The sequence below is a fragment of the Oncorhynchus keta genome, chromosome 7 (assembly GCF_023373465.1).
Source record: "Oncorhynchus keta strain PuntledgeMale-10-30-2019 chromosome 7, Oket_V2, whole genome shotgun sequence".
NCBI lineage: Eukaryota > Metazoa > Chordata > Actinopteri > Salmoniformes > Salmonidae > Oncorhynchus > Oncorhynchus keta.
Genome location: NC_068427.1, coordinates 26,201,040 through 26,329,181, shown reverse-complemented (window position 1 = coordinate 26,329,181; position 128,142 = coordinate 26,201,040). Strand labels below are relative to the sequence as shown.

The 128,142-nt window shown below is 42.9% G+C and overlaps 3 protein-coding genes across 3 annotated transcripts; 2 read left to right on the top strand and 1 right to left on the bottom strand.

Moving 5' to 3' along the window:
• Positions 1–56,437: 56,437 nt before the first annotated feature.
• On the top strand, positions 56,438–74,173 carry glra2 (glycine receptor, alpha 2). Its single transcript, XM_035773782.2, has 9 exons — positions 56,438–57,024; positions 57,664–57,791; positions 61,495–61,562; positions 62,970–63,193; positions 67,735–67,817; positions 67,923–68,066; positions 68,185–68,399; positions 69,406–69,555; positions 70,355–74,173. The coding sequence occupies exons 1-9, from the start codon at positions 56,957–56,959 to the stop codon at positions 70,634–70,636; spliced, it is 1,362 nt and encodes a 453-aa protein (XP_035629675.1). The 5' UTR covers positions 56,438–56,956; the 3' UTR covers positions 70,637–74,173.
• Positions 74,174–79,148: 4,975 nt separating this feature from the next.
• fancb (FA complementation group B) lies at positions 79,149–89,194 on the bottom strand. The gene is made up of 9 exons (XM_035773778.2): positions 88,929–89,194; positions 87,701–88,691; positions 87,471–87,626; positions 87,226–87,318; positions 86,913–87,041; positions 86,592–86,755; positions 83,468–83,880; positions 83,012–83,252; positions 79,149–82,781 (listed from the first exon to the last, which is right to left on the bottom strand). Exons 2-9 carry the CDS (start codon positions 88,625–88,627, stop codon positions 82,364–82,366), a joined length of 2,541 nt encoding a protein of 846 aa, XP_035629671.1. The 5' UTR covers positions 88,628–88,691; positions 88,929–89,194; the 3' UTR covers positions 79,149–82,363.
• Positions 89,195–89,325: 131 nt separating this feature from the next.
• On the top strand, positions 89,326–120,954 carry LOC118386227 (motile sperm domain-containing protein 2-like). Its single transcript, XM_035773779.2, has 15 exons — positions 89,326–89,764; positions 89,875–89,932; positions 90,850–91,002; positions 92,025–92,111; positions 92,295–92,449; positions 93,876–93,936; positions 94,153–94,191; positions 94,314–94,438; positions 94,695–94,865; positions 104,670–104,791; positions 113,150–113,243; positions 113,447–113,543; positions 114,284–114,413; positions 114,700–114,808; positions 120,349–120,954. Exons 1-15 carry the CDS (start codon positions 89,732–89,734, stop codon positions 120,490–120,492), a joined length of 1,578 nt encoding a protein of 525 aa, XP_035629672.1. The 5' UTR covers positions 89,326–89,731; the 3' UTR covers positions 120,493–120,954.
• Positions 120,955–128,142: the final 7,188 nt, after the last annotated feature.

The following is a 128,142-nucleotide window of genomic DNA, read 5'->3' as shown; positions in this document are numbered from 1 at the left end:
CAAAGAGAATGGCTTGTGGACTGTGAGGTGATTGGTGAATTCCCCCTTCTTCCCCAGTGTACCAAAATCCCTAAAACTTTGCATTCTATTTGTGCTACTGGTGCATGTTTTGCTATTGAACTTGGTGACGTGGAAACCCCACACCCTTGAGCCTACTACATTCCCTATTACGTATTCCTACAACTGTCTCCAATCATTTATATAACGTTACACCAGGGATGTTTTCCAATGCCTCGCTGACAGTGAATATCCCATTTATTTATTACCTTTATTTAACTAGGCAAGTCCGTTAAGAACAAATTCTTATTTTCAATGACGGCCAAGGAACAGTGGATTAACTGCCTTGTTCAGGGGCAGAAAGATCATTGAGATGGCAAAGTTATTAATTACACTTTGTATGGTGTATCAATATACCCAGGCAGCACAAATACAAGCTTCCTTCGTAACTCGGTCACTGGAGAGTAAGGAAACCGCCACATGATTTTACCACGAGGCCAATGGTGACTTTAAAACAGTTACAGATTTTAATAATTGAGGACAGCTCAACTCAAAAAAAAAGTTAATTGCTTTGCCACATTTTTTGCGGTATTACTTTAGTGCCTTGTTACAAACAGGATGCATGTTTTACAATATTGTCTCCCCTTCCTGTTTGGGTGGTGCTCGGCGCTCGTCGTCACCGGCCTACTAGCTGCCACTGATCCCTTTTCCCCTTTCTGTTTATTGGTTTCACCTGTTTTTGTGTGTAGGCTGATTAGTTGAGCTATGTTAGCCAGTAGGCCCACCTGCTCTTTGAGCGGGATTGTTTTGTGTTGCTCTGAGCACATTCGATGTTGATGTGTTTCGTTCGTGAATTTTTCTCCGGACTGTTTGAGTCCCTGTGTTTGTTTGTTTGTTTTGTGTTCGCCCTGTGTTTCGTGGGGTGGCTTATGTTCGCCGTGTGTGCAATAAATAGCACTACACTGTACTCTCTGCTTCCTGCGCCTGACTTCGGACCCACTATGCCCAGAGCGTTACAAATATTTATTTTCTGTACAGGCTTCCTCCTTTTCAGTCTGTCAACAAGGTTAGTATTGTAGAGTAACTACAAAGTGTTTTGGGCATATCCAATACAGCACATTTTTGAGTACCACTCTGCATATTTTCAAGCATAGTGATGGCTACTTTGTTATTTGTATGCCTGTAATCATTAAGGACTGGAGTTTTCAGGATAAAAAGAAACAGAATGAAGCTAAGCACAGGCAAAAACTTAGAGGAAAACCTGGTTCAGTCTGCTTTCCACCAGACACTGGGAGATTAATCGACCTTTCATCAGGACAATAACCTAAAACACAAGGCCAAATCTACACTGGAGTTGTTTACGAAGAAGACAGTGAACATTCCTGAGTTGCCAAATTACAGTTTTGACTTAAATCTGCTTTAAAATCTATGACAAGACTTGAAAATGGTTGTCTAGCAATGATCAACAACCAATTTGACAGAGCTTTTTTAATAATAATGGGCTGCTGTGCAGCTACTTCAGTAGAAATAAAGCACCATTGGTTTTGAGGTGCTAATAAAAGGAAGTGAAACTATTTACTTGTTGTGAAACCCAATAACTGACTAGACTCAGCTCCTTCTCGAAACAAACTACTGTAGAGAAAAAGAAAGAGTGAGAGATGCTCCATCCCATCAATGCTGACATAAATGAAGGACTAGCCACAAGAAAGTGACAGAGAAAAAGATACTAAAAAAGATGGACAGAGAGCTGGTGGTCAATGAGAGAAAAAATACATGTCAGAAGAAAAAGGAAGGAAGGGAGTGGAGATAGGGGGGATGGGCAGGAAAAAGGGATAGAGTTTCTAATCCTATTGACCAAAAGACTGCCTGAAAAGAATAGTTCCTATGGCCAGGCAATGCCTCCTCTTCAACCCCACTGTGTCAACACCTTGTAAGGCAAAGGGGATTCCTTCAGCCCCAGGCTACTGGGCCTGCACTTGAGTCCCAGGCCTCGAAAGGGGAAGAGGTAGTCCAGGAGCCCAGCTGATGTTCTGTCCTTATAGGTCAACTTATATATATATAACACACACACACACACACACACACACACACACACACACACACACACACACACACACACACACACACACACACACACACACACACACACACACACACACACACACACACACACACACACACACACACAGAATGTGCCCCTGTTAGATTCCTCAGGCTTGCCGTCCTCACCATAGGGGGGAGCATGTGTGAGGGCTGTTAGTATTGTGTTCGGGAGGTGGGTGGGTGTGTGTGCCCATGTGTGTGTACGCATTGCCTTTAAGTGATCCTTAGGCCAGTCAGTCCTTTGTACCCTAGGTCCTCTGTAACCCCCCCCCCCCTCACACACACCCTAACCACCTGCTGTTCACTCAGAACTGTTGGGTAATAGTGATGGAGTGGATTCCTCCCCATACAAACCCTGAGGAAATGAGGAAAGACTTCACTGAGATGCTTTGGTCTAACTCACCTACGCTTTCATTATCATCCAGGAAACAATGTGGCAGCCAGACTAGCACAATAGGAATCCCAGTTGTCACGAACCGGCTCAAAGCCCGTAACAAAAGGGGGACAACATGGAGATAAGGAGTAACAAAACATATATTTTTTATTAAATACAGTAACTAAGTATAATATACAATGGTGTGTGTAATCAGTAGTGTAAGTGAGTGTTTTGCATGCTTGAATGTGATAATGCAGGGTGTTGAACGGTGCCAAAGCAACCAATCAAAAAACCACCAAGAAACACAACAAAATCTATAAAGGTGTCTGCATGGAGAGAGTCTCTTCCATGAATGGGGAAGTGGTGTATTTATCCTGGGAGACACCGGGCCCAGGTGTTTCCCATGTAGCTGACGACCCTCCCAACTCCACCCACTGGCATCCTAATAAGGAAAGGAATAATAATAATAATAATAATAAGGAAACAAGAACAAAGAGAGAATAAGGCAGACAGAGTGGGAGGGTCGTCACACAGTGTATAGCCTACTCATCAACTGAGACTCTGGCAGGACAAGTCCTACACTGACCTCCCTAGTTATTTCTATGGTGCTGCTGCCGTCACCACAATGGTTTATGACACAGAGACAAGGTCAAGTGTGCCACCACCACACTATTCCCATAAATTCACTTGAACCACTATCAATATACTTTCTCTATTAAACACAATGCATTCAAATAGGTTGTGGTGGACAGACCTTAACTATCCCTAGTAGTGGTAATGACTACATGGTGTATCACAAGGTTTATATCACCGATTCCTGCCTGGGCTATCTACAGTATGTATCTATATAGTGATCATTTATTATGCGTCTGGTGTATGTTTTTGGCACTCTGATTAAATCGTGATGGATCGGCCCCTGCTTGTCTAGCCCCTGAAAGGGTGGTGTTCGGACGGGAGGTTGTTGGGTTCAAGGAGTCCAGAGAGAGGGGTGTGGAGGAGGAGAGAGGTGTGGGTGGTGAGACAGCAGGGTGAGTGCCATGTCACTGGGGCCAGAAGGAAACAAAGCAGGTCCCCTATGGCCTTGTGCCAGCTGTTAGGCCAAACATCCCCACCATGTTTTTGACTTTTTTAATATTTCATTTTACAAGGAATCTCGGTTATAGGGGACCTGGTCAAAAAAGCAGCCAATCCAAGTGACTACTTGCATTCAGTTATCTCATCTGTAATACTTACCATCTGCTCTTAAACACACACACACACACACACATACACATTTTCAGTGTTCTTTAGCTAGTGTTCCACTACTAGGAACATAATGAGGAGCAAGAGCAGAATAATAATAATGTTAAACGGGAAGCACACATTAATTTAAAATGATTATAGATCTTAATCGATTAAACTCATCATGTTAAAACTTCTTAGGGCTGCAATCCCGTTAACGGGATCGATATGACAACAGCCAGTGAAAGTGCAGGGCGCCAAATTCAAAACAACAGAAATCTCATAATTAAAATTCCTCAAACATACATGTATTTTATACAAGCACAACTCCACAACACAACAGTGGTAGGCCTGATCATCGACAATGATGTGACAGCCTACAGGGAGGAGGTCCGAGACCAGGCAGTGTGGTGCCAGGACAACAACCTCTCCCTCAACGTGAGCAAGACAAAGGAGCTGATTGTGGACTACAGGAAAAGAAAGGCTGAACACACTCCCATTCACATTGACCTGGCTGTAGTGTAGCAGGTTGAGAGATTCAAGTTCCTTGGTGTCCTCATCACCAACAAACTTTCATGGTCTAAACACACCAAGAGAGTCGTGAAGAGGGCACAACAACTCCTTTCCCCCTCAGGAGACTGAAAAGATTTGGCATGGGTCCCCAAATCCTCAAAGTTATACAACTACACCATTGAGAGCATCCTGAGTGGATGCATCACTGCCTGGTATGGCAACTGCTTGGCATCCGACCGTAAGGCGCTACAGAGGGTAGTGCATACGGCCCAATACATCGCTGAGGCCAAGCTTCCTGCCATCCAGGACCTACAGTGGTTCCGCCTTTAAAAGTTGTGAGCTTACACCGTGGGACTTAGAGGTACCCAGCGTCACAGCTTCATTGCTCCAGACCACCACACACCAAATCAGAGCGCTAGATCTTGGCTTGCATTTTGACTCAAAGTGATATTGACTCAGAAATGTTTGGTGACCACTGTTCTAGATTTTCCCTGTTAACACTATCAACGCTTCCATTTACTGTGGCAATTAGGATCGAATCAACGCAATATTAGCCACTTTCAATACAACATACCAAAACAAAACAGTAGGCCCATATGCAAATAGACCATTGCCATATATGGATCTGTGCCATTTACTTTGAACTGGACTGTGTTTACAGCATAAACTGTCATGAGTAGAGGTGCTTGTTTTGAGATCAAAGCAAGAGCTGCATGTAGCCATGTGTGCACATTTTGTTCATATCCTTTGCTAGCTAGTGAGTTATTAGTTATAGATCATTTATAGTCAGCAATAAGGGAGTGATTGCTTCCTACAAGAGAACAAAACATGTACTGTATATTTCTATACATGTTTGAAAAGTCAGTCAGGTAAATAGTTTTTTTGTCTTGAAGGGGAAGTGTTGTATTTTGAGACAGGCTTGAAGCTAAGTAGCCAATAGGCAGAGGGTAGCAGAATTGATCTGATTGTTTGTCATATGGTACCTTTCCTGCAGGCTCATCCTGACATGACCCTCCAGCATGATAATACCACCAGCCATACTGCTCGTTCTGTACGTGATTTCCTGCAAGACAGGAATGTCAGTGTTCTGCCATGGCCAACGAAGAGCCGGATCTCAATCCCATTGAGCACGTCTGGGACCTGTTGGATCGGAGGGTGAGGGCTAGGGCCATTCCCCCAAGAAATGTCCAGGAACTTGCAGGTGCCTTGGTGATAGAGTGGGGTAACATCTCATAACAAGAACTGGCACAACAATACATCTGGTGCAGTCCATGAGGAGGAGATGCACTGCAGTACTTAATGCAGCTGGTGGCCACACCACATACTGACTGTTACTTTTGATTTTGACCCCCCCCTTTGATCAGGGACGCATTAATCCTGGAATGGCAGGTAGCCTAGTGGTTAGAGCGTTGGACTAGTAACCAAAAGGTTGCAAGATCAAATCCTTGAGCTGACAAGGTAAAAATCTGTCATTATGAACAAGGCAGTTAACCCACTGTTCCTAGGCTGTCATTGAAAATAAGAAGTTGTTCTTAACTGATTTGCCTAGTTAAAATCTTATGTTCATACAAATATTTACACATGTTAAGTTTGCTGAAAATAAACGCAGTTGACAGTGAAAGGACATTTCTTTTTTCCCTGAGTTTTACTTCTACATTTTCCTCTTAGGGCAGGGCACTGTCTAAAAGAACAAATCTTTAACAGGTAAGTCGTCTCTGCCGTGGATGAAGAGTCTTAAACCACACTTCTGATCCAGGACAGTGGGCAGAACACTGCTCACAAAGTGACACTCTCTCCTCCATGCCTTTGCCTAGGAGGATTCTGTCAAGAGTGGATTCTAGAGATTAAATTAAATATTTTATCTGAAATTGAGTTTTTTGTTTGTTTTATAAATTAGTTCTACAATAGCAGTGGGAGTGACCCCAGATGGGACCTGCTGAGAAGACTAATTATACTGCAGACTACTGCACTGCACAATGTAAGGGACCGACTGAGACATTTACTGTACAGTACAGGGTAATAGTGCCTCTGTGTGGTGTGACTAAGAACTACATGGTTCCCAATACCATACCGGCATTGACTGAATAAGCATTTCTGTACAACGTAATGTGTATATAAAATAGCATCAGTAAACTTCAGTTTGTGAACTAAATGTTCTTACCCTCAGAACGACCATAGTGTTTAGAAAACCCCACGGGAGAGGAGAGCCAGATCAATGGCAAACACCATGAAGACCACAGCAGCCAACAAATCAAATCAAATCCAATGCTATTTGTCACATACACATGGTTAGCAGATGTTAATGTGAGTGTAGCGAAATGCGAAATGAGGAAGAGCAGCAGACCACACACATCCACCATCAGCATAGACTCTGTGGGAGGAAGACAAAACACAAACAAAGTTAAAGAGAGAGAATGTGTGTCTATGTGTGTTTGTGTGATATGTGGATGTGTGTCTGAGTGTGTTTCCCTGACGTGTGTGTAGCCTATGTGCGCGGGTTGGGGTGCGCATGTGTATGTTTCCGCTAACCTTTTGGCTTGAGAGTCACCACTGCAGATATCCATTCATGGCCCCACACTTGAACTCTGACTGGAGTTCCTTCATAGTCACTGTGTCTATGGTCAAGATAGCCGTGACGATGATCCGCCTTGAAGATACCTCTACGTCGCTACAATAACAAACACATACAGAACACTCACACCTTAGTGAATTATCAGTAATGAATCTATGGTCTTGTTTTCTAATAAATGTGTCAATTGTGTTGCCTTGTTCTAAAAAACAAGTATGTGTGTGCGCGTTATGTGCCTACATCAATGAGTCTGCGTATGTGTGTACCTGTTTAATTTCCCTTGGTAGCCTTGCTGCTACTAGGACACTTTCTCTCTGTTCATCTCCCACCACACTTGACAGTTGTCTTCGATGCTCTGCCCACAAAACGTTTCAAACTTCAACTTCTTAGTGGTGCCTATGAAGAACGAGACATACTGTGAAGTCAGAGATATACCGGGCAAACCAAATCTAGCACAACATAAGTATCTGAAGGTATTTGAGCCAGGTGGGATCCCTACACAGGTCAGTGTTTTCTGTGCTTCCGTCTCAAGGCAGGTTGATCTGGGGAGGATGAGCGGCAGAGGGAGCTGAAGGAGACAAACACACAGTTTAATCAGATACTTTTGGATACTTTCAAAAAGTTGGTTGCTGCAAAGGCCACTCGTGATATGTGAAATGTAGCCTAATGTACTGCTTGTGTTTCCACGTTTGTGATTTTATTTGTAAAATTGATGACCCTGCTGATATCTTGAGGTCTCTTTATCCCAGTAAAAATTCAATCAAATAAATCAAATGCTGAGCAGATTGACAGAGCAGTTGTCAAGCCACAGCCCACTTTCCTTGCACCTTCAGTCTCCTGGATGCAGAGGTGTTGAGGACCCACCCACTGTGTTCCCACGTGCACGCACACACATAGATGTCCTCATCTGCTGTGTGTGCTCTGCTCATTTGTAATGAGACTGAAATTCTGAAGTTAAAGACAAAATAGCAGACAAACGTTTTATGCTGAAGTAGGAGTAAGACACCTGATTCCACTAATCAAGAGCTTGATGATGAGTTGGGTGTTAGGGCTGGGATAGAACAAAAACACGTGAGACCCTTAGAAGCTGTCGTGACTTTACTTTCATTAATCTGATGACTGTTATTCACCTAATCAAGTAAATATGTTTAATTGTTACTCGATTAAAGGAATCATGTAACAATTAACTCATTAGGATTTGGGGCACCACCAGGGGGGTTCTTAAAGAATTACCATCTCCCGAATTAAACTCTAAAGGTCTTTAGCTACCACATCCATAAACAGTCAACGTATTAATCATAACCTCGTATCTTGTCATCATTCTGAACAGTCGCTACCTCCTGCATCTGCAAAAATCCCAGCCTTACCTATGATTCAGTACTCCACAAATTGGTTTAATTATTTATTTACTAGCAAACTAAATGGTAACACAGGATAAACATACACACAGTCCCTCGTGGACTGACACAATATGGCGGCTTGTTACAAAAGAGATGGATGTGGGGGGGCAGAGTGGGACAGAGACATAATACTTTGGTACATTGAGAAACTACTCTCAGATTAATCATATACTTTGCACATATACCTACGCCCGCTTGGAGTAAGAAATCCTGCATGTATTTATGTCGAAATGCCTGGGTTTTTCGTGTATTTCTCCTAACCGGGTCTTGTTGGAAAGGGGTTGGTTTGGCCTTTCTGCGGCACACTTGTAAGGCTCTGATTGTTCAAAAGGGGTCCCCACCTGTCTTCTGCTATTGTTCTCTGCCGTCGTCCAGTATCTGGTGACTTGTTGTGTAGTCCTGAACAGAACTACAGAGTTGATTCTACTTTCCATTCGCTCCTGAAGCTGCCTCTTTGAAGACAGGCTAGCCAGCAATGTCGACGTTTCCCATTGGGGTGATGAGAGAAGCGTAGTATAGTGATTTAAGAAGAGTAGTAGAGTGGTCCCACTTAAATTCGCTTTTCTAGATACTTTACTTAGGACAGCTGAGATTTCAGAGTTCAAACCACGTTGGATGTGAGCTGCAGCTACACGCCTCTCTGGTCTGATATGTTAAATCTTAACCCACTGTTTTATACAGTTCATTGAAAAGGGGCAGTTTGTGAGGCTGACACGATCTCTGACCTCACACAAGGGGTGATGACTACTCACTTGTACAAAGTTATAGAAACAATTTCCTCTTACAGTTTCTAAGATCACATCCATCTCTTAACAAAAACACTTGAATAATTGTTCATATTTCATACACAAGGTAGAGGATGGAGACTTCGTACATGTTGTGAATATACTTTTCAAGTAAACAGTATTTCCTCTAGAACATTTTTAATGACATCACAAAATAACAACCAAAATGACATTATTATTCTTTAGATCGCCTCTGACAATTCCCCACGTTCTATGTTAGAAATATTGTTCCAGTATTCGCTTTAGAATGTGTTAGTTTTGGCGTGAAAACATCCGTGAAACAAATACACATTCCTGTGTGAATTTGGAGAGGGAGATAGCTGAAAGTTCTAATCTTTGATTTACAATGGGGTGTGAGCAATCAAGTGGCTTAATTGGGGATTCTGCCAAATATGAACATACATTCCCCAAAGTTCTATATGAAGGAAAAGAGATTTATTGTTCAAGCTACAATATGTTCACTATGCCTTGTAATAATCAGACATACAGTGCATTCGGAAAGTATTCAGTGCCCCTGATTCTTCCCATATTTTGTTACATTACAACCTTATTCTAAAATGATTTAAATTGTTTGTTTTCTCCTCATCTACAAACAATATTCTATAATGACCAAGCAAAAACAGGATTTTAGTGATTGCAAAAATTGCAAAAAAAACTAACTGAAATAGAACATATACATAAGTATTCAGACCATTCACTCAGTACTTTGTTGAAGCGTTGGCAGCGATTACTGTCTTGAGTCTTAATGGGTATGACGCAACAAGCTTGGCACACCTGTATTTGGGAAGTTCATCCCATTCTTCTCTGCAGATCCTCTCAAGTTCTGTCAGGTTGGATGGGGAGCATCGCTGCAGAGCTATTTTCAGGTCTCTCCAGAGATGTTCAATCAGGTTCAAGTCCTGGCTCTGGCTGGGCCACTCAAGGACATTCAGAGACTTGTCCTGAAACCATTCCTGCATTGTCTTGGCTGTGTGCTTAGGGTCATTGTCCTGTTGGAAGGTGAACCTTCGCCCCAAGTCTGAGGTCCTGAGCGCTCTCATCTTTCCCTCGATCCTGACTAGTGTCCTAGTCCCTGCTGCTGAAAAACATCCCCACAGCATGATGTTGCCAGGTTTCCTCCAGAGGTGACGCTTGGCATTCAGGCCAAAAAGTTTGATCTTGGTTTCATCAGATGAGAGAATCTTGTTTCTCTGAGTCTTTAGGTGCCTTTTGGCAAACTCCAAGTGGACTGTCACAAGCCTTTTACTGAGAAGTGGCTTCTATCTGGCCACTCTACCATAAAGGCCTGATTGGTGGAGTGCTGTAGAGATGGCTGTCCTTCTCCTCAGAAGAACTCTGGAGCTCTGTCAGAGTGAGCAACTGGTTTTTGACGAAGGCCTTTCTCCCCTGATTGCTCAGTTTGGCCAGGGCTGCCAGTTCTAGAGTCTTGGGGGTTCCAAACTTCTTTCATTTAAGAATGATGGAGGCCACTGTGTTCTTGGGGACATTCACTGCTGCAGACATTTTTTTCCCCAGATCTGTGTCTTGACACAATCCTGTCTCGGTGCTCTGTGGACAATTTATTTGACCTCATGGCTTGGTTTTTACTCTGACATGCACTGTCAACTGTGGAACATTATATAGACATGTGTGTGCCTATCCAAATAAAGTCCAATCAAGTGGACTCCAATCATGTTGTAGAAACATCTCAAAGATGATCAATGGATGTGACATGTTGAAGTTGGACGCAGGTGCACAGAAGAGACCAGACAAGGAATCAGTGGTTAAGGATAAACCTAATAATTTACTGAGAAACGGTAGCCGCAGGATCACAGTACACTTGAAAAAACAACAAACGCTAAGTCTCAAACTCACTCAGGAAACGAACGCACACGGTTAACAATTCAAGCTTCTGTAAAGGATGGCAGAAAGCACACCTCTTTCACAGGGAAAGGATAACGAGTAAATACAGCACACCTATGTGTTGTTAATGTCTCTAAGGTGATCTCTGCAAACCTCTGGTGACAGGTGGAACCATGACAGTACCCCCCTTTTAGGAGCAGCTCCAGCCGCGGAGCCAGGTGACCACCACGTAGTTGGTTGAAGTCCCAAACAAGTCCCGGTCCAGGATGTCCCGGGCAGGCAACCATGCCCACCATCTCGGGGCCGTAGCCTCCCAGTCCACCAGATACTGCAGGGTGCCCCGTATCCAATGAGCCTCCAACAGATGCCGGAGAGTGTAGGCCGGGAGGCCATCAACAAGTCGAGAAGGAGGAGGGGCAGGAATGGGGGGAGAGGTCCTTACCAGCTTGAGACTGGAGACATGGAAGGATGGACAGACCTTCATAGACCTGGGAAGCTGGACACGATACGTGACCGGGTTGATGCGACTCAGAATCTTGAATAGTCCTATGTAGAGTGGAGCTATCTTCTGCGAGTCCACCTTTAAGGGAAGATCACGGGTGGACAGCCACACCCATTGACCCGGTCGGAGGAGCCGAAGAGGCCTCCGGTGCCGGTTTGCCTGGTGTTCGTTTCGGGCAGAGGAGCGGATCAAGGAGAATTGCGCTCTGTTCCAGCAACATCGTTGAATCAATGCCTCGGCTGATGGCATCCCCACTTCGGCCGCTTGTTCAGGAAATGGGGGGACGAACATGAACTGACACTCAAACGGCGACAGTCCAGTGGATGAGGTCGGCAGTGTGTTGTGAGCATACTCTGCCCAGACAAGGAACTTGCTCCAGTTGCTGGCCTGGGTGGAGACAAAACAGTGGAGGAACCTCTCCAGCTCCTGGTTGGCCAGCTCCGTTTGTCCATTCAACTGTGGGTTTCTCCCAGAGGAGAAACTCAACGATGCCCCCAACAGGGAGCAGAAGGCTTTCCAATACGGACAGTTGGGACCAGGGCAAGCTGGGGATGAGCACAGGTTGGAGCAACCCAGTCGATTGCTGTCGTGGGGACTTGCTTTGGGCACAGTTGGAGCAGGCCGTAACAAAAAATCTCACATCCTCAATCATGTTGGGCCACCAGAATTTATGCCTTAGGAACTCCAGTGTCCAATTAACCCCTGGATTGCCAGTTAATTTAGAGGAGTGTCCCCATTTTAGTACTCGGGAATGGGCTGATCGTGGAACATAAAGTATGAGAGGGACAAAACTCTCCCCTTCAAGGGCCCACTTAACTGCCAAGAGCTCCCGGTTGCATACGTCTTAGTTGCATTCCGCTGGCGAGAACCGCTTGGAGAGAAAGGCACATGGGTGCAGTTTCTTGTCCTCCTCATTCCGCTGTGAATGGACCGTCCCTGCTTCAGTGTCCGAGGCATCCACCTCTACCACAAAGGGACGGGTCCACCTCTACCACAAAAGGACGGACGAGGAGGATCCCTTGAGCTCCCCGAATGCCCTGTCAGCCTCGACGGTCCAGAAAAACCAATTCTGACACTTGTGGGGAGGGCCATGAGAGGTGCTGTCCCCGCACCAAAGTTGAGTATAAAACGTCTGTAACAATTGCCATACCCGAGGAACCGCCACTTGTTTGAGTGAGGTGGGATGGGGCCAGTTGGTGACCGCCCTCACCTTTACGGGGTCCATTTGGATGCTAGTGGTAGAGATAATCTGGAGCAGGAAAGAAACTTGGGATACATGGAACTCACACTTCTCTATTGTGATGTATAGTTGACTCTGCAGGAGGCATCTCAGGACTTGGCGGACGTGCAGGATGTTTTCCGGCAGAGTCTTGGAGAAGATCAGGATACAGATTCAACATATCTCTAAGCGTGTCATTGACCAATGCTTGGAAGACTGCCGGTGAGTTAGATAATCCGAAGGGTATGACTAAATACTTATAGTGGCCACTCTGGGTGTTAAAGGCAGTCTTCCATTCATATCCCTCCCTGATTCTCACCAGAATTAAGCATTGCAGAGGTCCAGTTTGGTGAAGAATTGGGACCCATGGACCAACTCCAAGGTGGCGGACATTAGGGGTAGCGGGTAACGATTCTTAATCGTAATCCTGTTCAGCCCTCTGTAATCGATGCAGAGATGCAGACCTCCATCCTTTTTTCCCAGGAAGAAGAAGCCTGCACCAGCTGGAGATGTAGAGGAGCGAATGAAACCTGCCTCCAGCGACTCCCGGATGTAATTGTCCATGACTGCTGCTTCAGGGGTCGAGAGGGAGTACAGACAGCCCCGGGGAGGGGTGGAGCCGGGCGGAGTTCTATGGCGCAGTCATATGGACGATGAGGAGGGAGGGTGGCAGACTGCCTCTTACTGAAGGGCTCCCGGGTCGAAGATCTCAGGGGGGGAGAGCGAAAAAGTCTTGGTCTTCAATGGAAGCTGGGGAACATGGCGAGGCTCGTGGTGGGAGTCTTAGTCATTTAGTCTGTCAGTTCTTACCCCAGACTAGCAGGTGTCCCGTGGACCAGGATAATAGTGGGTTACGTAGCACTAGCCAGGGGTACCCTAGGATAAGGGGGTTCTTCGGAGCAGTGATCAAAATAAAACTAAGAGTCTCTGAGTGGTTCACTCCAACCTACAGTAGATTGGCTTGGCCTGATATTCCACCTGGCCGGAGCGTCCATCAAGGGCTTGAATCTGCAGAGGGATGGGACATTCCACGCAGGGGATATGTAATTCTCTGTAATTATCCGCGGCCCCGGAGTCCACGAAGGCTGGAATGTGATGCTGACAGTTCTCCCAATGGAGGGTTGCGGGTAGTGTCAGATGGTGACCGGGTAGCTGGGGTATAACTGCACAGCTCGTCAGGGTCTCCCCTTGTCCTGGCAAGCCCTGGAGTTTCCCGTCAACTTTGGGCATGTAGAACGGAGATGGCCGAGACCTCTACCTGCAGTAGAAGCAGCAACCGTATCGCATGTGCCTGTCACGTTCCTGTGGGCTCAGACGTGTGCGTCTCAGCTGCTTGGGCTCCAGAAACCGGGATACAGGGGTGGTGTCAAAAAGGCGCTGTCTCACACGTTCTCGGATGCGGTTGTCAATCATAATGGCCAGCATTATCAGGGACTCGAGGTCCTCTCCCAGTTCCCGAGCTGCCAGTTCATCCTTGATGGAGTTAGACAGACTCTGGTGGAAAGCGGTGACCAGTGCCTCAGTATTCCACCCACTCTCGGCGACGAGGGTGGGGAACTCAATGGCGAAGTCAGCCACTGGTCTGGCCTCTTGGCAGAGGTTGAACAGCTGGCTTGCCGCTTCTCGTCCACCGACTGGGTGGTTGAAGACTCGTTGCAGCTTGGCAGTGAAGGCTAATATAGAGCTGGAGGATGGTGGCTGCTGTGTCAGGCTCATTGTCCCTCCTCCCTCCCAAAAGCCTGGAAGGGATGAGAGAACCAAGCCTATGGGTTCATAGCTTCAACACCGCAGCACACACACACACCAACTGATTAATGGACTGCTGAATGTATATTTGTTTGTCTTGCTTTGTTTGCTCTTTTCCATATTATGTCTATCTCTGATAAGCTACCCAGGAAAGGGATGAAAATAGCTCATATTAATATATGTAGCCTTAGAAATAAGGTTCATGTCAGGCTGTTGCGGTGACCTTATTACCGCCACACTAGGGTTCACCCGTCATTAGTAGCCTACCAAATGCAATTGCACGAGAAAACAGTGATGGCCTCCATTAAAAAGAGGAGGATCCCATCAGCTTTCTATAGGCTAGGCCTAGTATATTCATTTCTCAACTTTCCTAATATTAAGCACATTATTTATCTTTACTACAGGAGTATAGCCCACCTGGCATGCATGTACATGAACCACGGGAAAAGTGTCCGCCATTCGCTATTTAAGTGCATAGATGACATATGTTCTTTCCTGCTGCCCCTGTTTCGTGACAGGTGCATGATAATGGTCCATTCAAAATCAAAACAAATGTCACACATATTATTTAGTATATGCAAAGACAAGATTAAATCCAGAATAGTCTAATTGGTGACAATATTAGTCTATCACTTGTGAATTACATATTATAACTTGTGAATGATGCCCAGCAGAAGGCAAGAAACATTGCCTTTTTTTTTACGACTTTTTCAAATCATAGTAGCACAGCTCATGTAGCCTAGGCCACAGGCCTATTCAATTAAATTCAAATGTTATTTGTCACATGCGTCGAATACAACAGGTTACAGTGAAATGCTTACTTACGAGCCCTTAACCAACAATACAGTTAAAACATTTTTTTAAATTACTAATAGGAATAAGAAATAAAAGTAACAAATAATTAAAGAGCAGCAGTAAAATAACGGTTAGTCGAGGTAATTGAGGAAATATGTACACGTAAGTAGAGTTTTTAAAGTGACTATGCATAGATGTTAACAACAGAGAGAAGCAGCGGTGTAAAGGGGGGGGCAATGCAAATAGTCTGAGTAGCCATTTGGTTAGATGATCAGGAATATTATGGCTTGGGGGTAGAAGCTGCTTAGAATCCTCTTGGACATAGACGTGACGCTCCGGTATCGCTTGCCGTGCGGTAGCAGAAATAACAGTCCATGACTAGGCTGGCTGGAGTCTTTGAAAAATGTTAGGGCCTTCCTCTGACACCGCCTGGGATAGAGGTCCCAGATGGCAGGAAGCTTGGCCCCAGCAATGTACTGGGCCGTACGCACTACCCTCTGAGGTGCCTTGCTGTCGGAGGCCGAGCAGTTGCCATACCAGGCAGTGATGCAACCAGTGAGTATGCTCTTGCTGGTGCAGCTGTAGAACCTTTTGAGGATCTGAGGACTCAAGCCAAATATTTTTAGTCTCCTGAGGGGGAATAGGTTTTGTCGTGCCCTCTTCACGACTGTCTTGGTGTGCTTGGACCATGTTAGTTGGTGATTTGGACACAAAGGAACTTGAAGCTCTCAACCTGCTCCACTACAGCCCTGTCGATGAGAATGGGGGCGTGCTCAGTCCTCTTTTTCCTGTAGTCCACAATCATCTCCTTTGTCTTGCTCACGTTGAGGGAGAGGTTGTTGTCCTGGCACCGCACGGCCAGGTCTCTGAGTGGGTCAGAGTGGGTCTAGGGTTTCTGGGATAATGGTGTCGATGTGAGCCATGACCAGCCTTTCAAAGCACTTCATGGCTACGGACGTGAGTGCAACAGGTCAGTAGTCATTTAGGCAGGTTACCTTAGTGTTCTTGGGCACAGGTACTATGGTGGTCTGCTTAAAACATGTTGGTATTACAGACTCAGACAGGGAGAGGTTGAAAATGTCAGTGAAGACACTTGCCAGTTGGTCAGCGCATGCTTCGAGTGCACGTCCTGGTTATCCGTCCGGACCTGTGGCCTTGTGAATGTTGACCTGTTTGAAGGTCTTACATCGGCTGCACAGTTGTAACAGTTGGTGCTCTCATGCATGTTTGAGTGTTATTTGCCTCGAAGTGAGCATAGAAGTAGTTTAGCTATTATGGTAGGCTCGTTTCACTGGGCAGCTCTCGGCTTTGCTTCCCTTTGTAGTCTGTAATGATTTGCAAGCCCTTCCTCATCCGACGAGCGTCAGATCTGGTGTAGTACAATTCAATCTTAGTCCTGTATTGACGCCTCGCCTGTTTGATGGTTCGTCTGAGGGCATAGTGGGATTTCTTATAAGCTTCCGTGTTAGAGACCCGCTCCTTGGAAGCAGCAGCTCTAGCCTTTAGCTCAGTGTGGATGTTGCTTGTAATCCATGGCTTCTGGTTGGAGTATGTACGTACGGTCACTGTGGGGGGGACGTCATCGATGCACTTATTGATGAAGCCAATGACCAATTCTTTCTGTCCCTCTCCTCGCTTGAAGTAGGGAACCTCTGCACACATCAACAACAGTCACCCTCTTGTAGTTCATGATTTTAAAGTTAACAGCCTCCAGACTCATCTTACCCATCAAGCACACACTTTTAATTCAACACACACACATTAGCACTCATGCATACACATTCACTAGGTAAGATTACACATACAGTATGCAGATGCACACATGCACATACACACACGTCTGGATCCATAATGAAACATTGCATTGTATTCACAACTATAGATAAGAAGACAATTGTCCAGTTCATCACACTTCATCCTTTATCAAGTGTGTATCTAAAGTGAACGAATAAAGTACAGTTGGTATACAAAAAAAGACAACAGAGTCTGAAGTACACACACACGCGATGAGTGAGGCTTTTCAGTCTGGCTAAGACGCCATGTTGTTCTACACTCTGGTGGACCCCGACTTCAGCAGTGCCTCATCCTATCTGGGGACAGCTTTCTCCCAGTCCTTGTGTCATACCATGAGATGCAGGGGCAGGGTTTCCAAAATAATAATAAAAACACAGAACATAGAACACAGAACACAGACAACAGTCAAAGCTACACTGAACAAAAATATGAACGCAACATGTAATGTGGTGGTCCAATGTTTCATGAGCTTAAATAAAAAACATATTATTTCTCTCAAATTTTGCACAAATTTGTTTATATACCTGTTAGTGAGTATTTCTCCTTTTTAACATTTTTTTATACCTTTATTTCAACAAGGAACACAGACTGAGCCCAAGGTCTCTTTTACAGCTGGGTCCTGCGTATACATGTTTACACATACAGTTTAGGTACAATGATTAAGAAACCACACAAGACAAACAAAACGATCACAGATAACACAAAAAAATACAGCAACAGATTACATTTACACACAGGTTATTCCCCTAACAGCACAATAACTTGCATTACCCAAAACAGTTACAAGCAATACAAAAATAAAATCCTCCAATAAATGTTTAAAACTGGCAAGGTTATATTTGCCAAGATAATCCATCCACCTGACACGTGTGGCATATCAATAAACTGATTAAACAGAATGATCATTACACAGGTGTACCTTGTGCTGGGGACAATAAAAGAGCACTTTAAAATGTGCAGTTTTGTCACACAACACAATGCCACAGATGTCTCAAGTTTTGAGGGAGCGTGCAATTGGAATGCTGACTACAGGAATGTCCAACAGAGCTGTTGCCAGCGTATTGAATGCTAATTTTGCTACCATAAGCTGCCTCCAACGTTATTTTAGAGAATTTGTCACTACGTCCAACCGGCCTCACAACATCAGACCACGTGTAACAATGCCAGCCTAGGACCTCCACATCAGGCTTCTTCACCTGTGGGGAGTATTTCTGTCTGTAATCATTTGTGGGGAAAAACTCATTCTGATTGGTTGGGCCTGGATCCCCACTGGGTGGAACTGGCTACCTAGTGTGTGGACCTATGCCCTCCCAGGTCCACCTATGGCTGCACCCCTGCCCAGTCATATGAAATCCATAGATTAGGGCCTACATAAAGCATTCATTTCAATTGACTGATTTCCTTATATGAACAGTAACTCAGTAAAATCTTTGAAATTGTTGCATGTTATGTTCATATTTTTGTTCAGTGTATATATATATATATATATATATATATATATATATATATATATATATACATACTGAACAAAAATATGAACGCAACATGCAACAATTTCAAAGATTTTACTTTTATTCTACAATAGCAAAAGTAGAAAATAGTAAAAATAAAGAAAAAAAACAAATATACAGTACCAGTCAAAATTCACACCTACTTATTCGTTTTTTTCTTTATTTTTGCTATTTTCTACTTTTGCTATTGTAGAATACTAGTGAAGACATCAAAACTATGAAATAACACATATGGAATTTTTATTTGACCTTTATTTAACTAGGCAAGTCAGATACGAACAAATTCTTATTTTCAATGACAGCCTAGGAACAGTGGGTTAACTGCCTATTCAGGGGCAGAACGACAGATTTGTACCTTGTCAGCTCCGGTTACTAGTCCAACGCTCTAACCACTAGGCTACCCTGCCGCCAATTTAGTAACCAAAAAAGTGTAAAACAAATCTAAATATGTTTTATGTTTGAGATTCTTGAAAGTACCCACCTTTTGCCTTGATGACAGCTTTGCACACTCTTGGCATTCTCTCAACCAGCTTCATGAGGTAGTCACCTGGAATGCATTTCAAGTAAAAGGTGTGCCTTGTTAAAAGTTAATTTGTGGAATTTCTTTCCTTCTTAATGAGTTTCAGTCAATCAGTTGTGTTTTTACAAGGTACTGTAGGTTGTGGTATACAGAAGATAGCCCTATTTGATGAAATTTTATGGCAAGAACAGCTCAAACAAACAAAGAGAAACTACATTCCATCATTACTTTAAGACATGAGGGTCAGTCAATTTCGAAAAATATCAAGAACTTTGAAAGTTACTTCAAGTACAGTCACAAAAACCATCAAGCACTATGATGAAACTGGCTCTCATGAGGACCGCTGTCACGACTTCTGTCGAAGTTGGTCCCTCTCCTTGTTCCGGCGTTGTTCGGTGGTCGACGTCACCGACCTTCTAGCCATCTGTCACGGTCGTCATAAGGAGGAGACCAAGGCGCAGCATGATAAGCGTACATTCTAATTTATTAAACGAATGCAACACTGAACAAAACTATACAAAATAACAAAACAAACCGTGAAGCAATATGACTAGTGCGAACAGGCAACTAAACATAGAATAATACCCCACAAAACCAAAATCGAAAATGGCAACCTAAATAGGATCCCCAATCAGAGACAACAATAAACAGCTGCCTCTGATTGGGAACCAATTCAGGCCACCATAGACCTACATATACCTAGACATACTAAAACCCCATAGAATTACAAAAACCCTAGACAGGACAAAAACCAACACATTACAAAAACTAAACCAAACACCCTTGTCACACCCTGACCTAACCAAAATAATAAAGAAAACAAAGATAACTAAGGTCAGGGCGTGACAGTACCCCCCCCCCAAAGGTGCGGACTCCCGGCCGCAAACCTAAACCTATATGGGAAGGTCTGGGTGAGCATCTAACCTCTGTGGCGGCTCTGGTTCTGGACGCCGCCCCCCTTCTTTACACTGAGTCCGCTCTTGTAGCACTGACCCGTGGATCATCTTCAGAGGCTCGGGACTGCGGAGCCTCGCCGTAGGCCCCCGGATTGGGGACGCTCGCTGCGTGGATCTTCACCGGATGTTCTGAACTGTGGACCGTCGCTGGAGACCCCGGGCAGGGGACCCCGGGCTGGGGACCGTCGCTGGAGACCCCGAGCTGGGGACCGTCGCTGGAGACCCAAGGCTGGGGACCGTCGTTGGAGGTTCCGGACTGTGGCCCGTCGTTGGAGGTTGCGGACTGTGGCCCGTCGTTGAAGGTTCCGGACTGTGGCCCGTCGTTGAAGGTTCCGGACTGTGGCCCGTCGTTGAAGGTTCCGGACTGTGGCCCGTCGTTGAAGGTTCCGGACTGTGGCCCGTCAATGGAGGTTCCGGATTGTGGCCCGTCGTTGGAGGTGCCGGTCTGGGTACTGTCGCCGGACGCTCTGAACTGGGTACTATCGCCGGACGCTCTGGACTGGGTACTGTCGCCGGACGCTCTGGACTGGGTACTATTGCCGGACGCTCTGGACTGGGTACTGTCGCCGGACGCTCTGGACTGGGTACTGTCGCCGGATGCTCTGGACTGCCGAGGTGCACTGTAGGCCTGGTGCGTGGTGCCGGGACTGGTGGTACCAGGCTTAGGGCGAGTGCGGGGAGCAGGCACAGGACGTACTGGACTGTGGAGGCGCACTGGAGGTCTGGAGTGTAGAGCTGACACGACACGTCCTGGCTGAATGTTTATTTTTGCCACAGGACGCACTGGGCTGTGCAGACTCACTGGAGACACAGTACACAGAGCCGGCGCAGTATATCCTGATCCAAAGAGGTATACTGGAGACCAGGAGCACTGAGCCGGTAACCTCCTTCCTGGCTGGATGCCCATTCTAGCCCGGCCAATGCGAGGAGCTGGAATAGAGCGCACCGGGCTAGAATAGTGCACTAGAGACACCATGCGCTCTATCGCATAACACGGTGTCTGACCAATAACACGCTCACCACAGTAAGCTCAAGGAGTAGGCTCAGGTCTCCGACCTGACTCGTGTGCACCCCCCCCCAAAAAATATTTGGGCTGCTTCTCGGGCTTCCGTGCTAGCCGTGTACCTTCATATCGCCGCTGTTCCTCTATTCTCCGGTATTTATCCTCGTAGTATCGCCGTTCCGCTTTCGCTGCCTCTAACTCCTCCGTAGGACGGCGATACTTCCCCGGCTGTGTCCAGGGTCCTGCTCCATCTAATATCTCCTCCCAGGTCCATTTCCCCATTAAGCGTTGTTCTTCCTTTTCACGCTGCTTGGTCCTGGTTTGGTGGGTTATTCTGTCACGGTCGTCATAAGGAGGAGACCAAGACGCAGGGTGATAAGCGTACATTCTAATTTATTCAGGCCACAATAGACCTACATATACCAAGACATTCTAAAACCCCATAGAATTACAAAAACCCTAGACAGGCCAAAAAACCTAGACAATACAAAAACTAAACCAACCACCCTTGTCACACCCTGACCTAACCAAAATAATAACGAAAACAAAGATAACTAAGGTCAGGGCGTGACACCATCGCTGATCCATTTTTCATTTTCCATTGGTTTTGTCTTGTCTTCCATCACACCTGGTTCCAATCCCATCAATTACATGTTGTGTATTTAACCCTCTGTTCCCCCTCATGTCCTTGTTGGTGATTGTTTATTGTAAGTGTATGTGTACGTCTGTACTGGTGTGCATCGTGTTATGTTCCCCAATGATTTGTATTAGTATGTTTTCCGGTGTTTCTTTTGTAAATAAACTACGCCGTTGGAAACACAGTAATTTCTCTCCTGCGTCTGACTTCTCTGCCGCCAGTTCACACCCTTACAACCGCCACAGAAAAGGAAGACCCAGAGTTACCTCTGCTGCAGAGGATAAGTTCATTAGTGTTACCAGCCTCAGAAATTGCTGCCCAAATAAATGCGTCACAGAATTAAAGTAACAGACACATCTCAACATCAACTTTTCAGAGGAGACTGCGTGAATCAAGCCTTCGTGGTCGAATTACTGCAAAGAAACCACTACTAAAGGACACCAATAATAAGAGACTTGCTTGGGCCAAGAAACACAAGCAATGGACAATAGACAGGTGGAAATCCGTCCTTTGGTCTGATGAGTCCAAAATTGAGATTTTTGGTTCCAACCGCTGTGTCTTTGTGAGACGCAGAGTAGGTGAATGGATGATTTCTGCATGTGTGGTTCCCACCGTGAAGCATGGAGGAGGAGGTGTGATGGTGTGGGGATGCTTTGATGGTGGCACTGTCTGTGATTTATTTAGAATTCAAAGCAGCATGGCTACCACAGCATTCTGCAGCAATACACCATCCCATCTATTTTGTGCTTCGTAGGACTATCATTTGTTTTTCAACAGGACAATGGCACAACACATCTCCAGGCTGTGTAAGGGCTACTTGACCAAGAAGAAGAGTGATGGAGTGCTGCATCAGATGACCTGGCCTCCACAATCACCCAACCTCAAACCAATTGAGATGGTTTGGGATGAGTTGGACTGCAGAGTGAAGGAAAAGCAGGACTGTTGGAAAAGCATGTGCAAAGTTGTCATCAAGGCAAAGGGTGGCTACTTTGACAAATCTAAAATATATCTTTTTTGTTTAATACTTTTCTTTTTTTGTTACTACATGATTCCATATGTGTTATTTCATAGTTTTAAAGTCTTCACTATTATTCTACAATGTAGAAAATAGTCTAAATTAATAAAACCCTTTGAATGATATGAGATAGGATTTGAGAACATAATTAGCAGAGGTTCTTGAAATATTTTCTGAACAGCACGGTCTTGAGCTGTGCCTTAAAATAGGACAGAGACTCTGCAGCCCTAATAGTGTCTGGAAGCAACTGAAATCCCTGTCACCCATAGTTTTTAATCTGCTTGTGAGGCTGCTGAAGGGAGACGGATATGGAGGAGCGAAGGTCATGGCCTACCTCAAGGGTTCTAAAGGGATAAAATCGGCATAATTAAAATGAAAAGTATGTAACAAACACATATCGTATGTTGATGCTGCAAATGCCAGATGTAATTCACTTTGCCCCAGACAAATGTCCAGGTATGTGGCCTACAGATTATTTATTTGATTTAATATGTGAGAATTCCTAAACTGGAGATGCATTCTGACAGAGGATTCACCTCAATATCCTTTATAAGTGAGCTATGATGTTATGTGATACAATGAGGAAATGGTCTACTGTACTGTGTACATACAGTAGTTTTCTTATGGAATAACATAGCCAAAATACTTATTTTCAGTGCAACCAATTTCCCCAAATGCGTTTAAAATGTTCTACAATGTCTTTCCATTCTGTGAACAGTTTAGAAAAGTGTTAGGCATTGATAATATTGTAACTGGGAAAAAAGTCAAGAACAACTGCATTTTGAACTGGACTAAAGTTATTATCCCTTTCAGAAGGTCATCACGAGCTTCTAAACCCTGCCCATTTCTACAATTTATCTTCTTAAAATGTGATTTTAAACCTAACCCTAACCACACTACTAACCTTATGCCTAGCCCTAACCTTATATTGAGACCAAAAAGCTAATTTTTGTAGCCAATTTGGACTTTGTGGCTGTGGAATCTGACTTTGTGGCTATATAAGCTAGTAGAAACCCTTTCAAGGAGCAAAATTGATTTATTTTCCTCAAGTCTATACTGCCATCTGGTGGTTTATTCAATTCAGCAACATTCATTGCTTTTATGTTATTGGATGTATCTAAAACAATGAACTCTTATTTTAATCTTCTGACTCCACCCTACAATGTGCATATTTTTAACCTGTGGTATGTTCAGCAGAACACAATGTTTAGGAATGTTCAGAAATAAATATGTTATGTAGAACAAAGATGCCTCTACAGCATGTACAACAAGGAATCATGTCGGCTCTATTCATGGTATTTCTATCTGCAATGTTCAACACTGTTTAGCAGCTGAAGTGACAGTGGTGTCTCAGTCTTCAGATGGACACTCTCAGAAGCACTCCCAGACCTGACTCTTAACCCAAATACAATTTACAGGTCTGCTACCATGGTGAGGAAAAAAGTTATTGTTCTAAATTATCCAATGACATTATTTTTCCCCATCACAAACATTGCAATACTAGACTTGCATTTCTCCTGAGTTTGTTGGCCAGTTTATTAAACTTCTGCATTTGTCGATACCTCAGGGGAAATTATCAATTTATTGGAATGTTGGAGTACTTAAGTTATTTGAATGATATCACCTCCATGCAGCTGTTCCCCCTGTTGTATCAGCCCTAACTAGATCTCCTGAGTCTACCTGTGTCTGAAAGCATGGAGGTTTGCATTGTGCATGTGTGAGTGTGTACGTGCGTGCACATGTGTGTGTGTGTGTGTGCAGGTGTGGTGAGCTCCAAGATAGAGTTTCTGCAGTTGCAGTTCTCTCCTTCATTCTGGGCAGAAAAACTATAAGTTAGTCAACTTTAAAGCGTAGTTATATTCTGCCTTTAGCCTTTCCTTAGGGCATGGATTACAGGTTATTCATTCAATCATTTCCACTTTTTTCTTCACCCTTTCCCCAGATTATGGCTATTGTTGTATATCAGTGTGTGCAGTACAGAAGAGGCTAAAATCACTTTGATGGTGAGCATATGACATTGCTCTAACTGTATCAATATGTTGCAGTACTGTCACAGTACTGTTGGAATTGCAGTATTTGACCTTCGTACAGTATCTGTATAATTCCACTAAGCTGATACAATACAGTACATATTCACTGTTTGGATTTCACTTCAATCACAGGCTCTAAATACAAGCAATCAGTGCTGTAGTACTCGAGTCTGGTCTCAAGACCAAATAATGAGTTCCTCCGTCAGTGGTGTAAAGTACTTAAGTAAAAATATTTTAAAGTACTACTTAAGTAGTTTTTAGGGGTATTTGTACTTTACTTTATTTTTCTATTTTTGACACGTTTTACTTCACTACATTCCTTATTAAAATAATGTACTTTTTACTCCATACAATTTAACTGACACAAAAAGTACTCTTTACATTTTGATTGCTTAGCAGGACAGTAAAAAATAGCCTATCTCAAGATGAGCTACTTTGAAAAACAGAGCTGCTGTTCGCTAAAAATTGGCAGTTGAGAAAAAATAAATATTGGTTCTACAGACAATTTTCAGCAGCAGGCATTTGCTTTCCAAACTGTACATTTTTCCCACGATTATATTTAGACAGCTGCAACCAACCATATAAATATAATCCATAGATAGCTGGCCAATTTGCCATGGTGAGGTTCCAAAACCCTTCTATTGATTATATGTCTATGGCCACAACGCAACTAGAAGTATATTTTGCAGGCATGCTGGCCAAATTGCAGCCTTCCTGACTAGACAACCAGTAACTGCCAAAATAAAGGAAACACTTGAGTAAATGAGGGATATAAATAATATGGTATGGTGTGGGGTGGGGTGGGGTGCATTTTCTGGGCATGGTTTAGGTCCACTTGCAGAATCTGTGCCAAAGCGCATTGAAGCTGTTCTGGAAGCTCGTGGTGGCCAAACACCCTTTTAAGACACTATGTTGATGTTTCCTTTATTTTGGCAGTTAACTCTGCTTGTGATAAAATGTAATCCACTGTTATTTTTTGGAAACTATTGATCATCTGTGGAAAAATTATGCTCTCTGGTTGTATTTTGAACATTGAGAGCGGGCTACTGTGGTTTTAAAAAATGATAGCGTACATAAAACATATTAAACAAATTGCCTCAATGGGCTTGGGACCAGCCCCTGACTCACACAATTGACTAGTCACATTTATTGATTATGTAGTTTATTTTTATTTACCCACGTGTACCACCTACCTCCATTCATCCCCATATCTGATGATTAGCAAAGTGGAAGCAGGCAGGAGCAGGCTGTTTACACTCATTGACAGCGGGCTCCTGAATCGTTCTGTGGTTGGCTGTTGCAGTAAAAAAATATATATATAATAACAATATATACAAATATTTATATATAATAGACTGTATATATTTCCTTGATTTATATTTTTGTACAATGCAAAAAATATTGCTGCCTATTGAACCCCCACGGATCTGGGCCCAGGGGCTTCATCCCCTGTAAGACCCTGCATTAATACGGCCCTGGAAACTACACCCCCCAAAAAATATATTATTTTAATTTTTCCCAGACCTCAAATTGGTCTGGGAAAATGTGGTTTAAGCATTGTTGTGGACTTAGAACATCACGTTTCAAATTTTTTATCTTTAAAAAGTGTGACTTTGAAAGTGAAAATCTGAAAATTCTATAGGAAAACATAGGATTTTTCACACAGGACGCCTCTCCTTCGGCGGGCGGGCCGTTTGGGAAATGTTGGGGAAAATTAGATTATACTCACTACTCCATGCACCACTACATAGGGTGATGGAAAGACAGCACTCACACACAGCATAATGTTAAAGCATAAGCAGTCTATTTACTCTGGCATAATAAGCCAGTAGGGCCCAAACAGTCAGTTCCACTGACCAGATGATAATCATTTGAAATTCAACTTCTTGTTGAAAGTTATTCTTTAAAAGAGAGAAGTTAACAAATTCGCAACAACATCCTCTTCAATAACACCTGCCGCTGCCTACAACAAATGCTAGCTAGACCGTGGTAAAACTACTGCTCATTACTGTGCAGTGACCTGTTGGCCTTTCGAAAAGGCAGAACTTTCCATAAACTGTAGTAAAAACAGTCTCACCCATTACAAGTCAATGTGATTGGTTGATTCCACTGTCACTCCAAAATGTTGTCTTAGTACAATTGAATGGCAGATGCTTCCAGATTGCTAGATTTATCTCCCCAGAGACCACCCAAAAAAACTCCTGATTGGTATTTTTTTCGATTAAATCAGAACATCACTCAAAATAATAATATAATTACAATAATGAGGATTATTATTTTATAAATCCATAGCCCTTCTCTGAAGACGTAAAAGAACATTATTGTTCCCCACTGTATTTGGGTTGGTAATCATTTGTAGAGTGGCTCTATTTGCCCTCAGAATGCATTTTTTTCACCATTCTGAAATATTAACACAGAAATACTTGACATTTGGAACTCTCATTATGGTGGAAATTTTATACAGTTACCATCATGGTCTTGAATTAAACTCGTATTTTTCTGTTCTCCAATTTGCCTCGGTCTCGGACCCCTCGTCCCCCTCCTGGTCTAGGTCTTGACTCGGTCTAGTCCCCCCTCCGGTCTAGGTCTCGATTTGCTGCTGTCTTGAATTGGTCTTTCTTTAGGTGGTCTCGAACATAGCACTGCAAGCAATGCCCCTTTGTGAGGATCTTTAATTCCTCGTGATAAAGAATACCGCTTTGAGTTCAAAACAGAGGGAAACAGCTCAGGATCTCTGAGAGCCATACAAATCTAGCAGTGACAGTCATCTGACAGTTTGAGATTGGCCCCCCTAGCTATGCTCAGTAACTGTATAGAGGGGATTCTGTGTTGATATGCAGCATGAAAGAGGCTAAAGGAACAACAGCACACATCCATATAGGCATTTGACTGCTCTTTTTACAATCATGTTGCAGGCGTGAAATGATCTACCAACTGCCAAGCAAAGCATCTCACTATTCATATACTTTCAAATATGAATAAGCCTAGATATGATCAGATCAATCATTCTCACAAAGTATGTGGATGAATGAATGAAAAACTGATACTGTAGTTATTGAGTGGATGGCTGTGAGACAGCTAATCTATTCTTCCTCAATGGTACCATTTCTCAGAATATTTTGGCATAATTATTGAACCAAGAAGTACTTACAAATGTTTGATTGTTTGCTGTCATTTAAAAAAAATTATCTTTGCTTAGTTTGACAAAGTGCTTTGATTACAATAGTGTTTTCTGTTTCCTGTCGGGCAGAGTTCCTCTATCCAGTGTCTGTGTTATTTTGCCCATCTTAATCTTTTCTTTTTATTGGCCAGTCTGAGATATTGCTTTTTCTTTGCAACTCTGCCTAGAAGCCCAACATCCCTGAGTCGCCTCTTCACTGTTGACGTTGAGACTGGTGATAAATTGCGGGTACTATTTAATGAAGCTGCTGGTTAAGAACATGTGAGTTGTCTGTTTCTCAAACTAGACACTCTAATGGACTTGTCCTCTTGCTCAGTTGTGCACCGGGGCCTCACACTCCTCTTTCTATTCTGGTTAGGGCCAGTTTGCGCTATTCTGTGAAGGGAGTAGTACACAGCATTGTACGACATCTTCAGTTTCTTGACAATTTCTCGCATAGAATAGCCTTAATTTCTCAGAACAGGAATAGACTGATGAGTGTCAGAAGAAAGCTATTTGTTTCTGGCCATTTTTAGTCTGTAATCGAACCCACAAATGCTGATGCTCCAGATGCTCAATTAGTCTAAAGAAGGACAGTTGTATTGCTTCTTGAAACAGCACTGCCGTTTACAGCTGTGCTAACATAATTGCAAAAGAGTTTTCTAATGATCAATTAGCCGTTAAAAATGATAAACTTGGATTAGCTCACACGTTGGAACACAGGAGTGATGGTTGCTGATAATGGGCCTCTGTACGCCTATGTAGATATTCCATAAAAAAATCTGCCGTTTCCAGCTACAATAGTCATTTGACTTTTCCTGTAGTCCACAATCATCTCCTTAGTCTTGGTTACGTTGAGGGAAAGGTTGTTATTCTGGCACCACTCGGCCAGGTCTCTGACCTCCTCCCTATAGGCTGTCTCGTCATTGTCGGTGATCAGGCCTACCACTGTTGTGTCGTCTGCAAACTTAATGATGTTTTTGGAGTCGTGCCTGGCAATGCAGTCGTGGGTGAACAGGGAGTACAGGAGGGGTCTGAGCACGCACCCCTGTTGAGCTCCAGTGTTGAGGATCAGTGTGGCAGATGTGTTGCTTTCTACCCTCACCACCTGGGGTCGGCCCATCAGGAAGTCCAGGATCCAGTTGCAGAGGGAGGTGTTTAGTCCCAGGATCCTTAGCTTAGTGATGAGATTTGAGTGTACTCTGGTGTTGAACGCTGAGCTGTAGTCAATGAATAGCATTCTCACATAAGTGTTCCTTTTGTCCAGGTGGGAAAGGGCAGTGTGGAGTGCAATAGAGATTGCATCATTTGTGGATCTGTTTGGGTGGTATACACATTGGAGTGGGTCTAGGGTTTCTGGGATAATGGTGTTGATGTGAGCCATTACCAACCTTTCAAAGCACTTCATGGCTACGGACGTGAGTGCTACGGGTCTGTAAACATTTTGGCAGGTTGCCTTTGTGTTCTTGGGCACAGGGACTATGGTGGTCTGCTTGAAACATGTTTGTATTACAGACTCAATCAGGGTCATGTTGAAAATGTCAGTGAAGACACCTGCCAGTTGGTCAGCACATTCCCGGAGCACACGTCCTGGTAATCCGTCTGGCACCGCAGCCTTGTGTATGTTGACCTGTTTAAAGGTCTTACTCATGTCGGCTACGGAGAGCATGATCACACAGTCGCCAGGAATAGCTAATGCTCTCATGCATGCCTCAGTGTTGCTTGCCTCGAAGCGAGCATAGAAGTGATTTAGCTCGTCTGGTAGGCTCGTGTCACTGGGCAGCTCACGGCTGTGCTTCCCTTTGTAGTCCGTAATAGTTTTCAAGCCCTGCCACATCCGACAAGCATCGGAGCCGGTGTAGTATGATTCAATCTTAGCCCTGTATTGACGCTTTGCATGTTTGATGGTTCGTCGCAGGGCATAGCAGGATTTCTTGTAAGCTTCCAGGTTAGAGTCCCGCACCTTGAAAGCGGCAGCTCTACCCTTTAGCTCAGTGCGAATGTTGCCAGTAATCCATGGCTTCTGGTTGGGGTATGTACGTACAGTCACTGTGGGGACGACGTCCTCGATGCACTTATTGATAAAGCCAGTGACTGATGTGGTGTACTCCTCAATGCCATCGGAAGAATCCCGGAACATGTTCCAGTCTGTGTTAGCAAAACAGTCCTGTAGTTTAGCGTCTGCTTCATCTGACCACTTTTTTCTAGACCGAGTCTTTAATTTTTGCTTGTAAGCAGGAATCAGGAGGATAGAGTTTTGGTCGGATTTACCAAATGGAGGGCGAGGGAGAGATTTGTACGTGTCTCTGTGTGTGGAGTACAGGTGATCTAGAATTATTTTCCCTCTGGTTGCACATGTAACATGTTGATAGAAATTTGGTAGAACTGATTTGTTTCCCCGCATTAAAGTCTCCGGCCACTTGGAGCGCCGCCTCTGGGTGATTGGTTTCCTGTTTGCTTATTTCCTTAAACAGCTGACTGAGTGCGGTCTTAATGCCAGCATCTGTCTGTGATGGTAAATAAACAGACACAAAAAGAAAAGCTGAAAACTCTCTAAGCAAGTAGTGTGGCCTGCAATGTATCACAATATACTCTACTTCAGGCATGCAAAATCTAGAGACTTCCTTAAATTCCGTGCACCAGCTGTTGTTTACAAATATGCACAGACCACCCCCGCTCATCTTACCGGAATGTGTTGTTTTATCTTGCCGTGCCAGATATCCCACGAGCTGAATATCCATGTCATCATTCAGCCACGATTCTGTGAAACATAGGATATTACAGTTTTTGATGTCCCTTTGGTAGGATATTCGTGATCGTACCTCGTCTAATTTATTGTCCAATGATTGCACGTTGGTGAGTAGTATTGACGGTAACGGCATCTGTACCTGCGTCGCTTCGTCTTGCAAATAAAGGGAATGTCAGCCTTGTGGGGTGTTTGAAGAATGTCTTGTGCATCGTCCTTGCTTTAGGATACTTTAGGATGATTTGGACCAAATCGTAATATAGGTATCTGTGTATTAAAAGCAGCCACTTTCATATATTCTGTTGTATTTGTCATACACATACACAATTTCAAAATTGACATAGAATATTCATTCAAACCATTTATTTGTTTCTTACCTGATTCTTACTAGATTGTTGTACAAAACAATCTACTTCTGCCATAAAAGATTCTTATTTGATTTTCATGATTATTTTCCATATGTGTTGTATAGGCCTAGATGCATCGTTGCTGGTATGAATTTGAGTGAATGTATAAAATAGCTTTGAGGTTGTGAGCATATTGTCATTCCCTTTTTATGCTGACCCCACTGAAGTAGCCACTCATTGTCACTTAAAATTATTCCACAAATTCCTGACTGAGGCTTATAAATGCAGCTGAGATTTGAAGCTCAATGCCATAGGAAAACAGATGTAGCCCTGATTCCGTCGCGTTTAATATGACAATACGGTATAAATATTTTAAAAGGTACTATCCTACAATTGTGCAAGCCCATTTTACTCCCATTAGCTAGGTTTCCATCCAATTGGTAACAGACTTTCATGTGAATATTCTAAAATCTGCATAAATACAATATGCACTTTTCCCACTAGAGATTTCCATCAAATTGACTTATTGTGGAAAAAAAGGATGTGCGTGAAGATGTAGTGCACAAAAAAATACTGAATACAAGTTAAATGGGTTTCCGTAGCATTTTCAACTCTACTGATGGGTTTGTCACAAAAACAATTGCATTATATAGTAAATGTGCCCAGTCTGGTCTTGGAATGTGTGCTCTAGCCAACAGCTGGCAGATACATTGCCTATAGCCTACATGATGACATTATTATATGGACAAAAGAGTGAGATTATTTCGATTTGTCAAACTGCGGCCACGCATCGATCATCATGGCACCAGAATAAGACCCTCAATATTTATTGGAAAGGAGCATCAAGCTAATCACTGTGTACTTTCACCACCCTGTGAAGTTCATCATCATTTATTTAATATTTTTACCTGAGGAAAATAGCTTAATGCTGACAAATGCATTTTTTTAAGAGGTTGTCTCGAGATATGGCATTGCAGTTTTGCTTTGAACTAAATCACCACCATATCACATTCTAGAGTGACAGTAGTGACTACTTCCGGTGCCAACAGAGATGGTCGCTCCGCGTTCCTAGGAAACTATGCCGTATTTTGTTTTTTTATGTATTATTTCTTACATTGTTACCCCTGGAAATATTAGTTTTTATTACATACAGTCGGGAGGAACAATTGGATATAAGAGCAAAGTCAACTCACCAACATTACAACCAGGAATACGACTTTCCCGAAGCGGATCCTTTTTGGTCCACCACCCAGGACAACAGCCGGCGACCCAAAACAACGGCGCCGCAGAAGGGACAGACGGAGCGATCTTCTGGTCAGGCTTCGTAGACGGGCACGTCGCACACCGCTCCCGATCATACTACTCTCCAATCGCCCCTCGCCAATCCGAGCAAGGGTTGCCTTCCAGAGAGACATCAGAGATTGTAACGTTCTTTGTTTCACGGAAACATGGCTCGCCGGGGATATGTCATAAGAGTCAGTACAGCCACCTGGCTTCTACACGTATCGCGCCGAAGGAAACAAACATCTCTCTGGTAAGAAGAAGGGCGGGGGTGTATGCCTTGTTTTTAACGAGACGTGGTGTGATCATAACAACATACAGGAACTCAAGTTCACCTGACCTAGAATTCCTTACAATCAAATGCCGACCACATTATCTACCAAAATAATTATCTTCGATCATAATCACATTCGTGTATATCCTGCACCAATCAGACACATTGATGGCCCTGAAATAACTTCATTTGACTCTATGTAAACTGGAAACCACATATCATGAGGCTGCATTTATTGTAGCTGGGCATTTTAACAAGGCTAATCTGAAAACAAGGCTCCCTAAATTTTATCAGCATTTCAAATGCGCGACCCGGACTGGCAAATCCCTGGTTCATTGTTATTCTAACTTGCATGACGCATATAAAGCACTCCCCCACCCTCCTTTTGTAAAATCTGACCACGACTCCATTTTGTTGCTCCCAGCCCATAGACAGAAACTAAAACAGGATGCGCCCGTGTTCAGGTCTTTTCAACGCTGGTCCAACCAATCAGATTCCACGCTTCAAGATTGCTTCGATCACATGGACTGGGATATGTTCCTCATAGCGTCGGACAATAACATTGATGAATACGCTGATTCGGTGAGCAGGTTTATTAGCAAGTGCATTGGTGATGTTGTACCCACAGTGTCTATTAAACCTTCCCCAACCAGAAACCGTGGATTGATGGCAGCATTCGCGCAAAACTGAAAGCGCGAACCACTGCTTTTAATCAGGGTAAGGTGACCCGAAACATGACCGAATACAAACAGTGTAGCTATTCCCTCCACAATGCAATCAAACAAGCTAAGCGTCAGTATAGAGACAAAGTAGAGTCGCATTTCAATGGCTCAGACACAAGAGGTATGTGGCAGGGTCTACAGTCAATCACGGACAACAAAAGGAAAACCAGCGCCGGCGCGGTTTTCAGACAAACTCCCAGACAAAATAAACAACTTCTTTGCTCGCTTTGAGGACAACACAGTGCCAGAGACACGGCCCGGTACCAAAATCTGCGGACTCTCCTTCACTGCAGCCAATGTGGGTAAAACATTTAAACGTGTTAACCCTCGCAAGGCTGCCGGCCCAGACGGTATCCCCAGCCGTGTCCTCAGAGCATGAGCAGACCAGCTGGCTGGTGTGTTTACGGCCATATTCAATCAATCCTTATCCCAGTCTGCTGTTCCCACATGCTTCAAGAGGGCCACCATTGTTCCTGTTCCCAAGAAAGCCAAGGTAACTGAGCTAAATGACTATCGCCCCGTAGCACTCACTTCCGTCATCATGAAGTGCTTTGAGAGACTAGTCAAGGACCATATCACCTCCACCCTACCTGCTTACCGCTCCAATAGGTCCACAGACGACACAATCGCAATCACACTAACCCATCTGGACAAGAGGAATACCAATGTAAGAATGCTGTTCATCAACTACAGCTCAGCATTTAACACCATAGTACCCTCCAAACTCGTCATTAAGCTTGAGACCCTGGGTCTGGACCCCACCCTGTGCAACTGGGTCCTGGCAGGCCGCCCCCAGGTGGTGAGGGTAGGTAACAACATCTCCACCCGCTGATCCTCAACACTGGGGCCCCACAAGGGTGCATTCTCAGCCCTCTTCTGTACTCCCTGTTCACCCATGACTGCGTGGCCATGCATGCCTCCAACTCAATCATCAGGTTTGCAGATGATACTACAGTGGTAGGTTTGATTACCAACAACGACGATACAGCCTACAGGGAGGAGGTGAGGGCCCTTGGAGTGTGGTGTCAGGAAAATAACTTCACACTCAACGTCAATAAAACAAAGGAGATGATCGTGGACTTCAGGAAACAGCAGAGGGAGCAGCCCCCTATCCACATCGACGGGACAGTAGTGGAGAGGGTAGTAAGTTTTAAGTTCCTCGGCGTACACATCATGGACAATCTGAATTGGTCCACCCACACAGACAGCGCCGTGAAGAAGGCGCAGCAGCGACTCTTCAACCTCAGGAGGCTGAAGAAGTTCGGCTTGTCACCAAAAGCACTCACAAACTTTTACAGATGCACAATCGAGAGCATCCTGTCGGGCTGTATCACCGCCTGGTACGGCAACTGCTCCGCCCACAACCGTAAGGCTCTCCAGAGGGTAGTGAGGTATGCACAACGCATCACCGGGGGCAAACTACCTGCCCTCCAGGACACCTACACCACCCGATGTCACAGGAAGGCCAAAAAATCCTCAAGGACAACAACCACCCAAGCCATCATCCAGAAGGCGAGGTCAGTACAGGTAGGGGTCGACCGATTATGATTTTTCAATGCCGATACTGATTATTGGAGGACAAAAAAGCTGATACCGATTAATTGGACGATTTTCCACCCCTCAGTCAGACTGCTCTATCAAATATCAAATCATAGACTTAACAATAATAAACACACAAAAATAAGAGCCCTGAGTCAAATCCGTAAACTATCACCTCGAAAACAAAACGTTTATTCCGTTCTGTATTTTATCTAACGGGTGGCATCCATGAGTCTAAATAGTCCTGTTACATTGCACAAACTTCAATGTTATGTCATAATTACGTAAAATTAGGGTTAGGGTTAGGGTTAGGGTTAGGGTTAGGGTTAGGGTTAGGGTTAGGGTTAGAGCCAAGAGCGCCAACTCCCAGTATCTCCTATCATCTAATTAACATCAATAAAATGTAAATGTATTTATAAAGCCCTTTTTACATCAGCAGATGTCACAAAGTGCTATACAGAAACCCAGCCTAAAACCCCAAACAGCAAGCAATGCAAATGTAGAAGCACGATGGCTAGGAAAAACTCCCTAGAAAATAGAAAGGCAGGAACCTACAGCTGAGAGCAAACCAGGCTCTGAGGGGTGGCCTATCCTCATATCACTTTGCATGGCCCAAATCATTCAAACAAAGGCATGAAAACAACACACACATTCTTGGATCTAATCATCACAACTCTTATCTAAATTATATGGGCGCACCCCTGTGTCGCTCCTCTTTGAACTATCCGCCATCGGATGAAAAGAGTAACACAGTTTCTCTGTAACAATACATCCATAGCACTTACAGTACAATGAAACATCAAAATGCATAGCTATTTATGAATGCATAGAACTTTATGAACTCAAGTTTCATCAGTCTTCACATCTCCTGGCTTAAGTGACCCTGGGACTTCTGTGGGAATGTCTCTTCATCGAGATTTCCACAGATAAGACATGTTTGACCCCTGTGATAGCCCACAGATGGTCTGCCATATAAACAAAGTCTTAAATCGTGATTTAGTCATTATGCTGCGCTCCCACGCCAGCCAGTCGCGAGTATCACCTTCTCTAATTTTCCACTACAGTTTCCCCCCTGTGGATACTCTGCATTGTAGAATAGAATCTGAGGAACCAGAGAAAAATGTGGAGAGGTGATTAGACCTTAAAAAAATAACAGCATCTAGTCCATGTAATAGTTACCACCCAAAGGATTGCCAGGACACAGTGGAGACTCAAGTTCTATTTTAGCGCCAGGCTTTGCAGACACTCATTGACGTGCACGAGCAGTGTGGGTGCAATGATTGAATAACATATATGTGTACATTTATGTAACATATCGAGAAGCATTGAGCTTCTTGCTTCTCGGTTCTGCGAACCTCAAAGTGCGTGTGCCTCTGATGGGTTTTGATTATCAAATTGTATGCGCGCGACCTGCAGACTTTTGTTGGTTTCGTGTATCTCGAGTCAGAAGCTTTGTGCCTGGCACCTATTACCATACCCCATTCAAAGGCACTTAAAAATTTTGTCTTGCCCATTCACCCTCTGAATGGCACACATGCACAATTATGTCTAAATTGTATCAAGGCTTAACAATCCTTCTTTAACCTGTCTCCTTCCCTTCATCTTCACTTATTTGAAGTGGATTTAACAAGTGACATCAATAGCTTTCACCTGGATTCACCTGGTAAGTCTATGTCATGGAAAGAGCAGGTGTTCTTAATGTTTTGTACACCCAGTGTATCAGCCTTAAGAGCTAGGTCTGTTATTTCATTATGGATATTATGGTGGTTGTATTTCACATTGCCATGACTTTAGGTCATTCAGAGTAGCCTACGTCTGTTTCTCCTGGAAGTTTTCACACAAGGCGCCTTTCATTTGCCATGCACCACGACTACACCACTGATGGTATTTTTCAGAAAAATGTTGTCCCAGTCACTTTTACTCTTGCCCAGCCACATGGCAATTTCTGCCTACGCCTCTGCGGCTGCTGCCTATGTTGACTGAATTCACTCCAAACGCTAAGAACTTTGCTCATACTCTACACAGCATGGGAACAGGAAGCATACTTTCCTATGGGGTCAGTATGAGTGAGTGTGTGTATTTGGGTGTGTGTGTGTACATCTCGGTGTGTGTGTACATTATTTTGTACATTACATTATTGTCCCAAGATGGCATAGCAGTCCTTTGCCCTCGTCTTGTCGTGTCCGGTGTATATATATATATATATATATATTTGCATCTTTTCTTCTCAGATCTTTATAAATATAATTTTTTCGAAATATCTCAACTTCAAAACACTCTCCTGCAACCCGCCTCACCAATAAAAAAAAAAGAAAGTATTATTCACCTCAAATCTGAAATCCACAATAGAAGCTAGCCAGTTTACTGGCTAACATTAGCATTCAACTAACCACAGGTTCGTGGTCATCAGCTATCCTTTAGCTCGAAAAGCTATCGCCAGTTTTGTACAACGCGACTCAGACAAGGGCATACCGGACCTATTTTCTCTCCATATCCCCGGATTTCTACCGCAATCTCTGGACATTTACACGTGGATCTTGCAGCTAGCTAGCTGCTATCCGAGTGACTATTGCATACGTCGGTCCCGGAGCAAACATCAATTATACCGGAGCTAGCCAGCTGAAGAGTTCCATCAGCCACTCCTGGGCTACAATCACCTATCCGGACCCGTTTTACTGCCGATGTGGAGCCCCACCGGGCCTTCACGACTGGACTACCGACGTTATCTGCCCGAGGGAGTTATCCAACTGGCCCCTCCGTCGCGACGTTACCTGAGCGCCCATCTGCGGCCCGCTAATCTGAATCGGACAGTTTTCTTGGGTCACTATATAATTATATCTATTTTGCCAATTGGATTGGTCACCTCTACCACACGAAACCCCACTAATCTACTGATGGAAACGCACGAGGTGGCTAGAAACAGACCTCCATCCTCTGCCAGCTTTTTACCCATGGCCCGGCTAGCTGTCTGTACCGCCGTGACCCTGACCAACCTCGCTACGCACTCGACCCTTATGATCACTCGGCTAAGCATGCCTCTACTTAATGTCAATATGCCTTGTCCATTGCTGTTCTGGTTAGTGTTTATTGGTTTATTTCACTGTAGAGCCTCTAGCCCTGCTCATTATACCTTATCCAACCTCTCAGTTCCACCACCCACACATGCAATGACATCACCTGGTTTCAATGATGTTTCTAGAGACAACATCTCTCTCATCATCACTCAATGCCTAGGTTTACCTCCACTGTATTCACATCCTACCATACCTTTTGTCTGTACATTATACCTTGAAGCTATTTTTTCGCCCCCAGAAACCTCCTTTTACTCTCTTTTCTGGACGTCCTAGACGACCAATTCTCATTCTCATAGCTTTTAGCTGTACCCTTATCCTACTCCTCCTCTGTTCCTCTGGTGATGTAGAGGTGAATCCAGGCCCTGCAGTGCCTAGCTCCACTCCTATTCGCTCCTATTCTTTTGATGACTTCTTTAACCATAATAGCCTTGGTTTCATGCATGTTAACATTAGAAGCCTCCTCCCTAAGTTTGATTTATTCACTGCTTTAGCACACTCCACCAACCCGGATGTTCTAGCCGTGTCTAAATCCTGGCTTAGGAAGACCATCAAAAATCCTGAAATTTCCATCCCCACATTTTCCGACAAGATAGAACTGCCAAAGTGGGCGGAGTTGCAATCTACTGCAGAGATAGCTGTTTTATTCATTGCTTTAGCACACTCTGCCAACCCGGATGTTCTAGCCGTGTCTAAATCCTGGCTTCGGAAGACCATCAAAAACTCTGAAATCTCCATCCATAACTACAACATTTTCAGACAAGATAGTACGGCCAAAGAGGCGGTGTTGCAATCTACTGCAGAGATAGCCTGCATAGTTCTGTCCTAATATCCAGGTCTGTACCCAAACAATTCAAACTTCTACTTTTAAAAATCCAACTCTCTAAAAACAAGTCTCTCACCGTTGCCGCCTGCTATAGACCATCCTCTGCCCCCAGCTGTGCTGTGGACACCATATGTGAACTGATTGCCCCCCATCTATCTTCAGAGTTCGTGCTGCTAGGTGACCTAAACTGGAACATGCTTAACACCCCAGCCATCCTACAATCTAAGCTTGATGCCTTCAATCTCACACAAATTATCAATGAACCTACCAGGTACAACCCCAAAGCCATTAACACGGGCACCCTCATAGATATCATCCTAACCAACTTGCCCTCTAAATACACCTCTGCTGTTTTCAACCAAGATCTCAGTGATCACTGCCTCATTACCTGCATCCGTAATGGGTCAGCGGTCAAGCAACCTCCACTCATCACTGTCAAACGCTCATGGGGAAAGCAGCTGTGGTCATCCCCCTCTTCAAAGGGGGGAACACTCTAGACCCAAACTGCTACAGACCTGTATCTATCCTAAGAGAGAATACAGTAGACGGCACGGGTCAAAATGATTGATTGATGACCGTACGTCATGATGACGTGTACATGTCTGAATATGGGCCTCCGGCCCGTCCCCCCTGTTCATGTGTTCACGTGTTAGAGGGTGTGTGTTATTTTATATCTCTATGGTATGCTTTGAAGTAGTCATGGTGCTTGATGTCTAGGGGGGCTGGTTGAACTGGGGAGGGTGGTGGTTGAGTGTTTGAACTTTAGGGACCGTGTATGTCTCCCACCCCCCAGCTTTATCTCCCTTATGGTTGTTATCTATGAAGCAGGAATGTCCAGGGTTATGGATCTGGGGCCTAGGCTTTATAAATGTCCAGAACAAGCCATTTTTAAGACCTGAATATTAAACATCTAAAATATGTCTACAAGGGGAATATTCGGAGTGCTCTGCAGCTCATGTCATGAATCCAACGCCAAAAGCCTGGAGGATATTTTGCTTGAGGCTACAGAATGTTTTAAAGGATTTTTGTGTACAAGCGAGGGACATATTTCGTACATATTCAACCCGGAGGAATCTACGGTAAGATATTCACAGACAGCGTGTCCCAACCCTTATATCGGGCAGAACCCGAGCCTTTTTCTCCAGCGCTAAGGATGCGAGAATGGCTTAAAATAAGGCTAGCTTTGTGTCAAATGGAACGCGCCCTGAGTGCTTCAAGGCTGCCCGGATATGCGTTGGAAGAACAAGTCTGTGGACGAAATGATCTGAGGGCTATAAGAGTCACTTCAATGGGGTATACCCCGGACTACCCCTACGTCATGATGACGCGTGCATGTTTAAATATGTGCCCCCGCCCCGGCCCCCCTGTTCGTGTGGTCATGTGTTAGAGGGTGTTTGTTATTTTATATCTATATGTCATGCCTTGAAGTATTCAAGGTGTTTGATGAGTAGGGGGGTCTGGTTGTGTGTGTGTGTGGGGGGGGGGTTTGAGTGTTTGAACCTTTGGGACCATGTATGTCCCCCCCCCACCCCCCAGCTTTATCTCCCTTATGTTTGTTATCTGATGAAGCAGGAATGTCTGGGGCTATAGCGCTGGGGCATCAGCATTATAAATGTCCAGAACAAGGCTTGCGAACCCAGAACCGTAAACCCTATTTTTTAAACATGGATTTTGCGATCAGTGGCAAAGCTGTGATGACTGTAGCATCGGAGGCAGGACCGCGTCTGAAACATCGAGAAAGGGCAAAGTATACAGCCGCAATATACGATGCACCAAAAAAGCGGTTTCTAAATGTGTATAGAACCCAGATACCTCCCCAACTGCGATGAAAGATGAAGTGCTGATGTCTAACGGACAGCAGTGGGGGTATCTGTTTGATTACTTGGCCTGTAGCGTGAAACTCTATACGTTAGCCGAAGGAGAAGAATATACCGACCAGAAATTAGGAGTGACTTATGGCGTTGAAGACTGGACGGTTTTTCGACAGGTTTTGTGTCCCGAACTGAGCCGTATCACCAAGGGTTACAGCTTGTTCACAGGCTACGAGACCCGTTGGGAAGGTACCCCGGACACTTCAGGAAGAGTATTTCACAGGGTGAAAATACAACGAAAGATGGACTTCCCTGCGGCTGCGTTGAGTTCTACGTCAGCACAGCGGAAATCGGAAACCAAAACATCCGGGATGGCGGTTCGGACGGGGATTTCCGGCTTCGAATGCTTATCCCCTTTAAAAGCTGGCCTTTAATGGAATTGAAAATGTTGGAGATGTTGGATGCTCTGTTTGTACAGAGCCAACTAGTGACAACTCTTGAATACATTGTCAATGTTTAATTGTGTTCTTCAACTGAAACACTCTCAGCTTTTGAGGCTCCATTCGTCATCACAAAAGTGCAGAGCACATCAATTCGCTTATCAATGTGTGTCTGGGGGATGTTTTCCGGCTGTGTTCTGGAAATGGGACCAAAGTGATAACGGAGCCAGACCTGTAAGTGGGGTGTACTGAGAGTCGGACAATGTAACAGGTGGATCCAAATGAATGCACACAAACCAATGTTTGTATTCGTCTTGCCAGGTTTTTATCAATTGTAACAATTCTCCTTTAAATAAGATGAAAACGGATCATTAAGATTTTCTAACCTCGTGTTCTGTTTTTGAAAGTAAGGTAAATCAACTTATTAGGGAGAGCATTGTATTTGGCATTGGAACTGGAAGAAGTTAATACTTATTATAGAAGAATGCCTTTTGTGTCTCAATTAGTCCTGTTTCCATGGTTATTATAACTGTCAGCTTTGAAGGGGATGGGCTCTGGGTAGTGAGAGCTGGTGAGTGCTAATTTAGATTGAAGCAAATTAGGAACACATACAGTATTAGTGTGGAGAGCCTATTGTAGAATGAAAAGGGTTAATGAAAGCCATTATTTCCTTCCCTTCCTCACAAAGTGGATTTCCCTGGCATGTTGCCCAAACCTGCACACTAAGAGATAGTTTGCCTTTTTAAATGACTCTTACCAAGGGGAACCATTGTCATTATAATTGCTTCATTTCCTCCAATTTTATCCTTCCCTTTTCTTACAACATAATGGGAGAATCTCAATTGCATAATCTTCATGTCCTCTCTCCTCACCTTCTTCTCAAAACCCATTGGATGAGAAAGCCAGAGACCCCTCCCCTCTGACCTTCTCCTCCCATGGGTTTTGAGAAGCCGAGGAGAGCGAAGAGAGGACGTGAGGAGTATGCAATTGAGATTCTATCATTGTAGCAGTGGAGGCTCATTATAATATTTTGGGGCGTAGTTTGCACAGTTATATCCTTCCTGTTTGGCCCTGTCCGGGGGTATCATCGGATGGGGCCACAGTGTCTCCTGACTCCTCCTGTCTCAGCCTCCAGTATTTATGCTGCAGTAGTTTATGTGTCTGGGGGGCTAAGGTCAGTTTGTTATATCTGGAGTACTTCTCCTGTCTTATCCATTGTCCTGTGTGAATTTAAGTATGCTCCCTCTAATTATCTCTTTCTCTCTTTCTTTCTCTCTCTCGGAGGCCCTGAGCCCTAGGACCATGCCTCAGGACTACCTGGCATGATGACTCCTTGCTGTCCCCAGTCCACCTGGCCGTGCTGCTGCTCCAGTTTCAACTGTTCTGCCTGCGGCTATGGAATCCTGACTTGTTCACCGGACGTGCTACCTGTCCCAGACCTATTATTTGACCATGCTGGTCATTTGTGAACATTTGAACATCTTGGCCATGTTCTGTTATAATCTCCACCCGGCACAGCCAGAAGAGGACTAGCCACCCCTCATAGCCTGGTTCCTCTCTAGGTTTCTTCCTAGGTTTTGGCCTTTCTAGGGAGTTTTTCCTAGCCAACGTGCTTCAACACCTGCATTGCTTGCTGTTTTGGGTTTTAGGCTGGGTTTCTGCACAGCACTTTGAGATATCAGCTGATGTACGAAGGGCTATATAAATACATTTGATTTTTTGATTTGATTTGGATGAGATGTTCCGACGGTTTGGAGCACTGCAAGGTCTAGAATGACTTGCCGAGTTAAATAAAGGTTAAATAAAATAAAAACAAACAAAAGGTCTCCACAGTGATCAGGGGAGACATTTGACAAAATTCTATTGAAGAAAGTCAAGCTGGGGGGTGAGCAAGACAGGAACCACCACCCTGCATCTTCAAAGCAATGTTTGGCAAATAACTATGCACTACAGTAGACTTTGGAAGTCCTCCGGAGCTGGAGGTTTCCTGGAGCAGCAGGCATGGAGTACCCAGTACCCCTATGACTTCGCTCAATGACGCTTGTCAGAAGCAGGGGTCAAAACGACCCTGTAAAGTCCAGGGATTTAGTCTCTAATGACTCATCAGAAGGTAAGGAGACATGTGAGGTGAGTTCACATTGAACAAATTTTATCTAGCCTACCAGGTATCTCCTCCCTCTTTCCATAGCAAGGTGTTTGTAGGAAATAAAACCAATATGATGGGATTCCCCTTGCCCAGAGAGAGACACATGGTACGGAAGGGCTGAATTCATTTTTCTGTCACATCATGAAACCTTTTAGCAATCTGACAGCCACAAGCACATACAGTACTGTATCCTAACGGAAAATCACAATTTCACGTGGATTCAACGTTTCCCACGAGATATACACACAGTGCTTTTAAAATAGTGTTATCAACTTACATATTTCACCTACATGACTAGATTTTGTATGTTTATTTATACAGTAATGATTATTTAACAACCTCTTGGTTCACAACATTCAGATTTTCCTGCAACACCACCATGTCTTTGTCAGTAACTGATTTCAACTGTCTTCCTATACTTTGATTTCAAAGTCAATGTCAGCTTTATTTAGAATACACTCAAGAAAACAATTATATTTATAATAGAGATTCAGGAGTGACATTAAAACAGATGAATATACCCCACCAACATTAGACAACTGTATTGAAAACCCACAAGTTGAAATAAGTAAATTAAATCAATGATGAGAGAATAGTCAGAATAACTGTAATGCTCGTTGGAAGAAGTGGACCAAGATGCAGCGTGGGAAGTGTTCATACTTTATTTCAACTGAACACTAAACAAAACAACAAAAGGAACAACGAACGTCACGTTCTGAAGGCTACACAGAGCTAACAAAAAACAACATCCCACAAGCTAAGGTGGAAAAACAGGCTGCATAAGTATGATTCCCAATCAGCGACAACGATAGACAGCTGTCCCTGATTGAGAACCATACCCGGCCAAAACATAGAAACACAAAACCTAGAAATAAAGAACATTGAATAACCACCCAAAGCATACCCTGACCAAACCAAAATAGAGACATAAAAAGCTTTCTACGGTCAGGGCGTGACAATAACTCTTAATCAAAATAGCAGTGGAGATGCCACTCTTTTGCTCGTTGCAGATATGTATTATAAATAATGAATATTTTGGGGAATGCTACAGAGCTTTTGAAAACAAAAAAGACACATGATTCAGTCTTTACCCGAAAAATTCACGTTATGATGTGTCAGTTATTCTGTGAGAGCTTTTGTTTCCGAACCCGGTGTTTAAGGTGCAAAGCTTATGGTCATGTTGGAGCAGTGTTTAGGAGGGATATTCCTAGATGTGAGAAGTGTACAGGAGGGCATGAGACAAAGGAATGTATAGTGTCTTTGGAAAAAGTTGTGTATGAACTGTAGGGGTACCCATGGTGCTGGAGATCAGAGGTTTCCGGTGAGAGAAAGGCAGGTTGAGGTTGCCAGGATCAGAGTAGTACAGAAGGTGTTGTATGCTGAGGCAGTGAAGAGAGTAGTAGAGGGAGATGCGTACAGGGTGACAGATCCTAAGAGGATCCCTGTGAGTAGGCAGAGGCCAATAGAGAGTGAAAGGAATAACATGTTTTTCAGTATGGTTGGTTTCTTAGCATTCATAGCCATGGTTATTAAGTGTTATTAAATCACAGAAAATAGATGTTGTGGTGGCAGCTGCAGAGACGTACTTGGACGTACAAGATGTTACTGCAGAAGAGTTACAAGGTGTGTTGAACTGTCTGCCTGGTTGTAGGATCAGATAGGGCCAAGTAGTGGAATAGTGGTGAGGTTTTAATGGTTGTAGGGTTAGTTGGTAGGACAATTATTCTTCCCTTTGCCCCATTCTTTTCCCTTCCCTTTTTGTGTCAAAGTGTAATAAATTCACACTCCAGAACAGTAGGCAGAAACACAGGGCTAGATAAGAAAAACAGATGAAAGAGAGGCCGTGACCGGTATAGTAGGTGGCGCTGTATGTATCTTTCAGTTGGTTTTCGATCTGCCAATGCACATTTAAAGAAGAATAAGAAAAAGAAGATGGAGGTTGAGCACATCTTTTGACATGGTCAGTTCTGCAGAGCTCCACTGTTGAGGTTACTGTGCATTTTCCAGTAGTTTAATGGCAGCTGGTTCACAGGAAGTTCATGTTAAATTCACAGTAACTTACTGTAGCTAGTACCTGACCTGATGGTCTGGTAGTAAAGTGCGTACATTACCCCACCTATCAAAGCACAGTGATGATCACATCTTATATTGAACGTTGTCACATTTACTGCAATTCACATGAATTTCATATGAGATCATGTTCTCACATGTGCTCACTTTGTGACGTGTAATTTTATTTATCACATGTTACTTCACTTGTTGTCACTTGTTGTCACGTTGTTATATTAACTTCACATTAAATCACATGAGATCACATGAGATCATGTGTTCGCATGAAATTTATGTGGTTTTTCTGTAAGAGATACTGAAGCTTTCCACAGACACACACCAGCTATAGGTAAAATAACTGTGCTCCTATGAAAATAATACATTATCTTTATTCCTCTTCAAGACCAGAATACAATGAAGTAATATAATGTAGACATACATTGCCTTGCGAAAATATTCGGCCCCCTTGAACTTTGCGACCTTTTGCCACATTTCAGGCTTCAAACATAAATATATAAAACTGTATTTTTTTGTGAAGAATCAACAACAAGTGGGACACAATCATGAAGTGGAACGACATTTATTGGATATTTCAAACTTTTTTAACAAATCAAAAACTGAAAAATTGGGCGTGCAAAATTATTCAGCCCCCTTAAGTTAATACTTTGTAGAGCCACCTTTTTCTGCAATTACAGCTGTAAGTCGCTTGGGGTATGTCTCTATCAGTTTTGCATATCGAGAGACTGAAAATTTTTCCCATTCCTCCTTGCAAAACAGCTCGAGCTCAGTAAGGTTGGATGGAGAGCATTTGTGAACAGCAGTTTTCAGTTCTTTCCACAGATTCTCAATTGGATTCAGGTCTGGACTTTGACTTGGCCATTCTAACACCTGGATATGTTTATTTTTGAACCATTCCATTGTAGATTTTGCTTTATGTTTTGGATCATTGTCTTGTTGGAAGACAAATCTCCGTCCCAGTCTCAGGTTTTTTGCAGACTCCATCAGGTTTTCTTCCAGAATGGTCCTGTATTTGGCTCCATCCATATTCCCATCAATTTTAACCATCTTCCCTGTCCCTGCTGAAGAAAAGCAGGCCCAACCATAATGCTGCCACCACCATGTTTGACAGTGGGGATGGTGTGTTCAGGGTGATGAGCTGTGTTGCTTTTACGCCAAACATAACGTTTTGCATTGTTGCCAAAAAGTTCCATTTTGGTTTCATCTGACCTGAGCACCTTCTTCCACATGTTTGGTGTGTCTCCCAGGTGGCTTGTGGCAAACTTTAAACGACACGTTTGATGGATATCTTTAAGAAATGGCTTTCTTCTTGCCACTCTTCCATAAAAGCCAGATTTGTGCAATATACGACTGATTGTTGTCCTATGGACAGAGTCTCCCACCTCAGCTGTAGATCTCTGCAGTTCATCCAGAGTGATCATGGGCCTCTTGGCTGCATCTCTGATCAGTCTTCTCCTTGTATGAGCTGAAAGTTTAGAGGGACGGCCAGGTCTTGGTAGATTTGCAGTGGTCTGATACTCCTTCCATTTCAATATTATCGCTTGCACAGTGCTCCTTGGGATGTTTAAAGCTTGGGAAATCTTTTTGTATCCAAATCCGGCTTTACACTTCTTCACAACAGTATCTCGGACCTGCCTGGTGTGTTCCTTGTTCTTCATGATGCTCTCTGCGCTTTTAACGGACCTCTGAGACTTACAGTGCAGGTGCATTTATACAGAGACTTGATTACACACAGGTGGATTGTATTTATCATCATTAGTCATTTTGGTCAACATTGGATCATTCAGAGATCCTCACTGAACTTCTGGAGAGAGTTTGCTGCACTGAAAGTAAAGGGGCTGAATAATTTTGCACATCCAATTTTTAAGTTTTTGATTTGTTAAAAAAGTTTGAAATATCCAATAAATGTTGTTCCACTTCATGATTGTGTCCCACTTGTTGTTGATTCTTCACAAAAAACACAGTTTTATATCTTTATGTTTGAAGCCTGAAATGTGGCAAAAGTTCAAGGGGGCCGAATACTTTCGCAAGGCACTGTATGTCTTCATATACAGTAGATACTGTATCTTATTGATTGATCTGGTGATGTAAAAATGGCTTTATAAATACATTGGATTTGATTTGATTGATTGACAGTAACGTTAGAGAATCAAAAATAGAGAAAAGTGATATTATTATCTAAACAAAAACTCCAGGACCTATACATTTAGAGTAAAGTAAAATGATTCCACAGATATATTCAGTTATTCATTGGCACTGACCAGTGGCTAGTCCCAGTTCTGTGGAGTGAAGCCAAGCATAGCAACCTCTTCTTCAGTAATCAGAGCTCACTGGCCTGTCTCCTGGACCTGACCTGATAGACTAGAGCAATGTCCTGTCAGATCAATGTCCTGTCAGATCATACCCTTCAACGTACCACGTCACTGGGCTCCCCACAGCACAGGCCCCACAACACAGGAATGACCTGCCATCTCACAACGTCCACTAGTATTTACCTGGTGTTTCATAGGAAATTAGGTGGTAATTGAAATGAACCGGTAATTACCTGCTGTCAAATCGGTACCTAGAGGTGCTTGTTTTCATAGGGGGAGAATATCTTTACTTCAAAGACAAGTCCCTGTAAGCTTCACTAATTTTATATCTATGTAATAATTGTATTCAGTAGCTGCATGGCTCTGGAATTGATTTTCAAAATGTAGGTTTTCAATATATTTCCATAACTACGTATCATTAAAGACTGGTGCATTCAAATCACATTTTATTCACATGAAGGTATGAATTTGAAGCCAATTTAACATGCAACATTTCAAGCTCATAATAATTATGTAGCGAGAAATTTAGTGAGGCTTACAATTGTTGTCAAGTAATAATACACAACATACCAAAAGTATGTGGATACCTGCTCGTCAAACATCTCATTCCAAAATAAATGGCATTAATATGGAGTTGGTTCTACCTTTCCTGCTATAACAGCCTCCCCTCTTCTGAGAAGGCTTTCCACTAGCGGTTGGAACATTGCTGCGGGCACTATGCTTCCATTCAGCCACAAGAGCATTAGTGAGGTAGAGCACTGATGTTGGGCGAATAGGCCAGGCTCGCAGTCAGTGTTCCAATTCATCCCAAAGGTGTTCCATGGGGTTGAGGTCAGGGCTCTGTGCAGGCCAGTCAAGTTCTTCCACATCGATCTCGACAAACCAATTCTGTATGGACCTCGCTTTTGTGCACTGGGGCATTGTCATGCTGAAACAGGAAAGGGCCATTTCCCAAACTGTTACCACAAAGTTGGATGCACAGAATCGTTGAAAATGTAATTGTATGTTGGAGCATCAAGATTTCCCATCACTAGAACAAAGGGGCCTAGCCCAGACCTTGAAAAACAGCCCCAGACCACAATTACTCCTTCACCAAACTTTACAGTTGGCACTATGCATTCGGGCAGGTAGCGTACTCCCTAGCCAAACCCAGATTCGTCCGTCACACTACCAGTTGGTGAAGTGTGATTCATCACTCCAGAGAACATGTTTCCACTTCTCCAGAATCCAATGGCGGTGAGCTTTACACCACTCCAGCTGACGCTTGGCACATGGTGGTCTTAGACTTGTGTGTGGCTGCTTGGCCATGGAAACCCATTTCATGAAGCTCCCTACGAACAGTTTCTGTGCTGACGTTGCTTCCAGAGGCAGTTTGGAACTTGGTAGTGAGTATTGCAACCGAGGACAGACAATTTTTACATGCTACGCACTTCTGCACTCGGCGGTCCCGTTCTGTAAGCTTTTGTGGCCTACTACTTTGCGGCTGAGTCTTTGTTGCTCCTAGACATTTCCACTTCACAACAACAGCACTTACAGTTGACCGTGGCATCTCTAGCAGGGCAGACATTTGATGAACTGCCTTGTTGGAAAGGTGGCATCCTATGACAGTGCCACATTGAAAGTCACTGAGCTCTTCAGTGAGGCCATTCTACTGCCAATGTTCGTCTATGGAGATTGCATGGCTGTGTCCTGGATTTTATACACCAGTCAGTAACGTGTGTGGCTGAAATAGCCGAATCCAGTCATTTAAAGGGGTGACCACATACTTTAGTATATACAGTGTACATTCCAAAGTAGCTCCAGTAGTTTGTGGAGGTTCTTTTAAAATTTGGTTAAATTTAGTTAAATTTCCTCAGGATTATTTTTGCAGTAGTATCAAAATAAAGATACTGATCACGAAGGGGTTTTAATGAGAAAGTAATGAGTAAAATATGTAGAGAATCCTCAGCCTAGTCTGCTTAACATATCTGGTCTATTTATCATGCATTCTCACACAGGGTTTTGTCAATTAAATGCAGTTTGTTAGATTAATATAGCAGGAAATGGATGAGTCATTGTTTGACTGTTCTCACCATGACTAACATGACATGTCTGCAGGAAAACATGACAAGTGAGGACTCCCGACACTGAATAATGAAAGCAGTGTTAGCCCTGTTACTGCAATGAGTTTAAACCCCTATACAGGACTTCAGCATTATACATTAATTTAATACACATTAATAGAATACAACCATGAATGATGATGATATTGTGTAATATAGCGTTAGTGACATACAGCATAATATCAATGTACAGTACAGTACAGGTACAAATTGATTTTACGCATTTGTTCAGTTTCTTAATAGCGCATATAGCCACAACCCTTACTTAAACCCTACTCTATGTATGGGAGCATATTCAGTGTCTGACAGTCAGTCATCTTAAACATAGCCTTCCATTTGACAGAATGCATGTTAATCACTTTTATGGAACAATGTTTGGTGCAAGCACATCATGTGCTGTATTATGTGTTTACAGCCCATAGATATACTTCTTGCACATACATTCTTTTCGTAGCCCCCGCCTCTGCTATAAAATATAGCAGGCGTTCTGAAACCTCTCCTTAAGTAACCCTGACGTTCCATGTATTTGAACTATTCCACAGCTAGCACACCTGATTCAAAAGGTCAACTAATCATCAAGCCCTTGACTAGATTAATCAGGTGAGTTCAGGGCTACAACAAAATTGTGAACCTTCTGGGGTCCCTGAGCAGAGGTTTGAGGACTGCTGAAATAGAGTGACAGCAACTACCAAGGGAGGAATTTCCCAGCTTCCTCTGACAGACCTCTGCGGATGTAAAAAGCAGCTGTATCAGTCAACATTCCTTACCATAGGGAATATCCAACCGGACATATGGAATATGAGTCAAACTGGGTTGGAATCTCAACCTACAGTAAAATCCTACACAAGCTGCTGAGGATTTGAGACGAGACTCAAATAAAATATGATTAAAGAACATGAAAATAAGTGATCGTCCTTTGTCGGTCTCCGTCTTGTTGGTAACTGGGTATTTAACATACTGCTAAGCTCCACTGAGGGGAGAGCTGATGTAAACAAGCTAAGCAATTGGAATTGTGCTCAATCTTCAATCTCCCCCTTCATCCTTCTGACAGTCATGTACAGCTCCAGTGACATTTCTCAGTGAGAAAAGCCTGCCAGCCAGAAATAGATTAATTGTGAGCCAGTGTCAGCGACAAGCAGACGTTGGACCAGAGAAATGCAGACGTTGGCCCAGAGAAATGCAGACGTTGGCCCAGAGAAATGCAGACGTTGGACCAGAGAAATGCAGACGTTGGACCAGAGAAATGCAGACGTTGGACCAGAGAAATGCAGACGTTGGCCCAGAGAAATGCAGACGTTGGCCCAGAGAAATGCAGACGTTGGCCCAGAGAAATACAGACGTTGGACCAGAGAAAAACAGACGTTGGCCCAGAGAAATGCAGACGTTGGACCAGAGAAATACAGACGTTGGCCCAGAGAAATGCAGACGTTGGACCGGAGAAATGCAGACGTTGGACCAGAGAAATACAGACGTTGGACCAGAGAAATGCAGACGTTGGACCAGAGAAATGCAGACGTTGGCCCAGAGAAATGCAGACGTTGGACCAGAGAAATGCAGACGTTGGACCAGAGAAATGCAGACGTTGGACCAGAGAAATGCAGACGTTGGACCAGAGAAATACAGACGTTGGACCAGAGAAATGCAGACGTTGGCCCAGAGAAATGCAGACGTTGGACCAGAGAAATACAGACGTTGGCCCAGAGAAATGCAGACGTTGGACCGGAGAAATGCAGACGTTGGACCAGAGAAATACAGACGTTGGACCAGAGAAATGCAGACGTTGGACCAGTGTCTGCCTTTTGGGTTTGGGTGACTGCATCTAGAGATTCCAACCTAAACCTTAGACCGGAGAGGCAATGAGGCAAGCAGGTAAGCTAATCCATGCAATGGACTATCAACATGTAACCCCAAATTACTTTTGGAGAACAAGCAGGAAATACACTCAATTCAATGTGCGTGTTCCTTCTACCACATGGATCCTAATAACATTGTTTACCTTGTATTTTTGTGCTCAGTCTTATTACATATATCCATAAGGGCATGGGAGCCCAGCTTAGTAAGTATTTGCTACAGAGACACTGTAATCACACAGATAGATAAACAGACAGGGTAGGGTTTTGTTGTGACTGACCAGAGTGAGTATGGAGCGTGGAGCCTACTGAGGGTCTAGACTGGGGATCAGTGGGGTTTTAGTGCTCAGTGATGTAGAAAGGAAGGCTGAGTGACTGCCAGGTTGGTCGCGCTGATGGGGAGAGAGGGCTGTGATTGACAGGTGAGCTCCTCACCATTCACCCACTCCTCACCTGAGATCAGCATCCTCCTATAGGCCCTGAGGGGGTCACTCAACCTGGATCCATCATGCACACCACAGGCTGTCTGCTCGATCAGAAACCGGTCCTCTGTAGCTCAGTTGGTAGAGCATGGCACTTGCAATGCCAGGATAGTGGGTTAGATTCTTGGGACTACCCGTACGTAAAATGAATGCATGCATTTCTGTAAAGTGTAAATCATAGTCCACAGACCCTGAGACGCGATAGTCCGGCGACCCATTGTGACACAGCTATGCAGCTCTGAGACCACCATCCGGGTGCACAGTCCGGACGGGCACGTCCCCACAATTCCCAACCAATGTGTCTCTGGTACACGTCCTCTATTCATGTGTTGACAGTTTCAGAAATTGCTTGAGCTGTACTGAGAAATTCCAAAAGTATGAAAGCCAGTGGTCCAATATTCTAGAACACTTGTGTGTACGCGTACACATTTGATATTCTGATAGAACCTTACATCGCTTTGGATAAAAGTGTCTGTTAAATGGCTTGTATATTTTTGTTGTATATTAGAAAGTCCACGGAAGCTCCATATCTCCACACTGAAACCAGTGTCCCTGTCTTGTCATATTGTGTTTGTCATCTTCAGTGGATATGGTGAGATTCTACTAAATAGCTTCACGTTACTTTACTATGAGAAAAAGATCAGGGATAATATTGAGGGATGTTGTCTCTATGTAGAATGCATTACCATCCTCTCTCCTCATGAGTCCTCTAATTAAATATTTGTGTGTTTCCTCTTTCCAGTTAGTAAAGCTCACCACGGTATAGCTACTGTATAACCACCAATAACAATCCACCTCACCTCTTCTCTTTGTTTAAATTCATGGGATGAATGATACAGGGAAAGTCATTAAGTGGGATAAAAATACAAGGGATCGATGGTGCAATGGATACTCCCCAACACTTGATGCTCCACTCCACTGAACATGAGCATCAGGGAGGTTCAAGCCTGCTTGTTGTTTCCAGGTGAGCTCCGTAGCCCAGCTTTATCTCTCTCTCTTCTCTCTCTCTCTTTGTCTCTCTTCTCCACCTAATCTCTCTCTCTTTCTTTCCATTTCTCTTTCTGTCTCTCTACTTCCCTCTTTCTCTCTCTGCTTTCCCTTTCTCTCTATCTCCCTCTCTCTGTCTCTCTCCTTCAGCCTGTCTTCTCTCTATCTCCCTCTCTCTGTCTCTCTCCTTCAGCCTGTCTTCTCTCTATCTCCCTCTCTCTGCTTATTGGAGAGGGTCGTTGGAACTGCTTCGTCCTAACTGGGGAGAAAGTAGAGGCTTTCAGCAGGTGACTGCCTCAAGTATGTTCTTCTGAAGATAATGTCATGTCGATTTAAAGCCACAGCCATCAAGTGGACATGCCCCCGCATTGACAGCCTGTTCCCTCATAATAGCTCATCAACCTGGGCAGACTATACTGTGGCACTGGAGAACAGTGATGGAGATAACACATTCACTTATTCATTATTCAGATCCTGGATGTTCTCTCTCCTTTTACCCAACTATGCAAACCAGTGTGAATTTGATTAAGAAGGTGCGATTAACAGATGATGGATAACGTATTTAATATTGCAATCAATTTGATCAAATGCTATATTTAGAGTACACAGAGTCATTTCAATGTGAAGAAATATCTTAAATTATATTAAATGACGGTAACACTTTATTTGGCTTGTCCCAAGTAGATGGTTTGTAGATGTTCAATAACTGTCAACAACATTTTCGCTAACTATCCACTGACCCTAACCCTAACCATTATCCTAACCCTAAACTTCACCCTTACCCTAACACTAGATAACGTTAGCCACCTAGATAACGTCAGCTACCTACCTAATGTTAGCCACAAGAAATTGGAATTCGTAATATATCATACCATATGACACTTATCATATCACACTAAATGGAGAGGGACAGATTAACTTTTACTATGTTACATCTACTCCTGAGTCCAGGGTGGATAACACAGCGTGGATTAATAAGGACAATGTGAGGTTATTCAATTAATCTGTTCGAAAATCGTTTGTCACTGAATATATTTTCCCTTTGTCATTCACCGTCTTTTTCAGTTAGCATATTCATATACTGTAAGTAGGAGTGGATAAATTGTCTCTCAGATATGAATAGTATAAACAAAAGGCACACCAGCAAGATGCCTCCGGGAATGTATTTGGTGCCCCGGTTGCCCTGGAAACAGATTTCAGAGGCACATCACTGTAAATGCAGAAAGGTTGGCCACCCAGAGGGAGCCAGGGGATAAGGGGATAACTGACTGACTGACAGAGAGACGCACTCACTCTCACTCTCACACACACACACACACACACACACACACACACACACACACACACACACACACACACACACACACACACACACACACACACACACACACACACACACACACACACACACACACACACACACACACGAGTGAGACTGACATATCAAATCCGATTTAGATATTTAGCGTTGCTCATTTCTTAAGTATTTATATAAGAGCATGGACCTGTCCTGAATTCAAACTGTGTAAGCCATTTAGGAGGCTGCAAGTGCCTTATCATCATGGTCGAAAGGCATGAATGATGTTCATTGGACTTGGAAAGGCTGGAGAGCACACAGGGAGACAACAACAATAACAACAACAGTGTGAAAATGTCTCTCTCTCTCTCATTCATGTCAAGCCATCCATAGGCTGTGTGAGATTACTTCTTGGTACAACACATGGCTGAATGATGTGACATGCTTGGGGGTTATATTACTCCTCAGTCTGGCACTCTGTTACTGACTGGCTCAGCTTCAAGCTCCTCTGCTGTGCTGTTCTGCTGCGAGAGACTGTCTGAGGAAATAATCCACTCCATCTTCCTCCTCCTTCTCTCCTCTCCTGTTTAATTCTATGAACCAAATTGCAAGTGTCACATTGGATCTCATGGTACAGGATGTATGAATTGCTCTGGTTTGAGGTGTGTCCTTTCTTTTTCATTAGAGCGCCTGCGAATTGACATGTTCTACTCCCCAACGGCAATGAAAGGTTAAGAGACTTTCAATGGATGAATCAGTTTTATTTGCACTACAGAGTATACAATACATGGACCTTCCAGTCACACAGTCATTAAAAAAGTTATATTTTAAATTAGAAAATGTAGAGGAAAAAATGTAGTATGTTTTGAGTCATCAGACCAATATTGAATCATCTAGGTCAGGGTTTCCCAAAGTCGGTCCTGGGGGGCCCCCTGGGTGCCCGTTTAGTTTTTTGCCTTGGCACTACACAGCTGATTCAAACAATCAAAGCATGATGATGAATTGGTCATTTGAATCAGCTATGTAGTGCTAGAGCAAAACCCCAAACATGCAGCCGGGGGTGTTTCCCAATCTTTATTAAAGTAGCCTTGGCCTATTGTAATGAGCTGCAATCGTTCCCCTCCTGTTTTCCGTGAATAGGAAGACTTTTGTACACAACACACACACCAAAACATATCTTGTCTCAGATCCCAGAGAAATCTCTTAACATCCCTAAAGAGAAACCCTCATCTTGGCAAACGTTATCTTAGAGAAGGTTTCACTGATCAACCAGAAACTCTTCCCATATCTCATTAAATAAACCCAGACAGGATGTATGATGAATAAGTAATGAGACAATGTATAGAGGATCAAGACACACTGACCCCATCCGTAGTCACTCCGAGTCCAAAGACAGCTACCATTGGCTTGACCATGTTCCAACCTCCAGTCCCCACTCCAAATGGTCATTAGATCCCATCAGTAAGGACCTTTGGGCAGGTGGATCAGATAACCGTCAGATAATTAAGGAATTTAAATCCCATTCTGCACGTCACCAAACGGAAAGAGAGATGTATCAATCTGTGGGTTTAACAATAATAAAACACCCTAATCCCCCGACTAGAGCTGTCTCTTTCACTCACCCAGGACTTCCAATGCCCATTAAAATAAGGCACAAAGCAGGACAAGCCTTTCTTTCATAAAACTGCCCAGATACAAGTGAGATTGGCCACTGTTGCTTGCTGCTCTATGTGGAATTGAGGATTGTACATTGCCTGGTTTATAGTGCAATCCATTTAGACTCTGGTTGGTGCTGGTTTTGCAGCACCAACCTAAATGTTGTTAGTATACCTGTTACTGCTCACAGAGGATGCTGTTAATCTCTCTTTTCTAGGTGGTTAATTGCCGTATGTATGTCTCCATTGGAAAACATTAATCATTTGGGTCACACTTTATTCAGATTGTCCCGTATAGGGGATCTACAGATGGTTATACTATCAACAAACTATCTGTAGATAAGCAACTGCTTACTAACGTTAGCCAGCTAGCTACAATTCGTAACATATAGTACTCTTTGCTAATTCTTACCTTATAATACGAATTTTAATTCATATGATATCGTACGAAATCGGTGATGGACATCCACATATTAATACATACCACATGAAACGTAATATATCAAACTAAATGGAGTGTCTCAGATTTACTTACAGAATAATATGAAGTGCTCTGAGACCTGGTTGCAGGCAGCCAGCCAGCGAGTGTCAGGTGATGAAACATTCTAGAAAACTATTGTCTGACAACAAGATGTTCTGGCACACAACATCTGTGTGCAGTCCCTCCTGACCTGAGCACTTCCATGTCCATACCTTTTTATGGACAGCTTTCAGGGGAATTTTACTCGAAACACAGGAATTTGGATCATTAACAACGCTAATTTGAATTTATTTTTGAAAATGTTGTATTCCTCATTCATATGACATATTGAAAATCAACTCGCGCCCTCCAGTTCTTAATGGTGCGCTTGCGCGTATAGGTAACGGGAGCTATCCAAGTGCTGAATCTGAAGAGGCGTCCACTTGTCTCCATTCCAGCAGTGGACAGTGTTCAACGCAAGGAAAGATTATGCTTCAACGCCGCTATATGTTTTTCAGAACATACATCTGTTTTCAGTGAGTTTTTGAATGAAAGTGAGAACGCCTCATTGACGACTCGGCGAATTGTGTCAGGTCACGACGTTTTTTTTACAGGTTCTTTTTTGGCGGCAATGACTCAGAATTTATGATTCTGGGAACCAGTGTTTCATCAAACTAAACTATGATCCTACGGACTGGAATGCCACCTGCGTATTCTCTGTGTGCCACGAGAACACCCGACTGCGCTTTGGTCAGAAATAAAGCGATATTGCTGCTTGGATTGTGTGTTTGACCAGCATTCACATATGGAAGAAATAAAGAAGTGAAGAAATAAAAAATCAAGAGGAATGAATCGCCCCTTTATCAAAGTCTTGACTGCTTTATTTGCATGTTTAATGGAGACCAACAACAGCAGGTAGGTGAATGGCTACGTTATTGGCCATTTAACATAAACAAATAAAACTATTCCAAATCGAATTAGATACTTTCTTGGATGTATGTATATGTAGTCTATTCAACTGTAATTTTAATCGTTTGAAAAGGCAAAGTGCGTTGCTATTAAAACAAAGTTTAGCAAATGTAATATGAACCTACCTAAAATGAACACATTATTTCCTCATGGACCTCAAAGTTCCAATGTTACTAATGGAAGGTAGAAATCATACAGCTTTAATGTTCAGTCATTGGACTGAAAATATAGCTTAGGATGTGTAGCCAAGCTAATCACTGCCTCTAACTCTGTGGGCGTTGTCAAAACGTTGTGAAATTATAGTAGCCTATGCCGGAGTGACTTATTTCAAAATGGGCATAGCCAATAGGTATACAATGAGGAGAGTCACGATGCCAATTCTCCATTACAGTAACGAGAGGCTTATTGCACACCTTGTCTGCCAATATGTTCCACACTTGTAATTCTCCATAATCATAGAATTTGAATCGCATTTGTGCTTATCTTAATACCTATTCAGGCCAGGATCATCTTAGGTTGTGTTTAAATAGAAATGTTTTCACCACACTTTGGACTAAGTAGGTGTTTTTCATTTGTTTCTCACAGGGTGGTGGATGCCAAGGAGCATGAGTCCAGATCAGGATCTACTACTAACTTGTCTCCCTCAGACTTTCTGGACTCATTGATGGGTAGAACATCGGGTTATGATGCACGAATAAGACCGAACTTCAAAGGTTGGTTTTTAATTGGCTTTCCTATGACTTGTTTAGTGTGGATTACAAAAAAATTGCATAAAATGCATCTGGAATTATCAGTGTATCCACCTATATGGCTGTATTTAATTTTCTAAAGTATTGACATCCCTTACATATAATGATGTAGGTGTATACATTCTCAACTGAACACACCGTCAACAGTCAACAGGGCATATTGTGAACAATGTATACATTCTCAACTTAAAAACCCATCAATTGTAAATAAGGCCCATTATGAACATGAATTATGTATTTGTCTATTGATGAAACCCACCCCTTAAACCCTTAAATATTTAAAGAAGAATGGCTATCAATCACATTTGTAGACAGTGACATCCTCATCCCTGTAGGATTTATGGGATTGAGCTATCGAACATGAAGGGCTCACACCAGAACCAAGCAGTAGGCTAGATATAGTTTTATATCTCAGCTCAACATCACAACACCCAATAACTATAGCTATTTCCTCAATTGTCATTTATAGTGTGCAACAGCTATATTTACCATCAGTATTCAACACTAGAAAAACAATAATGAGCTTAAAGTTATAGATGTGGGCCCCAAAACAACGATGGTGCCACAGTGACAGCCACAGATGAGGGATTGGTTCCCTCTGGCTAGACTGTGGGCTGTTGAGTTCCTCTATTGTTGTGTTGTGGTGAGGGGGAGAGACACAGCATCTGTCACTGTGATGGAGCTGAGTAAGGAGAGGGAAGGGAACTCATTGGTGGGGCTCAGGGAGCAAGTTGGCATTTATTGTCATGAATCTTGCCCTGGAGGCAGCTCTACAGAGTGGTCACTAGCTAGCACAGCCACAAAGTCATACAATTAATTTAAACCTAACCTTAACCACACTGCTATGTCTAATGCCTAACCTTACATTTTTGTTTTCATTATTTTTACAATATAAGTTCTTCCTCCAGTGCAAGATTCATGACAATAAACGTCAACGGCAGGCAGGGGCACACCCCAGACAGGGAGGCAGGCAGGGGCACACCCCAGACAGGGAGGCAGGCAGGGGCACACCCCAGACAGGGAGGCAGGCAGGGGCACACCCCAGACAGGGAGGCAGGCAGGCTGGGTCAGGAGGGCTGGGAGACTAGTGGTGGAACAATGCTGAAGAGAAGGCCACTGTGAGGAGAATAGCACAGGAAACCCAGTCTGAGATTGGTCAGTAAGACTCAGCCTCAACCCAGAAACATTGGCCCAGATCTATCCACTCTGTCTGGGAGAATGGAAAACAAGTGTAGACAAGACCTCAGAAATTGACTTAAGATTAGGGGAAGACTTGTCTGTTCTGAAAAGCAGAAACAATTTTAATCAGTATATGGATATGGGAGAATGTTGGAGTAGAGGTGAAAAAAAAAGTCTGGAGTGAAAAACATGATCTTACCTTGTCTGGTAAATTGATGAAGGACAGAGTCTCTGGCAGATAGAGAATTCCAGTCTAATGAGGTGTAATACCACACCAACACATGCGCATGCACGAACACACACACACTTACAGTACATTTGCACATCCATGTACAGTATACAGAGATATACGTAGCTGATGCTAGTTTAACAATTACAAACCGTACTGTGTCACACTATTCCCCACAGTGCTGCTGGAGCCTGACCTACATTTCCTTGCCGAGGTTGTTGTGCAGAGTTATTCCGTAGAAATGTTGTTACTGACATTAAATGTAGTTGCCCGACTACAAACAGAGGCAAATATTAATACCACCACGTCACATTGAATATTGATGAATACACAGGGGAAGGGCACTGTGCTCACATCTTAACTCAGAGACCAAGATTTGGCGCTGTTTTAACGGGTCTTTGCTGTCTGAGGCTGCTTGGTGAACTCATGTCAGTGAAGGCTGCTTGGAGAACTCATGTCAGTGAAGGCTGCTTGGTGAACTCATGTCAGTGAAGGCTGCTTGGTGAACTCATGTCAGTGAAGGCTGCTTGGAGAACTCATGTCAGTGAAGGCTGTTTGGAGAACTCATGTCAGTGAAGGCTGCTTGGAGAACTCATGTCAGTGAAGGCTGCTTGGTGAACTCATGTCAGTGAAGGCTGTTTGGAGAACTCATGTCAGTGAAGGCTCTTTGGAGAACTCATGTCAGTGAAGGCTGTTTGGAGAACTCATGTCAGTGAAGGCTGCTTGGAGAACTCATGTCAGTGAAGGCTGCTTGGAGAACTCATGTCAGTGAAGGCTGCTTGGAGAACTCATGTCAGTGAAGGCTGCTTGGAGAACTCATGTCAGTGATGGCTGCTTGGAGAACTCATGTCAGTGAAGGCTGCTTGGAGAACTCATGTCAGTGAAGGCTGCTTGGAGAACTCATGTCAGTGAAGGCTGCTTGGAGAACTCATGTCAGTGAAGGCTGCTTGGAGAATTCATGTCAGTGAAGGCTGCTTGGAGAACTCATGTCAGTGAAGGCTCTTTGGAGAACTCATGTCAGTGAAGGCTGTTTGGAGAACTCATGTCAGTGAAGGCTGCTTGGAGAATTCATGTCAGTGAAGGCTGCTTGGAGAACTCATGTCAGTGAAGGCTCTTTGGAGAACTCATGTCAGTGAAGGCTGCTTGGAGAACTCATGTCAGTGAAGGCTCTTTGGAGAACTCATGTCAGTGAAGGCTGTTTGGAGAACTCATGTCAGTGAAGGCTGCTTGGAGAACTCATGTCAGTGAAGGCTGCTTGGAGAACTCATGTCAGTGAAGGCTGCTTGGAGAATTCATGTCAGTGAAGGCTGCTTGGAGAACTCATGTCAGTGATGGCTGCTTGGAGAACTCATGTCAGTGAAGGCTGCTTGGAGAACTCATGTCAGTGAAGGCTGCTTGGAGAACTCATGTCAGTGAAGGCTGCTTGGAGAACTCATGTCAGTGAAGGACGTTGAGATGACACAGGGTTTACTATTTCCTACTATTCTTTTCCCACTGTTAATGTATTTACCAGTCATTCTGCCACCAGTCCTCAAAGATATCAGCATAATGCTTGTGATACTAAATTAACTGTTCTGTTTGCATGTGCCACTGTTTAATGCCAGTGTGTGTGTGTGTGTGTGTCAACGTGTCTCTCGGTTTGTCTTTCAGCATGTGTTTTTGTCTGTCCTTTAACCCAATCCAGTAAAACATTTGTTGTCATCCTTATTGATTTAGTGAAGTCAGTATTTCTGAACGATACCACTGTTTGTTGAATAATGATTCTGCCATTTTTTTTTACCTGGTCTTATTACTGTACCAGGCCTGCTTTTGAAGACAAACACTTGGTGATGAGATTAGTCAACGACTATCTGTGGCTTTATGACTTGCATGGCGTGCTTAGGAGAACAACATGCCTTTCTTATGTTGACAGAAATACATACAGCCCATATTTTGGTGATAGATACATTATTACACTAAAGTTACGCCCAACAGATATTGCACCACTATCTTCCTCAACCTCCCTCACCTCTATTTGCTAAAGCACCCCCTTGCAGATGGCACAGGATAATTAAGGGCTAAAAAAACGTATTGACTTTTTCTTGTCACCTCATTCTCACTCCATTTCACAGGTCCCCCTGTAAACGTTACATGCAATATTTTTATCAACAGCTTTGGGCTCGGTCACAGAGACCAGCATGGTAAGTGTCCCGAACGTCTTCTTGCTTTACCTCTTCCCTGTCAAACATGTCAATGTGCTATCTGTCCTCCAACCTGCAGGTCCCCCAGTTAATGTTACCTGCAACATATTTATCAACAGCTTTGGTTCTATAGCAGAAACTACAATGGTGAGTTGGAGTGTTGTGCTTGGTCATGTTGTCTTCAGCCTGGCTATTTTTCTCCTCTGGAGTTTAAGATTTAAATCATCCAATCCAAATCATTTCTTTGCTGTTCATGAGCTAATTTTCATTTTAGTTTATGGATGTTTTCAACATTTACTTCTTCATGTGCGATGATTCACTTTGTCCTATCCCCTTAGTCTACTGGCAGCTCCAGGGGGCAAGTATAGCACACTATACTCAAGGCAATATTGGATTGCTATTCCCATGACACTCCCTTGTACATGTGTTAAGTTAGTTCTGTTTTAATCATTTACACAGTGAATGCAAGCACATCATTCACTTTAATTGCAGCCAATAGCTGTAGGTGTGAGATTTAAGCAGATTGATCGGGTGTAATATCTCAAGACATGCAACTGCCCAAGGGGTAAACAATAGCAAACCTAGAATACGCATTGAGATCCCATTCAATAGTTATATCGCAATGACGGTATTTGCCAGCTGAGCTGGGGTTCAAACATTTGCCCACAATTGTTCAATACCTTGTCACACATAAGCATACACATCTGGGACTGCCAATAGACTGTTGACCGCAAATACACTACTGCCTACCAAAGAGGTCTGTTCTGAAAGGGAGAGAAAAGGCATCTCATCTGATACGGTCTGTTCATCTGCAATCGAGCTTCTTAAAACCTGCATGAGTCAATACTAAATGCATCTTCAAACTTCAATGTACTTTCTGCTTCTACTTCCTGGGTCACCCAAACATCATCTATCTCCTATTATGGCACTTCAGCAATAACAGAGGAAACTGATCATATGGAGCAAGTAACTAAGTTAGACTGATGGCTGCAATTTTTTGATGGCTCTTTACAACAAATTTGTATCTACTCTTAAAATGTCATTTGGATTTTAGATGATGGTATTGCGCTGTGATTTACAAACATACAAATATGTATTGAAATCCATGTATTGCATCCATTCATTCATGCTATTATTTATCATATTACAATTCTATGTAAAACAAATAATTGAGCAATTTCTCCAGTTAAGGTTGTGGTCGTCCCACAGTGTCTGTATTCTATTACCATTGATATTAATATTAGTATCATTGGTGCAATATTAGGTGCCAAATGTAATGCTGCATGTCACTACGATGGAACCAAAAACCTGAGGCAGGCATTTGGCCAACATATTAAGAGGTTAATGTTGTTTTGTATTAGTAACACTATCATTCTAAATATGTAAAAGTCCACAGCAAAATAATGTTTTCATGAGTAAGTGACCAGTCATTGACCAGTCCCAACATATTCTAGTCATCAAAAGTAGAGGACTGTATATTTAATGGGGATAGACAAAAGTAGTTAATATGTCAAAATAAAGCCGTTCTAAAGCTGATTTCACTATTTACTCAAGGATTACAGAGTGAACATCTTCCTGCGACAGAAGTGGAGAGACCCTCGGCTGGCGTACAGCAAATACCCAGACTCCTCTCTGGACCTGGATCCGTCCATGTTGGATTCTATCTGGAAACCTGACCTGTTCTTCGCCAATGAGAAAGGTGCCAACTTCCATGATGTCACCACAGACAACAAGCTCCTGAGGGTCTTCAAAGATGGTACCGTCCTGTACAGTATCAGGTCAGATGTGGAGCATGCATTGAATGTTGGACTCAACTCTATTGATTGGGGAAATAAGTGAAATAGGCTGGCGAGATGTAGAACAAGGTCACGCAGAACATTTCCTGTTGGAAACATCCAAACAAAGAAAATATTCAAATCCAGTGAAATTTCAGCAGACAGTCAACGTTAGTCTACTTCCAAGCCCTTAACGCACATGTAATTACTTTTGTAAGAAACATCAAAGACTACCTCTCTGGTTTCATGGGACTCATCTCAATAAAGCATTCCTTTACCTGGAGGAATTGGCTGCAATATGGTCTCCACTAAGAGTCTCCATAGACACAAACTACTTGAGTAGCCAAAGGCTACAGGGAATTTTTCTCCAAAGATGTTTAGAATACGTTCAGGGACGGAGTATGGAGAACAAAAGCCGCTCATGTAGGCTATTAATTTCCACTGGGCATTTGCTTCATCCCTAGCATTGCATGGGATCAGTAAGACGGAATCACTTTGCTGTAGATGCAGCCCACTCGTAGTAGATGAGACATGGGTAACTTTCATACAATAGCCTCCTCCTACAAAAATCACTACTACACTTACATTACATAAAATTTCATTTCATTTCAATATCACTTCAGTCACACAACTCAGCCTCAGATTTAAACCTCAAGGGAACGGAATAATGCAGCTCAATTTTGTCCATTTGGAGAGCTGATTTAGGCGGGGGTGCCCAGGTGTGGAGGGAGGCAGGAGGTTCTGAGAGAACAGATGAAAGGTGGTTAGCCACTCGCTCCATTCATGAGAGAAGAGATGAGAGAGAGAGCAGACTGCAGACGACAATACATCTCAGACGCAATAACTGTCCAGTAATGAAAGTGTGATAAGAACCTGCTGAAGGGAATCCCACATGCTGTGTGGGAGGAGGAAGGAGAAAGAGCATTGACTGCAGGAGAGGAGTATATGTTTATCACATACTGTACACAGTATCAAATCAAATAACATTTTATTTGTCACACACACATGGTTAGCAGATGTTAATGCGAGTGTAGCGAAATGCTTGTGCTTCTAGTTCCGACAATGCAGTAATAACCAACAAGTAATCTAACTAACAATTCCAAAACTACTGTCTTATACACAGTGTAAGGGGATAAAGAATATGTACATAAAGATATATGAATGAGGGATGGTACAGAGCAGCATAGGCAAGATACAGTAGATGGTATCGAGTACAGTATATACATATGAGATGAGTATGTAAACAAAGTGGCATAGTTAAAGTGGCTAGTGATACATGTATTACATAAGGATGCAGTAGATGATATAGAGTACAGTATATACATATGCATATGAGATGAATAATGTAGGGTATGTAACATTATATTAGGTAGCATTGTTTAAAGTGGCTAGTGATATATTTTACATCATTTCTCATCAATTCCCATTATTAAAGTGGCTGGAGTTGAGTCAGTGTCAGTGTGTTGGCAGCAGCCACTCAATGTTAGTGGTGACTGTTTAACAGTCTGATGGCCTTGAGATAGAAGCTGTTTTTCAGTCTCTCGGTCCCAGCTTTGATGCACCTGTACTGACCTCGCCTTCTGGATGATAGCGGGGTGAACAGGCAGTGGCTCGGGTGGTTGTTGTCCTTGATGATCTTTATGGCCTTCCTGTAACATCGGGTGGTGTAGGTGTCCTGGAGGGCAGGTAGTTTGCCCCCGGTGATATGTTGTGCAGACCTCACTACCCTCTGGAGAGCCTTACGGTTGTGGGCGGAGCAGTTGCCGTACCAGGCGGTGATACAGCCCGCCAGGATGCTCTCGATTGTGCATCTGTAGAAGTTTGTGAGTGCTTTTGGTGACAAGCCGAATTTCTTCAGCCTCCTGAGGTTGAAGAGGCGCTGGTGCGCATTCTTCACGATGCTGTCTGTGTGAGTGGACCAATTCATTTTGTCTGTGATGTGTATGCCGAGGAACTTAAAACATACTACCCTCTCCACTACTGTTCTGTCGATGTGGATAGGGGGGTGTTCCCTCTGCTGTTTCCTGAAGTCCACAATAATCTCCTTAGTTTTGTTGACGTTGAGTGTGAGGTTATTTTCCTGACACCATACTCCGAGGGCCCTCACCTCCTCCCTGTAGGCCGTCTCGTCGTTGTTGGTAATCGAGCCTACCACTGTTGTGTCGTCCGCAAACTTGATGATTGAGTTGGAGGCGTGCGTGGCCACGCAGTCGTGGGTGAACAGGGAGTACAGGAGAGGGCTCAGAACGCACCTTTGTGGGGCCCCAGTGTTGAGGATCAGTGGGGTGGAGATGTTGTTGCCTACCCTCACCACCTGGGGGCGGCCCGTCAGGAAGTCCAGTACCCAGTTGCACAGGGCGGGGTCGAGACCCAGGGTCTCGAGCTTGATGACGAGCTTGGAGGGCACTATGGTGTTGAATGCCGAGCTGTTGTCGATGAACAGCATTCTCACATAGGTATTCCTCTTGTCCAGATGGGTTAGGGCAGTGTGCAGTGTGGTTGAGATTGCATCGTCTGTAGACCTATTTGGGCGGTAAGCAAATTGGAGTGGGTCTTGGGTGTCAGGTATGGTGGAGGTGATATGGTCCTTGACTAGTCTCTCAAAGCACTTCATGATGACGGAAGTGAGTGCTACCGGGCGGTAGTCGTTTAGCTCAGTTACCTTAGCTTTCTTGGGAACAGGAACAATGGTGGCCCTCTTGAAGCATGTGGAAACAGCAGACTGGTATAGGGATTGATTGAATATGTCCGTAAACACACCGGACAGCTGGTCTGCGCATGCTCTGAGGGCGCGGCTGGGGATGCCGTCTGGGCCTGCAGCCTTGCGAGGGTTAACACGTTTAAATGTTTTACTCACCTGGGCTGCAGTGAAGGAGAGTCCTCATGTTTTCGTTGCAGGCCGTGTCAGTGGCACTGTATTGTCCTCAAAGCGGGCAAAAAATGTATTTAGTCTGCCTGGGAGCAAGACATCCTGGTCCGTGACTGGGCTGGTTTTCTTCTTGTAGTCCGTGATTGACTGTAGACCCTGCCACATACCTCTTGTGTCTGAGCCGTTGAATTGAGATTCTACTTTGTCTCTATACTGACGCTTAGCTTGTTTGATAGCCTTGCGGAGGGAATAGCTGCACTGTTTGTATTCAGTCATGTTACCAGTAACCTTGCCCTGATTAAAAGCAGTGGTTCGCGCTTTCAGTTTCACGCGAATGCTGCCATCAATCCACGGTTTCTGGTTAGGGAATGTTTTAATCGTTGCTATGGGAACGACATCTTCAACGCACGTTCTAATGAACCTGCACACCGAATCAGCGTATTCGTCAATGTTGTTATCTGACGCAATACGAAACATCCCAGTCCACGTCATGGAGGCAGTCTTGGAGTGTGGAATCAGCTTGGTCGGACCAGCGTTGACAGACCTCAGCGTGGGAGCTTCTTGTTTTAGTTTCTGTCTGTAGGCAGGGATCAACAAAATGGAGTCGTGGTCAGCTTTTCCGAAAGGAGGGCGGGGCAGGGCCTTATATGCTCCGGATAAATGGATTCCAGTTTGCAAAGAGTCAAATAAAGTTCGTTCAGAGCCATCGATGTGTCTGCTTGGGGGGGAATAATATACGGCTGTGATTATAATCGAAGAGAATTCTCTTGGTAGATAATGCGGTCGACATTTGATTGTGAGGAATTCTAAATCAGGTGAACAGAAGGATTTGAGTTCCTGTATGTTTCTTTGATCACACCATGTCTCGTTAGCCATAAGGCATACGCCCCCGCCCCTCTTCTTACCAGAAAGATGTTTGTTTCTGTCGGCGCGATGCGTGGAGAAACCCGCTGGCTGCACCGCCTCCGATAGCGTCTCTCCAGTGAGCCATGTTTCCGTGAAGCAAAGAACGTTACAGTCTCTGATGTCCCTCTGGAATGCTACCCTTGCTCGGATTTCATCAACCTTGTTGTCAAGAGACTGGACATTGGCGAGAAGAATGCTAGGGAGTGGTGCACGATGTGCCCATCTCCGGAGTCTGACCAGAAGACCGCCTCGTTTCCCTCTTTTACGGAGTCATTTTTTTGGGGGGGTCGCTAGCTGGGATCCATTCCGTTGTCCTGGTTGAAAGGCAGAACACAGGATCCGCGTCTCGAAAATCATATTCTTAGTCGTACTGATGGTGAGTTGACGCTGATCTTACATTCAGTAGTTCTTCTCGACTGTATGTAATGAAACCTAAGATGACCTGGGATACTAATGTAAGAAATAACACGTAAAAAAACAAAAAACTGCATAGTTTCCTAGGAACGCGAAGCGAGGCGGCCATCTCTGTCGGCGCCAGAAGTATTCACCATGGCATACATTGTAGGGAGCTTGTATTTAAATCTTGAAACAGTAAAAATTAGGTTCCATATAAGATTTGTACTTTTACATTACATGCATCTATTGAGTGAGGTATAGAACACAATAATGTAATAAGCCAGTATCTACATAATTTATATAATTTATTTGTACATTCACAAAGAATGCCTGCACAGTTGACTCCTTACCTTTACATGTCTCTTCTTCAAAGGTTGACTCTCATTCTATCTTGTCCAATGGATCTGAAGAACTTTCCCATGGACATGCAGATCTGTACCATGCAACTGGAGAGCTGTAAGTGACTGCTCCTTACATCCCACATGGTAAAGCACATGCAACATGGTTTGTAAAAATGCAATAACCTCTCATACATCTTTGCTGTATTCAATAATTCCTCAGTTGGCTACACCATGAATGACTTGATCTTTGAGTGGGAGAGCAAGGACAAAAATCCGGTGCAGGTGGCTGCAGGGCTGACCCTCCCCCAGTTTATCATGAGAGATGAGAAGGAGCTGGGATACTGTACCAAAAGCTACAACACCGGTCAGAGAACCACACACACACACTGTACACACACACATTCACATACATTCTCAAGCACACACCACACCTCTCACCACACCATCCCTGATCTGAGGTGTCAGTGTGTTTTGTTCTCCAGGTAAATTCACCTGCATTGAGGTGAAGTTCCACTTGGAGAGACAGATGGGTTACTACCTGATCCAGATGTACATCCCCAGCCTCCTCATTGTCATCCTCTCCTGGGTCTCCTTCTGGATCAACATGGACGCCGCGCCCGCCAGGGTAGCGCTAGGCATCACCACTGTGCTCACCATGACAACCCAGAGCTCCGGCTCCAGAGCCTCCCTTCCTAAGGTAATATTGTTAACCCAAGCAGGGTGAGTGGACAATCTGATGGAGGAGAGAGGGATACTGGGTCATGTTCAGATCAATCAATATTCTATTTCCTACTCATTTTCAAAGTCGTAAATAATCAGATATTGCTCATGAAATGTAAATATGCCTAAAAAGAGAAGACCTTTAAACATTACATTATCACAATATATTGAAGAAATGTATTTAACTTGTTAGAATAGTGATTTAGGTGGTGATATAACATGACTAAATTAAACAGTAGTGTATACACAGCGACAGTGCACTGTCAAAGACTAAATTGCTATTCACACTTACACTAGCAAGAGGCCTCCAGTGTGAGTCATCTCTTGAAGATCAATAATTTCCCTACACATTGAACCACACATGACCACGGAGGGCTCGGCCACGGAGGGCTCGGCCACGGAGGGCTCGGCCACGGAGGTCTCGGCCACGGAGGGCTCGGCCACGTCAAAGAGGCCCGCATGAAAGAAACGCTGATAAATATTAAGACAGGACTGTGAGAGGCACAGCAACAAAAGCTCAATATGCCTAAAGAGCACTCAACAACGTTGAGTTGTTTTCTCTCCATGCAAATGACCTGTCATTTTGAGAGACAGACGAGGTCATTGTAGGATGAATAAGAGGTCATCCTTCAGATTCTAGCCTCCATCTCACATCCGGCTGGGAGATGAAGGCTTCAGCCTAACTGCTACTGTTTCCTTTATGTTACCTTGGTAATTGAAGCAGCAATTATTTCCTTCCAGTGCTATCGCTGAAATCACTCATATCAATTTCAGCTTTGAAAGTTTAAAGCACTTGTTAGCAAATACCACCCCTCTAATTATGGTGATTTAGAATTTACATCAACTCCGATTAACATAACAAAGCACAATGAGGGAAGATAATAATCCCATTGAAATGTTAATTGACCGATGCATCATGACGCCAGGACATACAAGGATTATGCAGTCCCAGTAAACTATTGTTTGTTTGTTTCTTGTCACAGGTGTCCTATGTGAAGGCCATTGATATCTGGATGGCCGTGTGTCTCCTGTTTGTATTCGCTGCCCTACTGGAATATGCTGGGGTTAACTTTGTTTCCAGGCAACAGAAGGATTTACTTCGCTTGAGGCGAAGACAGAGGCGGACTCACAAGGTAAACAGTCTAGTCTTGAGGAGCATCCCACTGGACACATGCTGCTTAAATCAACGTTGTTTCTACTCCATTTCAATGAAATTACGTTGAACCCACGTGGAATAGACATTCAATTGACGTCTGTGCCCAGTGGGATTGCCGTTAGAACAGTCACTGCAAAGCCCAGACTCATTACCCATTTTTAAAGATTGGGTGTTCCACTCCAGTATTTTTTAATTGCTATTGAAGAGATGGGGAGAGACAGGCAAGACTGAGAAAATGTGTGTTGAAAATGCAATATGGGACCAGGATTCGATCAATCCCTCGCTTACACAGGCTTACATGCACCAAAGGCAGGCGGTGCAAGTAACTGCTACACCAAATTCCAGGGCCTCATGGCTGATCATATGAATGGTGTCTTTCAAAAGGAAGGGTGACATGATGAAACTGGGCTGAATGAACATTTAGGGCAGTCGGAGACTTGTTGACTGAAGTGTGTCAGGTTATCTAAGGTTATCTAAGTGTGTTCGCTTGTTGTTGCTGCTGCAGCAGAGGGAGGGAGGTAGGGAGGGTGTATCTGGGAGACATTCAGCTGTGTCCCCAGTGTTAATGAAGCAGCTGTAGATGTCGCCTGGAGGCATCCTCAGGTAAAGGGTACAACACCTGAGTCACGGGCCAAGAAAAGGACGCAAGAACATGGCTACTGGCCATACACCACAATGTCATAGTGTGTGTGCACATGGGAGTGTGTCTGAAACTCTTTCTCTCCATTGAACAGAAGCAAACTCACCATGGTTCTGCCTTTGTTTCGTTTCACCAGGATGATGACATGAGGGATGGCCGCTTCAATTTCTCTGGTTACGGCATGACTCAGTGTCTGAAGGATGGGTCGGCTGTTAAAAACGCCATCTCAAACCCCAGCCCAGCACCACCAACCCCTAAAGAGAAAGAGGTGATAAGAAAAAGGTTTGTGGACAGGGCCAAGAGGATTGACACTGTGTCCCGAGCAGCCTTCCCTATGGCCTTCCTCCTCTTCAACATCTTCTACTGGATAACATACAAGGTCATCAGGCATGAGGACATTGGCATGCAGTCAGGGTAGTCGCTCTCGCCGGCAGGTTTTACCTATGGAACCCTCATCTCTCTCACTCTAATTTTACTGAATGAGAAATGATTGGACAGCAGTGAGGCTACTTTATGTTGTGGGACTGTACATGGAGGAGAGGCACAGTGATGCTGGGGGTGGTGGTGTTCTTTCAGGGACAATTGATAGGTGTTCAAGCAAAATCGAATAGACTAATGCACATGTTTTAGATGAACAAGTGGTGAGGCACAGATATATTCCTATGTGTTAATGCATCCTGGAGATTCTACTGGGTTTTTACTCAAGTCACAGAGCAATGATGTAAAAAGGTGGACCACATTTTATGAGACAATACTGCCTTTGCATTTGTGCAACCTTGCAATGGAGCAACATTCCATGCATTTGTATGTGCAGTAGTCTGGGCTTTAGGGTTAGACTTTTGTGTGGTTTTCATATGAAGGTTGATTTAGAGCAGTTTTATACAATTGTACTGCAGTTCCTCACTGTTTCTACAAGCAGCAGTTCTATACGAGCACAATGTATACACACACGTTTTACTATCCTTGTGGGGACCAAACAATTGATTCCCATTCAAAATCCTATTTTCTCTAACCCCTAAACCTAAACCAAACTCTGACCTTAACCCTAACCCCAAGACTAAGACTAAAACAGTATTTTTCCTTGTTGGGACCGGCAAAATGTCCCCACTTGATTGAATTTTCCTCGTTTTACTATCCTTGTGAGGAGTTCTGGTCCCCTCAAGTATAGTAAAACCAAACACACTATAAGGCCTACATGTGTGAAGAGATTAAATCCAGATTGACAGTTAGAAACTGCATTTTTAAAAGCCTTAGATATCATGGATTTGGAGATAAATGGTAGGCTTCCCTATCTTCCCTATCTTTCACAAAGCACCGTCTCTTTTCACTCAGCTGTCTGTCAGAAATGAATGCACTTATTTATTTAAAACTCAGTAAAATTTTGCCTAAAAGGTAGTTTGTATTTTCCACTCCCCTTCAACGTACAGTTGAAGTCAGAAGTTTACATACACTTAGGTTGGAGTCATTAAAACTCGTTTTTCAACCACTCCACACATTTTTTGTTAACAAATTATAGTTTTGGCAAGTCGGGTAGGACATCTACTTTGTGCATGACAAGTAATTTTTCCAACAATTGTTTACAGACAGATTATTTCATTTATAAATCACTGTATCACAATCCCAGTGGGTCAGAAGTTCACATACACTAAGTTTACTGTACCTTTAAACAGCTTGGAAAATTCCAGAAAATGATTTAGAAGCTTCTGATAGGCTAATTGACATAATTTGAGTCAATTTGGGGTGTACCTGTGGATGTATTTCAAGGCCGACCATCAAACTCAGTGCCTCTTTGCTTGACATCTTGGGAAAATCAAAAGAAAATCAGCCAAGACCTCAGAAAACACATTATAGAGCTCCACAAGTCTGGTTCATCCTTGGGAGAAATTTCCAAATGCCTGAAGGTACCACGTTCATCTGTACAAACAATAGTACGCAAGTATAAACACCATGGGACCACGCAGCCGTCATACCACTCAGGAAGGAGATGCATTCTGTCTCCTAGAGATGAACGTTCTTTGGTGCGAAAAGTGCAACTTAATTTCAGAACAACAGCAAAGGACCTTGTGAAGATGCTGGAGGAAACAGCTACAAAAGTATCTACATCCATAGTAAAACAAGTCCGACCTGAAAGGCCGCTCAGCAAGGAAGAAGCCACTGCTCCAAAACCGCCATAAAAAAGCCAGACTACGGTTTTCAACTGCACATGGGGACAAAGATCGTACTTTTTGGAGAAATGTCCTCTGGTCTGATGAAATAAAAATACAACTGTTTGGCCATAATAACCATCATTTTGTTAGGATGAAAAAGGGGGATGCTTGCAAGGCAAAGAACACCATCCCAACCGTGAAGCACAGGGGTGGCAGCATCATGTTGTGGGGGTGCTTTGCTGCAGGCAGAAGGGATGGTGCACTACACAAAATAGATGGCATCATGAGGGCGGAGAATTATGTGGATACATTGAAGCAACATCTCAAGACATCAGTCAGGAAGTTAAAGCTTGGTCGCAAATGGGTCTTCCAAATGGACAATGACCCCAAGCATACTTCCAAAGTTGTGTAAAATGGCTTAAGGACAAAAGGTTCAATGTATTGGAGTGGCCATCACAAAGCCTTGACCTCATCCTATAGAACATTTGTGGGCAGAACTGAAAAAGTGTGTGCGAGCAAGGAGGCCTACATTTACATTTACATTACATTTAAGTCATTTAGCAGACAAACCTGACTCCGATACACCAGCTCTGTCAGAAGGAATGGGCCAAAATTCACCCAACTTATTGTGGGAAGCTTGTGGAAGGCTATCCAAAACGTTTGACCCAAGTTAAACAATTTAAAGGCAATGCTACCAAATACTAATTGAGCGTATGTAAACTTCTGACCCACTGGGAATGTGATGAAAGAAAAAAAGCTGAAATAAATCACTCTACTATGACATTTCCCATTCTTAAAATAAAGTGGTTATTCTAACTGACCTAAGACAGTGAATTTTTACTAGGATTAAATGTCAATAATTGTGAAAAACTGAGTTTAAATGTACTTGGTTAATAAGGTGTATGTAAACTTCTGACTTCAACTCTATATCAAGTCATCATCATTACATACATGTTATCTCATCTATTTCATTATTCAACGTATCATCACTATTTTCAAACTCCATCTTTTGCATTTCATTTTCTTCTTGTTCTATTCTTAAATATGTCACATGGGGTACATGACAAACTTCTGACCTACAGACAATATCCCACTACTCAATATTCCCTTTTTGCCAATTAATTTGTTTGTATCACAGATAAATATTTAGAGTTGGGGTGTACGTTTTGTAGATTTAATTGTAATGAAATGTTTATTGTAATGAAGGCAGATGATATGTTTTTAAAAACTGAGATTTCTATTCTACTTCTTAAGATTCCTCTGGGGACTGCTGAATGCATTCCCTCTTTGGGCAGTACGTATTACAGTTAACATTGTATACTATTCAGCATTGCCACTATGAAGGATATCCTCGTAACACAATGGTACAGAGCAGCTATTGGTCCTTGCACTCCTGACATACTACAAGGAAAGTATTTTCTTGAATGCTCAGTGTTTCCCCTATTTGCATTTAGCAGCGGCTCAATGTAGATGTATAGATGTATTCCCCAGAAGATCTCATCCCCGCGCACCGCAGGAAGACCTCCCCCCTACTCTGCCAACGCTGCTGAAAGAAGTCCTAGGGGAAACTAATGCTGATTCTGAAAAAGGTTGTTTAAGAAACTGTACATCAATAAAGTTGAGTGTGCACCACATATGCCCTCTCCCTCATCATGGTAGTGTGTTGTCCCATCATCAAACAGACTGTCAGAACATCACATGATGTGTACCGTATGGAACTAGCTGATCACATTTTAGAAGAAGAAGTATGATGCAGACTACAGAGTTCAATATGTCTAGTGGGATGGCAACAGGGAATCATTACCCATAAATAATGATTAGAGACCAACCAAGAAAAATCTAGTAAAACAGACATCTCTATGGTGACTTGGGACAAAGTTAAGAGGAGAAAAAACAACAACTGTCCTTTCTTCTTACCTGGCCAATGACTCAGGGTGACTGCTGAAGCCTGGCTGGGCTCTCTTTATATCCAGGTCGCGCCGTGTGACACAGAACTGGGGCGACAGCGGGCTTCCGCTAATGTAGGATAATGGACCTCACGGTGTGTTGGCGAGACATCACAGCAGGTAGCGTTTACCTGTGTGGACACCACCTGAATAGAAAATGCCAGAGTGGCTTCACTGCCACGGCAAAAACATTCTATTAGACATACACCTGGGGCTAAGTGGTAGCACCTCCTAAACGGTCTTCACTCAGTGCAATTGTCTCCGAAGTTGTTTAATGTGAAAACCATGGAAATCACTGCTGCCCAGAGAGAATCATGTTATGTTCCCTGACACCAAATGACCATGTGAATCATCTTAATTAGACAGAAAAGATAACATTGCTCTAATGTATATTGGACTTACCTTTCCCACGAGTCAATTCACTGGACCTTATTACCATGCTGGAAATGAATGCGAGAGATCAACATTGAGCCACATCCAACACAAAGTGTGCTATTGGAGATGATTGATTCTATCAAAGCAAAATAATGCATACAACTGTGGTTGAGTGTTTCACACCAGGATTCCAAACCAATTCATAATGTTAATAGTCTACAAATAATACCTCCCATTTACTGTAGGTGACACTTTGTCATTATTGGTCTAAAAGGCAAGGATGCAGTCTTATTGAAATAGCCAGTCAGTGACAGCTTAGAAAAAAATACAATTATTTTCAGAATAAAGAGTAAAAATAGATAGCATCTTAATTGTCTCAGAGAGAAAATACGACTTCCAATCGTTCATTAGGCTTCTAGACGGTCTGGGAGGGAGAAAAAAAATAAATTACAGGGTTTCCATAGCAACTGCACAGAAATGGAAAGGCCAGTGTGTGGGGAAAGTGGGGATTGATTGAGTTTGAAAACTGGTGGATCATTTTGTCACAGAATATATATTTAGTCTTTCTCCTCTTTAAAAGGCTGGGAGAAGAATATTTTGACAAATGAAAACTGTTTTATGTTATTCCAGTGATTAAACCAGCCTTATAGATGACCACAACAAAGCTATTATCATTGTCATCCAACTTAAACCAATGTTAACCCATTATCCTGTCTGGAACAGCAAAACAGCCCCCCCAAGTCTATACAAACTAATTAACAAAACCACTTAATGTCAATTCAATTCCCACCTTTAGAGGTTCGACACAGAGTTAAAACCCAGTGCTACTACTGTAGATGGGGACGCTGCTGATATTACAGAGTATTGATCTCAGTTCCTTTGTCATGGCTCAATATAGCTAGTCTATAATCAATGAGACTGAACTGTCTGTACATGCTTTAATTCCCCTCCAGGCCTTCCAAGACTGGTTTCCCTGCTCTTAGGAATTTTTCAAAGCACAACAATTCTATCATTCTAAATCCCTACTCCAAAGTGCATATATAAATATCCCTTTTTAATCACCCTTTTTACTGCTCAGAGAAATGGTTTCTAACAAGAACTGATAAACACTGTTTATGCTCCTAATGGGACATGTACATTTAGAGGAATTAGACTGAGCAACCCTACACTTTGAGTCAGGCATGTCCCATCAGTCAGAAGAAAAATAATATGTGTTAGGATGTGATAAGGAAAGAATGCAGGGGAGTCGCTAAATTTAACAAATACCATAATACATGATTGATATTTGATAAAGTCACGCAATTGGGATTTACGTCTGAGATCAACTTTAAAAGTGTATGTGATGGTTCCATTCAACACATTACTGGGAAGTGCTTTTAAGAGTATTTATTTTTTAGACTATCTGCATAAGAAATGTTGTATTTAGAAAACTGCAAGTGTGCCACTTGGAATTGTAGTCAATAAACACAGGGTGAGAGAGTACTTCTACGACTACTAGTCAAGGCGAAGTCGAAATACATCTTCAATGTAGAGACACTTGGTATAGTTGTGCCTACTTCTCTATTGTAATCAATAAGCCTATGTATTTCCACATAGATTTGACAGAGTCACGGGCATTTATTGGGATGACTCATGTACTGGAGGGTAGTCACTAGCTGGCACAAAAACAGTCATACAATCTGATTTGAAACCTAACCCTAACCACACTGCTGACCGTATGCTTAACCATAAATTAAAGGGATACTTTGTGATTTTGGCAATGAGGCCCTTAAACTTCCAGTCATTGTGCTAAAGCTAGTTAGCATTGGTTTGTGAAACTACTTCTAACTTCCTTCATACTGGACAAAGTCATTAAAATGGTATCCAGAAGTTCATCTAACACTGGGGAATTAGATAAAGTGCCTATTGCCAAAATCCCGAAGTATCCTTTAAAGACCAAAACGCAATTTTTTGTACTTATTTAGCCAATTTTGACTTCGCAACTGGCCCATCTAGTGTAAATCCCTCAGCTCTGCCTCTAGGACAAGATTCATCCCAATAAACGTCAACCTGCGACATAGTCCTGCAGCGAGAGGAACCTTAGTCAATAGATATAGTAACCAAGCCAGGAGCAGAGCGATCAAGGTTGACCTGTCACTCAGAATCAACATAACAATGACTTCTCTCCACCAACAACACTCATCATTGTTGGTGTTAACATTACCAGAACGATGCCTCTGGAAACAGTCAATCAAGTATCTGGGGCTTGTTTGTCCCTTAATAGATTATTAAATTATGATTCATGTTCAGCAACATAAGAATTCCAAAAAACTGTACAAGATGGAAACTAGGCTACATGTTGTCTTGTCAACGGATTTAAATCTGTAATGACTGGAAAATTGCCTTCATGTCTTTAAGGCCAATTCCACCAGTTTTCAAACAAATTTTCATATCCAGAACAATACCAGTGTCTACATATGTGAAAACAGCACATATCTACATTTTGTAGAAAAAAAAGTAAAAAAGTTCTACCCAATGACATTTTAAAAACAGTGATTTTCAAACACTACGAGATTCAGAGTGACGTGTGGAGAAAGAAGATACCCTCCCTCTGGACTCATTGCAGATTTTGAAAAGCAGTTTTTCTGCTTATCTTTTTTAACCACAGATCATAAAAACATGCCATTTTCACATATGTAGACTTTGGTATGGTGCTGGAGATGAGTTTGAAAAGTGGCAGAATTGCCCTATAATTACCTTCAAACTACACTGACCAAAAATATTAAACGCAACATGTGTTAGTCCCATGTTTCATGAGCTGAAATAAAAGATCCTAGAAACTTTCCTTTTCTCAGATTGTGTGCACAAATGTTTCCATCCCTGTTAATGAGCATTTAATTTTTGCCAAGATAATCCAGATGTGGCATATCAAGAAGCCTTAAACAGCATGATCATTACATTGCACCTTGTGCTGGGGACAATAAAAGGCCACTCTAAAATGTGCAGTTTTGTCACAACACAATGCCAGATCTCTCACGTTTTGACGGAGCGTACAATTGGCATGCTGACTGCATGAATGTCCACCAGAGCTGTTACCAATGAATTTGGCAGTACGTCCAACCAGCCTCACAACCGCAGACGGTACGGCGTCGTATGGGCGAGCAGTTTGCTGATGTCAACGTTGTGAACAGTGCCCTACGGTGGCGGTGGGGTTATGGTATGGGCAGGTATGAGCTATAGACAAACACAATGACATTTTACCGATGGCAATTTGAATGCACAGAGACACTGTGACGAGATCCTGAGGCCCATTGCTGTGCCATTCATCTGACGCCATCACCTCATATCCAGCAATTGAAGAGGAGTGGGACAACATTCCAGAGGCCACAATCAACAGCCTGATCAACTCTATGCAAAGGAGATACTGACTGGTTTTCTGATCCAACAGATGCATTTCTGTATTCCCAGTCATGTAAAATCCATAGACTAGGGCCTATTTAATTGATTTAAATTGACTGATTTCCTTCCGTGAACTAACTCAGTAAAATCTTTAAAATTGTTGCATGCTACGTTTATATTTTTGTTCAGTATATTTTGGCTTCGGAGAAGAGGCATATGCAAGCTTCATGCCTGGTCCTCGTCTGCAATGACATTCCTCTGTCAGGAACCGCATTCTTCATTCTGATGAAAACACATGTGGATCGAGGGCAGATGCCCTGCAGTCATCCTTCTCAAACTTAACAAAAGTTAGCTTGCAATAATGGGATGACAAAACAAATCCCCATGCTTTCTCCTCAGCCTGCCAGGCAGTGAGGTTTGAAGAGGCCTCCAGGCAGAAAACCATCCCCAGCTGATACCATAACAAATCGAGCAGGTGTCTCAGTGCAGGCGCTGTATACCTAACCCCAGAGGAAAACCCAAAAACCTGTGTGTTTGAAGGAGGCCGAAGGTGTGAATTAGTGCGAGTGTTGTGAAAAAGACAGACAGCAGAGCAAAACGCAAATGGCAGGTATCACCAGATGATACAGTTCTCACAAAACCGGTTCAAAGCCGAATCATTTGAATTGCATGGCTTTTTATTTTGATTATTTTGCAAAGAATCCCATGACAGTGAAAACAAAGAGTGCCTACAACAATGTTTTCCAATTATGTTTTCTAGACAAAAAGTATTGTGACAGTGAGTCCAAGAGCCCTGGATCCAATAACAGCCTTAGGTATTGGACCACAGATAGCATCATGGTGAAAGAGAGAGAAAAGTGGAATTTCTCTGGTCAGACAGTGTGCCACAGACAGGAGCTGCTGTGTCGCGATCTGACTTTACAAGAACCAAAACGGCACATCCCCATCCAAGGGTCCTCCAGGGGCGAACTTCACAAAATAAGGGGCCAAAAACCTGGTAGAACTGCACCATCCATCTTACCAGACACCTTTAGTCAAAGTTTGAGCAAACATTGTAACTGTACTACATTTGGTCAAGACAAGACAATATCCAAGATGGGTTTAATTTATAGCATTTTACAGAAAACATAACTGCCCCATAACGGGAAGAGACAAAGCTTTCTCAGCTTCTAACCAGGGAGGCAGGTGTAGACGTTTGCCATCCCGTTACCTCCTAAAGTTTCCTTCTGAACACACAGTGTTTCACACTTCAGATCACAGCAGCAGCAGCGTTTCACAGGCTGCCGGTCTGAGGGGAGAGAGGAGTAGCTATTACACAGAGATTAGAGGCGTGAAGCACAGGAGGTGGTCCAAGGGAGACATGCATTCACACACACATTCATACAGTGCCTTCAGAACATAGTCACACAACTCAACTTTTTCCACATTTTGCTGTGCTACAGCCTGAATTTGAAAGGGACTAAACATATATTGGTCACTGGCCCACACACACAAACCCCATAATGTCAAAGTGGAATATTGTTTAGATCTTTTTTATTTATTATTAAAAAACAAGAATAAGTATTCAACCTCTTATGGCAAACCTAAATAAATTCAGGAATAAAAACTTGATTAAGTCATTAGTTATTTGGACTCACTTTGTGTAACAAGTGTTTAACGTGATTTTTGAATGACTACCTCATCTCTGTACCCCACACATACAGATAATTGTAATGTCCCTCAGTCGAGCAGTGAATTTCAAACTAAGACCACGGATGTTTTCCAATGCCTCACAAACAAAAAAAAGCAGACATTGACAATTTATTACACGTTAGATGGTGTATCAATACACCCAGTCACTACAAAGATAGGCATCCTTCCTAACTCAGTTGCTGGAGAGGGAGGAAACAGCTCAGAGATTTCACCATGAGGCCAATGGTAACTTTAAAACAGAGTTTAAATGGCTGAGGATGGATCAACAACATTGTAGTTACTCCACAATACTAACCCAATTGACAGCATGAAAAAGAAGATGGTACAGAATAATATTGCAATAAGGCACTAAAGTAATACTGGGAAAAAGTGGCAAAACAAGTCACTTTTTGTCCTGAATACAGTGTTATGTTTGGGGCAAATCCAATACAACATTACCGAGTACCATTCTCCATATTTTCAAGCATAGTGGTGGCTGCATAATGTTATGGATATGCTTGTAATCATTAAGGACTAGGGAGTTTCAGGACAAAAAAAGAAAACAGAGCTATGCACAGTCAAAATTATACAGGAAAGCCTGGTTCAGTGTGCTGTACCACTGGGTGATGAATTCACTTTTCAGAAGGACAGTAACCTAAAACACAAGGACAAATCTACACTGGAGTTGCATACCAAAAAGAGAGCAAATGATCCCGAGTGGGCGAGTTACAGTTTTGACATAAATCTGCTTGAAAGTCTGTCAAGACTTGAACATTGTTGTCTAGCAATGACCAACAAATTTGACAGCTTGAAGAATTTTTTTAAATAATGGGCAATGATTGTACAATCCAGATGTGCAAATCTCTTAGAGACCTAGCCAGAAAGACTCACAGCTGTAAGTACTGCCAAAGGTTATTCTAACATGCATTGATTCAGGGGTGTGAATTCTTATGTAAATAACATTTGAATTTACATTTTTTTAAACTGTCATTATGGGGTATTGTGCTTAGATGGATGAGATGTTTGTTATTTATTTTGTCCATTTTTAATTCAGGCTCTAACAAAATCTTTTCACAAAGGGGTGTGAATATTTTCTGAAGGCACTGTATGCTGCTGTTCTGCTACTTCAGAAGAAATAAAGCACCATTGGTTTTGAGGTGCTAATAAAAGGAAGTGAAACTATTTACTTGTTGTGAAGCGCCATAACCGATTAGGCTGAGCGCCTTCTCGAAACAGAAACTTATGTAGAGAGAGCAATGCTCCACCCCATCAATGCTGACTTAAATGAAGAACAAGCTTGAAGAATTTAGAAAATACAAAAATGGGCAGATATTGTACATACCAGGTGTGGAAAGCTCTTAAGAGACTTACGCAGAGAGACTCACAGATATAATTACTTAAGTAAATGAGATTTCAGTATTTCATTTAATACATTTTAAACAATTTTTCAGAACGTTTTCACTTTGTCATTATAGAGTGTAGATGGATGAAACAAAAACATATTTAATCAATTTTGAATTCAGGCTGTAAAAAATGTGGAATAAGTTGAGGGGTATGAACACTTTTTAATGGACCGTACATCTGAGGAACTATAGGTACAGGTAGGTTTACACTATGAGAGATTAACATAATAATTACAATAACCTACAGGGTGAATTGCATCTCAGGTTTGTAACTTCTCATTACCAATGACAACACATAAAGTAGCACTCAGTTCAACATGGCATAAGACCGTGATCATCTGGACTGAATCTCAACATTTCATTGATAACAAGAACATACAGAATATTAGAAACCAAAAGGTGACCATACAATCCTGTAGAAGGCATAGAAATAAAAAATAACTACTGCACTACCGTGGCCAGTTTATTAGGTACACCACACCATTCACGAAAATGGTTCACTCCTACAGTGAGTCACGTGGCTGTGGCTTGCTATATAAAGCAGGCAGACAGGTATCGGGGCGTTCAGAAACTGTTCGATTGAACATAAGAATGTGCAAAATGAGTGATTTAAGAGACGTGGTATGCTCGTCAGTGCCAGGCGCATCGGTTCCAGTATCTCAGAAACGAAAATGGTGTGACAAACAAAAAACATCCAGTGAGCGGCAGTCCTGTGGGCAAAAACAGCTTGTTGATGAGAGGTCGAATGAGAACGACAAGAATCGTCTGAGCTGACAAGCGGGCCACAAACAGGCAAATAACGGTGCAGTACAACAACGGCATCTCGGAATTAACAACTTGTCGGTCCTCGTCACAGATGGGCCATTGCACCAGACGACCACACCAGGTTCCTTTCCGATCAGCTAAAAACAAGAAGAAGTGGCTCCAGTGGGCACTCTATCACAAACACTGGACAACTGAAGAGTGGAAGAACTTTGCCTGGTCCGACTAATCCCGGGTCCTGTTGCGTCATGCTGATGGCAGAGTCAGCATATGCCGTAAATAGCATGAGTCCATGGCCCCAACCTGCCTGGTGTCAACGGTATTGGCTGGTGGCGGTGGTATAATGGTGTAGGGAATGTTTTCCTGGCACCCGTTAAGTCCCTTGATAACAATTGAGCTACGTTTCCCATGAACCGAAGAATTTGGGCTGGCCACTTAGTGTGCATGTCAATGCATTGCAAGCCTAAATTAGTGGCTGTGTCTCTAGGAGGGCAACTACATCTCCTTCCAGCTGTACCTGGGTTAGGCTCTGGGTCAACCTGCGATAGCGCTCCACACCCACCAGGGGGCTCAACAGCCTCCTGCTCCTCTCCTTGTCCCGCTGCCACTCCTCCCTGCACCTCTGGAGTCCCTCAGCAGAGCCTGGATCAGGGGGCTCCATCTTCTTCACTCCACTGCTCTTCTTCACCTCCTCCATCTCCTCTTCCTCGCCATGGAGCAAAGACGACACGCCCTGTTTGAGTGACAGTACCTCTTTCTCCAGGGAATGGGCCAGTCGTGGTACCGTCCCGTCTCCTCCCCCCTGCCTGAGGCGCAGGATGGAGCAGGATGCTGGCAGGAAACCAAACAGGGAGTCGAGGAACTGCAGCACCTTGAACTGGCTACAGGTGAACAATTATGTAAATATCATGAGAGATATATGTATTATTTGTGTTTAATCTGTATCGAAACGCACTATACCATTGAAGTATTACAGCGCCATTAAATGTTCCAGTATATTTGGATTAAGGAAAATTCATGCATGGCCCACCACTAAGAAATTTAATCACTCGTGGATAATTTCCTAATTCGTTGAACATATCAAACGGCATTGTAAGCAAAGATTAGCTACCTGCAGTGGACGGATAATTCTCCCTGGAAAGGTGTTTTGTGCTGCCAGTGAAACAGCATGACAGCAGATGGCCCAGCAGGATTGGCCAGTAGGTAGTGTGGACTGATCTCTAGCCTCTCACAGGGAATGCTTGTCTGGATCCAGCCAGCCACATCACACAGGGTGTGGTCAGGAGAGTGGATCAGGAAGGTCCAGGCATCCAGCACAGCCAATAGGCTAAGCAGGTCTTCTCTAGCCTCATCTAGAGAGACAGGAAAGAAAATAGAATGCAATAGAATAGTGAACACACTACATACATACTGTATTAACTGTTTATTCAATGAGTAAGCAACACTATAATACTGTTAAGAAAAGACGTGAAGATGTCCACAAACAAACGACTATAAATTATCATAAAGGGAGTTACAGAGCTCTTACTTATTGACCATCCACTGATATAAAGTGTCACAGTTTTACCTGTTGTGAGTTGACTGTTGGTCATCAGCTGGCGGTGGTGTTTGACCTGAATATCAATTTGGATTTGACCACACTGGACCACTGTTGGTCCTGGAGCGGTTACAGAGGCCGAAGGTCCCTGTCTGTGGACATAATGGAGCATAATGGGGCATTTGACACTGCCAGAGGTCAGCAGAGGGGTCAGGTCAGTCATCGCGGTCACTGCCAGTCGGTGTGTGGCACGGGCTCCGCTGGCAACGGTCCGCCTGCTCCTCTTAGCCGCTGGCTCTGGGTGAGAGTAGGGAGACGGGGGGCTGGGTGTGGAGGGGCTGGGTGTGGGGAACCAGGACGCTTGGCTGTGGGTCTGGATGACCGCAGGCGTCTGGCTCTGGCCTCTCTCTCTCAGGATGGATAAAGTAACATTCTCCACTGAGCTGGAACAAAAATATATACTGAACAAAAATGTAAAACGCAACAATATCAAACATTTTATGAAGTTACAGTTCATATGAGGAAATCAGTCATTTTAAATAAATTCATTAGGTCCATAATCTATGGATTTCAAATGACTGGGAATACAGATATGCATCTGTTGGTCACATATACCTTAAAATAAACAGGCCTCACAATGAGCCTGAGGAGCACGTCATTGGTATTTCTGTGCATTAAAAATGCCATTGATAAAATGCAATTGTGTTCGTAGCTTATGCCTGCCCATACCATGACCCCACCATGGGGCACTCTTCACAACATTGACATCAGCAAACTGCTCGCCCACATGACACCATACACATGGTCTGCAGTTATGAGGCTGGTTGGAAGTACTGCTAAGTTCTCTAAAATGATGTTGAGGCGGTAGAGTGAACATTATTCTCTGGCAACAGTTCTGATGGACATTTCTGCAATCAGCATGCGAATTGCACGCTCCCTCAAAATATCTGTAGCGTTGTGTGACAAAACTGCACATCAGTGTCCTTTTACTGCCCCCAGCACAAGGTACACCTGTGTAATGCAAATGTTGTTTAATTAGCTTCTTCATATGCCACGCTTGTCAGGTGGATGGATTATCTTGGCAAAGGAGAAACACTAACAGGGATGTAAACAAGATTGTGCACAATATTTTTGAGAAATAAGCTTCTCGTGTGTATGGAACATTTCTGAAATCTTTAATTTCAGCTCATGAAAAAAGGGACCAACACTTTACATGTTGTGTTTATACTTTTTTTCAGTGTATAACACATCAGTAACAATCCCTTGGACACAGTAGGCTGCTGAACAGGGAATCAAATACATTTAGCATTTATGAAGTGAGTGAGCGAATAAATGAAAGACCAAAAGAACGCATGAAAGAACAAACAGATGAGTGATCTCAAACTGTCTGGAGAGCCTATGTACTACTTGAGCTGTACCAGTGCCATGTTAACCCACAGCAGCAGCACTGAGGGCCCCCAAGCAATTCCACCATAAGGATGATATTCTCCATCCTCAAGACATGCGCCCAAGTTAAAACAGAACAGGTGGCGCAACTTGGACTCTTGATTGCTCTGCGCTCCCACAGAAACCGCTCTGAGGGCTGTTGGAGAGTATGTTGCCATGGTGACCAGATAGGCATGTGGCTGCTGTAGAGTAATTTCTCAAAGTCTGGAGAGTTATCGCCCGAGAGAGTAAGACGGGCTCCTAAAAGTAGCTCTTCTACAGGAGGCTGAGGCAAGGCAACAGGGTGGAAGGGAAGACATTATTGATGTCCCTTCAGTCTTGCTTTGAGTGCACTTCACAGGCATAAACAGCATTTGATGTTACGTTTGTTTGCTATATGTCCTTATAAATGCAATCATGATCTAAGTTGTATAAGTTCTGTGATATTAACTAGGTTTCCATTTCACTTTTTATGCGAGTGTTGACAAACCAAAATACGCTAGACAAGATGGAATCTTTTTGTGTCGGTACAATTAATTTTGCAAGAAATGGTGGTGGAAACGCCTTTATGCACACATATTGATACAATAACCATCATATCGAAGTAAAATTGGAGTCACGTGATATTTTGTGTGATCCTCTCACTACAACTCGGGAAAGCATGCAGTTTATTAAGCTACAGATGAAATAAATTATGAAGTTCACAGGGTGGTGAAAGTACACAGCGATGAGCTTGATGCTCTTTTCCAATATTCTGGTGACATTATGATCTACGCTTGGCTGTCGTTTGACATAATAATCATCTTATCATATAGGCCAGAGATTCCCAACCAAGGGGTACTTGAGAAGATTTGAGATCATAGGACTACTGGTAAAATGCATGAGGGGATAACCCCTAGCAGAGCAAAATTCAGTTGGTGGTACAGTAACGGACACAGGTTTGGAACAACTGATGTAGGCTATACCTTCACTACATGTGCAAGCTGTTGCTAGAGCGCACGTGCCAAGGCCAGAGTGGGAACATTCGCTATTTAAAAAGGCAATTTTTTTTGTGACAAAACCATCAGTAGAATTGAAAATGCGATGGAGACCCCTTTTCCCCCCTCTCTCGGTACATGGGAATTTAACCGCAAAAGTAATTTATGTGTATTAAGTCATCACTGCCTTTTGTCCGCAAAAAGTCAATTGGATGACACCACATCTTAAATGTGAAAATGTGCATATTGTTTTACGCATATGCAGATTTTACTATATTTGTCACCAATTGGATTGAAACCTAGCTAGTGAGACAAATGTCCGGAGGGGAAACATAGTCTTTCGGCTGTGATTTAAGTGAGTGGATTTAAAGATCAATATTCTGGCAGTTTTTAAATATTTTTTTATCTCTTGTCTTTTGGTTGGGGGAATTGTTCATTGGTAGGTAAAGAAATCTGGTCAGCCACTGTGGGATCTAACATCTGGTCAGTGGCTTTCACCAGGCAGGAACCGTGCTTGACTAAGACCATTATCACATACTATCATTACTTTAACACTGCCTCTATCATTACCATGCCCTCAGCTCCATAAAATTAAGATATCAATAAAATTAGAAGCTGCAAAATTCACTAATAACAATTGATGTTCAATGATACGTCGCTGAGGAAATTAAGATGCAATGTTCATAGGGCTCTCAAACGAGCTCACATGACAGTGAAAATATCAACTGATATAGAGAGAGAAGTATATTTACATGGCACTCTCTGTGGATAGTATCACACCCACAATCAAGCGGTCTTCAATGACACGGTGCCAAAGATTGTCCACTAGAGGTGGTGGCATCACCGGCATAACCTGCCTCTTCTCATGAATGGCCTCGTCCTCTGGCTCATCTTCCCATAGAGAAACAAGGTCTTCCTGTTAGAGAGGATCAAAGACTACCATCAACACCAATATGATAACAGTTACATACATCTGGCATATATTGAATTGTCATGTAAGAAAGATCATGATAATGTGAGAAAGATCATGATAATGTAAGAAAAATAAGCGTGACTAGGCTAATGACAATCACCTGCTCTGTCTGGGTGAGAATGTGTTCTCTTCCTGAGACCAGGTCTGTGAGGGCTTGGACTGACTGGCATAGAACCCTCTCCTTCACCCTCACATCGCTCTGAAGATCCTGGAGCAAGGTCAGGCCACTCTAAAGAAACACAACATAGTGGAAAATAGCAACATCTAGGATAAACTGGAATAATGTTGCATCTGGACAATACACTCCAAACATGACAACTGTTAAATAATTTATGCATTGTTCTCATTAGCACCCAAATACACAACTACAGAATAACAGCTGTGATGTTGTTCTCCTGAATGTAATAATATACCTGTAGCCTGGACTGTAGAGCTTGGACAGTTAGGAGGTAGTTCTCCTGAGCTGTGTCAGATGCCTGCTGTCCTTCACTGCTCTCCTGTCCATGCTGAAACATACAACAATCTTTAAAGATCAGAATGGTACCTGTAGGCATTTGGCTTACAAAACATCAGATATTAACCTTGTTACATACAACATTTAGGGGTATAAGTTGGGTGTTATAAAACTGGTAAAGAAGAACAAATAGTAGTGTCTCACAGAATAGGTTGTCCCGCAGAGATCTGTGATGAGGAAAATATCCACTGGATCCACAGGAGGGCTCTGGCTTCCAAAGACCAGCAGCATCTGATCTGTTCCACAGCTCAAAAAGTCATCCACATGTAGGGAGGTCACACCTGACCAGCATGATGCTACCTGAGGGAGACAGAACAGGGCCATGAGAATTATACAGTAAGCATGATAGCTCACCCAAAATAGCAGAACAATACCTGAAAAGTATCTTTCCACACTGCACAGACATGTCCATCGTTGAAATAGATGGCAAACAGACATCCATTGCGTCCAGTGTTGACCATCTGAATGTGTTGAGGTTCTTCAAAGGGAAGCAGACATACCTCAATGGGAATGCCGTTCTCAAAATAAACCAACTGCTTTTTACTGGTCGCTGCCACCACAGTTGATTTCAACACACTGTTCACCTCTTCAGCAGAGATTACAAATACACACTGTGTGATGGAACTATAGGCATGAGGTAAGATTAGATCTGCATTAAATACTTGTCCGTCCTCTACAAAATACCCCATGGTTTTGCTCCCGCCTGGAGAGTCCAACTCATCTTTCAGGCATTCATTTGATTGTGTTTGGTAACCTAGTATGAATATTTTTATTTTATTTAGAGGAAACTCAACAATACAATTAAGAGAGAGCTTGATAGGTATTTGTCTAACTTCACCTGCCTGCAGTGATGTGTAGAAGACAATACCAGCATGGCTCCATAATACAGTAGGGCCTTGCAAGATAGTAACATTGTCTTTCATTCGGTATGGCAGTTTAAACTCCATATGTGGCTCTAATCTATTTGAGATACTCAGAGTGAGAAGGCTGTACTTGAAGACATTTCCCTTCTTGCTCTGTATCAGTAAAATGCATGGCGAAGTGACTCTGTTTTTCACATGTAGGGCAAAGGTGCATGCCACTATATCAACATTAGATGAACTCTTTCTGTTGATGATGGCCATACCACCATTCCCCTTTAAGAAAGTGCAGCCATCCCGCTGAAATGTCAGTCTGCTGAAAGCCAATTCTGATCCTCTTCGACTTTCGCCATCTCTGGGATTGGGGAGTTTGCACTGAAATGTGAGAATATCACCATGGAAGGAGAGCAGCTTCGTGTGTTTGGGACCGTCATGTGTCATTGTGGTACTTTTATCCACAGTAGGATGAGTTCAGCAGGTGCCCTCTGTGTCCCCTCTTCGTCACCTGAAAAGTATATGCACATGACTCTAGTTGAGTTTAGCTTGTCTAGCTAACGTTAGCTTAATCAGCTGACTGAAATGCTCAGCTGGTGTACTGTAGTTATAGTAGCCAGTTACTGTAACGTTAGCTAGTTAACTTACTTGCACTAAACCCCAAAATTGCACCGAACAAACATGTAGTTAACTAGCTAGCTACGTGATTTCGAGATACAATTATGAAAGATGAACCGGTGATGCTTACCTGCAGTTATGGGGCAAAAGTTTGTCAAATAGTTAGCTATCAAATATTCACTGTCAAAACATCGCGCCAGCACTCAAGTCAAGGTGCCCTTGATTCATGTCGCCTGCGTAGAAGATGGGTGGAGTGTTTCATGGCCAAATACCAAAATGGTTGATATATATATATATATATATAATGTTATACAAGTCTCATATAAAGTTCTCATTCCTACAAGCTCATCCCGCGAAGCACGTGACCCAAATCTACCGCTTTCAATTACGTAACAAACTTTGCATTGTGGGATAGCCAGTCTTGTTTCCAACAACATACACGTGAACAGTTGTCGCATTCAAAACAACTGGTAACTCGGAAATCTCCGACTCCCGACTTCAGTGCGCTCATAACCACTGGGAACCCTGGAGAAAAAAACGAGCTCCAACTGGGAAATATCGCATTGGACGGCTCATCCAACATGGAATCTCTGGAACTCCGAATTTCCGACCTGAAGTTCACTGACGTCATGATTTGACCCTTTTCCCCCGAATTCCCTGTTGTCGTGAAAGCACCATGGATAAACTATTGTTTACGTGCTTTGTCATCAATGCTTACGTTGAAGACGCTTCAATTAATCCATGCAATGTTCTTTACATTTGCATAAATTGACCTGAGATATCATATACTTATGTATATATTTGACGAGCTAGCCAAGAGTAAAAATGGCAACATATATTGTATATCAGTGGGTAGTACTGATTCATCTATCAACTTCCATGTAGCCACACTAGCCACCACAGAAGCAGTCACTTGAACAGAGTCACTTGAACATGGCGGAAGTTGGGCAGCTCGAATCAGAGCAGGTAGCACACCAGCTCATTTTAGCAACAAGATTACATATATTTTGCTTGGCTATTTGTTATGTTAATATTCATTAACATTACACATGGCAAACTTATCTCTCTTACAACAGGACATTGAGAAGAAAATTGAGGAGACAAAACATAAGTTCAAGAATGAGTACGCCCAAGGTAAGTAAGTGCCTGGTAACAGTCCAGTTAGCTAGCTAGCAAAATAACATTTGACACAACACCCCATAATCTAGCTACTGTAACGGATAACACCATTCGCTAACTAGTTAGCTAAAAGCCAAAAAGCTATGCGCTGTTCGATTTCAGTCCATCAATCTAGTTTACTTAGCTAGTTAACGTTACCTATTTGACTGAGAACAGATCATACTTTTGAAATAGTAGCCTGTTGCCATATGTTCACATGTGCCACTTGTAACCAATAATTATCATAGTAATCATCATCATACCTATTAAGTTTCTGACAGATTGTTCTGATACATTAATTCATTGATGAATGAATATTGATTTGCCTACTGGCAGTGACATGTCTGTGGTCACACCATATATAATATATATAATATATATGCCATTTAGCAGACGCTTTTATCCAAAGCGACTTACAGTCATGTGTGCATACATTCTACATATGGGTGGTCCCGGGGATCGAACCCACTACCCTGGCGTTATAAGCGCCATGCTCTACCAACTGAGCTACAGAAGGACCACAGCTACAGAAGGACCACATTATAATGTAAACTTGTTTTTTTTGTAATAGAAAACCTGTTATTTTGAGTAGCCTACTTGAATTGAAAACTATACTATACCTTTCAGTCAGTCCCCTGATAAGCGTTCTTGAAAGACCAATCCCTCTTTGAAAGAACACTTGTTTCCTAAACAGCTACATTTAGTAAATTAGGTAGCTGAAGTAGCAAGGCACCCCTATTTTGTTTTACATAAAGTAGGCTAATTGCTGTCTGCACTTTATGGTAGGGTCTTGTCGCAAAAGGTTAAAAGCAACAAACTCAGGTGTGTTTTTGGAGTAGGTATTCAGTTTATATATGAGTAATATAAATTGTTAATTTCTCTATCCCTCACAGAATCAGACAAATATGACTCCAGAGATGTGGACAGGCTACAGAAGGATGACGCTCTGGTGGAGGCATACCTGACATGGCGACAATACTCAGTGGACGATGCCTTGAAAATGATTGACGATAGTTTCCTGTGGAGGAAAGAATTTGGTTTGAATGGTGAGGAGATTGGGCACATTTCTATCCTCTCCTAAAATTCCATTGCAGGTTTCCTTGTTTTCAGGGATTAAAGAAGGGAAAGGAAGTGACACTGTCAATAACCACATTTCCATCCACAGTTTTTATGCGTGTACCATACCAAGTCATACCATTATAAGAAGTTTCGGTACAATTTTATAAATGCCAACCAATAATCTGTTTGGTAGGCATGGTGGGATTGAGTCGCAACAAAATGGAATTTAGCATTGCATATAAATGTTCGGAATGACACTTTCATGTGTACAACATCTAAAGACCTACATCACTATACTGAGAGCTTTGCTGTTTCTAAAAGGACATATTTGGGTGTTTTTGGAGCCTTTGTTCATGTTAATCTGTGGCCCCCATACTGCAAGTGTGGTAGGTTTCTCAAAACCAAGTTAAATTACAAAAAAAAAAACTTCTATAACATGCCATTTGCATCAAATAGAGATTTGGTTGTAAAAAGTAAACTTCTCCTTTTAAGGTTGTGTAGAAAACAGGAACAACACACATTCTACACTCTGCTAAAGTAGTGTCCTAACTATATTCAAATACAGGCAAGTTATAAAGAGCATTTTTATGTAGGCCTATCCGTATCACCACGCTGTGACGATTCATCAGTAGCTGTTTTGTGTGCCAATGTGGGATAGATTCTTGGCCTTCTCTCAGAGAAAGGCTTCATAGTCCATCCGTACAAGCCGGAGACAATCTTCTATAAGCCTCACTGGTAAATTGCTGCATTTTAGTCATTCAATTACAGGGTTTTAATCCAGCCAACAGTCAGTTTGTTAAATCGGCGTCATGCAGAAATTGGATTTACAACTTCTGATATAGTTATTGTCACTTGTTGACATGTTTTGTCAGTCTTGAATAGAAGAGAGGAGTTAGGAATACTTTGGTTTTTAAGATAATTATTTTGGCCAGTAATTGTTCCTATTATGAAACATTCTTATTGAATGGCCAAGAAAGTTTTTGGCCATGAAAGTTTTGTCTTATTTCAGACCTCACTGAGAGCAGCATTCCAAAGTGGATGTTTGAGACGGGGGCTGTCTTCCTCCATGGCTATGACAAGGAAGGCAACAAGCTCTGTATGTTGATTCAATATGCTCATACGGTACCATATGTATAATATATTTCTCTAATAATTACTCACTGACACAATATTTATACCCCTTACAAAAGGATACAAAATATGTTCAGTCATTGTTCTTTAATACGTTTGCCACATATGTTGAGATTATTGAATGCAATACCTTTGTCTGTGTTTTCAGTCTGGTTCAAAGTCAAGCTACATACCAAGGATGCAAAGACCATCATGGACAAGAAGAAGTATGTTGCCTTCTGGCTGGAGCGCTATGCTAAGAGAGAGCCAGGGATGCCACTCACTGTTGTGTTCGACATGGCTGATTCAGGGATCAGCAATATCGTGAGTGGACACTTACCTGTATAATTAACATTGTAGTCATTTCATGTATTTGTCACCTGCCCTTATTATTTGATAGTCTTTGAAGAATCACTGTAATTCCATCCATTGCTACAGTACATCAATAGCTCTGGTTTCAACCAATATCACAGTTGATCCACTCTACATAGGTTAAAGGCGGGCTTTATTTTTGTTAATTTTTGTCCTCATAATTAAACATGTTTGCCCCCTTTTCAAAAAGATGTGACTAACTCTGTGGGTGGTTATGAGTGCCATTGAAGACCCGGTGTGCATCCTAATTTTGCTTGCTGTTTGAGCCAGGGACTTGGAGGGATTGATGCTCTTCAATGCTTAGCACGTTGGAGATTAAAGTGACCTTTAAATCTGTTTGGTCAATCCAAATCGACTGACTACCTAATCCATAGACTGACTGTCTGTCAGAGCCTCCAGGCAGGCACTCTCCTCTCTGTCAGTCAGCTTGCTTCACAGGCCAAACTCACTCCTGGAGAAATGCACCAATTAAACACACACGAGCCAGAGAGAGAGAACCCAAATATGAAATGTGTGGATTAGTAGATCAGTTTGGGAAGCAGTCTTAATGACGTTTTCGGAAATAGCCCACTGTGTGGGTTGGAACAGGCCTAGCTAGTGTTATCTCATTAACTTTAAAAAATGTGTCTGTAGGGGGTGGGATCTAGACAGGCTCCTCCTAAGTGTATGACTAGATTGATAGTGTTGTCTGACAATAATAGGCCAATATGGTAATGGAAACATGACTGAGTGAATTGTCATGAACAAGGCTTTTAAGGTAGCTGTAATCCATTCAACTGACTGGAGAGTTTTAGATACCGGTAGTCTCGTGTGTTTGTATGACTTCAACCTTTGTCCTTGTTTCAGGAGACTCAGGACAGATAGCATTGGTTTGTTTGGAGGACACGTGCACACACGAAAAGGAAACCTCTGAGTTTCCAAGCTGTCCGTAGTTATCGCAGCCAAGGCTTGTTATGGAGAGCGACTTTATACAACCTTTTAATCAAGGTTCCTCAATCATACAGTAAACAACCAAACTGCAATGTGTCAGCAAATACTGTGATTAATACAATCAGCGCAATGCAAGTAGACTAGCCTCTGCCTTAGTTATGGTGGTTCATGGGGTGCCTGAATTATATTTCATATGATTGAGTTGAGGGAAGGTGTTTGAAAGTATGAAATGGATTGGCTACAGCTCTGTTCAGTAGAACTTGTGACAAAGTTTCAATGGTGGTGATTTGGGTCAATGCACAGCTTGCGGCAGTAAATATCTTAGGCTGAGCAAACAATTTCCCTATTGAAAACCCATAAAACGTCTTTGCTAGTCAAAGCCTGCTTTGAGGCTGTATAGCACTGTACTTTCTGAGTCGTGTTCATTTACTTTTTTTTTCTTTTTCAGGACATGGATTTTGTGAAGTATATCATTAATTGCTTCAAAGTGTATTATCCAAAGTTTCTATGTAAGTATATAAAAAGTGTAACAATATGGGTTTCATTCACGGGTTGATCGATCAACTTTGTATGACACAGATGGCCTACATATTTAGTATTATCATTGACACGCATTGTGTGAAATTAGTTTTAATAAATGGTTTTAAAACAACGCACATGGCATCATATGATTCTGTGTTGTGGCCTTGTTACCTCTCAGATATGGTTTTATCTTGTCATTTCAGCCAAAATGATCATTGTTGACATGCCATGGATCATGAATGGTGAGTCATGTAGTTATTCAAAATATTTGCTATAGAAATGTTAGTACCCATAAGGAACCAGTCTTTATGATTGAATCGTAGTTTGGACTGCGTAGTTGGGACACTTTTTTTTTTTTTTTCAGCTGCATGGAAGATTGTGAAGACATGGTTGGGTCCAGAAGCCATCAGCAAGCTTAAGTTTGCATCCAAAAACGAGATCCAGACGTTTATTGACCCTGAGTACCTCCCTCTTCACATGGGTGGAATGGTATGTACCTGCAGTAATGAACTCACTGAAGATGGCAGTGACGCTGTCCATTGATCTACCTGGTTGCATACATTTTCATCTTACTATCTCATCTGATGAATTCCCTTTTTCAAACATCAACATTTTACAGGTTTTGCCTCTATTCCTCCGCTCACTTTTCATGAGAAAATGTGTCTAGCCTGTGACTAATCAATATTTGGCCATTATCACATTACTTCGGATGGTTGACCTAATACTATCTCTGAATTCATTTCAGGACCCCTTCAAATACAGCTATCCTCCCCTTCCTGACGATGACTTCCAAACACCCACCTGTGAGAACGGACCCATCGTCAGCGAGGATGACAATGAGAGCAAGGAGGGCGAATCAGAGGGCAAGGAGTTGGAGTCAAGCTTCAGCTCCGAGGTCGCTGTCAAACCCAAAAAGGTACAAAGGCTCCCCTTTTATTTATCAACTCTGGTATTTTCTGTCCTCTTCTCTAAATGTAGGTACAGCAAGGAAGATAACAACACGCACAGATACATTGTATATTCACGCTGCGGCTGCATATAAACTCCTAATCTGTCTTAAATAGTTTTACTTATCCATTAGATTTTTAGAATTAGTACAAGATGTTGTCATGTTTCTAAGGTAGCCTGCCATTAAATCTGGCTGCTGTTATTACTCATTAACAGTAGAGTGAATTTAGTTAGTATTTGCAGTGAGCTAAAATTGATTACTGACGGTTTAACCCTGCATGGGGTTCTCTTAGAAACAGCAGACAGTTTTTATCTTCGTCATTAGCTCGAATTACCATTAAAGCACACCCTGTCCACACTCGGCAGTCAAATAAGACATTAGAAGAAGTCCAGTCGAGTTACTCCTCACTTTGATGTGCCGTTTTACTCCCAGACCCTTTCATTTCTCAACGTTTAGTGTGAGATAACAGTATGTAATCGGGGTCCTCTGTGGAGAGAGCTGTGAATGGTTGAGGCGCTAATGCCCTGATTTGGCAGCTGTTAAGCTCCTCCTCATTGTCTTGGTCAAGGTGACTTCCAATGTCTCCAGCTGCCACTTAATCCTTCCTGTCGACTGACTGACTGTACCCGCACATCGCAGTCCCACTCTCTGGATCTACCTCAGTCTCCCTCACTCAACACATGGCTCCTCTCATTAGGCTATTTTTTATTATTTTTTTTTTACCTTTATTTAACTAGGCAAGTCAGTTAAGAACAAATTCTTATTTTCAATGACGGCCTAGGAACAGTGGGTTAACTGCCTGTTCAGGGGCAGAACGACAGATTTGTACCTTGTCAGCTCTGGGATTTGAACTTGAAACCTTTCGGTTACTAGTCTAATGCTCTAACCACTAGGCTGCCCTGCCACCCCCTATTGAGAATGTGTCAAGTTTGACTGGCGTCAAAGAAGCTCTTCCAAGCTGCGGTGGGAGACCGCTTTTTCCCGCATGCGTCGCTCGGTTTACCTGACTTCACAGCAGTGTTTAAAGCAGTTCCCAGAATACACCCGCGGGGCCTTCTTTCTTTCTTTTGTGTTACCACTAATGGTTTTGTTGCCGGCCGGCCCTCGTGCAGCCAGCGCCCATCAGAGACAACCTGCAGCTCTAGGCTTTAACACACCTCCACCATCTAGTGCTCTCTGCTGTCGTTAGGCTGCCGTAACCTAGCAACAGTCAGCACATCATTACTGGCATATGCTGCACACATTCCCCTCTTTCTCTTCCCTTGGGGTCTTCACTGTTCATCCACAGCACAATCTATTTAGCCTCTACTTTGTGTGACAAGCAAAACAAACACACATTGTAGCCTATGATATAGGCTACTGTCATTTCTGTCATATGAAGACTAGCCTGTATGAGTAGATCTACCTGTTTCATATTCTTTAGTGTAATGCCAACTGGATGGTAGTGCGGTGAAGTGTTGGGTGTTTATTGATGTAGCTCTCTGGGTGTAGCTGCGCTGTGTCCTGTATTCCTGGCAGAGGGCTGTGTTGTCTCTACATTGTCAGACAATGGGGCGCTATGGCTATGCTGTGACTATGCTGTGTCAAAGCAGACTTCGGTTGAGACTTTAATTAGGCTTGGACGATGTACCGTATACTGTGTGAATTTAGAAATACCGAGATATATATATATATATATGTTTTTAAATCATACCATCTGTATTTCTAAATTATGGTGGAAAATAAGTATTTGGTCAATAACAAAAGTTTATCTAAATACTTTGTTATATATCCTTTGTTGGCAATGACAAGAGGTCAAACGTTTTCTGTCTTCACAAGGTTTTCACACACTGTTGCTGGTATTTTGGCCCTTTCCTCCATGCAGATCTCCTCTAGAGCAGTTATGTTTTGGGGCTGTTGCTGGGCAACACGGACTTTCAACTCCCTCCAAAGATTTTCTATGGGGTTGAGATCTGGAGACTGGCTAGGCCACTCCAGGACCTTAAAATGCTTCTTACAAAGCCACTCCTTCGTTGCCCGGGCGGTGTGTTTGGGATCATTGTCATGCTGAAAGACCCAGCCACATTTCATCTTCAATGCCCTTGCTGATGGAAGGAGGTTTTCACTCAATCTCACGATACATGGCCCCATTCATTCTTTCCTTTACAAGGATCAGTCGTCCCGGTCCCTTGGCAGAAAAACAGCCCCAAAGCATGATGTTTCCACCCCCATGCTTTACAGTAGGTATGGTGTTCTTTGGATGCAACTCAGCATTCTTTGTCCTCCAAACACGACGGGTTGAGTTTTTACCAAAAAGTTATATTTTGGTTTCATCTGACCATATGACATTCTCCCAATCTTCTTCTGGATCATCCAAATGCTCTCTAGCAAACTTCAGACGGGCCTGGACATGTACTGGCTTAAGCAGGGGGACACGTCTGGCACTGCAGGATTTGAGTCCCTGGAGGCGTAGTATGTTGCTGATGGTAGGCTTTGTTACTTTGGTCCCAGTTCTCTGCAGGTCATTCACTAGGTCCCCCTGTGTGGTTCTGGGATTTTTGCTCACCGTTCTTGTGATCATTTTGACCCCACGGGGTGAGATCTTGTGTGGAGCCCCAGATCGAGGGAGATTATCAGTGGTCTTGTATGTCTTCCATTTCCTAATAATTGCTCCCACAGTTGATTTCTTCAAACCAAGCTGCTTACCTATTGCAGATTCATTCTTCCCAGCCTGGTGCAGGTCTACAATTGTGTTTCTGGTGTCCTTTGACAGCTCTTTGGTCTTGGCCATAGTGGAGTTTGGAGTGTGACTGTTTGAGGTTGTGGACAGGTGTCTTTTATACTGATAACAAGTTCAAACAGGTGCCATTAATACAGGTAACGAGTGGAGGACAGAGGAGCCTCTTAAAGAGGCAGGTCTGAGAGCCAGAAATCTTGCTTGTTTGTAGGTGACCAAATACTTATTTTCCACCAAAATTTGCAAATAAATAAATTAAACATCCTACAATGTGATTTTCTGGATTTTTTTTCTTATTTTGTCTGTCATAGTTGAAGTGTACCTATGATGAACATTACAGGCCTCTCATCTTTTTAAGTGGGAGAACTTGCACAATTGGTGGCTGACTAAATACTTTTTTGCCCCACTCTATATAATATATATATATATATATATATACACACACTTCCGGTAATACCCTGGTATGGTACAGGAATGGTATGATAATCTGGATGCCACCAACCCTACATTTAAGCCATTTGGGTAACTTGCACCACTTTTGTAGCTCACAGGGGACTCTGTACATATACACACACACACTTGCTTACACGCAGATACACAGACCTATTCTCCAGAGTGGCCTCGGCAGCTACGCGTCGCAAAGCTGCTCGCATGAGCCTCTTAAGCGCCTGGAGCCTAAAACGTCAAAGCCCCCATTGTAAATTAAGACCACATTAGTCATGCACAACATATTTAGATTTACAAATGGACATATGCAAATGAGTCGGTAAATAAACATAGTTAGGGCTACCCAAAATCCTTGGGATGTCCCTACCCTAAACCCAAACCTTATCACCTACCCTAACTTTAACCATAACCCTTACCTAATCATGAAAACTTTACATTTCAACTTCAGTGGGGTAGGGATGTCCCAAGAATCCCCGATAGCAATGACCAATAGTTCACACCCAAATCCTTTCCTTGGAATGGCCTGCTGACGGTGTTGTAACATACAGACCTGGAGTCAAGCTACACACTGCTGTGGCATTGGAGTGTAGCTATGTATTTATGGTCAGGGAGGGTCAGCCTGCCTTGCGCAACCCTAGAGGGAACGGTATGGTTGGTGTATGGTTCAGGTTCAGCCTGGGTATTTCTTTGGCATGATCAGGGAATGTCTTGTAATAGATTATAATAAATCAGGTTGGCAAACCAAAACCTGAGCCTCATCCAGTCTGTGTGTGGTTTTGTGTGTAGGCCTGTGTGATTGAGTGGTATGTGAATGAGTCCATCTATACACGCGGGTGAGCACAATGGTCTTTGTTAACTCTAACAATCTACTTAGGCTATAGGCTAATCTCTTGGTTTGCTGTGATTAAGGTTAGGGTCCTAACTCCAATCATGATATCCATTGCTTACAGTTTGTCTGTCTGCACACATTCTGCCGTCATGATCATATTCTGCTACTCCTCTCTCTACATAAATATTGTCCTGCCTCCTGAATCAATACCTGTGTGTCTCAACAGTGTTGATACAGTAGCGTCCCAGAGCGATCAGCTAATTGCCTTTCTCTCTGTTTTGAACCAAGGGCTGGTTTTGGTAAGCCATTGTATGCTCTTAGCCTCACCAGCAGAAGTACTGAGTCCTGGAGAGTTCTGCAGTCTGAAAGGGCAGTCTGAGGGTTTTACTCATGTAGAATGTGTGAGTACCCCACCCTCGCCATCATCGACTCATTCAGCCTTTGATTGAATCCAAAATGGACCTGGATCAAACATTTCAAATTTGACCCCTACAATGTGTTGCACTTTTTGGACTCTGTGAGATGATTTGGAATTTGATTATGTTTTTGAAGAGATTCATAGCCAATCAAGTAGGCTAAGATACATTACTCACAATACTGCATCATAAAAGAAGAAAAGCTTTCCAACCTTGATGCCTGTCCCAGTGACCAGCTTTATAGCATGGTGGTATTTTATCCAACTTGAGTGTTTTATCTTACTTAATGTAACATTAGGGAAATTGTTTTTCTGTAGTGAAAAGAAAGGAAGTGTGCCAAGTGTATACATGCCTAAATGTATTGTACTGACCTTTTAATCCAAAACCATACTGTATTGTATCATTACTGTTCAGTTCAAATGAGCTTATCTACTCTATTATAATGATGAATGTACTCATTGTTTATAATACTAGAGAAAGATAATTATACAGTCATACTACCACCAGCGCTAACGGTTTTGGTATTTTTACCGCACTTACGTTAGCAGATTTGCACTTACCTTATTACAGATATACATGTAATTGCAAGACCTACCTCTGTGTATCGACACCGTTTCAAACGACGAGAGAGCAACTTTTCAAAAATCATCTGTATTGTGCCTTACTGTCAATAACCACTCCAGGGCCCCGTCTTTCAAAAGTTATTTTTCCGGAATCGGCTATCAGATAGGAGTCCCCATTCAAGTCAAAGACTTGTCCGTTTAATTCATTATATTTCTATGCATTTAATCCTCTCGATAGGCGAAATCCAGATGAATAGCATTTAAAAAAACTGTGCACAGATCATCGGACAGTCGTTTCACGGTCTGCTTGGGGAGGCTGCCGACAAATCATGTTATCAATTCAAGAATTTCATACTGGCTACATTTCTTAGGCATTTCTGGATGTATGGGTTTCATATTGTATCTGCTGCCTCGATCAGCCTTATTCACTCCAGCTTGCGTAATGGCAAGACTGCCCTTATTCATTTCTAAATGTTTGTTCCTGACCCTATGTCATTTTTTGGGTGATTTCACATTTTAGCCAATAGGATTAATATTAGATGTAATGGCAAAATGTAGATTTCAACCTAAATAGAGATACCCAAAAGTAACTGCTATTCATGTGTAATTACATGATTCTGACATGCTACCACTTGGTATATTTGGAAAGAAGTCATCTGTAAGATTGTGAGGAAATGATCAGAAGATAGATAGTTACATAGTTCAGAGAACACAATCTCAAGCACACACAAAATGACTTATTTTATTTTGAATGTGATCTTTCATTGACAAGCTATAAGTGAATTCAAACATTGTATCGGTGTTATGGGGTATCCAGGGTACATTCAAGTGTCCCTCTCTCAAGTGTCTGAATGTGGTAAATGCACAGTTTTTGTACACTGGATGTGCCTAAAAGTTATTGTTCACTAAAAAATGATATTTCTACAACACCAACCTCTCTCAAACATTGTGGTGGTGTCGGGGAGTGGGATATTGAAGTTTTTTCATATTTTTCATGCGCATTTATATAGTCACTCGGTAGACATTCAATGTTGCCATTAAGTCATACATCATCAGATAACATTGACAATAGGTTGGTAGGAACAAATATAGCCTAAGGATTAATTTGACACCCCCCCATATAGCTCAAAAACAGACCAAATTGAAGCTTACCTTGCAAGATGTTTGGTGAAAACGTTGTGTAAAATAAATATTTTAACTCTCTAGGCTGGTGATCAATAACGGTAGGTCAGAGTATTTTGATCCTGGTTTTGATTAACCAGAATGATAAACTGAACATTTTGTTTTTCACTGTTTGATTAACAATTGATTTAGTTATGATTGTAACTCTTATGCAATTATTTGATAGTCTATTTAATCAACGGAAATGCTGTAGTTTTTTATTTATTCAACAGATTAGTCTCTGCCAGTCAATTATGCTCATGTACATTTCAACAGTAGCTAATTAATCCCTGTTGTGTATTGCACTTGATTTGAACACTGAATAAAAATAGACATTTCAGAAGCAGCTCAGTGTCTCTTGATGTCTTTATTGTGTCATCTGTGTGTGTCGCAGCGGCCTGGTGGAGGTGTGCGTGTGTGTTGCTTATCACAGTAGAAGACACACTCCCCATCTGACTCATTAGTGCTTGTACACGGATCACAGGCACACCCCAGTCACCTCATCCAACTCTCCCATCCTATCACATCTTCTCTCTCCTGCAGCACTCCCCCTCTCCCTCTCCTGCAGCACTCCCCCTCTCCCTATCTCCCATCTGGCTCACTCAAGCTGTGGGACTGGCCTTGGTAATATACTATAGAGGCCAAATTACGCTCGTCCCACCACAACTGACCTTTCACCTGTCTTTCCATAACTTTCTGCCAACGTTGAACAAACCACATGTTCATATCGGCTGTTCTGTGGTCTCGTGAACTCATTGTGTGGGTGGGTGTATGAGGGAGGGAGTTGGATGTGGGTGAAAGTTTACGTTTATTGAAGTGAAAGTGCTGACTAGCCATGGGACCATGTGTTCTCACAGGACATGTGTTTTTAGGGTTCCTCTTCTTGTTGCCTCACTATACTGTGAACAAGGTTCAGGGGTTGTCATGGGGATTGTGGTTATTTAGGAAATGAAATGACCTGTCACACACACAGTCCCAAAATGTATTTAACTGATATAATTTGAAATAAATCTAATTTTATATCAGATTTGCTGAATACAACAGGTAGACCTTACCATGTAATGCTTACTTAAAGCCCTTAACCAAAAATGCAGTTAAATAAATCGTTTTTAAAAAAGATATTTAAAAAAGATATTTAAAAAAATTGAATACAAAAATATAATCAAATCAAAAAGTAACACCAAGAAAATGACCTAACAATAACGAGGCTATATACAGGGGGTACCGGTACCTCAATTTGTGGAGGTACAGGTTAGTCAAGGTAATTTGTAAAGTGACTATGCATATATAATAAACAGCCAGTAGCAGCAGTCCGGGTTGCCATTTGATTAATTGTTCAGCACTCTTATGGCTTGGGGGTAGAAGCTGTTAAGGAGCCTTTTGGTGCTAGACTTGGCGCACCGGTACCTCTTGCAGTTTGGTAGCAGAGAGAACAGTATGACTTGGGTGACTGGAGTCTTTGACAATTTTTTGGGCCTTCCTCTGACACGCCTAGTATATAGGTCCTGGATGTCAGGAAGCTTGGCCCCAGCGACATACTGGACCGCACACACTATCCTCTGTAGCGCCTTGCGGTGGGAGGCCCGAGCAGCTGCTATACTAGGCGGTGCTGCAACCGGTCATGATGCTCTCGATGGTGCAGCTCAAGACATTTTTCAAAACCTGGAGACCCATGCCAAATCTTTTCAGTCTCCTGAGGGGGAAAAGGCATTGTCTCGCCCTCTTCACAACTGTGAAGTGTTTGGACCATGATAGTTCGTTGGTGATGTGGACACCAAGGAACTTAACTCTCGACCCGCTCCACTACAGCCCCGTCGATGTTAAAGGGGGCCTGTTTGGCCCTCCTTTACCTGTAGTCCACGATCAGCTCCTTTTGTCTTGCTCACATTGAGGGAGAGGTTGTTATGCTGGCACCACACTGCCAGGTCTCTGACCTCCCTGTAGGCTGTCTCATCATTGTCAGTGATCAGGCCTACCACCATTGTGTGGTCGGCAAACTTAATGATGGTGTTGGAGTCGTGCTTGGCCACACAGTCATGGGTGAACAGCGAGTACAGGACGGTACTGTGCATGCACCCCTGAGTGGCTCCAGTGTTGAGGATCAACGTGGCAGATGTGTTGTTGCCTACCCTTTCCACCTGGGCCGGCCCGTCAGGAAGTCCAGGATCCAGTTGCAGAGGCAGGTGTTTAGTCCCAGGGTCCTTAGCTTATTGATGAACTTTATGGGCACTATGGTGTTGAATGCTGCGCTGTGGTCAATGAACAGCATTCTCACATAGGTGTTCCTTTTGTCCAGGCGGGAAAGGGCAGTGTGGAGTGCGATTGAGATGCATCATCTGTGGATCTGTTTGGGCGGTATGCGAATTGGAGTGGGTCGAGGGTTTCCGGCATGATGGTGTTGTGAGCCATGACCAGCCTTTCGAAGCACTTCATGGCTACAGACTTGAGTGCTACAGGGCAGAAGTCCTTTTAGGCCGGTTACCTTCACTTTCTTGGGCTCAGTGACTATGGTGGTCTGTTTGAAACATGTAGGTATTACAGACTCGATCAGGGAGAGGTTAAAAATGTCAGTGAAGACACTTGCCAGTTGGTCCGCGCATGCTTTGAGTACAAATCTTGGTAATCCGTCTGGCCTCGTGGCTTTGTGAATGTTGATCTGTTTAAAGGTCTTGCTCATATTGGCTATGGAGAGCGTGATCACACAGTTATCTGGAACAGCTAGTGCTTTCATGCATGCTTCAGTGTTACTTACCTCGAAGCGAGCAACAAAGGCATTTAGCTCATCTGGTAGGCTTGCATCATTGGGCAGCTCACGTCTGGGTTTCCCTTTTGTAGTCCGTAATAGTTTTCAAGACCTGCCACATCCGACAAGTGTCAGAGCCTGTGTAGTAAGATTCGATCTTAGTCCTGTTTTGATGGTTTGTCTGAGGACATCGCGGGATTTCTTATAAGAGTCCGGATTAGTGTCCTGCTCCTTAAAAGCGGCAACTCTAGCCTTTAGCTCGGTGCGGATGTTGCCTGTAATCCATGGCTTCTGGTTGGGATATGTACGTACGGTTACTGTGGGGATGACGTCGTTGATGCACCTATTGATGAAGCCAGTGACTGAGGTGGTATACTCCTCAATGCCATTGGATGAATCCTGGAAAATATTCCAGTCTGTGCTAGCAAAACAGTCCTCTAGCGTAGCATCCGCATCATCTGACCACTTCCGTATTGAGCGATTCACTGGTAATTCTTGCTTTAGTTTTTCTTGTAAGCAGGAATCAGGAGGATAGAATCATGGTCAAATTTGCCAAATGGAGGGTGAGGGAGAGCTTTGTATGCGTCTCTGTGTGTGGAGTAAAGGTAGTATAATTATTTAAAAAACAAAAACAAAATAGTATTTTTCTTCTTTTTTTTCTCTGGTTGCACATGTGACATGCCGGTAGAAATTAGGTAAAATGGATTTGTTTGCCTGCATTGAAGTCCACGGTCACTAGGAGCGCCGCTTCTGGATGACTATAGTTAAGCATTTAATAGTTTTATTTAGAAATGAATAAATATTACTTTTGAGAATATATATCTTTTAGAACACCTCTCCAAACAAAGCACTTAGAATGATGAACTGATGAATGATCAACTGTTGTCTTGTTTCAGGTGTATTTCTCTGAGGAGAGTCTGAGCAGTCTGAAGCTGGATGACAACGACAAAGGAGACTGTCGGACGAAGGGAGCTAGGAAGCCACTGACCACATTCAAGGGCCCTCTTCTAAACGTCAGGTATTCAATGCAGCCCTCTCTTCGTCTTCTCTTGCTGAATATCAAATCAACCCTTACTCGCTAGGCACTCCTGTATCTCAGAAAGTATTGAACATTTATAAGCAATATGCTAATTATTTCACTTTGCCTTCTGGGTGGAATTTTCACCATATTGTTTATCCAATAGTTGCAGATATACAAGATTTTCTAGGAAGTCAGGAGGGACTAGGGTTTGATTTGGAATTCAGCATCTCTTAGCTGCACTCAATGCTTAAAGAATAGCAGGACTAGTAGCACAGTGACTAGGCTGTGGCTAATCCATATCCCATTGAATGGGTTGTAGAGTTTAGGATGAATGTGTTTTTGACACTCAAGCCCAGAGACAGATATCAATATGTTTGCACCTGGATGGATGGATTGATCTTGTAGTATCTGAACAGAAATAAAGGATGCCTGCGATCAATAGTGCATTGCGTGGAAATCAGTTGGTGCAGTTAATTACTGTGCTGTGATATTTAATAAAATTAATTGATTGATCATGCCGACTATTACTTCCCATATTGACCAAGGAGCAACCAGTAGTCCCCATGCAAATTGGATGGCTAAATGAATGTGGCATTAGTGATCGAGTGACACTTTTGTGCAAAACATAGTTCAAGGTCATTCTGTTACCTAATTGTACTCTTTTGTGTTGAAGCGGATGTATCATTTATCTTGAGGCTGATTATAGAGCGCCATTATTCAGTGTTCTATGTTATTTGAAAGAACTTTATCTTTCCTAATCATTTTATAAGAATTTGTTGACTTAAGGTGACCTGTATGGGGTGCTGTTGATGCTGTTGAGGTTGACTTCAGGTACAGTACTTGAGCTACCTCCATTGATGGCTATTTTGATGTCAAATCAGATCATTCCTCTTTTCCCTAGTCATTTCTGTCGGGTTCAGTTTTTTGGAGAGCTGACACTTTGATGTGAGATTTGACAGCTCAGGGCTACGTATTAGATGCAATTATGTCTCTGAGCTGTGTTAGTCCTGATTCCAGTGAGACCACGAGGAAGGCAGAACGCACTGAGAGGGGAGGGTCATGAGAGGGGAGGCTTTGATCTTCAGAATATGTTTGTCAAAAGGTTTCTTGGAGTCTAGAGAGTCATTCTGGGCTCAGGGGAGCACTGTGCTCCTCAACACTTTACTGGGGCAAAGAATAAATACAGGAAGATGTGGAGAGGAAGGAAGTTGGAACAATCTGTTTAGAGGAGCCGTACCCTATGGAATGTACAATGAGAGACTTTAAAGAATGGTGCCCGAGGAGATGGCTGCTGTTTTATGGGCTCCTAACCAATTGTGCTATTTTGTGTGTTTTTTCATGTTGTTTGTAACTTATTTTGTACATAATGTTTCTTCCACCATCTCTTAAGACCGAAAATAGCTTCTGGATATAAGAACAGCTATTACTCACCTTGAACTGGACAAATAATTTTTTCTTTAACGAGTCAGATGCAAAGGTTCTACTCCAGATACCCGACCAGGCCCAAATCCCCATTATTTGCATGAAGAGAACACACCAATACAGGGGGCGCAGGTCCGGGTGCCTTGTGAGAATTTGTTGGCGAGTGGGTAACCCACCTCTACCATCCGTCCTATTGGTCAATGTGCAATCATTGGAGAATAAACTGGATGAGCTCCGTTCAAGACTATCCTACCAACGGGACATTTAAAAACTGTAAAATCTTAAGTTTCACAGAGTCATGACAGAACGACGACATGGATAATATACAGTTGGCAAGACCGAACAGCTGCCTCCGGTAAGACACGGGTTGGTGGTCTGTGTCTATTTGTCAATAACAGCTGGTGTGCGAAATCAAGTATTAAGGAAGTTTAAAAGTTTTGCTCGCCTGAGGTAGAGTATCTCATAGTAAGCTGTAGACCACACTATTTACAGAGAGAGTTTTCATCTATATTTTTCGTAGCTGCCTATTTACCACCACAAACCGATGCTGGCATTCAACAAACTACATAAAGCCATAAGCAAACAAGAAAATGCTCATCCAGAGGTGGCGCTCCTAGTGGCTGGGGTCTTTAATGCAGGGAAACTTAAATCAGTTTTACCTCATTTCTACCAGCATGTTACAGTACATGTGCAATGAGGGGGGAAAAACTCCACACACAGAGACGTGTACAAAGCTCTCCCTCACCCTCCATTTTGAACAATCGGACCATAATTCTATCCTCCTGATTCCTGCTTACAAGCAAAAACTAAAGCAGGGGGTACCAGTGACTCGCTCAATACGGAAGTGGTCAGATGACGCAGATGCTATGCTACAGGACTGTGTTGCTAGGACAGACTGGAATATGTTCCGGGACTCATCCAATGGCATTGAGGAGTATACCATATCAGTCACCCGGCTTCATCAATAAGTTCGATGACCTTGTTTCCACAGTGACCTACATACATACCCCAACCAGAAGCCATGGATTACAGGCAACATCTGCACAGAGGTAAAGGGTAAAGCTGCTGCTTTCAAGGAGCGGGACTCTTACCTGGACTCTTATAAGAAGTCCCGCTATTCCCTCAGAGGAACCATCAAACAGGCAAAGCGTAAATACAGGACTAAGATTGAATCCTACTACACTGTCTCTGACGCTGGTTGGATGCGGCAGGGCTAACAAACTATTACGGACTACAAAGAGAAGCCCAGACGCCAGCTGCCCAGTGACACAAGCCTACCAGGCGAACTAAATTACTTCTATGCGGGCTTCGAGGCAAGCATGCATGAGAGCACCAGCTGTTCCGGACGACTGTGTGATAACACCTTGGCCAATGTAAGTAAAACCTTTTAAACAGCTCAACATTCACAATACTGCAGGGCCAGACGAATTCGCCAACCGAATTACCAGGACATGTACTCCAAGCATGTGCTGACCAACTGGCAAGTGTCTTCACTGACATTTTCATCCTGTCCCTGGCCGAGTCTGTAATACCTACAGTAGCAGTCAAAGGTTTGGGCACCTACTCATTTTCATACTCATTTTCTACATTGTAGTTTGTAGTTCATCACTAAGCTAAGGACCCTGGGACTAAACACCTACCTCTGCAACTGGATCCTGGACTTCCTGACAGGCTGTCACCAGGTGGTAAGGGTAGGCAACAACACATCTGCCACACTGATCATCAACACGGGGGCCCCTCAGGGGCGTGTGCTTAGTCCCCTCCTGTACTCCCTATTCACCCATGATTGCGTGGCCAAGCACGACTCCACACCATTAAGTTTGCCGACGACACAACGGCGGTAGGTCTAATCACCGAAAACGATGAGACCGCCTGTAGGGAGGAGGTCAGAGACCTGGCAGTGTGGTGCCAGGACAACAACCTCTCCCTCAATGTGATCAAGACAAAGAAGATAATCGTGGACTACAGGAAAAGGAGGGCCAAGCACGCCCCCATTCTCATTGACGGGGCTGTAGTGGAGCAGGTTGAGAGCTTCAAGTTCCTTGGTGTCCACATCACCAACAAACTATCATAGTTCAAACACACCAAGACTGTCATGAAGAGGGCACAACAATGCCAATTCACCCTCAGGAGACTGAAAAGATTTGGCATGGGTCCCCAGATCCTGAAAAATGTATTGAGCTGCACCATCAAGACTATTCTGACTGGTTGTATCATGCCTGGTATGGCATCTGCTCAGTCTCCGACAGCAAGGCGCTACAGAGGGTAGTGCGTACGGCCCAGTACATTACTAGGGCCAAGGTTCCTGCCATCCAGGACCTCTATACCAGGCGGTGTCAGAGGAAGGCCCTAAAAATTGCCAAAGGCTCCAGTCACCCTAGTCATAGACTGTTCTCTCTCCTACTGCATGGCAAGAGGTACCAGAGCACCAAGTCTAGGTCTAAAAGATCCTTGAAGATAGGGCTGACTACTGCCCCCTTTGGAGGAATTGCGTGCCCATAGTAAACAGAAAAAAAATCTGTCCAAAATTGCTAATATATGCATATAATAATTATAATTGAATAGAAAACACTATAAAGCTTCTAAAACCGTTCAAATTATGTCTGTATGTAAAGCAGAACTCTCAGGGCAGCCATTCTCCCAAACTCTCTCTTGTCATCATGAAAGTTGGGCCAACTTTGACGTCATCACCCCCACCTTTCCCAACCAGCTACAGATCTGGGAACAGTTTCTATGTCTTCAGCGCGATGTCTGCTTTCAATGGGGCTTGTCATTGTGAGAATCGCGCGCTGCCTCCACTTTTGGCGGGCTGAAACCTTCAAGTCACGCGAAAATACATGCACTTTGATGCGCGCGTCGGGTCCAGAGCTCTCTTTCTTCCAGGGTTGACCAAACGATGTCTGTTTGTCTGTTCGAGCTAAGGATTGGTTTGCATGTTCAGAACATGCTAAAGCTTGATTCTGAACTTAGTTTGACCAGTTTCGTTGACATATAATATGTCATTTTGAAGTTTAGATGCGCATCCACTAGAATTTTGGCTGCATTTCAGACGGAATTTGTCGTGTTTGATAGCCCAAAGACACAGACTTGAAAACCAAATGCAGTTTTTGGTAAGAATTACTAATTCCACGGCTTATGATCGAAGAACATCAAAGGTAAGGGAATATTTATGTGGTTATTTTTGTGTTTCTGTGGAGTCCAACATAGAGGAGACATAATGCTAATGTGTGAGCGCCGTCTCATATTATAGCCTAGTGAACGAATTCTGCAACGTTAAAAATAAATGTAACACAGCGGTTGCATTAGGAAGAAGTGTATCTTTGTATCTATATGTAGAACATGTATATTTAGTCAAACTTTATGATGTGTATTGCTTGTTATCTGACGTTATCTGCCGGAGCTATCATCATTTCTCCGGACATTTGAGTAGCATTTTTTTGAACATTGCGTCATTGTAAACAGAGATTTATGGATATAAATAGCATATTATTGAAAAAAACAAATGTACTGTGTAACATGTCCTATTACTGTCATCTGATGAAGATTTTCAAAAGGTTAGTGAATTATTTTTCTTTGAATCCTGCGTTTGTTGATTGCATATTTTGTTCAACTTGGCTATTCAAATTAGCTGTGTCTTTGATGGTGGTTTGACATAAATATGTGCTATGTTTTCGCCATAAAACATTTTAGAAATCTGACTTGCTGGCTGGATGAACAAGGTGTTTATCTTTCATTTGAGCTATTGGACTTGTTAATGTGTGGAGGTTAAATATTTCTAAGAATATTTTTGCATTCCATGCACCACCGTTCCAGCTGAACGTGGGAGGGGTCGTTCCCAAAAGGGAACCCTACCCCGTCAACAGGTTTTAAAACTTCTTAGGGCTGCAATCCCGTTAACGGGATTGATATGACAACAGCCAGTGAAAGTGCAGAGCGCCAAATTCAAACAACAGAAATCTCATAATTAAAATTCCTCAAACATCTTATACCATTTTAAAGGTAATCTTGTTGTTAATCCCACAAGTGTCCGATTTCAAATAGGCTTTACAGCGAAAGCACCACAAAAGTCACAGAAAAATTCTGCCATTTTTCCAGCCAAAAAGAGGAGTCACAAAAAGCACAAATAGAGATAAATTGAATCACTAACCTTTGATCTTCATCAGAAAGCACTCCCAGGAATCCCAGGTCCACAATAAATGTTTGATTTGTTCGATAATGTCCTTTATTTATGTCCAATTGGCTACTTTTGTTTGGTATACTGTACATATCCAAACGCTCGTTCATTTCTTCGGACAAAAACTTCAAAAAGTTATATTACAGGTCGAAGAAACATCTCAAACTAAGCATAGAATCAATTATTAGGATGTTTTTATCATAAATCTTCAATAAACTTCCAACCGTAGAATTCATTTTGTGTCTTGAGGAGGAATGTAACGCAAGTCAATATCATGTAGAATGGGCGTGACCAGGAAATGGCTCTCTGCCAGTAAGCTGACTCATTCAGCTCTTATTCAGTCCCACAACGCAGTAGAATAATATAATAATAATAATATATGCCATTTAGCAGACGCTTTTATCCAAAGCGACTTACAGTCATGTGTGCATACATTCTACGTATGGGTGGTCCCGGGAATCGAACCCACTACCCTGGCGTTACAAGCGCCATGCTCTACCAACTGAGCTACAGAAGGACCACGACCAGAATCCTCATTCAAGTTTCTAAAGACGGTTGACATCTAGTGGAAGCCCTAGGAAGTGCAACTTCATTCATATCCCAATGTGAATTCAATAGGGCCTGGTTTGAAAATCCACCAACCTCAGATTTCTCACTTCCTGTTTGGATTTCTTCTCACGTTTTTGCCTGCCATATGAATTCTGTTATACTCACAGACATCATTCAAACAGTTTTAGAAACTTCCGAGTGTTTTCTATCCAATACTAATAATAATATGCATAAATTAGCAACTGAGACTGAGGAGCAGGCCGTTTACACTGGGCACCTACTCAATAGTGCCCCTGCAGCCATAAGAAGTTAATGCAACCTCTGTGTCAGATTTCAAAAAAACTTTACGGAAAAAGCAAACCATGCAATAATCTGAGTACAGCTTTCAAACAACAAAGCAGCCAAAAAGATATCGCCATATTGGATAGTCAACAAAAGTCAGAAATAGCATTATAAATATTCACTTACCTAGGATGATCTTCATCAGAATGCACTCCCAGGAATCCCAGTTCCACATTCAATATTTGATTTCGTTCGATAATGTCCATCATTTATGTTAGCACGCTGGGTTGAAAATCGACCAACCTCAGATTTCCCACTTCCTGTTTGGATTTCTTCTCAGGTTTTTGCCTGCCATATGAGTTGTGTTATACTCACATACATCATTCAAACAGTTTTAGAAACTTCAGAGTGCTTTCTATCCAATACTAATAATAATATGCATATATTAGCAACTGGGACTGAGGAGCAACCTTTCATCCAAGCTACTCAATACTGCCCCTGCAGCCATAAGAAGTTAACAGCTTCTACCCACAAACTATAAGACAGCTGAACAGCTAATCAAATGGCTACCTGGACTGTTTGTTGTTTTACACTGCTGCTACTCGCTGTTTATTATCTATCTATGGATGGTCACTTTACCCTTACCTACGTGTACGTATTACCTCGATTACCTCGACTAACCTGTACCCACACACATTGACTCAGTACCGGTACCCCCTGTATATAGCCTTGGTATTTTGTTACTCTTTTATTTATTTTTTACTTTAGTTTGTTTAGTAAATATTTTTCTTAACTGCATTGTTGTTTAAGGGCTTGTAAGTAAGCATTTCAGGATAAGGTCTACTACACCTGTTGTATTCGGCGCATGTGACAAATGACATTTTATTTGATTATATGCGCTAGACAGGGATTTGAATCCTGTTTGCCATTTCAGTTTTCAGTAGGTACTGTAGCAGGCCATCAGGATTCCACAGTATTGCTGTGTGGGGAAGTGTTCACTGAGGCTGAATTATCCAATTACAGAATAATCCCTTAAACCTGCGCTGAGTGAATGGGGTGCGTTGAGTGAATGGGGTGTGCTGAGTGTTGAAGAGCAAATCAGAGCACCTTGTGGCTAATTTCTCAGGCCATGGATTTTTTGCACTGCTGCTCTGGATTTCACAGCTTTGATGCCAGATCACAGATGTTTTCACCCTAAACCTGGATAATAATGTGGTGTAATTCTCCATGTTCCCCATAAATGGGTTCAGCCAGGCTAGAGGCAGCCTAGTACCCAGGAGCCTGACAGACAGCTCCATATGGGTCAGGAGGAGACACAGCACATCAGAGACTGAGCATTTGGCCCAGAGAAACAATGTCAGGCGATATTTCTATGGAAAGAACCCCCTTTAAAAATATGCTAAAGAACATGTTGACGTCAATCAAGGCTCTCCTTATGTTGAGAGCACACACACACATTTGTTTCAGCATCTCTGTAGGATACCAGGCTTTTTGTTTACTCATGCCTGCACAGATGGCCATAATCTGCCATGTTAGCTAATAATATTGAGGTAGATGGTGGTACAGCAGCTGTTTAGTAAATTTGTAACAACAGAAACTAACAGAAGCTAACGGAAGTTACACGTCCCTGGGTAATCATACCAAAATCACTCTCAGGATGCAACATCTTCATCTAAGCTCACGAAGCTTAGTCAAAAAGATTGTTAAAGCTAAGATATCACGGAGAGGAAAAACAACAGCACGCTGTAAAGCAAGCTGCTGTTGCTATCCACTTTTAACAGATGTATTGGCTTGTTTTGAACACCCAGATAGCCATTGTGGCCAATGGCTTAAAGAAAAATACATTCATTAATTTAGTTAGACACAAATTCAGTCGTAGCAACCTTCTCTTCATATGCTGTTTCTCCTGTCTTTTCTCTTTCTTCCAGTCCAGCAGAGGAGCTGAGTTTTGGCACCAAAGAGTCTGAGAGGAAGTGTCTTATCATCCTCGATAATGTGTCCAAGAATCAAGTGGCCTTCAAGGTGTGTGTGTGTGCATGTGTGCGTGTGCGTGTGCGTGTGCGTGTGCGTGTGTGTGTGTGTGTGTGTGTGTGTGTGTGTGTGTGTGTGTGTGTGTGTGTGTGTGTGTGTGTGTGTGTCTGATACACAGTGGTGTGCATTTGCACAAAATACACAATGTTGTTGTCAGTCTCCAAGCTGACCTGAGCGTGTGTGTCCCTTTACAGGTACGAACCACAGCACCTGAGAAGTACAGAGTGAAGCCCAGCAACAGCAGCTGTGAACCGGGCGCGTCTGTGGATATAGTGGTGTCTTTACATGGCGGTAGAGTACTGATCTTATCTCTCTGCATTGTCTCTCCTCCTCTTACCTACTTCGTCCTTTGAATGTTTCCAAATGCTCCTGCAGAAACTTCAGAATAATCAAAAGGTCCAGTCTATTCATTTTGGGAAGTGCTGACAGAGTGCAGCTTTCTTTTGCCCGACATACATATTTTAAGAGTGATAAAATAATAATCTCTTATCTTCCCCTAAACCGAGACTTCAGAAATCTAACAGAGGGTGAATAAACTTTATTGAGACACTTTCAGTACTCTCCTGGAAGGCTGAAACCTCTAAGGTCAATGTTTTTACCTCAATCACTTGAGACCAACATTGAGTTGGGATGCAGGGACTTGGCTGATAAGAAGTTCCGAGGCGTTCAATCATGGCCTCTGATGTACTAGACATGGGTTTTTTGAAGATTTGAATTCTGGCACTATTCCAAAGTTTGAGGGGTTTTTTCTCTCTCTCTGGGTATTAACTTTGAAACTCATTAATTACATGTTTGAGAGCCGCCATCTATCGCTTCCATCTTGTTCACTTAGTTCTAGTGGATAAGAACCCTCACTGTATCTGTAAATGAGTCAGCTCTTTCACTTCTATATCTGAGACTTTGATGCTGACAGCAGTGGGGTGATCCCATCCATATGTAGGACTCTAGATACATAAACTGAACAATATACAGAGATTAAATATCATTCAGAGTTCAATGAGAGAACGAGTGCCCTGGATGTGTTTGTGCAGGCTACCAGGCGTCTCTGCAGGACCGCTTCTTGGTCATGGCTGCTGAGATGGAGCAGAACGCCGGTGCTGGATCACCAGAGCTCGCTCAGTTCTGGAAGGACATGCCCAAAACCAAGATCATGGATCACAGGTACACCACCATCAATGTCTCATCATGGACGGGAATGGGAATATGTGAATACCTTTTTATACGTTTTTATTACCAGTTCATTCAAGGGGCAGGTAGTCATTTGATATGCCACTATCAAAATCTATAATGACCTCGAAGATGACTTTGATTGACTTAACCCATTGTGGTCTTGCAGTGTACATCACAGATTGCCTCAGCATGGCTAGTGAATGTCAGTGACCTAGCAGGCTGATAATCCCCTCTTCCCGGCCCTTTCTGACATGACTGTATCCTGTCCTTCCTGTAGATTACGATGTCACGTCCTGGAGAGCACTAAGCCCATTCTGAGCTATCCGAGTGGATGTGACAACCCTGTGGAAGGAGGAGCCAATGGCCACCCAGACCTGCACACAACGGTGAACTCTGATTGGAATATACACCTCATCCCACAATAACTTATTAACCTATACAGTGCCTATAGAAAATCTACACCCCCTTGAACTTTTTTCACATTTTGTTGCATTACAAAGTGCGATTTAAATAGATTTGAAAAGGGGGGGGGGGGATTGATCTTCACAAAATACTCCGTAATGTCAAAGTGACGCGTAATAAAATGTAATAACTAAAATATAGTTGTTGCATAAGTATTCACCCTCCCTAAATTAATTCAGAAGTAAAACATTGGCTTAACATCAAACTGAACTGAGCTGCAGGACAGGAATGAAACTGCTCAGGGATGTTAACTTCTTACGGGTATGTGGGACGGTGGCGCCCCACCTGGCCAACATCCAGTGAAATTGCAGAGCGCGAAATTCAAAAATATTAAATTAAAATATTTAACATTCTTGAAAATATATGTGTTATACATCAAAATAAAGCTTAACTTTCTGTTAATCCAGCCGCCGTGTCAGATTTCAAAAAGGCTTTATGGCGAAAGCAAACCATGCAATTATCTGAGGACAGCACCCCACATACAAACACATGAAAATCATATTTCAACCAGGCAGGTGCGACTCGAAAGTCAGAAATAGCGATATAAAAAATGCCTTACCTTTGATCTTCCTCTGTTTGCACTCCAAAAAGTCCCAGTTACATCACAAATTATCCTTTTGTTCGATAATGTCCTTTAGTTGGCGCACTTCATTCAGTCAATAATCCACTCAGTTTCCCTTCCACAAAATTAATCCCAAACGTTACTAATAATTTCCGAACAAGTCAAACAACGTTTATAATCAAACCTTAGGTATCCTAATACGCAAATAAACAATACAATTTAAGACGGAGAATAGTATGTTCATTACCGGGGATAAAGAAGAAAGAACGCACTTTCCTCCTCGCGCTTGGAAACACTACAGCCAAAATGGCAGCCACCTAGAAAAACTACAATTTCTTGGTCATTTTTCCAAAAACCAGCCTGTAATTCTTTCTAAAGACTGTTGACATCAAATCAAATCAAATTTATTTATATAGCCCTTTGTACATCAGCTGATATCTCAAAGTGCTGTACAGAAACCCAGCCTAAAACCCCAAACAGCAAACGATGCAGGTGTAAAAGCACGGTGGCTAGGTAAAACTCCCTAGAAAGGCCAAAACCTAGGAAGAAACCTAGAGAGGAACCGGGCTATGTGGGGTGGCCAGTCCTCTTCTGGCTGTGCCGGGTAGAGATTATAACAAAACATGACCAAGATGTTCAAATGTTCATAAATGACCAGCATGGTCGAATAATAATAAGGCAGAACAGTTGAAACTGGAGCAGCAGCACAGTCAGGTGGACTGGGGACAGCAAGGAGCCATCATGTCAGGTAGTCCTGGGGCACGGTCCTAGGGCTCAGGTCCTCCGAGAGAGAGAAAGAAAGAGAGAATTAGAGAGAGCATATGTGGGGTGGCCAGTCCTCTTCTGGCTGTGCCGGGTGGAGATTATAACAGAACGTGGCCAAGATGTTCAAATGTTCATAAATGACCAGCATGGTTGAATAATAGTAAGGCAGAACAGTTGAAACTGGAGCAGCAGCATGGCCAGGTGGACTGGGGACAGCAAGGAGTCATCATGTCAGGTAGTCCTGGGACATGGTCCTAGGGCCCAGGCCAGTTGAAACTGGAGCAGCAGCATGGCCAGGTGGACTGGGGACAGCAAGGAGTCATCATGTCAGGTAGTCCTGGGGCATGGTCCTAGGGTTCAGGTCCTCCGAGAGAGAGAAAGAAAGAGAGAAGGAGAGAATTAGAGAACGCACACTTAGATTCACACAGGACACCGAATAGGACAGGAGAAGTACTCCAGATATAACAAACTGACCCTAGCCCCCGGACACATAAACTACTGCAGCATAAATACTGGAGGCTGAGACAGGAGGGGTCAGGAGACACTGTGGCCCCATCCGAGGACACCCCGGACAGGGCCAAACAGGAAGGATATAACCCCACCCACTTTGCCAAAGCACAGCCCCCACACCACTAGAGGGATATCTTCAACCACCAACTTACCATCCTGAGACAAGGCCGAGTATAGCCCACAAAGATCTCCGCCACGGTACAACCCAGGGGGGCAACCCAGACAGGCCGACCACAACAGTGAATCAACCCACCCAGGTGACGCACCCCCAGGGACGGCATGAGAGAGCCCCAGCAAGCCAGTGACTCAGCCCCGTAACAGGGTTAGAGGCAGAGAATCCCAGTGGAAAGAGGGGAACCGGCCAGGCAGAGACAGCAAGGGCGGTTCGTTGCTCCAGAGCCTTTCCGTTCACCCTCCCACTCCTGGGCCAGACTACACTCAATCATATGACCCACTGAAGAGATGAGTCTTCAGTAAAGACTTAAAGGTTGAGACCGAGTTTGCGTCTCTGACATGGGTAGGCAGACCGTTCCATAAAAATGGAGCTCTATAGGAGAAAGCCCTGCCTCCAGCTGTTTGCTTAGAAATTCTAGGGACAATTAGGAGGCCTCGTCTTGTGACCGTAGCGTACGTGTAGGTATGTACGGCAGGACCAAATCAGAGAGGTAGGTAGGAGCAAGCCCATGTAATGCTTTGTAGGTTAGCAGTAAAACCTTGAAATCAGCCCTTGCTTTGACAGGAAGCCAGTGTAGAGAGGCTAGCACTGGAGTAATATGATCAATTTTTTTGGTTCTAGTCAGGATTCTAGCAGCCGTATTTAGCACTAACTGAAGTTTATTTAGTGCTTTATCCGGGTAGCCGGAAAATAGAGCATTGCAGTAGTCTAACCTAGAAGTGACAAAAGCATGGATTAATTTTTCTGCATCATTTTTGGACAGAAAGTTTCTGATTTTTGCAATATTACGTAGATGGAAAAATGCTGTCCTCGAAATGGTCTTGATATGTTCTTCAAAAGAGAGATCAGGGTCCAGAGTAACGCCGAGGTCCTTCACAGTTTTATTTGAGACGACTGTACAACCATTAAGATTAATTGTCAGATTCAACAGAAGATCTCTTTGTTTCTTGGGACCTAGTACAAGCATCTCTGTTTTGTCCGAGTTTAATAGTAGAAAGTTTGCAGCCATCCACTTCCTTATGTCTGAAACACATGCTTCTAGCGAGGGCAATTTTGGGGCTTCACCATGTTTCATTGAAATGTACAGCTGTGTGTCATCCGCATAGCAGTGAAAGTTTACATTATGTTTTCGAATAACATCCCCAAGAGGTAAAATATATAGTGAAAACAATAGTGGTCCTAAAACAGAACCTTGAGGAACACCGAAATTTACAGTTGATTTGTCAGAGGACAAACCATTCACAGAGACAAACTGATATCTTTCCGACAGATAAGACCTAAACCAGGCCAGAACATGTCCGTGTAGACCAATTTGGGTTTCCAATCTCTCCAAAAGAATGTGGTGATCGATGGTATCAAAAGCAGTACTAAGGTCTAGGAGCACGAGGACAGATGCAGAGCCTCGGTCCGATGCCATTAAAATGTCATTTACCACCTTCACAAGTGCCGTCTCAGTGCTATGATGGGGTCTAAAACCAGACTGAAGCATTTCGTATACATTGTTTGTCTTCAGGAAGGCAGTGAGTTGCTGCGCAACAGCCTTCTCTAAAATTTTTGAGAGGAATGGAAGATTCGATATAGGCCGATAGTTTTTTATATTTTCTGGGTCATGGTTTGGCTTTTTCAAGAGAGGCTTTATTACTGCCACTTTTAGTGAGTTTGGTACACATCCAGTGGATAGAGAGCCGTTTATTATGTTCAACATAGGAGGGCCAAGCACAGGAAGCAGCTCTTTCAGTAGTTTAGTTGGAATAGGGTCCAGTATACAGCTTGAAGGTTTAGAGGTCATGATTATTTTCATCATTGTGTCAAGAGATATAGTACTAAAACACTTGAGCGTCTCTCTTGATCCTAGATCCTTGACATCTATTGGAAGCCCATCTATTGGAAGCCCTAGGAACTGCAATTGGGGAGGACTTGGGCTTATAATTATAGTACTAGCCATTGAAAATAGTGGTAAACTGAAGTTATTTTGGGGGGGGATGGTTTGTCCTCGGGGTTTCACCTGCCATATCAGTTCTGTTATACTCACAGACATCATTTTAACAGTTTTAGAACCTTTAGTGTGTTTTCTATCTAAATCGACCAATTATATGCATATCCTAGCTTCTGTAACAGGCAGTTTACTTTGGGCAGGCTTTTCATCCGGGGGTCAAAATACTGCCCCTTACCCCAGAGGTTTAACATGCGGCCATTGGTGACTTTAAAACAGCTACAGAGTTCAATGGCTGTGATGGGAGAACTGAGGATGTATCATTATAGACTCCACAATAATAACCTAAATGACAGTGAAAAGAAGAATACAAATATATAGAATATATATTCCAAAACATGTAACAAGACACTAAAGTAATACTGCAAATAAAACACGGCAAAGGAATACACTTTTTGGCATAAATGCAGAGCTGTTTGTTTGGGGCAAATCCAACACGTCACTGAGTAACTGCCTCCTTATTTTCAAGCATGGTGGTGGCTGCATCATGTTATGGGTGTGCTTGTCATCGTTAAGGACTGGGCAGCTTTTCAGGATGAAAAGAAACGGGATGGAGCTAAGCACAGGCAAAATCCTAGAGGAAAACCTGCTTCAGTCTGCTTTACACCAGACACTGGGAGAGGAATTCACTTTCCAGCAGGACAATAACCCACATGAGAAGGCAACATCTACACAGTGAATGTTTGTGAGTGGCCAAGTTACAGTTTTTACTTAAATCTGTTAAATATATGCTAAGAATTGAAAATGGCTGTCAAGCAATGGTCCCCAACACCTTGACTGAGCGTGAAGAATTTAGAAAATAATAATGGGGAAATATTGCACAATACAGGTGTGAAAAGTTATTACTCCACTTATCCCAGGAGACTTACAGCTGTTATCGCTTGCCAAAGATGTTTCTAACGTGTAATGAAGCACATACGGACTAAATCGCACACATGTTGATTTTGTCCATCCACACCAGACACGATCAGGAGACGCAGGTTGAAATATAAAAACGAACTCTGAACCAACTATATTAATTTGGGGACTGGTCAAAACACATTAAACATTCATGGCAATTTAACTAGCTGGCTTGCGGTTGGTACCTAATTTATTCTGGGATATAAACATTGGGTTGTTATTTTACCTGATGCATAAGGTCCTCTACTCTGACAATTAATCCACAGATAAAAGGGTAAACTGAGTTTGTTTCTTGTAATCGCTCCTCCCATAAGGCTTCTTCTCTTTAAGGAGAGTGTAGACTTTCTATAGGCACTGCATATTAACCAATGTATTTTCTGTACTTGAACTTGATTTACTTTCTTTGTATAATCTTTTTTTACACAATTAGAGCCATTGGGGTTATAATTATGGTGAATTGTGTAGTTTTCTGAAACATTTTAGTAGTGTCAAATTGATATGGGAGACTGAAAAGTGAATAAATTAGTAAGATGAAGTAATCAAATGTTCTCCTCTGCAGCTGATGCGTGTGATGGTGTGTAACGCCAGGCTGGAGCAGAAGCTGGACCAGTGTCTGTGGGTCCAGCAGGTCCTGATTGGTCTGGTGCTGGTTGTCATGATGTTCAGCTTCCTGACTCTCTACCACCTTTCTGGGGCTTCCTGACTGGACTCAACCTTGTCTACAGCAGCTTAAAGCTAAACCAACAAACAGGGCTGGTATTGAACTTGGTGATAAAAAAAAACAAAGGCAGACTCTCTTCTCTACAATGTCTGTCGTCATGAAATGGAGGAACGCTTTATTATGTAGCAGTGAACTAGGGACATGTGGAGTAGTCAGTCAGTTGCCCAGAGAGATTCTTCATAGTCTCCTTGGCATTGTGAGAGGTACCGTAGCTAAAGACTCGATACCGTGAAATGAAGTCAATAATGTATTTTTGTTACTAATCATGGAATTATAAATTAAGTATTTATTGCAATATGTAACATATTCATTATTTCAATATGTAACATGATGATGATGATTTAGTACATTTTTCTGATCCTAATGAACATTTCATTTGAATTATATAGTATAAAAATATCAGGTCAAGAATAAACGTGCACTTTTTCTTTAAACCAATTGCAATTTGTTTGGCTTATAAAATTGCTAAAATAAGTGTCTGGCATGTACAAGGCACTATCCAACATGAGCTTCTCCATCCTGATACAGTAGATAACCATCTCAGTCCTGAAGCAAACCTCAAACTTCTCTCTTTTGACCCTGATTTTACTTCAACAGTATAACAGTGTCGGTGATCCAGCCTTGCCACCCTCCCTCTTTGATAAAAGCCTTATCAATCTGGGGTTCCTAATTGAAAAAAATAGTCGTGTGTGACCTCGACAAACCTCTCCCCACTTACCTCTTGGGAGCCTAGGAAGATCTCTTTCTGTGCTATCTCCCTCCAGTTGTTTTAATCACCCTACGCTGGCAAACCTAAAAATACCTGGCAATTACTGGTGAGGATGGGGAAATGGCAGAACCCACAGAGCTCAGTGGGAAGGCTGGGTATCTATAACAAGATTCAGCGCAGAGCAGTCAACCACAGAGCCAGTGCAGGGGATCACACTTAGAATATTATAATGAACAAAAATATAAATGCAACATGCAGCAATTTCAAGGATTTTGCTGAGTTACATCAGGAAATCAGTCAATTAAAATAAACTCATTAGGCCCTAATCTATGGATTTCCCATCACTGAGCTGGTGTGCAGCCATGGGTGGGCCTGTGAGCGCATCGGCCCACCCACTTGTCAGCCAGGCCCAGCCAATCAGAATGTTTTCCCCACAAAGGGGCTTTATTGCAGATATAAATACTCCTGTTCTGACTGCTCTGCAGCTGGTCTGTTGTTGGTGGTTGATTGCATTTTGCCCTCAAAAAGATAGTGTTTGGTCTGGCACTGAAGACATCATTGTTTCCTGTGCTTTCGCTTTTCTCTTGCTTCTGTTGGAGCCTTTTCTTTTTCTTATATAAGACGATCACGTTCAGCTACCTCATGTTTCCTAACAGTGCTATTTCTGTGTTTTTCCTCATTCACATGTGATGTTTTGAACTCTCCCTTTTCTCTTAAAGGGTTCCTATGTATGAGTCTTTACCACGCGATTGAGAAACCACTCTCCCTGCATCAATGGACTGTTTGTATTAGTCATTGGATCGTTTTAGGAGAATGTGTGCAGTGGGTGTAAAACTTGCATTATTTGTTGTATTTTTGCTCTCACTGAGAATCGCTTTCGCAGCTATTTGAGGCGGTAAGTGCCTGTGCATTTAGCAGGAGGACGAAGCTAAATGGAGTGCCAGGTTCTCTAGGGGGCTTTAGGTAAAAGCTTTAGCATCAGATTCAGGTGGGTAAGCTCTAAGTGCATCTATACCTCCTTCAGTACCTGACCAAGTCTGTCAGAATCCACTCAGAGACAGATTGATCCTGTTGGTTACATAAGGCGGTCCAAAACCCAATATGAACATCCTCCCAGGCTGGCTCCCACCCGCTCTCACCACTAATGAATTACATTCAGTCATTACAGTAGAGAAAGTTGTTCATTACATGTTTGTCTTCTCTCCCCCTGACAGACAGACCCAGTCTCTTTCTTGATTTCCCAGATGCCACTAATTACATGGGTCTGATAAGTCTGACCGGGGAGTCTCAGAAGTCACAATATCCTCCACAATATTGATTTAACATTCAGCACTAGTAAATCAAAGGCTGGCTCAATGCGCACGGGTGGCCCAAGATGCTTATTGTACGTTTTGAAGGGACAATGATTTACCTCAAGCAGTAAATTGGGAGAGGGGATCGATGAAGAGGTAATGAGTATTGCGAATAATGAGAAGACGTGTATGTGGCTCAGCAGCTGTTGCTGTATCATCACAGAAGAGGAAAATCGTGTTCATGGCAGCACATTATCTCCTGTTGAAGTTATAGACATGGAGAAGAGACACGATGACAGACAGGCTACCATGAATCATATACATGAATGACACCTCTTCTGGGGCTCGTTTAATAATCAATTGTTCATAAGCAATAATTTAAATGAATGTGGTCATCGCGGTATCCATTTTGAAATTGCTCCCTTTACTCTGGTTATGAAATAACTCAATAAGGACCACCCTACTGTATTGTAAGTAATAGTTTTTTGAAGGGGTATAGAAAAGTGTTTACCCCACACTGTCCCAGAAACCATATTACTGGTCAAATTTCCACATTCTAAACTGGAAGACTAGGAATCAGATGAATCCTTCATTAGCGACATTTATTTTGTTTCAATCTCCAGTGTCATCGCTTGGGGTATGATGAGGAATACAGTGGAGCCATGCTATAACCTATCAATTTATTCAGGAGAAAACCCTTTATTCTGTCTAATTATGATGTGTGTGTGCGTGCGTGCGTGTACCTACAGTGCCTTTGGAAAGTATTCAAACCCCTTGACTTTTTCCAAATTGTGTTACGTTACAGCCTCATTATAAAAAAAATGATTAAATTAAAACATTTCCTCAGCAATCTACACACAATACCCCATAATGACAAAATTACTTTTTTTTTTAAATTATGTTTGCAAATGTATTTAAAAAAAAGTTAAATACCTTATATGTAAGTATTCAGACCCTTTAATATGAGATTCAAAATTGAGCTCAGGTGCCTCCTGTTTCCATTGATCATCATTGAGATGTTTCTACAACTTGATTGAAGTCCAGCTGTGGTAAATTAATTTGATTGGACATGATTTGGAAAGGTACGCACGTATTTCTACAGTTGAAGTCGGAAATTTACCAAATACATTTAAACTCAGTTTTCACAATACCTGACATTTAATCCTAGTAAAAAATCCCTGTCTTAGGTCAATTAGGATCACCACTTTATTTTAAGAATGTGACATTTCCGAATAATAGTAGAGTGATTTATTTGAGCTTTTATTTCTTTCATCGCATTCCCAGTGGGTCATCGTTTACCCTCCCTCATGATGCCATCTATTTTGTGAAGTACACCAGTCCCTCCTGCAGCAAAGCACCCCCACAACATGATGTTGCCACATCTTCGGCTTGCAAGCCTCCCCCATTTTCCTCCAAACATAATGATGGTCATTATGGCCAAACAGTTGTATTTTTGTTTCATCAGACCAGAAGACATTTCTCCGAAATGTATGATCTTTGTCCCCATGTGCAGTTGCAAACTGTAGTCTGGCTTTTTTATGGTGGTTTTGGACCATGGCGCCACACCAAACTGAAAGTCTTCCGACTAGCTTGGAAAGACAGTACCATGCAGTATCGAAGAGCACTTACTGCTGGTCGATCATCCTATTTTTCCAACTTCATTGAGGAAAATAAGAACAATCCGAAATGTCTTTTTGATACTGTCGCAAAGTTAATTAAAAAGCAGCATTCCCCAAGTGAGGATGGCTTTCACTTCAGCAGGTATAAATTCATGAACTTCTTTGAGGAAAAGATCATGATTATTAGAAAGCAAATTACGGACTCCTCTTTAAATCTGCGTATTCCCCCAAAGCTCAGATGTCCTGAGTCTGCACAACTCTGCCAGGACCTGGGATCAAGAGAGACACGTAAGTGTTTTAGTACTATATCTCTTGACAAAATGATGAAAATAATCATGGCCTCTAAACCTTCAAGCTGCATACTGGACCCTATTCCAACTAAACTACTGAAAGAGCTGCTTCCTGTGCTTGGCCCTCCTATTTTGAACATAATAAACGTCTCTCTATCCACCAGATGTGTACCAAACTCACTAAAAGTGGCAGTAATAAAGCCTCTCTTGAAAAAGCCAAACCTTGACCCAGAAAATATTTAAAAAACTATCGGCCTACATTGAATCTTCCATTCCTCTCAAATATTTTAGAAAAAGCAGTTGCACAGCAACTCACTGCCGCCCTGAAGACAAACAATGTATACGAAATACTTCAGTCTGATTTAAACCCCATCATAGCACTGAGACTGCACATGTGAAGGTGGTAAATTACCTTTGAATGGCATAAGACCAAGGCTCTGCATCTGTCCTCGTGCTCCTAGACCTTAGTACTGCTTTTGATACCATCGATCACCACATTCTTTTGGAGAGATTGGAAACCCAAATTGGTCTACACGGACAAGCTCTGGCCTGGTTAAGATCTTATCTGTCAGAAAATATATCAGTTTGTCTCTGTGAATGGTTTGTCCTCTGACATATCAACTGTAAATTTCGGTGTTCCTCAAGGTTCCGTTTTTGGACCACTATTGTTTTCACTATATATTTTACCTCTTGGGGATGTCATTCGAAAACATAATGTTAACTTTGACTGCTATGCGGATGATACACAGCTGTACATTTCAATGAAACACGGTGAAGCCCCAGAATTGCCCTCGCTAGAAGCCTGTGTTTCAGACATAAGGAAGTGGATGGCTGCAAACTTTCTACTTTTAAACTCGGAAAAAACAGAGATGCTTGTTCTAGGTCTCAAGAAACAAAGAGATCTTCTGTTGAATCTGTGAATTAATCTTGATGGTTGTACAGTCGTCTCAAATAAAACTGTGAAGGACCTCGGTGTTACTCTTGACCCTGATCTCTCTTTTGACAAACATATCAAGACTGTTTCAAGGAAAGCTTTTTTCCATCTATGGACCATTGCAAAAATCAGAAACTTTCTGTCCAAAAATGACGCAGAAAATAATCCATGATTTTGTTACTTCTAGGTTAGACTACTGCAATGCTCTACTTTCCGGCTTCCCGGATAAAGCACTAAATAAACTTCAGTTAGTGCTAAATATGGCTGCTAGAATCCTGACTAGAACCAAAAAAATTGGATCATATTACTCCAGTGCTAGTCTCCCTACACTGGCTTTCTGTCATGGCAAGGGCTGATTTCAAGGTTTTATGGCTAACCTACAAAGCATTACATGGGCTTGCTCCTACCTATCTCTCTGATTTGGTCCTGCCATACATACCTACATACCTACATGTACGCTACGGTCACAAGACACAGGCCTCTTAATTGTCCCTAGAATTTCTAAGCAAACAGCTGGAGGCAGGGCTTACTCCTATAGAGCTCCATTTTTATGGAATGGTCTGCCTACCCATGTGAGAGACGCAGACTCGGTCTCAACCTTTAAGTCTTTACTGAAGACTCATCTTTTCAGTGGGTCATATGATTGAGTGTAGTCTGGTGAAGGTGAACGGAAAGGAGTGTGAAGGTGAACGGAAAGGCTCTGGAGCAACGAACCGCCCTTGCTGTCTCCGCCTGGCCGGTTTCCCTCTTTCCACTGGGATTCTCTGCCTCTAACCCTATTACAGGGGCTGAGTCACTGGCTTACTGGTGCTCTTCCATGCCGTCCCTAGGAGGGGTATGTCACTTGAGTGGGTTGAGTCACTGATGTGATCTTCCTGTCTGGGTTGGCGCCCCCCCTTGGGTTGTGCCGTGGCTGAGCTCTTTGTGGGCTATACTCGGCCTTGTCTCAGGATGGTAAGTTGGTGGTTGAAGATATCCCTCTAGTGGTGTGGGGGCTGTGCTTTGGCAAAGTGGGTGGGGTTATATCCTTCCTGTTTGGCCCTGTCTGGGGGTATCATCTGATGGGGCCACAGTGTCTCCTGACCCCTCCTGTCTCAGCCTCCAGTATTTATGCTGTAGTAGTTTGTGTCGGGGGGCTAGGGTCAGTTTGTTATATCTGGAGTACTTCTCCTGTCTTATCAGGTGTCCTGTGTGAATTTAAGTATGCTCTCTCTAATTCTCTCTTTCTTTCTCTCTCTCGGAGGACCTGAGCCCTAGGACCATGCCTCAGGACTACCTGACATGATTACTCCTTGCTGTCCCCAGTCCACCTGGCCGTGCTGCTGCTCCAGTTTCAACTGTTCTGCCTGCGGCTATGGAATCCTGACCTGTTCTTCGGACTTGCTACCTGTCCCAGACCTGCTGTTTTCAACTCTCTAGAGACCGCAGGAGTGGTAGAGATGCTATTAATGATCGGCTATGAAAAGCCAACTGACATTTACTCCTGAGGTGCTGACTTGCTGCACCCTCGACAACTACTGTGATTATTATTATTTGACCATGCTGGTCATTTATGAACATTTGAACATCTTGGCCATGTTCTGTTATAATCTCCACCCGGCACAGCCAGAAGAGGACTGGCCACCCCTCATAGCCTGGTTCCTCTCTAGGTTTCTTCCTAGGTTTTGGCCTTTCTAGGGAGTTTTTCCTAGCCACCGTGCTTCTACACCTGCATTGCTTGCTGTTTGGGGTTTTAGGCGTGGTTTCTGTACAGCACTTTGAGGTATCAGCTGATGTACAAAGGGCTATATAAATACATTTGATTTGACCAGTGGCTTCTTCCTTGCGGAGCGGCCTTTCAGGTTATGTCGATACAGGACTCGTTTTTCTGTGGATATATATACTTTTGTACCTGTTTCCTCCAGCATCTTCACAAGGTTCTGTGATTGATTTGCACTTTTCACACCAACGTATGTTCATCTCTAGGAGACAGAACGCATCTCCTTCCTGAGCGGTATGACGGCTACGTGGTCCCATGGTGTTTATACCTGCGTACTATTGTTTGAATGTGATGAAGATGAACGTGGTACTTTCAGACGTTTGAAAATTGCTCCCGAGGATGAACCAGACTTGTGGAGGTCTTTGCTGATTTCTTTTAATTTTCCCAAGATGTCAAGCAGAAAGACATAGAGTTTGAAGATAGGCCTTGAAATAATTCCACAGGTACTCCTCCAATTGACTCAAATTATGTAAATTAGCCTAATAGAAGTTTCTAAAGCCGTGACATAATTTTTCGGGAATTTTCCATAATTTTCCAAATTCTGGCCCACTGGAATTGTGATACAGTGAATTATAAAATATCCTAACCAACAAGAAATTTGTGGTGGTTGAAAAACAAGTTTTAATGACTCCAACCTCAACGTATGTAAACTTCCGACTTCAACTGTATATAAGGTCCCACAGTTGAGCGTGCATTTCAGAGCAAAAACCAAGCCATGAGGTCAAAGGAATTGTCCGTAGAGCTCCGAGACAGAATTGTGTTGAGACACAGATCTGGGGAAGGGTACCAAAAAATGTCTGCAGCATTGAAGTTCCCCAAGAACACAGTGGCCTCCATTCTTACATGGAAGAAGTTTGGAACCACCAAGACCCTTATTAGAGATGGTTGCCCGGCCAAACTGAACAATCAGGAGAGAAGGGCCTTGGTCAGGGAGGTGATCAAGAACCTGATGGTCACTCTGACAGGGCTCTAGAGTTCCTCTGTGGAGATGGGAGAACCTTCCAGAAGGACAACCATCTCTGCAGCACC

Coding starts and splice junctions, on each gene's coding strand:
- glra2 (XM_035773782.2), top strand. CDS start 56,957: ATGAATCGCCCCTTTATCAAAGTCTTGACTGCTTTATTTGCATGTTTA. Junction 63,194..67,734: donor ACCGTCCTGTACAGTATCAG/GTCAGATGTGGA, acceptor TCTTCTTCAAAG/GTTGACTCTCATTCTATCTT. Junction 68,400..69,405: donor CCAGAGCCTCCCTTCCTAAG/GTAATATTGTTA, acceptor TTCTTGTCACAG/GTGTCCTATGTGAAGGCCAT.
- fancb (XM_035773778.2), bottom strand. CDS start 88,627: ATGACACATGACGGTCCCAAACACACGAAGCTGCTCTCCTTCCATGGT. Junction 87,042..87,225: donor CTCTACAGTCCAGGCTACAG/GTATATTATTAC, acceptor GTGTTTCTTTAG/AGTGGCCTGACCTTGCTCCA. Junction 82,782..83,011: donor GAATTATCCGTCCACTGCAG/GTAGCTAATCTT, acceptor GTTCACCTGTAG/CCAGTTCAAGGTGCTGCAGT.
- LOC118386227 (XM_035773779.2), top strand. CDS start 89,732: ATGGCGGAAGTTGGGCAGCTCGAATCAGAGCAG. Junction 92,112..92,294: donor CAAGGAAGGCAACAAGCTCT/GTATGTTGATTC, acceptor CTGTGTTTTCAG/TCTGGTTCAAAGTCAAGCTA. Junction 104,792..113,149: donor GGCCCTCTTCTAAACGTCAG/GTATTCAATGCA, acceptor TCTTTCTTCCAG/TCCAGCAGAGGAGCTGAGTT.